Source organism: Natrix helvetica (assembly GCF_964273705.1).
Source record: "Natrix helvetica genome assembly, chromosome: 2".
Lineage (NCBI taxonomy): Eukaryota > Metazoa > Chordata > Lepidosauria > Squamata > Natricidae > Natrix > Natrix helvetica.
In genome coordinates this window covers 197,649,430-197,793,608 of record NC_138552.1, presented here as the reverse complement: position 1 = coordinate 197,793,608, position 144,179 = coordinate 197,649,430, and the positions used below count along the sequence as shown (strand labels likewise).

At 40.4% G+C, this 144,179-nt stretch overlaps 3 protein-coding genes across 4 annotated transcripts; 2 read left to right on the top strand and 1 right to left on the bottom strand.

Annotated features, from left to right (window-relative positions):
• Window positions 1-62,184: 62,184 nt before the first annotated feature.
• On the bottom strand, window positions 62,185-141,827 carry AKAP7 (A-kinase anchoring protein 7). Of its 2 annotated transcripts, none has more exons than XM_081942859.1 (8): window positions 141,485-141,827; window positions 133,603-133,740; window positions 126,292-126,437; window positions 122,148-122,284; window positions 114,698-114,858; window positions 97,163-97,272; window positions 85,425-85,572; window positions 62,185-63,731 (listed from the first exon to the last, which is right to left on the bottom strand). In XM_081942859.1, exons 1-8 carry the CDS (start codon window positions 141,747-141,749, stop codon window positions 63,577-63,579), a joined length of 1,260 nt encoding a protein of 419 aa, XP_081798985.1. In that variant the 5' UTR covers window positions 141,750-141,827; the 3' UTR covers window positions 62,185-63,576. The 2 variants fall into 2 exon arrangements, with proteins under 2 accessions (XP_081798985.1, XP_081798984.1); XM_081942858.1 differs by lacking the exon at window positions 62,185-63,731 and adding an exon at window positions 64,026-64,637.
• Window positions 91,496-93,937, top strand: MSH5 (mutS homolog 5; the record flags this gene model as incomplete). The annotated part of the gene is made up of 1 exon (XM_081940438.1): window positions 91,496-93,937. One exon carries the CDS (start codon window positions 91,496-91,498, stop codon window positions 93,935-93,937), a length of 2,442 nt encoding a protein of 813 aa, XP_081796564.1.
• On the top strand, window positions 108,479-109,741 carry LOC309385732 (uncharacterized protein; the record flags this gene model as incomplete). Its single annotated transcript, XM_081940437.1, has 2 exons — window positions 108,479-108,622; window positions 108,700-109,741. Exon 2 carries the CDS (start codon window positions 108,743-108,745, stop codon window positions 109,739-109,741), a length of 999 nt encoding a protein of 332 aa, XP_081796563.1. The 5' UTR covers window positions 108,479-108,622; window positions 108,700-108,742.
• Window positions 141,828-144,179: the final 2,352 nt, after the last annotated feature.

The window sequence follows — 144,179 nt, the reverse complement described above, 5'->3', positions numbered from 1 at the left end:
TTCGTCAAAAAAAGGGCATGCATAGCCTTTAAGAGGCTTAGAGAGTGCTCCTGGGGGCTGGGGGGCAAAAACGAGCAAAAAGTGGCTCATTTTTTGCTCATTTTTGCCCTCCCCAGCCCTCAGGAGCACTCTGGAAGCCTCCTAAAGGCTATGCACAGCCATTTTTGTGAAGGAGGTGGGGCTTCAGGAGGCAAAAAATGCTGCATTCAGTTTTCACCCTCGTTTTTGAGGGGAAAGGGTATGTCTTATACTCTGAAAAAATACGGTATGTGGCAGTCTGTATTTCTGAGTCATGGGGCAACTTATACTTCTTCATATGTGGCATACAAATACCAGATTTACATGTTACAGGTATACTATGTACAAAATTCAGAATAGCAATAGCACTTAGACTTATATACTGCTTCCCAGTACTTTACAGCCCTCTCTAAGCGGTTTACAGAGTCATCATATTGCTCCCAACCATCTGGGTCCTCATTTTACCGACCTCTGAAGGATGGAAGGCTGAGTCCACCTTGAACCCGTGAAAATCAAACTGGCAAACTGCAGGTAGTTGGCATTCAATATTGAAATCTAACCACTGTGCCACCACGGCCGTGCCATATTAAGGAAAAGAAATGTCCCTTTTAAACATGAAAAATATTCCTTTTCCATGTAGTATTGTGGACAATTTTTAAACTAAATTATGACATACATTTCTGCAATAAACAAGATAAGAGCCACAGGATACTATTACATCAGGGGCTGGATCCCAACCTACAGGCTGCTATTGAACAGCCACAGGTTTTCCTAAATAATCCAATGATGAGGCAGATTCATACATGAATGCCCATATGTTATGAGTTTTCAGAAGTTCCTAGCCAAATAGCAGGAAGCAATGATGTTGCCATCACAGACCTATCGGACATATAAGTGTACATGGTGCAAAAATGGATAGTAAAAGATCACAAGGTAAACTGTCCTTAGTAGAAAGAAGTATGTATTTAAAAAGAATATGTCACTCAGACTCTATAACCTCAGAGACTGGGCAGACTGGGTCTGAGTACATCACAATCTGACCAAACCAAACTCCAGGAATGTTTGAGGTTTTATCCATGTCAAATTTCAGCCAAGTCTGATGGGAAGAGCAAGCGAAGTCTAATATCCTCCTTTCACTGCCTCTTTAACCCCAGCTGACCAACCCATGATCCCCATGCCTTGCTTCTCTTTCACTGCCCATCCCTGGGCTTGAGTTGAAGTACAGAATAATCTGTTGACCTACTTGCCCCTTCCCTTGGTCATCTAAAGACTTCCTTTCCCTTTGCTGTTCCTGTTATGTTGGAATTCAAGCATGGACCAGATGGAATGAAGCGAGGAGACTCCCCCTCCCTCACCAAAAACCTGGTGAAGAAGACCCAGGTCTTCCTGGCTCTTTTAAATAACAGCAGATGGAGGGCAGCCAGCTCTTGGAAGAACCTAATTCTAGAGGGTAGTCATTGCTACAGAAAAAGAATGCTTGCATTTCTATTGGTCTATTGTTTAACTGAAAGACCCATAAGTGTGCCAACCTTACAAAATCAAATTGTCCTATCAGATACTATGAGAGACAGGCAACAAGTAACATAAAAGAAAGCCAGTAACATTTGGTATCAGCAGTTGAAAAGAGATATGAGAATAGTGAAGGAGAAGGATGAAGAGAGAGGAAGGAGAAGAGGAAGGGAGGATTATTCTAAATATAATCTTCAATAGATCATATAGCAATGATGGGTCAACAGATGTAAGGCCTAGACAGGGGTGGGCTTCTATGGGTTCACCCACGTTCAGGAGAACCCATAGCAAATGTTATGGCTGGTTCGGAGAGCCTCCAAATCCCATCCCTGGCTGACCCCTCCCACCCCGCATCTTTCCTCCCAGGAGTCTCCATGCGGCCCATTTTGTATGTGAGGTAAGTGCAGGGTTTTTGCAGAGGCTTGGGGAGGGGGCCTCCTGGAAGTTTCACAGGGCCTCCAGAGCCCAGAGTGGAGGTTTTCACCCTGCCAGAGGCTCGAGGAAAGCCTCCAGAGCCTTGGGAAGGCAAAAATGCCCCCCCCCCAATTGTGCAGAAGGCCTGCTAGGCCACGCCCACCATGGCCACACCCACCCAGCAACCAGGCCGAGAACCCATTGCTGAAATTTTTGAAGCCCACCCCTGGTCCTAGATGAAATAGAGACTAAAGTCTACTCCCTCTGCCTTTTGAACACCTTATTTGTTTCGCTTCTTTCAGCCACCATTTTTTCTCCATTTCACTATTTCTAACACCCTCTTCTGTCTTTCCCAGAAGAGAGAGAGAGAGAAAAGCTTTATTAATGATCTTGACTGAGCACTTGCAGATGGATTTTGACACGAGGACAAAGGCCTTATTAAATTAAGCAGACAGTCGGGTAAGGCACTTCAGCAGCAGGAGTCCCATTTTGGTCTAAAAGAGTGCATGACAAAAATAAAACTGTAATTTACAGCATATGCATGCGTGGAGACAACTGAGCCTTTCCATCCTACGCACTCATGCACGTAAAGTCTCAACAAAATCCCTCCTAATCAGAGAATGGGAATGATGCGCTTCAAGAAGCTGCAATCAACAAAACAATGGAGTGGAAGAAAGAGAGAGTCAGAGATCTGATGGTCGTTTTTCACATACTGTTCAGTGTAATATGACTGGGAACAAGATAATGAAGATGAAACCTGAAAATAATGGGGTTGGGAAAGATTAAAATAGGAAACATGATATGCAAAAGATTACAACAGAATTAGTTCAATTAACTGAAAATTGACTATGCTTCTGGTTGATTTCTAAGGTGGGGAATTTTATCCCACCTCAATGTATTTTTGATACAGACTCGGTCAATTCTGTCTGTGTGCCTCTGTCTCTCTCTCTGTCTCTCACTCTCGTTCTCTGTGTTTGTACTAGTAGGCATTTTTCACAGTTTGATATTCTCTGCAGTATCTTGCTTTGCTGACTTTACTGATAGTAAATATTAACCCCATTCTTAAATAAATCTGAGGCATTTAGGCATTCCACAGATGGATAGTAAAATGAAGGAGATCCCTTCCTTACATTTTCTCCCTACACATTACCCCTTCCAGCAGGTTGTATTTTCAGAGTCAGCGTGAAATCAGGAAAGCTTCTTTAAAACTTGAAAGCCTGCCAACCATGGCCATGTCATTTCTTTCTGTAATGAGATTTTACCGTAACTAATTAGCAGAAAGGGATCGGCGAGAATGTTTTGAACAGTCCATAGCTGAGTATTAAATACAAAGCAGAGGTCTTCTGATAAAAGCTTCAATGAAATACCCATGAAAATAAATGCTAGTTTGTTATTCCTCTACCCTCATATCCATCATTCTCATGACAATTTGTGTGTGCATCAGGGACGTGCGGTCAGGGGAGGCAGGGGAGGCAGAGCTGCACCGCTCTCATCATGAAAAATTTTTTAAAAAGGGAAAAGGGAAATGGCGCTGAGGAGCCTTCTGCACATGTGGTCGGGAATGGGAGCGCTCCGTGGTCCCCTTCATGTTGACTCAGGAGTCAGGAAGGGGGAATGGGACCACGTGTGCAGGAGGCTCCTCTAGCCTCAGCCTCCCTCCTGCGCACGTCCCATTCCCCGCCTTCCTAAGTCAATATGAAGGGGACCGCAGAGCGTGAGCCGCGGTCCCGTGGAGCGCGCTCCGTGGTCCCCTTCATGTTGACTTAGGAAGGCGGGGAATGGGACGTGCGCAGGAGGGAGGCTGACGTGGTCCCATTCCCCTCCTTCCTGAGTCAACATGAAGGGGACTGCGGCTCACGCTGATGACGTCACCAGCCTCACCAGCCGTAAAGCTCACCGCACGTCACTGGTGTGCATATATACAAAGTAGACTGCCAGTTGTATTGTCTCATGAAAACCAGGAATGTTTATTAAATTACATTCCAGAGGTCAATAGAGTTGACTCCTTTGTTTGGAAAATGCTATTTCCTTCAACATGATGCGAATACTGAATCATCATCATGCATTCAAGTTAGATGCAGCTGTGATTTAAATACATTTGGTGCAAAACTCCTTGATGTGGTCTCGTGGAGTACCCAAGATTCTTTATGATGTTCTAGTCATTTTCTTTCAAATAGAAGTTCTCTTTTTACACTAGTAGTAGCAAGTAAGTCACTGGGGAAATGAATAATGCATTTTGATCTGACCCAGAAAATGGTCTGCCTTTTTGCTCTCTAAAGTTGCTAGTTCTGTTGAAGTTGGACCCCTCAAATGAGGAGTCTCAAATGGAAATGTTGGCTTCCAAAACATAGATGAGGGATTTGACCTTGTTGATATCTCAGTGTCCATTCTGTTTTTCATATTCTCAGCCATACATTACTTTCAGCCCATTTCTGCATCTGTTTGCTAATTCAGCAGGTAAAAAAACAGCTGACAAAAACATTTTCTTAAGTGATACCATTTTCTATACACATTTCTAGATTTACCCGTTGCAGTAAGCTAATAAAATGCACTTATGTGTGCAGTTTTCTTTACTGATACAAGCATTTTTGTCTGCGATTTCATTTTGTGAAATGCATTTAGCACGCATTATCACTCAATTTCTATCACCCATCCACCCTGATCCTTCACCAATCTGCTTGAAGTTGACCTCAATCCTCCTCTGTTCTTTCTTTGGATGTCCAGGAAGATGAAGATATGCAAAAAAACAACAACACTAAGATATCATCATATGCATGCCATAACTTAACTACTTACATCAGAGACTGGGGCATGCAAATGTAATGGTTTCCCTCATATTATGCCATTACCACACATGCTGTATTACTTGGATGTCACTACAGTTGACACAAAAAGAGAATGTTAGATACCAGAATCAGTTACAATGGTTTACATCAAGGTCTTCTATTCCGGCGGGAACAGAGATTCAACCTGATTGGTCAAAGGGTCTGACAGCTCCCTATAAAAGGGCTGCCGTCAGACTAAACCTTCGCTGGATTGTACATAGTTGTTTCAGAGTTAATAAAGAGCTGTTGCTGCCTAGCCCGAGTGAGCCTTTCCTTTACCCGATCTAACAGAGAAGATGATGACCAGAAGCAAGATAGATGGATTTAGCTGTAGTAGTGATCAGTACACCACAAGAAGAACTGAGGGACCAGGCTGTCATAGAAAAAAATCTATGCGGTTGCTACAAATTGATAGCAACTTGATGGCGTGTAATCAACATCATGGTAAATCATCACAAAGGATGCCACTTGTTTTGCCCACTGTAAAATTCTGAAAATAGAAAACCTTATGAGCCAATCGGTTTTTTCTCTAGTTAATCAGTAGGAGAGTAAAATATATAGTTAGTCCTCGACTTACAACAGTTCGTATGAAGGGACTCTTCTAAGTTACAAAAGCAGTGAAAAATGTGACTTACGAAACTGCTGTGGTGGTGCAGTGGTTAGAGTGCAGTACTGCAGGCTACTTCTGCTGACTGCCGGCAGACAGAAATTTGGCAGTTCAAATCTTACCAGGCTCATTTTTGACTCAGCCTTCCATCCTTCCGAGCTGGGTAAAATAGGTAAAAGGTATTTAAAAACCCAGATTGTTTGGGGCAATATGATGACTCTGTAAATTGCTTAGAGAGGGCTGTGAAGCAGTATATAAGTCTATAAAGCAGTATATAAGTATATAAAGCACTGTGAAGCAGTATATAAGTCTAAGTGCTATTGCTATTGCAATTTTTCACCTTCATGACTTTTCCATCATCCTCATAATCATGTGATCAAAATTCGGATGTTTGGCAACTGGTTCATATTTATGACCGTTGCTGTGTCCAGGGGTCATGTGATCACCCTTTTGCGACCTTCTGACAAGCAAAGCCAGTGGGGAAGCCGGATTCACTTAACAAATGGGTTGCTAACTTAACTGCAGTGATTCACTTAACAACTGTGGCACAAAATGTCGTAAAATGGGGCAAAACTCACTTAACAAATGTCTCATTTAAACACAGAAATTTTGGGCTCAATTGTGGTCGTAAGTCAAGGACTACCCCTATAGGGCCGCAAAACAGGTTCCAGAAAACGCCATTGCAGTTCCTAGAGTAATAAACATTCTCATTCCCCCACTCCAATTGTAAATAAATTAACAGCATACAACACCCACCTCTAAGCTTTCGGAATACATGGGGTGCTTTTGCTAGGATTTACAAAAATAAAATCAAATTGAACGGTTGCTGAGAGAGAAGGCATTATCCTTCCTCTTTCTGTTCCAAAGCCTCTGCAATCTGGGCCAATGGAAAAATCAGAGGGAGGCATTTTTGCCTTTTGCCCTGACTCAGATATAGGTTACAGGTTGAACTTCCTGATGCCTGTTGGGGTAGGAGGAGGGAAATAATGGCTCACTATAACCCAGGGGCAGAATGGGGAGGTGTGGGTGGTGGGTGGAATGAAGTCAGGCTTTGGTTATGCTGTTTATAGAAACAGAGGAAATCAAGATGAACAGTTGTGATGCTGATTTTTATAAGGCTCATGAAAATGAACTCAAACCGATCAGAAGGATTAACAGGGATTTTGCTGATAAAGTCTGCTTATATCACTGAGACACATAAAATCATGAGGCATCGTGAAGCTGATTGGGAGGATTAAGAGGGAATCCCTAATCTGATGGCCCATATTCCTACCACAGCATTGTAGGTTGCAGTTGATGTTAATCAAGTCCTTGCTTGCATCCCAGAGAACATTGATTCAGCCCATGAAACCAGCCAATATATCATGTATAAGATCACAGACCAATAAGATAACGTATTGCTTATGATTCATAGTTCCATAAGTTCAGAGGTGGGTTGCCAATTTTCCTACTACCAGTTTGGGTGCGGTCCCGTGCACCGCTTTTGCGCATCTGCAGAAACGTCCAGGTGGGTGGGCGGAGCCTCCCAACGCCGCTACTACCGGTTTGCTTGATCCGGGTCAAACCGGGAGCAATCCACCTCTGCATAAGTTCCATAGACCCATCAGAACCAAAGATTTTTAAAAAGAGCCATTGTACATTTTCTCCATTTTCTTACTGCCCTGTGTTTTTCTGCCTCTTCTTTTTTCGATCCATAAAAATCAGTTAAAGATGCAAATATGAATTAGCTGTACCATGCTTTTGCTTGCTAGCACTATAATCTTTCTTTAGAGAGGCAACTATATCTACAAAAGTCGGAGTGGAGAATTAAGGTTTCAATGGAAAAAACTTTGGCATTTATTTATTTACTTGCTGTATAGTATCAGAATCAGAGCACTCAAAAAATCAATACAAGTACTGCATAAATTCAAACAACAATAGTAAAATGATATGATAGCTATTAATAAAATATTTTGTTGTATTTTTAATCAAGGGTGTTATACTTATTTTTAAGAATTGATCAAGCAGTTTTACAAAAAGCTTTTAAGCATTGGATAATCAAAGTCTTTGGCTACTTGCCCCTAATGTCCCAAACTTTCTTCCCAACTTATCTTCCTGATGTTACCCTCATCTTATCATCAGTTGACAAATAAACCAGACTTAAGTCTTCCTTAGACTTGAATGGTCTTTTAACTACTGTTCCCCCCTCCTTACCTTGACATCATTCAAAAGCAACTTTACAATGTACAAAGCTATTAGACCTTGCCAATCCACAAGCTTATAATACACAGTACGGCTGGCAAGGATTGGGAAAAGAAACAGGATGGGGACCGTCAATGAGGATAACAGTTTTCAGGCTAGCACAACTCAAAAACGGTGAGCAAAGCACTTAATTCAACAGAAAGAAAAAGGCCATTTAAGTGAGGACACCCTCTTCATTCTCACCGTAGGCTTTATTATTTTGATTTATTATTTATTAGTAGTATTTACTTATAGATTTCTTCAATCCATGTGGGCTCTATTTGTGTTAGCCCTGCAAGGTAGTTTGAACAAGAAGAACAATTAGGAATACCAGATTAGTCTTTATTGAAAGGTTACATGAATAGAATCTCGTGAGATTAAAAATATTTTCCTCTTCCCTTTGTTTTTACTGTGCAGAAAAGCAGAGGGGATCCTTCCGAAGTCTCTTCCATTCCATCTTCCCTTCTGGGGGCTGGGATGTCTTTTACATCTTGGTTGTCCAATCTGCAGCTCTTCTCCCTATCTCCCAAGGTCATTTCCATATAAACACTACATCACAGCAAACAAGGATTCGGATTAGAAACCAAAAACTTACAATGTCAACAGCATATAAAGAAAACCTGTATAAGATGTTTTACAGGTGGCATTATTCACCAGCAAGAGTAACAAACATGTATAAAAACAAACCTGTCAAATGTTGGAAATGCAATCAGACACCAGGCTCATATTACTATATGTGGTCGACATGCCCCAAAGCAAAAAACAAATGCTAGGAAAAAAATACCTACATGGCTGGAGAATATGACAAGACAACATATAGATTTGAAACCAGAGACATTTTTGTTGGGCATGCTCCCCGGAAACTACAATAAAGGTAACACATATTTGGTTTTACACATCCTAACAACAGCTAGGATCGCATATGCACAAGATTGGAAAAACCTAGAAACCCCTGCAAATGACATTCTAATAAAAAAAATTCTGGATTGTGCGGAGATGGATAGGCGGACTCTAAAAATTAAAGGAAAAGAAGACTCAGACTATTTTACAACATGGGAATTATTTTATAGATGGTCAAACAACAGATATTGAGGTCAGAGGAATAGAATCAGGTGAAATAGGGTTTACTCAAGGAAAAAAATAGATGCGTAAATATTTGGATGGTTAGGTAACTGAGATTATAATGGAAGATAGTACACATTGTAAAGATAATTGATATTAGTGTATATTTGCCTGTATATTATTGCATATTTGTTTATACCTAAATATAGGTATATGACTATGATGATGATGTTTGTTTATTAGCCCTCTGGACATCTAGAAAGCATACTGCTCAACATAAGAATGGAATGTATGATATAAATTCATTCATTCATTCATTCGTATGTATGTATGTATGCATGTATGTATGTATATGTATTTGTGTTACAACCCCTGGTATGCCCAAATATGGGAGGGAGCTCACTACTCCCCCTTTCTGTCCTTCGGCTCATTACAGAGGACCATCCGGGCAGAAAACCATATTTTTATTTTTAATGTGGCCTTTTTATATTTGTGTTGTATTTGTGCTGATAAATAAATAAAGGGAGATTAGTATAGATCTATTTTAAGCTATTTAGCTCTCATCAGCTAGTCATACCCTTACTGGGAATTGAACCAGGGCTGTATTGCATATTAGGCCAATGTAATTGCCACTAAGCCACAGGCTCTCTTCCTTATCAGCTAGGCCAGGGAAATAGGTATGTATTTGTGTTACAACCCCTGGTATGCCCAAATATGGGAAGGAGCTCACTACTCCCCCTTTCTGTCCTTCGGCTCATTACAGAGGATGGTACACAGAACTGTAACAAGAACGTACTACACAATATTAGATAAACTTTTGATACAGACAGAAAATAGACTGATCAAAGTGCTGTATAGATTCTTGTTGGAATATAAGCTAGAGGAGGAACATGTCAAAAAAACCATGGTCGCCTGGGCGAAAAATTTCGGTTACAATGTGGAATTGGCTAAGTGGGAAAAACTTTGGATATCAGAATCAGAAACTAACATTGGCTACGGCGTATAAAGAAAATATTTATAAGATGTTCTACAGATGGCATCTCCCACCAGCACGGCTTTCCAAAATGTTCAAAAATCAGGCCCCAAACTGTTGGAAGTGTAAAAAAACACCAGGCACTTTCTATCATATGTGGTGGACGTGCAATGAGGCAAAAAATATTGGAAAATGATTCAATCATGGTTAGAACAAATGGTGGGAGAACAAATTATGTTTAAACCAGAAACTTTTCTCCTAGGCATAATACCGGAGAGGTTTAAGAAAGATACACTTTATCTAATTATACATATACTAACTGCAGTGCGCATAACCTATGCACAGTGTTGTGGCCCAGCTGGTGCCGGTGCCGCTGCCACCAGACTCCGAGAATGATAGTCCCTACGAGTCAGCTCCAGAGGAGATGGGCGATCCTGGACAGGATTCGGAGGCTGAGCAGGGATCCGAGAGTCTGGTCGGCCACCAGGAGGCGCCAGAGGCATGGAGCAGCGGTGAGAGCCAGAGGAGGAGGACTCCTGATGCCATGCCTTGGAGCAGTGGGGAAGAGTCACGTGACAGTGACTCAGGACTCAGCAGGGAGTTTCTAGACGCCCGTTACCGGCGCGCCCACAGACGCAAGGAACGTGGGTGTAATTATAGGCGGTAAAGAGCTCTCAGGTGCTGTTTGGGCGGCGCCCTTTTTAGGTTATAAAAGGGTTGACTCTGGAGACGCCCTTCGCAGCAGTCAACAAAAGACTTATGCCAGAAGCTCTAGTCTGGGATCCTGGCAAGCTGGATAGCTGCTTTTGTGTTCTGTTCCTGTGAGTTTTGTCTTGGTGGCTTGCTGCCACGGATCCTCTTGTCTGTTCGTGTAATAAACCTTGTTCCCTTGTACTGTTCCGGAGTGTGTGTGCTGTGTGGGCAACGGAGGAAGGAGGGTCAGAACAGCACAGTATTGGAAAAAAGAAAATACACCTGCAGAGCTAGATATAATCAGAAAAGTGTTGGCCTGTGCAGAAGAAGATAGGCTCACTCTTGAACTTAAAAATAAAGGGGAATCAGAATATTTTGAAGTATGGAATAGATTTTATGATTGGTATAAGACAAGATGACAAGACTGGAACAAATGTATATATTGTGATTGGACAGAAGGATAGACAATGTATAAAGTAGTTTAATTGTTAATGGTTGAAACTAGCTGTATATAATGTGAATGTATGGTCACTCCGACTCCACGGTATTGCATTGTTTTTAAATGTAAAAATAATAAAAATGTATTTTTTAAAAAAAGAACGTACTATAGGAGCTTTTGATGTTGATTCTGTCTCTTACATGACAAGAATTACTGGAAAGAGGATAAATGGGAACTCTGTTTCTGCTAGATGATTATCCTTGTTTATTTGGGAGAAAAGTCCTTTTAAATGTTTGAAATTGTCTTCAGTTGAAGCTTACGGAAACGCTAGGTTAAATCCCTGGAAACCCCCCAAACTAAAATGCACCAGCAAAACAAAAGAAGATGCAAATTTATACAGTTTATGCACAGAGAGCAATGCAAATCCAGACGTCCTCAATTTATACCAGGGATAGGATGCTGAGGACTCTTTTGAGGTCCCAGCCTAATTTCAAATCCCCTGTGAAAAGGATAATTCAAATTCGAAAGAATTAAGGGCAGACTACTCTCTGCAGTTGTTCCCCACAGCCTCTTGCCTGGGAGGGAGGGGGGAAGAAAAGGGGATGAGAAAGAGAACAAAAGGGGTGGGGTGGGTAGACAACGGGCATAGTGAGGAATAAGCAGACAGCAGTGCAGTGCTCAGAAAGAATACTTAGGTGTGTTAACTAATGTAACTGGATCAAGCCTCAACTTAGTCATAGCTAAGTGAGGTGGAAATAAATGTACTGTGTGGTGTTGTGATTCCTGATTCCTGAACAGTTGAACTCTTTGAAAGAATAAATAAATAAATGCTTAAATAGTCCAGACGTGAAGAGTAGATGTTTTATTACATTTATATAATTATAGGTATAATTATACTAATACTGGAAGTACAAGTCACAGTTGCTCTTATCAAAGGTAGTAATGAACTAGTTTAAAAAATAATAAAGGGGGGGAGGGTCAGGGGAAAGGGCCTTGAAGCTTGTATCGCAGGGGTGTCCAAACTTGGGAACTTTAAGACTTGTGGACTTCAACTCCCAGAATTCCCCAGCCAGCCATGTCTTAAAGTTCCCAAGTTTGGACACCCCTGTTGTATGGTATTTGAATCATAGGTTGCTTTGGTATTTGAACATCTTTTCCATCTACTTTTCCATTATGTGAGAGAGGATACCAGCCCTTCAATCTTTGGGCCTCCTAATGAATGTACATTATTGTAGAAGATTTCTGATTATATAGAATTTTTCCCCTACTTTTTTTTTTTGTTGCCATCTCTCTCAAAATTTCCTTCAGAATTTTTCCTACCCAGATCTGGGTGTGCCAGAGACCTCAAAACCAAGTGAATTCATTCAGCAGGCTGATCTCATTCTATCAGTGGTGGGTTTCAAAATTTTTTGGAACCTACTCTGTGGGTGTGGCCTGCTTTGTGGGAGTGGCTTGCCTGCCATGTGAGCAGGTGGGAGTGGCTTGCCAGCCATGTGACCGGGTGGGAGTGGCTTGCTGGCCGTGTGACCGGGTGGGAGTGGGATGTTAGAAGATCCCAAATGAAGTTAGAAAGGCTGGGTCCCAAACCCAGCTGGCTTAACTGGGATAGGGTGAATAGGGGGTAGAGGTTCACAAATCACCAAGGACCCTCCTCTCCTTTCCCCCCAAAAGCAGAGGGCGTCAGTATTTAGAGGGAAGTCCCCCAACTTCCCCCCTTGGTGTGTCACTCTTTCTCTCTCTCTCTTCCCCCCCCCCCCCGTTTCTCTCCCCCCTTTCCTTCCTCCTCCTTTTCCTCTGTTCCCCCCAGTTTTTCAAGCTGAGCCATTGGGGGAGGTCAGAGGGAGAGAGAGACGGATTGAAGGGTGCAAAGAGATGGGCTTCCCATTTTGAGAAGCCTCCCTTAGCAAAAGATCGCTGACAGGAGGAAAGGGAGGATTCCCCACCCCACTTTTCCCTTCCCTTTCCACCTCTCAGCGATCTTTTGGGAAGGGAAAAGTGGGGTGGGGAATCCTCCCTTTCCTCCTCTCAGCGATCATTTGGGAAGGGAAAAGTGGGGTGGGGAATCCTCAGATCGCTGAGAGGAGGAAAGGGAGGATTCCCCACCCCACTTTTCCCTTCCCAAAAGATCGCTGAGAGGAGGAATGGGAGGATTCCCCACCCCACTTTTCCCTTCCCAAATGATCGCTGAGAGGAGGAAAGGGAGGATTCCCCACCCCACTTTTCCCTTCCCTTTCCACCTCTCAGCGATCTTTTGGGAAGGGAAAAGTGGGGTGGGGAATCCTCCCTTTCCTCCTCTCAGCGATCTGAGGATTCCCCACCCCACTTTTCCCTTCCCAAATGATCGCTGAGAGGAGGAATGGGAGGATTCCCCACCCCACTTTTCCCTTCCCTTTCCACCTCTCAGCGATCTTTTGGGAAGGGAAAAGTGGGGTGGGGAATCCTCCCATTCCTCCTCTCAGCGATCTTTTGGGAAGGGAAAAGTGGGGTGGGGAATCCTCCCATTCCTCCTCTCAGCCATCTTTTGGGAAGGGAAAAGTGGGGTGGGGAATCCTCAGATCGCTGAGAGGGGGAAAGGGAGGATTCCCCACCCCACTTTTCCCTTCCCAAAAGATCGCTGAGAGGAGGAATGGGAGGATTCCCCACCCCACTTTTCCCTTCCCTTTCCTCCTCTCAGCGATCTTTTGGGAAGGGAAAAGTGGGGTGGGGAATCCTCCCTTTCCTCCTCTCAGCGATCATTTGGGAAGGGAAAAGTGGGGTGGGGAATCCTCAGATCGCTGAGAGGAGGAAAGGGAGGATTCCCCACCCCACTTTTCCCTTCCCAAAAGATCACTGAGAGGAGGAAAGGGAGGATTCCCCACCCCACTTTTCCCTTCCCTTTCCTCCTCTCAGCGATCTTTTGGGAAGGGAAAAGTGGGGTGGGGAATCCTCCCTTTCCTCCTCTCAGCCATCTTTTGGGAAGGGAAAAGTGGGGTGGGGAATCCTCAGATCGCTGAGAGGAGGAAAGGGAGGATTCCCCACCCCACTTTTCCCTTCCCAAAAGATGGCTGAGAGGAGGAATGGGAGGATTCCCCACCCCACTTTTCCCTTCCCAAAAGATCGCTGAGAGGGGGAAAGGGAGGATTCCCCACCCCACTTTTCCCTTCCCAAATGATCGCTGAGAGGAGGAAAGGGAGGATTCCCCACCCCACTTTTCCCTTCCCATTCCTCCTCTCAGCCATCTTTTGGGAAGGGAAAAGTGGGGTGGGGAATCCTCCCTTTCCTCCTCTCAGCGATCTTTTGGGAAGGGAAAAGTGGGGTGGGGAATCCTCAGATCGCTGAGAGGAGGAACGGGAGAAAGGGGGGTGAGCGAGCAATGGAGTGGCTTCTGAACCGGCAGGGGTGAGCAAGTGAGTGATAGGGGCGGGGCAGGAACTTACTTCCGGGTTCATTGTCCAACAGGTTCGCCAGAACCGGTGCGAACCGGTAGAAACCCACCACTGCATTCTATTAGTTGATGGGTATATTTGAAATTCACCTTATGTTCTATCTGGTTTGGTTTTTAAATGATTTTTTTTTAAATGTTCCCCATAACTTATGAGAAACACATACTGTATGTGGAACAGAAAAACAAATCTGAGTCTGATATAAGAGCAACTTTTGTTTGTCATGCTCCTACGCACCTCAACGAATGTCTAATAAGCTTCAAACGCAGTAGGTTTTCACTAGAGATGCAATTCATGAGTTGCCACATTAATATATGATCTGATGCAGACTTATTATCAGTACAATTTGTAATGAAATCTACAGACTTGTTAGACTTATAGTAATCACACTGAACTAACAATGCATATGATTTCTTTAACTATATTCCCAATATTTATTATCTATTACTTTTTGCACAAAGAATGTGACCAAAATAGTTATTATATAATAACACTGGAGAGATAAAATAAACACTGACCAAAAATCTATTTTTTCCATGTTGGATTGCTGATGTATTATTTTTCAATGATTGATTGGTCTTAAGGCCATTCCTCTTATTTGAATTAGCATAATACTTGAATAGATCTAACTCATACCATTTGTCAAGTACAAGTAGTCCTTGACTTACGACCATAATTGAGCCCAAAATTTCTGTTGCTAAGCAAGACATTTGTTAAGCGATTTTACCCTAATTTATGTTTTTTCCCCACCGTTATTAAGCGAATCCCTGCCATTGTTCAGTTATTAACATGGTTGTTAAGTGAAGCTGGCTTCCCTATTGATTTTGCTTGTCAGAAGGTCGCAAAAGCTGATCACATGACCTCAGGGAACTGCAACTGTCATAAATATGAGTCAGTTGGCAAGCGTCAGAATTTTGACCACATGGCCATAGGGATGCTACAACAGTCATAAGTGTGAAAAACGGTCATAAGTCACTTTTTTTAATACCATTGCAACTTTGAATACTAAGTCACTAAGGGAACTGTTGTAAGTTGAGGACTACCTGTGGGTAACAGTTCTAAACATTATTATGTTGCAAATCAAGACATGAGAACTGGTTTGGTACAGTAAGGCTCCAGGAGAGTCCACGAGGTCTAGTCCTGCCTTAGACATGAAGCCAGCTGATTCACCTTCAGGTCAGTCATTCTCTCTCAGCTCTTGGAAAAAGACAAGGCAAGAGTAAACTACTTCTGAAGAAAGTTGCAGGGACTTATCTGGGCCAGGGGTGTCAAACTTAAGGGCCGGGGGCCAGATCTGGCCCACAGGGTGCATAGATTTGGCCTGTGGGGCTGCCCTGGAAACAGCAAAGGACCGGCCTGTGGTGCCTCTGCCAGCAACAATGGAGTGCCTCCATCAATAACCAAGAAAGAAAACTCCCAACTCCATTATTCGTGGAATTAAAGTACTTTTACTGGTTATGAAAGCAGCGAAAGTAAAGCAAGATCTGAGCCAGAAAGGCGCGAACAAGTACATATCAAATGATAACTCAGCCCCCTCCCTCCAATGACCCCACCCCAGTATCCAATCTGCAACTCCCTTAGGTGTCATGTGGGTTGCATCTTCAAAAGGCATTATCATGTTGGTATTCAGGATGGTTGGCCTTGACCAGGTCCAAACACCGCCCACCAGCATGTACAGAAGATGGTGAGAAGAAAACTCCCTTTTCCATATCACATTCTGTACCATTTATTCCCATCCCAAATACCATGCCCCCACCTTCCCCGTTTCTATGGCAGCTGATAGCAAGTAAGCGAAGCAGAGGCTGATATGGAGCTTGGGAGGGTCGTGGGTGGTCCTCTCGAGCTCCATTTTCCCTGGCAAAGGGTTGCAGGACACCCTTGCAGTCAAAAGCAGAGCTTGGAAGCTCGTTTTCACTGACAGAGCTCTTGGGCCACCACAGGCACCCCCGACATGAGTGATGTTGACAGGCCATGCCTTCCCTGGCCCCCAAGGTCAAACACAACCTTGATATGGCCCTCCATGAAATAGAGTTTGACACCCCTGATCTAGGCAGTCTCCAAGAATTGAACAGTATAAAAAAAATCAAGACATGTTTGCAGTTACTGTAAACCATTCCTACTACTTCTGCCGCGATACAGGAAGAAAACATTCACATATCCCACTGGAGGCTTATCCTGTTCTGACAGTGATCGCAAACAATGTTCAATAGCTTCAACTCAGCAGGTTACCTTCATCTGATGTACCTGGGTTTTCTTTTGTCAATACACAACAGCAGCAACAAGAAAAACAAGAACAAAAACACCTCCAGTGTTACTGAGGGGTAAAAGCATAATCACCAGTGTTACTTGTGTTGTTTTGTGTGATTACCTAAGAATAAAGCAATCAGACAGTAGCAGATTTTTCCAGATCCTGAACACGGAGTCTGATATTGCTGCTATTTTAAGGCCAGCAACAGTCATAGCAGAGTAGCTACCATTTCTTTCCGCCTCCCAAGTGAGTTTAGCTGGCTGAGATCCATTCCACAGCTGCCACCATGTTACATTCCTCAACAGGAAATACCAAACAGGGCAGAAACAGGGAAGGCAGCCCCTCCACAATAACTCTCTAGCAACAAACCCAGAGAGAGAGAGCTAGCCATGGAGCTTCTGAACTCTTGGGCCTTTGCAGAAAACCCAACCATGCCAATCTGAACCTGGCTCTTTCTCTGTAACCTGATTCCCATGGAAGCAGGATTGGTGGTGGTGGTGGTGGGAGGGGGGAATAAGGAAAAAAGAGGAAGTGAGTCCTTTCTCATTTGCAAAATACTGTGGAATATTGTTGAGAGGAAGATGGGGAAAAAACATGCTTAATTAATCAAGGGACTTCAGTGTCTTGAGGCCACTTAATTATGTTAATTTTGCAAAAGCGTGAAAGATTATGATAAATGGATCTTGTCCTCAAGTTAGGAAACATAGGAAACTTGGGAAAAGATAGAAAATTCATTGATAAAAGGGCAGAGCTCCAGGTAATTTTCTTCTATTTTAATCCAATATCTCACTTTCTAGGCTTCAAAAAAGAATGAGTAAAAAACCTGGAATGAAAGATAAGGGTGCTTCCTATGCCATGAAGACCGAGTTGATATAGTGGGCTATATAATGAAAACAAACAGTACAGCTGACATGACTTTATCATATTTTGGGATTTACATATAGAATAAATGGAGTGTTAATCTTTCCTAGCAAGCAAGCTAGTACATCTCCATGCAATGACAATAACTGTGCTAATCGTAATAATAATGAGTAAGATACACAGAGAAAAATACTGTAGAAGCATGAAAAGATAGTATACATTGCAATTGTGGCTTAGGAATCAATACACAAGAAATGAGAAATTTACCCAGTAAGGAGTAGTATTAATCACAGCCATCCAAATCTATATTAGAACCAAAGCCCTGGAATTGAAAGTCTGCTCAGTGCATTAGCAATTCCCATGTTGCTGTCTATTCAAGAGACAGCCAAGATTTTGGTTCTTCTTTTTCTGATTGAATTGGAAGATCATATTATCAATCATTAAGGAAAGGGATAAATTATTTACTGCTTTTTAAAATGAAATTGGAGTTTTGTAAATACAATTTCTGATGAAGTCTCTATATTATAATTTTGTACAGCCAGGGCAGATCTAAAACCCATTAAGTAAAGTGCTAGACTTTAATTTTCAGAGGGTGAGTTGTTAAATTTCTGGTTCAAAAAAAAGAAGACAGATTAGCACATTTATGAGCCTGTAAAAATCTTACAATAGATATGGTAGTCTTTAAGATTTTGCAGTAAGTGTTCAGATTTTAAACTAGGTGGTGTTTTAAAAATAGCATGTCTCTCTTACAGATTGGGCGATAAGTATTTAAAATCACCAGTTTCTTTGTACATAACAGGAATGAAATTATTTGAACATCCTAAACCAGAAATGGAAGTAAAACTAGCTTCAGCTGTTCTGAAACCAGATTGAAAGAATGAAAAGGGTGACTTTAAAAAATAGTTTTAAAGATGATATAGTTTACTTTAGATCAATCTTTTTTTTTCAAATTTAATACATTGGGTCATAGCTAACTGGGGCATTTGGCATAATTAATATGTATCATATTGATTTTGGATAGAAAATATCCCAAAACATAGTGATCAGGAGCATCTATTGCAGGAAGAGTGAAAGAAAGGGAATATTGCTGCTTTTATCATATTGCTATCATATTGATCATTCCTTTTTGAGAATAATATGCAAAGTAGATTCTTGAATGCGAGGGTTCATATGGTTTCAGCAAAGTGTTCTTACATCAACTTTCTGCAATGGCAGAAAGTTAAAATTGTATTTCTTGAAAAATTTCTCACAATGTTTCTTCATACCTAATGTGGCATCATGCCTCTAGTTTCTCATATCTAACTTCACAAAGCAAGGGCACATATGAGCTCTGCTGTCCCAGGTGCTGATCTAATCTATGGTCTTCTATGGTCCAGGTTCACAAATCCAGATTCATAGTTGTAGATAACACATTAGTAGCTAAAAATACATAGAAAACAAATGTCTCTTCTGTCCACATGGGCAGGTGTTTGTCAATTTGTTTTTCTTTAGATGGAGTTTGCAGCAGCAGCATATGGCTTACAAAGCTTTTTGCCTCTAGTAACACATATTCTTTAATTTTTTTCAAGCTACTCTAGTCTAGAATAGAGTAGCATAGAATATAATAGGAGAGGAGAGGAGAAGAGAAGAGAAGAGAAGAGAAGAGAAGAGCTTTATTGGCCAAGTGTGATTGGACAAATAAGGAATTTGTCTCTGGTATATAAGCTCTCAGTGCATATACAAACAACAAAGTAATATATTCATAAGATACCAATAGGAGAAAGTAGTAGAAAAGATGAGAAGGATAATAGCATCTTGATGATATCTACTGTGACCTGAGGAAGCAAAGACAAATCAAAGCTTGGTCAATGTCTTTAAAGAGCTTCACATTATTTATTGTTAGTTCATCTTTTTGCATTCAAGTATTCTAAATAAATATAGAGATTGCTCTATTTACTTTTTTTGCTTGTTTCTATTGTATCATTCCTCTATCAATGACCCTTGGCATAAAATGACCCCTTCACTTTCACTCTAGGTAGATGATGAAAATAGCATGTAGACTTTTATATTTTGCAATCAACTCCTTGGAGACATTTCTCTCACATCACCTGCCTTGTTGCGGAAGAGAAAATGGGGATATTTCCAAAAGCATTTGGTTTTGTTGTCTTATCAGGTGACAGCACTTGTTTTAATTTCCCTGGGTTTGGAAGTTAAGAAGAGTCAGTATCTAGATAGAAGACCACTAAGGCTCAAGTCTACAGAGTGGAAAGTTGGGAGAACTTTGTGGACAAAATCATTGTCAAAACACTTTTATATGGTTGACAGGAAAACTGAAATCATCTGTCTGTATAGCCATCAAGAATTATACTCAGTTCTGAGGGTGCCATTATCTCTTAATTTATATGAATGCAGAGTTTTAAAGAATATGATTGCACTCACAAGGAATTGGACATCTAGGTCATTTTCCAGGGTCCATTATGTATTTATGAAGACACAAAAATTAGTTATCTTGGCATAAAAAATTGTGCTAACCAGGAGGTGTTGGCTAGTACTGTAAGGTACCTGAGGTAAGGAATATCTACTTTTTAAAGTATGTTTTCATTCAGTATGTTAATAGCCTCTTTCTAGATATTAGACAGTTGGCACTTGATCATTAATGTCAATAAGGATACAGCTTTCCATCTTTTTTCAGCTATGCTCTGGATGCATCTCAGAGTCCTACTAACAAGCTGTTTCATCAGCTGTTACTATAAAAGTTAATGTTTAGATTTTGCACCTGTTCTAAACAGGCAATTCTCATGATGGAATACAAAGTGGGTTCCCACCAAGAACTATATTAATATTTTTTTTCAAAAATAATTTGGAGACATGAATAAGTAATGAGATGTTTAAAAGGGGATTGAAGTGCGATCATAAGGGATATTCCAAGGAATGTGAATAGGCAGTAAAATAGCTAAGGCAATTCAATGGCTAAATTTATGTATGCATATATTACACAAAGCCATGTTACTTTGCATGTTGTGTGCATATTTTCATTATGATTTATAAGCTATTAATGATGGTTCAGCATTCCATGTAAGTCCAGCTTTGTAGATTGTTCGAGAAATCTTTTAACCAAGTCAATGTAAACAAATGGGACAAAATAGGGCAAAAGTGTAATCCAAAAGATAAATGATGGGGTCTGAGCTGGTAATAACAAAGAAGTAGACCAAAAATGTGGTTGTGTTAGAAAATATTAAGATGGTTACTCTGCATTTGAAGGGACAACTTCCTTGTTTAGGTACCTTATAATAAGCTGGAAAATTGTAATGCGATTATACAAATCCAGAGTGAAACCACACACTTTGAATATAAGAATAGGCCTAGCTGTTGCACCTTAAATAATGGGAAATAAGTAGAAGGAAGCTAAGTGTTCAGAAATATGAAGTAACTTTCCCATGAGGCATGGTTTGACTTTCAAATCTTAAAATGTTAAAACAAAATAAATGTGGCTGCTGAATTTCTTCCACACCCTTTATCAGCAATGGCCATAAGAGGCTCCTGCATCTTCTTCTGTGGAATAAAGTGTTTGTGTGCAATGAGAAACACTGGGTTCTGCTCTTGGTCACATGACCAAGAGGGAGGAGGCTTGGAATAGAATGAATGAGATGGTAATATTCTGGATTCTTAAAGCTCTTACATAATTTGTTTTCAAAATTTCACTGGGTTGAAAAGATAGATAGATAGATAGATAGATAGATAGATAGATAGATAGATAGATAGATAGATAGATAGATAGATAGATAGATAGATGATATATGGATGGATGGATGGATGGATGGGGAGAAGGAAAGATAGATATAGATTATAGAGATAGAGAGTGATATTTTTATCTCTCCCATTATATAGTTGATGCGAAAAGAGGAAAAATCCAGAAGAAATTCAGGACAGACACTCCTGTGCTAATACAAGAATGCTTTGGCTAGTAGATGAGATAGTTTACAAAGCCATTAGAAAATAGCATGAAATGAAGATATTAATGGCAAAGTATCACCATAGTTACAACGTACCTCAGGATCTGATGTTTCCTATGTTTTAAAACTACTGAGAAGCAGCAACACGCAGGAAATGTCATGCTAGAGGGGCTTTCCTTCATAATCCATTTGCTTCTGTGAGAAACAGGACACTGAACAGTCACTGGTTGATCTAATCTTTTAGACTTTGTTGTAGCCACCCCACTCCAACCCATGACTAGCCAACATTAACTTATCTCAGAGAAGCAAGGTTAGACTTGAACTTGGAACTTTCATGAAAAACGGGCTGTTTTTGGGAGGTTTGCAGAGTGCAAAAACTTTTTTTTCCTTTTGGAAAGCTCTTTAACTGATTGATGAGAATTACATTGATCAAGTGCTGTGCCAGCAGAAACACCTACCTATCTACTGTATTTCTTTCTCTCTCCATTTCTCTCTCTCTATCCCTCTACCTACCTACCTACCTACCCATTCTCTTTCCCTACCTACCTACTGTAGTTCTCTCTCTGTCTCCCTCTCCCTCTCTCCCTCTCTATTTCTCTCCCTCTCTATCCCTTTATCTACCTACCTACCTACTCTCTCTACCTACCGATCTACTGTATTTCTCTCTCTTTCTCTCCCTCTCTATCCCTCTATCTACCTTACCTACTTTTTTAAAAAAATTGCCTCTTCAAAACCTTGGTGTGTCTTATACTCCGAAAAATATGGTAACTGCAATCTAAGCAAATGGGAATGGGGAATCTTGAAGGGATTTCGGAATAGAGAAGATTGGATAGGTTTGAGATCCTACGATTATGATTTCTACAGACAAGATCTCAAATACGCAGGGAGCAGATGGTACTATTCAAGATGGTTGCACTTCAATTTCCCAGAAAATAAAAGAATCTCCTAATGAAACGTTGCTAGAGCACGGAAAGTAAATTCACCTCTTTAAAAAAATTCATTTGAGCTCTTCTAGTTAGGATATCTAATTATATCTGTCATCAGGAATAAAATTGCTGTTTCAAGAGAAGCTTTGTTGTTTAATTCAGTGAAAGTTTTCCTTCTCCTAGATAATTTGGAAAAGAATGCTATTAATCTGATAAAGGAGAATATTTGTAGCACAGGGTTGAAAGGAGGAGATCCTCGGTTCTCTAAGAGCTTGGTTGTTTTCTTGCAGACATTTCATTACCCAAACTTGGTAACATCACCAGCGTTAATAAGCAATTTGGGTTTCAACGCACTGATGATGTTACTTAGTTTGGGTAGTGAATCATCTTTAAAAAAACAACCATCCAACAGGAGCTGCAAGGACCCCTCAACAATGTAAATATCTATGAACATATGATTCATGAAGGGTCAACACCTAAGGCACCAGTCATGCACAATGCAGTCAAACATTATTCTGTCAATAGTGATATTAATAAACACATAACAGGTTAAATACATGCAATGCCAAGTACAAAGATACTGTAAACATTTGGTAGAAGTAAGCTCAATAAATTAATAAACACATAACAGGTTAAATACATGCAATGCCAAGTACAAAGATACTGTAAACATTTGGTAGAAGTAAGCTCAGAGGTGGTTTGCTCCCTGTTCGGCCCAGTTCAGTCAAACTGGTAGTGGAATTCAGGATTGGGTCACAGAACTGGCAACAACCCAGGCCTGCCACGCCCCCGAACTGGTTCACTCACTGCTGCTGTGCCGCCGCCATTTTGATTTTTAGTTACTGCGCATGCACAGTTCGCTGTAAATTGTTCTCAGCATGCACAAAGAATAATTTACATTGAACAGCGCATGTCTGGCGCCCGCGCAGGTTGTGAATCAGTAGTAAAACTGGCAGCGATTCACCCTTGAGTAAGATCATATTGTTATGGATAGCTGTTTAAGTAATGATTAACCCATGGGACTACTAAAGCCTTGACATTCTTCATGTTAGGATTTTCTTCCTTAAGTAGAGCTGGAAATAATATCTCTTGAGATTTAATAAAGAGGAGTTGGGAACTGTTTCAATTGCAATAAAATGTTTCATTGAGAGCCGGTATGGAACAAGAAGTCAAATGAGATGTGAGAGATGATTCATCACTCTTGTCACCATTAACTGAGATGAAAAGTGTGAGACCCATATACAGTTGCGAATTATAATAGATATAATATTGATTAAATTCGCTAAGCTGTAAATCACGCTTTCCAACATCTGAGTTCATAATCCATGTTAATCCAATATCAAATATATCACTTTATATTATGCACAATATGTTAAGACAATGTATTGACAAGACTGAAGGCTTACGAGAGAAACTCTGTAGTCACCCATCCTAAAGTGGCTGTCAGGATTCCAAGCAATGCACCCATAACAAACAGAACTCCAAGGCAGGTAGATTTCTCAAAGAACAATTTTATTGGATCTATCATATTGGCATAGGCTGGTGAAAACCAACTCTAAAGGTTCCTGCTGTTTCCACCTAATTAAAAGTAACAGTTTCTCCCCTTTCCCAAACAGTCACATGGTCCAATCAGGCTGATGTCCAGTTGCTTGGTAACATCACTCCTCCTCCTCTCTTCAGCCACCTGCTGGAATGTCCTTGATTCCTAGGGGAAAGTATTTTGTTTTGGCTACAAACTCCCAGATATCTCTATTTCTCCCTCCCTAACCTTCATCTCCATTGTGGCAGCACTGAAGCCTCAAAGATGGCCTCAGTCGAGCCAACTTCAGAGTTGACTGAGTTCATTCCAATGGGTCTTCCAGGCAATGTTGAGAATCTGTTCATCTATTTCCAAGATTAATTCTTCTTATTTCTCAATCTATTTCAGGTTCTATTTTATTGGCTTTTTCCCACCTGACATCTATAGATTCCCCTTGCCTCGCTCTTCTCAAGTTCTGTGCTTGAAACTAGAGAAAGAATGATGAAGAGATTAATCCACAGAGTCTGAAAAGTGTTTGGAAAGAAAGGGACTCAAGAAGTAAGCTTTTCTTCAAGACAAATATATTATGCACTTGTAAAGCAGTTAGTAAAGTTACTGTGGCATACTGAATGTTCCAGGGATTGAGGATTTTCAGGAATTCCAGGCTCTGCGGATTAACCCCTTTATACATCTTTCTCTAGTTTCTCAACATTGCCTGGAAGACCTGTTGGAACTTCAGGTTGGACGACTACATAGTTTCTTTTGCAATGCCTTCAGTCATGTCAATACATTGGCTTAACACATTGTGCTTAACATAAAGTGGCACATTTGATGTACGCTTAAGAATTTTTATGAACTCATATTATGGCTTGTAAAACTGGTTTTATACTTTAAAAATGGTTTAAAACTTAGCATTATGCATAAGGTAAATAGGCCAGATTTGTTTAACTTCTAGTTCAAACTATTGCTTAGCAAAGGGTATGAATGTAGAAGCCAATAAAATGTGCAAGACAGCATCTCCTGCAGTCTTACTGGAAGGATTTAGCAGAGCAAACCAAATTACCTGCTATGAGAAAAAAAACATTATTATTATTTTAATGCAGCTGGCTTAATCACAATCAGTAGCATTGTCTAAGTGCTCCAGCATTTCAAACTGTGTCAAAGTGAGCTATTAGCAATTTCATATGAGATTATTGAATTTTTGAAAAAAAAACCTGAATATCTTATTATACCATTTGTTTTGTGTAATTCCTGGCACACACTTCAGTAATTGATGAGAAAGAGATTATCTGGGCTTAACATTTACTGTCTAGGTACTCTAAATGTATCTTGCTGAAGATGGATAAATGCAACAATATTCTCATAATCACATAGTGAATAATTATGAGTAGTGCGTATGGGGGGGGGGGGGAAACACAGCAACGGTAGATAGAATTTTTCTTCTGTAACAACAATATACAGTAGGAGAGTGATTTAGACTGTGTTCAGTATAAATCTTTTTGGTGCAACACAAAATCCGTTAAGAGAACACAGTGGCATACAATATGGGCAAGGCCATGGATCAAATGATTTAAGCAAGCAAACAAACTCTTAGGGAATCTACAATAGCACAGATTTGTTCATCAAACAACTGCAATCTATGCAGCCTCCGTTGTTGTGAAACCTCATTTGGGTTTCACAAACACATTCACTGAAGTGGTAAATTTGGATGGAGGTATCTGTGCTCTCTCTCCTTGCACTTCTAAATTCATTTAATATCAAGTCTCTGTTGTGTTATTTTTAAGAAAACCTTACTTTGGTAAATTGTAATGAAAATATGAAACAGATGTCAACATTCTTGGTCATCTGCACTGCATTTAATAAGTGCAACTGTTCCTAGAATGGAGAGAAATATACCATCCATTTTTGGATCTTAAGGAGATTATGACCACAATTTTAGCAGAATATATTAAAAGAGACAAACAACAGCTATGGTGGGATATTGATCTGATTTATAGGATTAATTCAGCATACGCTAGAACACACAACGTGCCAAGGGAAGTACAGGTTAAATTTCTTAGAAAGACCACAAGAGATGAGGTCTTAGGAGCTCAAAGGGTGGGACCACTAAAATATAAAGACAAAGAAATAACCATTCTTAAACAGATTCCAAAGAAAGTAAGAGATAAGAGGAAGAAATACTCCTCTTTAGCAAAGAAATTATATAACAATGGAATCTGGTTTAAATGGTTGTTGCCAGAAGGAATGCTGATTTTCTGGGAGGGTAGTAGAATTAGAATTAACACAGTTCCGGAGGCGGAGGCCTTCATTAAAAAAAATAGTGCCCTCCTAGATCAAACAGGGGATAGTACACAAGATGTGAAGGAGGGAGGGGCCGCGGCTCTGCCAGCAGACAGGGGGGAGGATGCAACACTTAGAAGACTCAGATCACAAAAATGAGTTGAAACATTATTGCAATTGTTGTTATAATGTAACTTTTGGAAGTGATACAAAAAATGATTGAATATATTGATGATTGAATGTAAAAACAAAAAGCTGCCAATGTTTATTCAAATTTTGATGTTTTTTCTCTTCTTTTTTGTTAAAGTTGTGAGATTCAGGGGGATTTCTACCTCCCGCATGATGTAGTTGTCAAAATTTTCTATACCTATTTACCTTTTTCCCTAAAACATTTGTAAAAAACCAATAAAAAAATTACAATAAAAAAAATATACCATCCATTTTTGTCTATATTAAAAATGAACAGAACTATCAAAAGAAGGAAGAATCCTTCCAATGCAGAAAATGCACATCATTAGATATAAGAATTTAAGCCCAAACACTGATTCAAATATTTTTAAGTTCAATTTTATATGCCCCTACACTATATTTTATAAATTTATATCTTAAGTCTTTCCACAATTCATGAAATTAGTTTTTCACATTCATCATTCTAATCAAAATATGACTTAAATGAAATTCTTGCCCATTCCGAATGTGGATTCATAAATAAATGTCAGCTTATAAATAAATGTCTTACATACTAGAGGCCATCCGCCTAGAAAAGTGACTATGGAGAGACTAAACTACACCTGACTCTAGAGTTACAAATAATGGATGCTCACTACAAACAGAGGAGACTTGATAAATTTTGAAGAAGACTGGGCTTTTAGCCCCATGTCAAGAGGAGCTCATAAGTTTGGGTATATGAAGTGAGTCATGTCACAGTGGGCCACGTTTATTAGATGCTAACAAGGTTAAGCAGTTTCAGACATGTTTAGCACTTAGATAGGAGGCCATTAGAAACACCTATGTACTATATGTAGGACTGGGAAGTTGAAAAATATATCCCAGAAGAAAGTAAAGACAAGCTACTTTTATATTTCTGCCAATGTCCATGTAGTCAGCAATCAAGCTTGATTTAAAGGATTTTTGTTAATTCTGCAGAGTATGCATCTTCTGTTAACCATAACTTTTATTGGATAACTTTGAACTAGTCATTGTCTATGCCTTGTCTACCAAACAAAAATATCACACATCTTCAAAAGGACTCAAATTTATACCATACTACCATGTTTCCCTTATTTTCTTATGACTACCCCCCCCCCCCGAAATAAGCACTTGGCCTTATTTTTGGGGAGGTCTTATTATTTTTGAGGTGCAGGAGGCAGCGAGCGTAGTCACCTCATGGCTGCTGCTGTGTTGCAATATTTTTGGGGAGGGCTTATTTTAGCACATGTGCTCAAAAGTCCAATTGGGCTTATTATCCAGGGAGGTCTTATTTTCAGGGAAACAGGATAGCTCATACCACTCCAGATGATTGAAACATTGCTATTGTGGTGAAGAAAATATCAGAAATTTGCCTTCCCCCCTCCAAGACCTCATGGTCTATTTGCCATCATAGAGAGAGAAGTCTTTGGTATCTGGTAGCTTCACATAACGTATTTGGAGAGCTGAAGCACAATGGATGGAAATATTATAATGGGAAGGACAGGTGTGTTATTGATAGAAGTGAGAACAGAATGTATTTTCCCTTACATTATAATTGACCATGTAACTGTCATGTATTTCCTGCAAATCTTCCACTCCCAACAATAGTGATTGTTGGGAGTTTCAGCAATTACAAAAGCAAGTTTGTGGGCCAAGAATAGAAGCAGACAGTGTGGTATTATAGAAAAGTCCTTGAAGATTCAGGGACGTAACACTGATGTTCATAAGTAGAAATCTTTATTTTATATGTTGTCCAAGAACCCACTCATCTATTTGTCAAGATCACAGCTGCATGATGAGCTTTCTAACAACTTTTTTGTGCAACACTGATAACCTTTGAAGTTATATTAATACCCAAGAGATGAACGAAGCTGAAAGCATTCAGTTCCTTTGGTTATGTCTATGTCACATGATTCAGTACGGAGAAAAAAGCAAGATGCTCTCATATCTTCAGAGACCGCCTGTCAGACAGAGAAATCACTAGCTACTCTCTTTGCACTCTCTAAATCATGTGCTGTCAGCAAGAATTATGAATGCCTTGATCATTTTAAAACTCAATACTGTAACAGCCTTCTAAAGGCTGTCAAAGTTTGGAAATTTACTGCACATTTGGATGACCATCAAACTCATCCAAGCACTTCCAGGCTTTGAAGAGTTCCCCTAGATTAGTGACTTTATTTTTCCTCTTCCTACTTCTTGAATATTTGTCCAATAGACTTAGAGTGGCAGGCTAATTACCTCCAAGAAGTAATAGGCTATTATACCAGGCTAAGGAACAATGGCTTAGATCAAGTAAAGCAGCTCATTGGCAAAAGACATAGGAGTGACTGTTCATTTTTAACCATGGAGCATGCATACTTTGAACACACATATGGATACATAGAATAGAATAGAATAGAATAGAATAACAGAGTTGTAAAGGACCTTAGAGGTCTTCTAGTCCATCCCTCTGCCCAGTCAGGGAACTTTGTACCATTTCAGACAAATGATTATCCAGTGTTGAATAATCACAATTTCTGGAGGCAAGTTGTTCCCTAATCAATTGTTCTAGCTGTCAGGAAATTTCCCCTTAATTCTAAGTTGCTTCTCTCCTTGATTAGTTTCCATCCATTGCTTCTTGTCCTGCCCTCAGGTGCTTTAGAGAATAGTTTGACTCCCTCTTCTTTGTAGCAACCTCTGAGATATTGGAACACTGCTATCATGTCTCCCCTGATCTTTCTTTTCATTAAACTAGATATACCCAATTCCAGCAACCGTTCTTTACATTATTAAGGATGAAACATTTCTTGGTTGTCTGTTTTACCTATTCAAATGACAGTCTGATAGTAATAATAATTATGTTCCATTAAATGTTTGGATAGAGAAATGTGGGACAATTTGTACTGTCCTTGTTCCCTATAACATATTGAATGAGTTCATATTGCATATGACTAGGCTTTTACTTCCAGAGTCACACAAGGATGTTGAAAAGTATTTTCTTGAGGAAGGTCCACATCTGCTCATCAACAGTAGGTTGCCTCATCCCAGCATACTGTCAACAGTTCTAGCCACATGCTAAATAAATACATGTCAACGGTCCAACAAAATTAAATCTGGGAGTTAGATTAGTGCAATGGACAAATTGTCTATTTATGGGCTAGGCTAGGGTATAGCTCTACAAAACTCACACATGTTCACCCTCCATTTAAAATGTCCCAAGTTCAGCATGGTACCTAAAGGGAATCTCACAATGCAATGTTTTTTTTTTAAAAAAATCTTTTTTTTAAAAAAAAAAAGCACCTATCACTTGGTTCAGTTGAGCAGCTATAGAAATTGAATAAATAAAAATTTTAAAACTTCCTTTTTTATCACCATCAGGAGATGCTTCTAAATGCAGTGAGGCTCCAAGTGCTTAAAGCTCCTTAAATAACAAGGGAAATAGGAATTCTGAACATATGCTTCTGCATACCAAAATACTAAATGATTCTAATGCAATGCATGTACCCATCGGAAAGAAAAAAAAATGGAATGAGAGAGCTGTAAACAGAATTGAAAACATCAGGACTGTACAAGGTCAGGAATAAACTGTCTTTTTAAAATAGCTAACAGGAGGGAAAATGCCTTCTGTAGTGAAGGTATAAGTATGCAGAAGCAATACATTTAAGACATAAGACCTATTCCTTTCCCACATTGTTATATGGAACTCCAAAAGGAAAAGGACCTGGTGTTTTAGCTCCCCTCTGTACGTTTTTCACATTTCCTTGCTTCAGATATGGGCGGGACTGAGAGAATGGGAACATTTCCCCTTCTCCACTTTGCCCTAATGTGATGCTTTTCCATGTTACACTACAAACATTTGGAGAGGAAAAACTGAATTCCTTTTATTAGGCAGCACACATTTTAAAAAACTATCCAGTCAATCTACATCATATTTCAATGAAGTTCATTCCTCTCTGCTATTCATTAAATTGGGTGTTTTTTAAAATTTATTTCAGACTCTTGGTACAGGTCTGAAAACAAGCCAGTTCGTTAAACTTGATGCAACTCTTAAAGTATTCATATATTTTTTAAAAAATAAATCTAGACTCATGAAGAAGTTGGAAAAATAATGGCTGCTGTAATGAATAGCAGGTAGGCCCAAAGCATTCCTCTAAATGTTATTTTCATGTATTCTTTTATTCTCTAGAATAAATATATAATACATATTCTCCGACCTTATGAGTCATGCATAAACTGATTGTAGTGGTCATCGGGTAAAAAGAAAGCATTAAAGCATTGGATGTGAAAAAGAGGTGACAAGTAGACCTGGGTGAAAAAACATAAAGTCCTCATTGCAGGATGGAAACACTTAAATGATACTCTGATGAAGCAGCGTGTACATTTTTCCTGTTCTTGGCAGCCACTGAAATCCAGAATCCTTGTTTTCTTGTTTTTGCATGTGATTAGCCTAGGCAAACTTCACATGCAAATGTTAAAAATAGTTGTTCTGAAAGATTCTCAGTGCTTTTTAATGATCAATTAGCATTTATAAGAGGAAATCATGAAGTAAAGTGTTGGTCAGGATAGGCTAAAACTCAAGAAGGCAGAATGCATTCATTCTTTAAAGCCACTTTGCATAGGAAAAAATAATTGCTGCAGACAAACCTTTCTACAGCTGGCTTTGAAAAAGGAACTTGTGAGGATTTAGAGACCAAATGCAAGATTTTTTCCCCCTCGGTGCAATGGCTGATTAAAAGCCTCTCTATATAGAACATGTTCAGCTTCTGATGAAACTGTGAAATATATTGGAATTTTGAGGATGGATACTGGAAAAGTATTATTTACTGTGTTTCCGTGAAAATAAGATTCCCAAAATAAGTGCTTGGCCTTATTTTCAGGGAGGTTTTATTATTTTTGGGTGCAGGAGGCGGTGAGCATGGTGCCGCTGCTGTGTTACAATATTTCTGGGAAAGGGCTTATTTTCAGGGGAGAGCTTATTTTAGCACATGCGCTCAAAAGCCCGATTGGGCTTATTAACCAGGGAGATCTTATTTTCAAGGAAACTGTATTTATGACTGCTGGGTTCTGAATACCTTAGAAGAACTGAAGATACGTTAAAATCAAAAGACAAAATCAATATTATAAAAAAGGCAGTATCCATTGGGAAGGCGCAAACTTACATCTCTACCCCAAGGCTTTATCAAATGGGCTGTTTTTATATTTCCCCCCTGCCCGCTCTCCCCCCCCCCCAAATGGAGAGGAAGCAGTCTGGGTGCGGGAGAAGCTATTCCAGAAGGATGAAGTGGGAATCATCTTTCAAACATCTCATTTTGGGGGGCCATATACAGATGAAAGTCCCCTAGTGACCCTCAACAATCCTTTTACTCCCCATTCTCACTGGAGGGACAGATTCATTCCAGAACACATGAAGTATAGTTTGTTTAATCTAGAGAATGCAATTCCTTAAACTAAGAAATTATATAACATCCAATAAAGTTAATTAATTCATTGGATGATGGTTGAACAAGAACTAAACATATCACCTAATTGCACTTTGTTTTCTATCTCAAATAAAATAATTATATACAGCCAACACATCTGGATAGCAAAAAAACCGGACAACTGCAAAGATACCACAAAGAAGGATTCTGTAACATAAATGACAAAACTCAAGAACACAATCATGATGGTGATTCAAAGAATCCTTGAACCTCTTTGCTAAGAAAATAAATATTTGAGGAAACCTATTTGAGGAAAGAACAGGAAAGGCCAAGGAGAAGATAGCAATGCCCCAACTCTTTTCCAGTGGTAGAATTCAATTTTTTTTACTACCAGTTTTGTGGGCGTGGCTTGGTGGGCGTGCCATGTTTTGGTGGGCATGGCTTGGCTTGGTGGGCATGGCAGGGGAAGGATACTGTAGAATCTCCATTCCTTCCCCACTCCAGGGGAAGGTTACTGGAAAATCCCCATTCCCTTCCGATCAGCTGGGACTCGGGAGGCAGAGAATAGATGGGGGCTGTTGTGTATTAAATTCTCCTGCCATAGACTTGCATTGCTAACTTCTCCTATCACAGACTTGCATTGGTCGTTCCTGATTGGCCAAGACGCACCAGCCTGCCGGCGGGAGAATCCAGCCACCTGATTGGTCTATCGTCTGACAGCTCGACTATAAAAGAGCTGTCAGCTGTCATTTGCTTGCTGTTTGCCTATCTGAGATTTGCTGTACTTCTGAGCTGTTTGTCACTGTTAATAAAGGTTGTGTTAGCTTCAACCTGCCTTGCCTCAGTCCCTGTCTGCCTCATTCTCCCTACAGAACAGGGGCGAAGCCAGTCAGAAGTGGTATTTACCGGTTCTCCAAACTACTCAAAATGTCTGCTACCGGTTCTTCAGAACTGGTCGGAACCTGGTCATTTCTCCTTCTTAAAAAAAAGAAGGGGAGCAGAAATATCCAAAATTAAGTTTGCTATATTAAGCAAGATTTTTCTTTTCGATCAAGAAACAGAAACACTGAATTAGAAGAATATACACTGTGTAGCTATATAAAGAAAGAAAGCGATGTTATGAAAACAAATGCAGTTCTATTAAGAAATCAAATTACATTAAGAAAACAATATGAAGAAAACACATGGAGTGGTTTTTCAGAAGAAATGGAGTGGGATGCAATCTGTGGCATATGCTGTAAAATGCAGCATTCTTGAGTTCCTGGAAGACAGACAGGGTATAAATCTAACAACAATAACAACAAAAGACACATTTGTCAAGGGAACAACTCACTTTAGATTTTCAAATAAAACCGCAAAAGAAGGACATTTTTCAATGTAGGTTTTATTGTGCCATTAACCTGCCTCCTTAAAATATTACAAGCAGTAGTGGGTTTCAAATTTTTTTAGAACCTCTTCTGTAGGTGTGGCCTGCTTTGTGGGAGTGGCTTGCCGGCCATGTGACTGGGTGGGAGTGGCTTGCCAGCCATGTGGCCGAATGGAAGGGGCTTGACAGTCATTTGACTGTGGGCATGGCCAACTTGTAAAATGTGGTGAAGCTCACTTAACAACGCTCTTGCTTAACAACCAAAATGTTGGCTCAGAAACTCTGGCATTTGAAGCACGCAAGTCTTAAAGCTGTCAAGTTACAAGACCCTTGAACCCCTAACCCTTTAGAAAAAAAAACCCCCAGGGATGTTCAAACTTGACAGCTTTAAGATTTTAAGGTTTAGATAGGACTCTTTGAGTGGTGCAATTGGTGAGCCAATCAGTGAGCGGGGGGCGGGGTAAGCGTGGTGCGGACGGGCAGGGGGAGGGAGCTGGAACCGGTTCTAAATGGCACGATAGATTTGTAGAACCTCTTCCATAGAAGAGGTTAGAACTGGCAGGAACCCACCTCTGATTACAAGGCAAGCTAATGTAACCATTCTTTTCTTATTGCTTCAAGAGGAAAAGATGGGGTAGCTGTGAGATATTTCTGGATTTATAGCGGTAAAAGCATGTTCTGTTCCCTTTGCACATGACCCAAGATTCATAGTAATTACACTTTGCAGAACTCCCAGTTAGTATGGCCAACTTTAAGAATTAAGGAAGCTGGAATCTCAACAGATATGAAAAATATCGGATGGAGATGGCTTCTAAAGAATGCAATGTATGAGAGCTTAACTTGGAAACAGAGGCTTCACACGATCACATGTCTTCAAAGCTTTTTTAAATGTAGAATCTGAAGGAAATAAACAATTGCCATATAAATATTAATATTAAGACTGATCTCCATGATAATATTAGATAATATTCTAGCTTTATCTGAACTAAATGGAAAACACAGCATTTCAGAAACGTGGCAAACTTAAGATGCTTGGATCAACTCCCAGAATTCAGCATTTTACAGTTGTCAAGTTTGAGAAATGCTACCCTAAAGGCAGCTTATTGTCTCACTGGAGTCCATCTCCAAATCACCTCACAAAGCATGAGCGGGAATATTCTAATATTCTCTGAGGATTCAGAATACAGGTAGTCCTTGATTCACAACATTCTATTTGGTGACCATTCAAAGTTACAAAGGCACTGAAAAAAAGTGACTTATGACCATTTTTCACACTTATGACCATTGCAGCATCCCCATGTTCATGTGATTTACATTTGGACGCTTGACAATTCATTCACATTTATGACGATTGCAGTGTCCCAGGGTCATGGGATCCCCATTTGCAGCCTTCTGACAAGCAAAGTCAATGGGGGAAACCAGATTCACTTAACAGCCATGTTACTAATTTAACCACTGCAGTGATTCACTTAACAAATGCAGTGAGAAAAGTGATAAAATGGGGCATAATTCACTTAACAGATTTCTCACTTAGCAATTATGGGCCCAATTGTGGTTGTAATTTGGGGACTAAAGCAGAGTTGGGTTTCACATAATTTTACAACCGGTTCGCTGCGGACCAAAAATGTGAATGTGCACAAGTGGTGGGTTTCGAAATTTTTTAGAACCTCTTCTGTAGGTGCAGCCTGTTTTGTGGGAGTGGCTTGCCAGCCATGTGACCGGGTGGGAGTGGCCAACTTGTAAAATGTGGTGAAACTCACTTAACAACGCTCTTGCTTAGCAACCAAAATGTTGGCTCAGAAACTCTGGCATTTGAAGCACATAAGTCTTAAAGCTGTCAAGTTACAAGACCCTTGCACCCCTAACCCTTTAGAAAAAAAACCCAGGGGTGTTCAAACTTGACAGCTTTAAGACTTTAAGGTTTAGATAGGACTCTTAGAGGTGGGCGTGGCGATTGGTGAGCCAGCCAATCAGTGAGCAGTGGGCGGGGCAAGAGTGGTGCAGACAGGAGGGGAAAGGGAGCTGGAACCGGTTCTAAACAGCACGGTACATTTGTGGAACCTCTTCTATAGAAGAGGTTAGAACTGGCAGGAACCCACCCCTGATGTGCACCTTCCGCACATATGCACGGCCTTCCGTGCATGAACTTTGCTCATGTGTGCGGCTTGCACACATGCGTGCAGCTTTAGAAAACGTGGCTAAATAGGACAGTATCGCATCAGGGCCACCCACAGGTTGCCACTACCAGTTCGTCCGAACCGATCCAAACTGGCTGAATACCATCACTGACTACCTGTACTTAAGAGTAAAATCTGGTTTTAGTTTTTCCATTCTCCTGACCTTCTCTTTCAGTAGACTGAATTTCAACATTCAGGATATCTTATAAACAAAAATGGGCCACATAAAGATTCTCTTGTTGTGAAGTTATCATGACCCTTCACAGAGGTAGAAATAAACAATTGTTTATCTATTTTATTTTATTTGGCCGGCTAGAAAGTTTCATCCTGTTCAAGTCTAGTGCAACTGCCTTTACAACTACATGTTAAACAAAGAAATCTAACCCTGAACTCCAAACCTCTGCATTGTATAGTTTCAGCACGTTTTTAAAAAGATACTGGAAATGTTGTTATACGATTAAAGCAATTTTTTTTCATTTCACTTTTACAAACTAAACAAATAAGTGAAATCTTGTGGCAGACCAAGATCCCTTAAAATGTACCATCATGTTCCTCTGACCGTTGATGAATGTGCCCTGCTAACAATTTTGAATGGAATATTTTAAGATCCTGTTTATAAATGGCTTTTACTTTTTCTCTTGCCACTAATTTTTTCATGGACATACGGTTGGACACTTTGTCCCCCGTGTGATTGATGGAGCATGTCAGGACCTGGGATAAGTTAGTTACAGACTGGTGCAGGCCTGCTTCCTCTGGCCACTCTTCTCCATCACCCTTCTGGAAACATAGCAAGCAGATCAATAATTAATGGCTAACTGTCCAATTAGCAGAGGATTAAACAAATTGTTCAAACAATTTGCCTAGATTTATCCAGCAGTGATCTCACCGCACATTAAGGAGAGTGATAGGTCTTTGTTTATCCCACTAGCATAGGGGTTGGCAGCTTAAACACTCAAAGGGCCATAAAGGTCCTAACCAGAAGCCTCCCCTTCAATTCTGGAGCCGACCAGAAGTCCGGTTTCCCCACCATAGTCTCTCCTAGTATGGCATCCTTTTGCCTCTACCTGTCCTAACTAAAAGCCTATGAATTGTGGAGCTGACCGGAAAACCCATCCCTTGCCATAGAGTCATATCCTGGTGCGCCCTGCTCCCCCCCTTCAACCGGAAGCTCCTCTCAAAATTGTGGTGCCGACTGGCAACAGGGCGCCACAGCAGAAGGATGAAAGAGACACATGCAGCTCCAGAGCCATGGATTGCTGACCTCTGCATTAGAACATGCCACTCTGACAGGAAAAACAAATCTCGGAGATTCCATCAATGTTTCCCCTTAATTTATCCTGTATTGAAGCAATAAGGACAGTTCCCAATCACTGTCTCATTACTGGGACAGAATTAGATTAGGGCATCAAAATTTATGTCAGCATTTTTTTGCCAACTCAATGTCTAGAGCAGTGATGGCGAACCTATGGCACGCATGCCACAGGTGGCACGCGGAGCCATTTGTCAGGGCACGCGAGGCACTGCCCTGTCAGCTGAGTTCACCCTTTTTTAAAGCCATTTTTCGTCCTCCCCAGGCTCCAGAGGCGTCAGGGAAGCCTCCGGACAGTCCCTGAAGCCTTCAGAATGCTTAAAATGACCCTCCGAGCAAACTGGAAGTGACTTCCGGTTTGCTCGGAGGGTCGTTTTGAGCGCTCCGAAGGCATCAGGGAAGCCTCCGGACGGTCACTGAAGCCTTCGGAGTGCTTAAAACAACCCTCCGAGCAAACCGGAAGTCACTTCCGGTTTGCTCAGAGGGTTCTTTTGAGCGCTCCGAAGGCATCAGGGTAACCTCCGGACGGTCCCTGAAGCTTTCGGAGAGCTTAAAATGACCCTCCGAGCAAACTGGAAGTCACGTCCGGTTTGCTTGGAGGGTTGTTTCGAGCTCTCCGAAGGCGTCAGGGAAGCCTCCGGACAGTCCCTGAAGCCTTCGGAATACTTAAAACGACCCTCCGAGCAAACCGGAAGTCACTTCCAGTTTGCTTGGAGGGTTGTTTTGAGTGCTCCTAAGGGTTCAGGGACTGCCTGGAGGCTTCCCTGAAGCCTCCAGAGGGCGTCCGGGGAGCGGGGGAGGCTGTTTTCACCCTCCCCAGGCTCCTATAAAGCCTCTGGAGCCTGGGGAAGGCGAAAAAAGCATGTAAAAATGGGGGGAGTGCCTGTAATAATCCATGGCCTCATGTGGCCCTGGGTAGCCCCACAAGATCATACACTTGTAAGCTTATTATGTGATATTTAGTGATATTAATATACATTAACTACATTATAAATTTTATATGCAACTCCACACAATTTATCTTCACTCAGTGTGGCCCAGGCAAGCCAAAAGGCTTGACACCTCTGATCTAGAGGACCAAAAGTTAGAATGGCTATAAGAAAGAGTCCCCGATTACTTTTTGTTTTCAAATGCTAGAAGGACTGGGTTCAACTACTTTGTGTGTGTGTAGAAAATGTGTCACAATAAAGGGAAAAATATAATAGCAGGTATTACTCATACAGCTCAATCCCCTGCACTTTTAACTTGGAAATGAACCCATTAAAACCATAATGGCACTCTAAACCAAGAAATCATGTTTTAGCGCTGTATATGAGCTAACATTTTTTCATAATACCTGTAGAAAAGCAATTTTTTTTACTATAATTAGAAAAAGAGCCCAATCTCCCCTCTTCCCCCCCCCCTTTTTTTGAATATTCTTGGGCTCATTCTACATGTGAATTTATAATAGTGAAAATGGAACACAGAGAGAAAGAGAATAGGATTGAACCAAAACTATTTTTGAATAGCATTTTTACCGGTTCTGTCTCTTTAACAACAGTTTTAAATGAAAACGTGAAGCTTTTTCTGCTGGGAGAAGCTAATCAAAGTATTACTGTATTAGTTATCCTTTAAAGGACAGAGGGGGAAATATGAAGACTCAGCATGGCAAACAGAGATTGGACATTCTTATCAAGCAAGTTTCAAGTTATAGTGATGAGGAAGAATAAAAATAAACTGAATTGCAGGAAGACAACCACAGCAGGGATAGCAAGGGTGACAAGTATAGGAGTGGTGGGTACAGGGTTAGCCATGTGGAATCAGGGCCATTTGGCAATGTCTTGCCATGACCAGCAGGAGTCTACTATCAACTATAGACCATCTGGAACTTTAGCTCAGTTTACTTCAAAGTGGGTGTGAAATTGCTAAGAATAGTTATTGTAAGTTTTATATAGCACAAGTAATTGATTGATTATGTGCCACTACATTTATGCTGGCTATGGGTGACCACATAGCTTTTTTTTCTAGGATTAACTGTTCCAGTCTTGATCTTCAGATCCTCCAATGTTATCCCAATCGCCACTGCAATTGAGTCCCTCTATCTTGCTGCTGGTCATCCTCTTCTCTGGTGATTGATACAGATTACAAATGAGATCTCTGATGTTCTGCTCTCCAAAGGTAATGGGAACATATTTGAAAGTGTGTTATGGGTGCAATCACAAAATTGCTGCCATGAGAATTTGCCTATTGACAGTATGGGTACCCTGACTTGGCTCATTATAGAAATGGTCTCCCTCTTAAATTGTTTCATTTTAACTATCAGTAGGCAGTGAAGGCAAAAGAGGTTGGCTTGGACTCTTCCTCATATAGTAGTAACTCTGAGAAAAACATGATTCATTAGGATTTAATATTCACCTTTCATGTAACAAGCGGGGGGGGGGGGGGAGAAAAGCATCATTTGTATTGGCCTAAAGCAAGTTAGAAGGCAATAATAAATTATCTAGAAAGAAGACAGATTAGCATGGCAGATTATTTGCTACTTGCTGTAAGTGTTTGAACACTTCAGTTAACACACTGATAGTTGGGATTGTGAGTGGTTGGTCTTTGATTTGGCAATGTCATTAAGCTCCATCATTTATGTACACTGTGCTATAAGGGTAACTCATCCAAAGCATGAATGTTTATCTCAATCCCTGATTGAGTAATGAGAGAGGGAGTGCTATGAACACCCTGCAACATGTTATCTTCTGAATTACTAGATCTATTTCCATTCCAAATAGAAAAATAGTTCCTTTCAGGACTACAGGATGGAGTAGGATGGGATGGATGTCACTGGTTACAAAATATGCACCTTCTGTAGTCCCAACTCCTATTTGTCTCTTTTCATTTTCATTTGTCCCCATTTGCAATGCACACAAGCAAAAAACTTCAGAAAATTAGCTTTGGAAATAATAACTTCCTGCAATTGTGATTGAATCTCATGTCCTAATCATGCCGTTATGGCTGTTGTTCCAACACATTATATGAATCATTAAGAGCTACTACTATTATTCTATAATTAGAAAGTTCTGTGTGAGTTTGTAATGAAAACATCCAAATATTTTGAATCCAGGTATATGGGATGGAGTACATCCAAGGAAAAGTCTTTTGAGTGATCTACCACAGATTATATTTTCCTCATGGCTTCTTTATTTTATTCCTGGTTACTTCAGGATGAGTAGATTCTGAACACATAAAAGGAAAACATAAAGGGGCATATATAATCTTTCCTGAACTGAACAAGTTGTGTTTTTTCCTTTATTCACAGATTTCAGAAAAAAGAATACAAAAAGTTGATTTATATCAAGTTAAAGATTCAATGTGTTTTAAGTAAGCATTATTTTGTCTGGATGAGAACAGCAACCTAATCTTCAGGAAAGGGACATTCTCTGCTCTACTTAGGAATTAAAAGTATTGAAACTGGGGTCACTTATATACAGACAGGCTATGGACATTTTCTTCACAACTAGAAAACAGTCTGTTAGATATTAGCATATATCGAGATAAGTCTCCCCTCTGGTCCGCTACTACAGCGGGAAACAGGTATCCCTCTGATTGGTCGAGGGGCGTACCCGATCCCTATAAAAGGGGAACCCTCCGACCTCAGAGCAAGCTGGATCACTACTACTACTAATAAAGAGCTGTTAAGTCACTTCGTGTCCGCAGTCTGTCTCTCGTTGCCCAGATCCAACATTGGCGACGAAGGTGGGATTGAGAGACAGATAGGACGAAGAACGCTACCTCCAGAATCTCCGGATTTGATCCAGCCCAGGAATTCGGCAGTAATTCCGACAGCCATCTCAGATCACCGCAGCGCAGCAAATTCGAACTGAGAAGATGGTGATGCATGCTCCCCCCGCTCCTTTCGACCCAGCAAACGACGAATGGGAAGCTTTCATGATTCGTTTCGAGTGTTTCCTCGAAGCGAACGAATACACGGGGATCACCGATGCGAGGAAGAAAAACATCTTCCTCGGCTACTGCGGAAAGGAAGTCTTCAATACGGCCAGAGACCTCACCGCGCCTACTCCAATACAGGCAGTATCGTGGACGACGTTGCAACAGACTCTGCAAACTCATTACGCGCCAAAACCTTCCCGCCATGTCTGCCGCAAGGAATTCAACATGAGGACCCAGAAGGCGGGAGAATCCATCAATCAATATGTTGCAGCCCTACGAAAAGCAGCAACTCACTGCGAATACAGAGATCTGGAAGAGCACATCTTAGAGCAGCTCATCTGTGGGTTAAGAGACATTTCTTTGCAAAAGAAGCTGTTGGCAAACCCGAATTTAACCCTACAGACAGCGTTAAACGAAGCAAGAGCGTCAGAGTCAGCGGAGAAATCATCAGTGACCATACAACGAGGGGCCAACGTAAACCAGCCAGCACCAAGACAAACCAGAGTTCACTACGAGGACACAAGCCCCGACTTCGAGAATCCCGAGTTCGAGGACAGTCACCTGATGCAGAGCAGTCACGTGAGGCCTGGGGGGAGACCCGGATCCCGTTTGCCGCCCTGCGCAAGCTGCGGAGGGAATCACCCCAGGTCTACTTGTAGGTTCAGGAACGTTGTTTGTTCGCACTGCAACAAACTTGGGCACATCGCACGAGTGTGCCGGAGCGGAGTCCCTGCCTCACGGCAGCCACCCATGTACCGCCAACAGAAGCCTAACCCAGGGGCTTGGCGAAATCAAAAAGGGCGCCCAGAGAGAAATCCACAAGTGTTTACCCAGAGAGAATATTTCCAAAGAGCTGAACGAGCGTATCCCCAGAGAGAATACACACAAAGAGCTGAAAGAGCGTTCTATCAAGACGCTCAATGAGAGTATTTTCAGGATGTTGACGATGAGATAGAGTTGACCCAGAGAGAAGAGTTGCGAACGTATCTCACCACAATACATCAGGTCCGCCCTAAGCGGCCAAAAAGGCTGAGAGTCACAGTCCTCTTGGAGGGCTCACCCTGCGAGCTAGAAGTTGACACAGGATCGACCCTGACGATCATTTCATGGGCATCCATGAAACAGGCTATCCCTAGCCTCAGAAAGAGCCAACTACGCGCTCCAGACGTCCTGCTACGAGACTACCAGGGGAACCAAGTCCCCATCGTGGGCCAAGGCACATTCCACATCCGTTTCAAGGACATCGAAGCCCAGCTGCCCGTGACCATCGCCAGCGCGCCATTGCAGAACCTTCTGGGGCTTGATTGGTTTGAAGCCCTGGGGTTAGAAGTCACCGGAATCAACGCCGTGAGAAACAGCAGCGCTGAACAGATTTTTAAGGAGTTCGAGGATGTGTTCAGCCCCGGTCTTGGTAAGTATGTGGGTAAACCAATATCATTCAATTTAGACCCCAAAGTGGCGCCAATCCGACTTAAACCGAGACGAGTGCCTTTTGCACTCCGCCCAAAAATAGATAAGGAAATAGATAAGTTAGTGGAGCAAGGAATCCTTGAGCCGGTAGATCACGCGCGCTGGGAAACGCCCATCGTGACCCCAGTCAAACCAGACGGATCAGTCCGCATCTGTGCGGACTATAAATGCACAATTAATGTCGCGCTACAACAGAGCGCATATCCTGTGCCTGTAGTACAGCACTTATTGCACTCGTTGGGGCCAGGAAAGGTATTTGCAAAATTAGACATGGCACAAGCTTACCAGCAACTGCCAGTTGATAGCGCCACAGCGGAGGCCCAAACTATAGTGACGCATAGAGGAGCATTCAAATGCAACCGGCTACAATTCGGCGTAAGCATTGCCCCAGGATTGTTCCAGAGTGTCATGGAACGACTTTTGCAAGGGATACCAGGAGTCGTCCCCTATTTTGACGACATCTTGGTGTCCGCTGCAAATGAGGAGCAATTAAACAAAAGAGTCAGATCTGTTTTGGCCAGAATCAGAGAAAAGGGTCTCCGCCTTAAAAAAGAAAAATGCCAAATTAACGTGCCTAGCGTAGAATTCCTGGGTTATAGAATCGATGGACAGGGAATACACCCCACTTCAAAGAAAATTAAGGCGATCCAGGACGCCCCCACACCACGAAATCAGACCGAGTTGCAGGCCTTCCTCGGATTACTTAACTTCTACAGCGTCTTTCTGAGGCAGAAAGCGACCGTTGCTGAGCCACTACACCGTCTACTCCAGAGGAACGCACCATGGAAATGGGGACGATCCGAAGCTGCAGCTTTCGCCGGGGTAAAGCGCCTGCTCACCACTGACTCACTGCTTGTTCAATACAGCCAGACCCTACCGCTGGTATTGACCTGCGACGCATCACCTTTCGGAGTTGGAGCAGTCCTCAGCCACAGGATGCCCGATGGAAAAGAAGCACCCATCGCTTTCTACTCCAGAACTCTTTCATCGGCCGAGAGGAATTACAGCCAAATGGACAGGGAAGCGCTGGCTGCCGTAGCGGGAGTAAAGCGTTTCCACGAATACCTCTACGGCCGCGATTTTGAACTGATCACAGATCACAAACCGCTGTTGGGACTTCTGGCGGGAAACCGCCCCACTCCGGTCTCCCTTTCTCCTCGCATGACCAGGTGGACTGTTTTCCTGGCTGCGTATTCATACAAATTGATTCATCGACCGGGCTCCACTCTTGGACACGCAGACGCACTCAGCCGTTGCCCATTACCTGACATTCTGCCAGACCCCACTCCAGAAGTACCGGTATTGCTCATTGACTGTTTGGATTCGGGACCGGTTTCTTCCTACGATGTTGCAAGGTTCTCCTCTAAAGACAATTTAATAAAACAAGTTCAAACTTGAGTTTGGAGGGGGTGGCCGAAGGGAAATGTGGGCCCGGAATTCAAAATGTTTTGGTCAAAACGGGACGAGCTCTCAGTGCTACAGGGATGTTTGTTGTGGGGGGATCGAGTTGTTATTCCGTATGCGTTACGTAAAAATGTATTAGATGCTTTACATATGGGTCATCCGGGGATTGTTAGAATGAAAGCGTTAGCAAGAAGTTACGTATGGTGGCCAAACATGGACAAAGAAATAGAGGAGTGGGTGGCCACTTGCGACCCATGCCAGGAATCGAGACCAGCACCCCCGGAAGCGCCCGCCACAGAATGGGAGAAACCCAAAGCACCCTGGTCACGAATACACATCGACTTCGCAGGGCCATTCCAAGGTCAGACTTTCCTTATAGTTGTGGATGCATACTCAAAATGGCTAGATGTAGTCCTAATGACTTCAACCACGGCAGAGGCAGTCATAAAGGTTCTACGGCGACTTTTCGCCACCCATGGCCTGCCAGATCTCCTAGTATCCGATAACGGGCCCCAATTCACGGCCATGCAGTTTGAAACATTTTTAGCAGGTTTGGGAATTCGGCATGCCCTCGTCGCGCCATTCCATCCAGCATCAAACGGATAGGCGGAGAGAATGGTGCGATTCGCAAAAGAGGCCCTCGCTAGGATGGGTCCAGGTGATTGGCAAACACGCATTGACCATTACCTCCTAATTCAGCACATTACCCCAAGCGCAACAACGGGTAGGAGCCCCGCTGAACTACTCATGGGTCGCCGCCTACGATCTCACCTGGACCGGCTTCACCCGAATTACTCTGCCACGGCTCCCCCAGACTCTACAAGCAAAATCCGGTCTTTCAGAGTAGGGGATTCAGTATACGCCCACAACTACGCAGGGGGAACATTATGGATGCCGGGAAAAGTCATTGGCATCACGGGTCCACGATCGTATCTGCTGGAACTAGAAGATGGGCGGAACTGGAAAAGGCACATCGATCAACTTCGGGGTCGCTTAGCACACTCCGACCTTCGAAACGAAGACGAGAGTTTCCTGTCTACAGAAAGTCAGCCACGCGAAAGCCCCATCATAGGAAACGACGACGCCGGCGAGCCAAGCGTGGGACAAGACAACACGCACGAAGCAGAGCAACCCCCAGACAACGCAACCGAACAGACTCCTGAACGCCCGAGCAACGAAGGCACAAGACCTCCAGAACGGGAAACAGGAAAAGCACCCGATCCTGCAACTACTTCGAACCAACCCGCACCCGGTCCTGCAACCACTTCAAACCAACCCGAACTACGACGTTCCTCCCGAGCAAGACAAACACCCACATACCTAAAAGACTATGTTACCTACCGCAACGTTCCATCTAGGAGGGGAGGGGTGTTAGATATTAGCATATATCGAGATAAGTCTCCCCTCTGGTCCGCTACTACAGCGGGAAACAGGTATCCCTCTGATTGGTCGAGGGGCGTACCCGATCCCTATAAAAGGGGAACCCTCCGACCTCAGAGCAAGCTGGATCACTACTACTACTAATAAAGAGCTGTTAAGTCACTTCGTGTCCGCAGTCTGTCTCTCGTTGCCCAGATCCAACACAGTCCAACCTAGTGACTTCTAGGTGGTTGAAATACAACCATTAGTAACCTAACCATGACTATGGGCAGTGGGCAATGAAGAGAAATTTAGCCTCACATGACTGGAAGAGCTTTGTCATTTTCTGTGAATCTGCCAGAGGATGGGGAAAAGGACAAGGTCTTTCCAAATATGCATACATAGTCCATCTCTTTTTTATTTTCTGTTCTTTTGTATGTTTACAGAAAGAAGGCAGGTCTCCCTTAACCAGGGGTTTTAATCAACCATTAAACATCTCCTTCTCAATATCTACATGAGCCTGACATTTGGCTCACAATAGAAAAACCTTTAATTCTGAGATGATTGCATCATTCCAAGTCCATCTGGACAACTTAGCCTACCAAAGTTGCAGACTGAGAAGGCGATGTTTGAACTTCACTCTGTTGTGTGTTGATCTAACATCATTTTGACTTGAGCTACGCAACAAGTGTATGCTAAATCGGCATGCTATTAATCAAGCACTGAAGACCTTGCTTCCCCTGTGTGGATTTTTGGCACAGACAAAGCTCTTTTCTGCAGCAAACAGGAACTTCAGTATTAATACCTATTCTTGTTTTTGTAAACAGAGCACATAATTTCACTGCCATTGTGAGAAACACTAAGGATACCATGTAGATATAAAAGGAACTGTGTGAATTGTTCATAGAGGGTGTGGCCCATAGCAAAATAATTACTCTTTAAAGTGGCCTTCTCCAACCTAGTATATTGGACTGTTAGAAGAGAATCCTGGGTTCGAAAACAGGTTGCATCATCCAAAGAACACACAGGGCAAGCCACTTGGAGCAAAGGCAAGATTTATTTGAGAGTGTAATGTGAAGTACGGCAATCAAAGTTTGCAACAACTACCATAACAACTTGCTTCCTGCTTAATTAACATTGAGGCTGGGTGTGGCAGTCACTCAATGGTAGGGATCTTTTTATTAATAGTCATGATATCTGGTATGTACCTGAGTGGGCTGCAACCTTTGGCTAATCTCAAGCACTTTGTGTGTGTGTGTGTATAAAGGAGGGGATTTATAATGATCATTCATTTATAATGATTGAGTTACTAATGTCTGCCAACTTCCTATCAGTTTCATTCCTGGCTGAAAGCTCAGGAGGTTCTTTGTTTTATGATCTGGGTCTTCCTGAAGTCAGATTACACTGTGTGGTCTGGTTGGAAGGTGTCACGGGCACTTTTACTTTCCAATAGTACAATTCTATACATTCTGACATGACTATGATTTGGGTCTATTTCTGTTAGGGAAGAAGAGCGTTTACCCCATACAGCTTGAAGGAATCACTGGAAAAAGATCTGGAGAGACTTGTTAAAGAGATTCTCATCAGTACAGGACTTGCTCTATTTTCTCTGTATATCAAATTGATAAAAGGGGGGGGAAAGCTAAATTAGGAAATTTTCAGAACAATCTGCTTTATATAAATTTTAATTAAATATATACATAAAACTTGGATGGAATACACCTGGATATCCTGGGTAAGAATATTAAGACTCAAAACAACAACAACAACAAAGATTTTGTATGCAAGATTTTAAATAAAAGCCATTTCAGAGTCATAAATCCAAAACACAGATTTAAATTGTTGTTTATGGTTCAACGGGTGTCCATTTCAACAAAGACAAGCTGATAAGACCAGAAGGCAACAAAGATTTACCTAAATACCTAAAGGGAAATAAAGACAGGAGCCAAATCTCTAAAATCAATCTATATGTTTTTATTTTACTCTCTCCTTAAAAATGCCTATTAATGTCTGCAACATTTCACTACTTTATTTTATCCAAATATTTAGATTCTTTGTTTCCAAGGTAGATGTCTTCACAATAAAGTTGGCATATGATTAAACTGGCATATAAGCTAATTAAAGAATACAGCACCCAATAATTTTATGAGAAACACAACAAAAGTAACTCAGAGTCTGGGTAAACAGAGAGGAGTTAATCTCCAGTGAGCTTTTAAACTGGAGAGTTTTAATATAATAAATAGAGGGACAAAAAGACCCCAGGGAATACTGTCTTCAAAATTAAGATTGTAGCTTATAATACAGAGTTCCCCAGCCTTTGTGCTTTGTGGCCCAGTGGGGGAGAGGGAGAGAGGGAGAGAGGGATGGTTCCCCATGAGCAGTGGCCTACTGCTTGCGCAAGTGGGGATGAGCGCATGTGTGCACTCCCCATTTTTGTGGCCGGGTTCCAATTGGCTCAAGGCCATAGACCGGGGGTTGGGGAGTCCTGTTATAATATAATACAGGTAGTCTTCGAATTATGGCCACAATTGAGCCCCAATTTTCTGTTGCTAAGTAAGATAGTTGTTGAGTGAGTTTGCCCCATTTTACAACCTTTCTTGCCACAGTTGTTAAGTGAATGACTACAGTTCTTAGGTTAGGTTAGTAACACGTGTTAAGAATGTTGGTGGCAACATTTTCAAAACCGTGTCTAGTATAAGTGTGTGTGTGTGTGTGTGTGTGTAAGCTAAGCATGGTTTGGAAGAGATCCATGAGCTTTGAAGTGCTTCTTTTCATTCATTTTCAAAACATACACAGCCCCCATATAGTATTTCTTCCTTTACCAGCCATATCACAGCCTACTTTGTATTCCAGTGATGTCTTATTTAGACAGTTCTAAACACCTTCATTAATGCTACACAGTATGGTAAAAACATTAAGCCTGCCCTCCTATTGCTAACCCTTTAATAAAAATTCCCAGGAGTCCTCTTTAGTCAGTGACAAAATGACTTACCTGCTGATTTCTGCAGAGCACCTCTTTGTTAGTGGAACAAAATCAGTCTAAGCTTTTCTTTCTTTTTTGCCCAATTGCACCAGGTGATTTCCAAACTCATTTTGCATTTCACATATGATTCATTCCTGATTGCAATATGTTGAACAGTAGCCAGGTTCAGTATTTAATGACAGGTATAATATATCAGGAAATTATTCAAGGCCTACAGTTAGCGGATATTGCTCCCTGATAGACTTGATGATATTTATATAGTGTGAATGGCAACAGAAGGTGCTGTGAACCAGTGAGCCATGCAATGCTGTAAAATACTTGAGTGCCAGGGGGAAAAAATGATGTGTGTTTCCAGGCTGAAAGCCCCTGGCCTAGAATGACATTGAACAGAATGCAAGCCAGCAAAAGCAGGCATATTTTTGAGTTCATGAAGCACGATTTTGACAAATGATTGATTTAATACATCTTGCAATGTATTCGCCCAACTCAGAGAGCGCAGCATAAAGACCTCTATCAACATCCAAAGAAACTTGTGTATTCATATTTAATTAAATTGTTTGAGAAATGCCACAAAGAGTACCTAAATAGTTAATTCAATTCAGGGCGTATATGGAAATGATCATTGAAGTATTAATAGATTAATAGCAGCCCATATGCCTCTGGTCCATCACTTCTTTTGCTCTCCTATTAAAGGTTGTGATATTTTCTTTTTTATATAAATGTCTCCTTTCTCTGTTCTTCTTTTGATATTTTTATTGAAATTAAGGAATCTATAAATACTTTTTCTTCCTTTACCCATTGTGTTTAGCAATCCCTCGGCCTCATGATCAATGCCTTCATATTTTTGCAGTGATGTTTCACATCCCAACCTATCCTTCCTTCCCTGTCTGTCTCCATTGATCAGTTTTAGTCTTACAGGAGTCTTAACAAAACTTGGCAAGCTGCATTTTGTTTTATCTACTTATCTACTTTTATTCAACATCTTTTTATTCAGTCCTTTCGTACTAACCTGAATGAGGAAAGTATTACCCATAAAGTATCATTCAATATCTCTTTCTTTCATTCAGTCCTCTCTCTTCTCCTTGTACTAACTTGAATAAAGCATTATCTGTGCTCCTTTATAGCCGTTCATTAGAAAGAAAAATCATTTTGCTTTGTGTGTGTTCTGTGCTAATCATGACAATTGTTAGTTTTAAATTGATCAAAAACATTGCCACAACTTGAGCATAAGTGACAAAAAGGACATGTTATGGACATGAACACTTTGAAATGTTTGTGTTCAGGTTTGGTTGAGTATATCACCATTCAGCAAATACATATTGCATTTTGCGCTAATCCCAGAGTTTCTAGCCAAGATGACAACTGTGATGCAAAGTAGGAAAACCTGTTTATTACATGTGTAACTATTTGAAATGCCAGAAAAAGTTTCTGCTGTTTCTGCACAACTTAGGCAAGAAGCCCACTCAGCTACTGAAACCATCATTCAAGGCAGTTGCTCCACAAATGATGAACTAAATGAATCTTTTTTTAACTTGAGTGTCTTCCAGATGTGTGGGCTTCAATGTCCAGAATTTGTAGTCAATATGGCTATTGTTGAGAAAGCAAAGAATTGAATAACAGAATTGGAGGAAACCTTGGAGGTCTTCTAGTCCAACTCCCTGCTCAAGCAGGAGACCCTATACTATTTTGGATGAATGGTTTCTTAAAAACCTCCAGGGATGGAGGACCTACAACTTTTGAAGACAAGCCACTGGTCCAATTCTACTGGTTAATTGTTCTCATTGTCAGGGAATTTCTCAGTTCTAGGTTGGTTCTCTCCTTAATTAGTTTCCACCCAATATTCCTTTTCCTGCCCTTCAGGTGCTTTGGAGAATAGCTTGACCGCCTCTTCTTTGTGGCAACCCCTCAAATATTAAAACACAGCTATCATGTTTCCCCTAGTCCTTCTTTTCACTAGACTAAACACCCAAGTCCTGCTTTTGTTCTTCACATATGTTATCCTTCAGCCCTTTAAATCATCTTTGTTGCTTTTTTTTTTTGCATTCTTTCCAAAATCTCAACATCTTTTTTATACTGTGGTAACCAAAACTGGATGTAGTACTCCACATATGATCTTACCAATTCCAAGTGTCATCAAGTGAGGTGCACATATCGGGGGGGGGGGGGGAACGTGTTCATGGATAGTCTTTCTGAACTTGGAAACTTTCGCATAGTTTGGATCAGAACTGCAGGCTGGCTGGCAGTTGGAGAAGTGGTAGTCAGATGCATCCCAAGGGCACCTGGTTGGAGGAAATGTAGATATACAGATGGTCTCCAAGACAATTTCCCATGTTTCCAAGTTTCACTATCCAGAACACCTTGGTTTGAATAACATACAAGGAGTTTTGTTAAGCCCCAACTGAGCAATCTACCACCAGCAAAATATCGTAACTGGACAACTGGCTCTATATAATATACTTTGCTTGTGTATTCAATTAACTGAAGGCAAAATATATGCCGTAAATCTTTCTGTACAGCAATAATCTGAATTTTGAAATATGTGGTACCATGACAACCACAGTGTGTTTCCTTTCATGTCATCGTGCATTGCTGCATGTTGTTAATATTTCAGAATAGTAATTCCAAAATTGTGTTTCAAGAAGCCATGCACACAATTTTAAATGAGGTAGTTAGAGGCAGAAATAAATGACTGAAAACATCTGTGATTCCAAAATACTCATCTAGAGGAAAGACACTTGACTGCAACATAATGTTGTAGGATTCCAATTTTGCTTTGGCTTCCTTCTTCTGGGCTGAGTCACTCTGCTGTCTGAATCCATACTGATAATTTGATTGGGTCTATCATTATCTGTGCAGAGATGTCACAGCAGTGTCCACTTTTCAGATGAGGCCAACTTCTGCTTTAGGGTGGGGTGCCTCCTTTCAGCTTGAAGATTGTTCTTAATAAGTGACTATCTATTTGGAGGGAGGATAAACCTTCTGCAGCTCTGTGGTAAGTCATTGCTTCCTGCAGAAGGTTCATGATTCAGCCAAGTTCAGAGAAATTTGAAATGGGACGTTGAGAGATCTGCAGTCACTGTAGATAATATTGAGCTACTTAAACCTGATTCAGTATATAGCACTACGTTCCTGTCTTCATACAAACTGAGCAGTGATGGGATTCAATTTTTTTTACTACTGGTTCTGTGGGCGTGGCTTGGTGGCCGTAGCAGGGGAAGGATACTGTAAAATCCCCATTCCCTCCCGATCAGCTGGGACTCGGGAGGCAGAGAATAGATGTGGGCCAGGCCCGTCAGAGGTGGTAGTTACCAGTTCTCCAAACTACTCAAAATTTCTACTACTGGTTCTCCAGAACTGGTCAGAACCTGCTGAATACCACCTGTGAAACCGAGGCTTGGTTTACATGAATATCTAACTATGCTCCATCACATAATAAGTGTAAACCTGCACAATATAGTAAGTTTTACTTTAATATGTCCTATTGAATAAATTATGAGCAGATCCTCACTTTTTGAGGGTTGTGTGGCTTACGAGGAAGGAAAAGGCCCTGATTACCTTCACAAGACACACCTGGGGATGGGGTTTAAAGGGGAGGCAGTTGGGAGGGACGTTTGTTGGGAATAAATGCTGAGTATGGGTCATTTTCTAGTATGGGTCATTTTCCCTTTTGTCTTCCTGCCCTTTCTGGCCCATTGCAGATGCATCCCATATCTGAAATTGGCTTAAGAAACAACTGGAAGCAGCCTTAGAGACAAACGGTTTACTACATTTGCCTGAGTTCACCCAATGTAACAAGCCAATAAATATAGTTAATAACCACAAAGATTTCATTCACATAGGAAATGAAAACAAAAATAAAAACAAACCACAATAGCCATATTGTGTGAAGCAGGTCTGAAAGTACCACGCGATTTGATCTTGCATATTAAAACCAAACACAAATTTGGCACTCTGCCAATCTGAGTTGCAAAAAGGTATACACTAATGTTCCCTAAAGAAAGAAAGAAAGACTCTTGAAATTGCCCTGCTCACATTCCTTTTCATCATGGGGGGAAAAAGCTACACATACTGGTTCTTTTATCTGGAGCTGGAAATCAGCATCAGGAATGGGATGCAAATGCAGGCTTTTTACCAAGGGGGAGTGGAGGAAGGAATACATAGATATCCATGCCAAATTAGGTTTGCTCTAAAAGTAAATATTTTCTATTCTTATCATGTGCTTTCAGTTTCAATGCTGAAAAAAAGAATACCATTAATATTAGTTTTCTGTTCTGATGAAATGCTGTCATGCAACTAGAGGAGATTCTCCAAAGACAGATGCAATAAAATGTCTTACAAGTGATAAAATCCCTGGTCCCAATTTTTACATTCCTTCCCTTGGATGAATCTGCTGATGCATAAAATAGCTAATTTTTAATTCAACAACCTCTGCTAGACAGCTTCAGGTCTCTTGAGGTATGGCATTTATGCCTCTCCTCTTATTCCTCATACAGTTCAGCTGTGATGCAGCCAAAATCATAACATTTTTGTCATTTGTAACATTAGAGCTCCATAACCCTTGAAGATGGCTATTTTCTTACTTTCCTGTAGGAAATTCTTGCATCAGTTACCCCACTCCTACAGTTTAAGCTCTGCTACCTAGATTCCCCTCCCCCAAGCAATCCTATCAATAAACTTGATCTGAATCCTTTGAGTCAGTATCACACAAAAGAAATCTGTTTGCTTTCCTTGCTTAAGTGAACTATTGCCTCTGGATAAGGTGGGCAGCACACAAATCAATCAAATAGATAAATAAATAGTCTACACTAAATTCATGCCTCACTTTGGCTACTTCATGGCCATGGAAACTTGTGGTCCTCTCATTCTTCAATCAGGAGGAAAGCCCATTAATGTAGAAAGCTTTATCCTTTACCATTCTTCAGGGACAAACTGGGTAGTATTGCTACCCAGAATACACATTAGAACAAATATTTAGGTGATTCAATCATTTAGGGCAGCAATTGGTGCATTCCTGTCTCTCCTTCTTCTCCTCCCCATCGTCTCCTACTGTTGGAAAAAACAACCACCACTACTTGTTGTTCTGAACACGTGGGTGTCTGTGGAGAGGGACATAGTTTGACATTCAAGCTGTCGTTTTTATTTTCTAGGTATTTTGACTTTCTTTTTCTGGAGAAAGCTCTGGAAAGATGGAAAGAGAGAGAATGAGTGTGATGACTGCGTCATGCCCCTGTTGGAGTCTGAGATAGAAGACGAACAGCTGATAGAGAGCAGGAGGGTGGCTCTGTTGGCTGTGGAGGAAACTGGGGAAGGGCAAAGTCAGGTTGGACAGAGTAGGGGAGAGGTAGAACAAGGGAGAGGGGGTTCAGATGAAGACCAAGGCCCACCCCCTCCTCATCCTAGGGAGCGCAGGGAAGAATGCAGATGAGAGCAACATGGGTTGTATGGCTTACCAGGAAGGAAAGAGCCCCAATTACCTTCACAAGGCACACCTGGGGATGGAGTTTAAAGGAGAGGCAGTTGGGAGGGTTGTTTGTTGGGAACAAATGCTCAGTTCAGCTAGTGTAGCATTGTGGCCTGCATTCCTGGCATTCCCTCCCGACTGCTTGAAGTCTTTACGACCTTCTGTGTGTTTATCTCATCCTGCTGGAATTATCCTTCGCTCTTTGCTTATCTTGCCCTGCTGGAATATTTGCAGGTTTTGGGAAGAGCTTTCCTCCAGGCCGGAGAGTGAAAGAGATGTTGGGGGCACAGTTGGTGTTAATAAAGGGACTCCTATCGTTTCTCTGGCTGTGTTACCTTTGTGCCACGCCCCGGGTCATCAAAGACTGCCTTGATGCACGTCCGGGATGACCAAGATAGGGATAGATCAGCATGGAGAAAAACTACTTACGGTATGTGGCCACTAAGAGTCATCAACAACTTATTACAAAGCCCATAATATTCTTCTTACAAGAAAATTCTGTGTGAGAAATTACATAAGAATCTCTGCATGGGCTTTAAAGCACTTCTTGAAAGGTTTTCTCTAATCCTAAAGTTCACTGTGTTGTGGAACTTTGTCAATTAAAAATCCAGTTCCTTTAGATATGCATGTATCTAAATCATTTAAAAAATTATCAATGAGAACATTTTGATTACCCTTGATTTCCATAGAAGTGGTGAACTGTAAATAAAAGTGTATTTTATTTTTAAAACTGCACCTCGGACTTTCTACGCTCGTGGAATGGGCTCCCCAGATAAATACAAATGCTATGTGTGACCTTTCTGCTCTTGCAAGAATAACAATAAATGATATTTGAGCATGCTCTAAGAATAGCAATACGGCCAGGGATCTATTTATTAATGAGTGACCACTGAACACCTTTGCTATGGGTGTGGATAAAACTGTACCGAGAAAGCAGCTCAAAAAATAAAGGAATGTTTGGTGAAGACTTAGTACCTAAGTGACATATGGCACCACTGGAAAATATGGCATGCAACTGGCTGTTAATAAAAGGGGAATAGTTCAATTTTCTATCCCATGGAAATGAATTCAAATACCAATAGCACCTAGACTTATATACAGCTTCATAGTGTTTTATAGCCCTCTCTAAGCATTTTTCAGAATCAGTATATTTCCCTAACAATTTGGTCCTCATTTTACCCATCTCAGAAGGATGGAAGGCCGAGTCAACCTTGAGCTGGTCAGGATCAAATTCCTGGCAGTGGGCAGAATCAGCCTGCAATACTGCATTCTAGCCACTGTGCCACCACAGCTCTTAATTAAATTACATTAAACCTAAATAAGGTGAAGTATGAGCTAAGAACTGGGGTGGGGGGTGGGGTGGCAGTCTAATAGCAGAATTAACAGCAAAGAATGTGCTGGTTTGCCACTTTCAATATTTTTTTTACAGTGGAGTGTTTCCCTCCTAAAAAAGAAAACAGCAGCCTAAAACTTGTTTCTGATAAAATAAAGCCCCAATAAAGCTCTCATAACCACACTCCTCCAACTCGAAGTACTTCCCCACAGAGAAAACAAACTATTAGCAAGGGCATGCCAATTTCTTTTCTGCTAATACTTTTATTCACTATATGTATAAAATACTGTACAAAGATTACATGATGGTAAAAAGTCCATATTCTATAAGTTGGACATCATAATTAATGTTTGCTTCATCTAATAACCCTTTTTGGGGGGGTCACAATCACAATTCTTTCAGATACTCAAGCATCTGTTTTTTTCTAACTCTGCAAGAAAGAGTGAAGGGTCATAAAGGTTTTATTCCTGTTGTTGTTCACAAAACACACTTTCATTTCTCCATGGTAACTACCAAGTAACCAGACGAGGCACCATCCTACACAAATGTTTACCTAGAAATATTAAGGCTTTTGAGAAAATAACCTGTGGTTGCTGAGTTCCAGTTAGAAGCCAGCAGTGAAGACTCTTAAGATTTCTACTGTTGCTGAAGTTAGACAATACTCTTCTGTTCTTGGAGTAGTTTAGCAAAAATGGATTGTTTATAAGGTCAACAAAGATAGTATATTCACCAACACAAAGTTCAACCTAAACCAAGAATCTCTTTAACTACAGGTCCCTAGTAGCTTAGTAAAGAAAGAAGTCCACAGCTTGCTGGTATAGCAGAAAGTTCATCCATGAGTACTCCCTTTTGATTTATTCGAGAAGTGTAATGGGGTTGATGGAAAGGCCTCAATGGTATGAAATATTGAAAAAAAGCAGCTGATGTTGGTACTATCAACAGTTACAATACAGTAATGGTTGGTATATAAGATTGCACCTTTTTAAAACATTGCCTGAAGATGGAATATGCTGTTATAATTCTCTTATACAAAGGAAAGAGGAACAAATGACCAGATTCGAGTTATCCTACTTAGGTCACATTATGAAAAGACTTAGCTCTCTGGAGAAATCTCTGGTATTGAGAAAGGTGAAGGGAAAGAGGATGACCAGCATTAGGTGGAGTAACTCAGTTACAGTGATGTTGGATGTATTGTTTGAAGAACTAAAATACCAGGCTAAGGGCAAATTGTCACAGAGAAAATCTGTGTGTTCACTAAGAGTTGACCCCAACTTACTTAACGGCACATCAGCAAATAAATATAAAGGGAAAGCTAATAATAATAAATGAAAACCGTACAGGTGGATCCATTTGTAAAGTACATCTATCCAATAGATAGGATATGGAATAACAATTAGTAGAGTTTGGGAAATGAAACATTTTTATAGTGGAAAGAGATGTGCAATTGCATTAATGTACAAATGCACTAATGTGAGAAATTTGTATTTTAGAGAAAGTGGCAAAATATTTTGAGTAACTCAAAATTGGTTGTACTGTTAGTGAATAATTCAATATTAGCAGATATTTCATATATTTTTGCTATGAAATATATTTAAGAATAAATGCATAAAATACTTATGATGTTCAAGGTGTTAGAGGCATAAATGTGTAGACATGTAGTTGAATAAGTATATATTCAATCGTATGGTGCAATAAAGAGCACTTATCTAAAAAAATTAATGTCTGAAAGGTCAAGGTTTGAAAAGGAAAATTGAGAGAATGCTTATAACCTACAAATCAATGGTGAAAAATTAGATAAATGTGTCTCTTTGTAAAATGTTTATTAAAGATGGAATAGATGAATAGGTGTAAATGCTGATAGAAAAATAATGGTAGAATGTAGTACTAATATTTGTCAAAATAAGTTATAATTGCTATAGTTTACTTACATGGAAATAAAAGTTGGGGGTGGCAGGAAAATAACATAAAGGTTGACACGCAGTGGGAACATGTAACATAAGAAATGTGATGATAAAACAAGAAGAGATAGAGTCAAGAATGAGTGGACTGATTGGGTGTGGACTGAATCCAAAAGTGATTGGCCAAGTTGAAAGAAACTTACTAAGATTGGATCATATACAGAGTATGAATAAAGACTGAATCTCAAATAAATACAGTATATGAGGGGTCCTTGGTGCTTTCTGAGCTTGCTTGTTTTCTTGCAGACATTTCATTACCCAAAATAGGTAACATCATCAGTGCTAGTAAAGAGTGCTGCTTGCTGTCAGTTTATATTCTAGTGGCTTGCGTATCAGTGGGAGCAGGGATGGTCTTAGATTCTTTGGTTGTGCTGTTTGCTGTTGGCTCCTTTGGCAGTTTCTTGAGTGGGGTATTATTTATTTAATTGTTGGTCTGATGTTAACCTTGGAGTTAATCTATGCTGATTTGGGTGCTTGGGTCATTTTGTTCCTTTTTGGGCTAGCTTGTAGTCTCTTTTGCATAGTCATATGCATACAGAGTTCCGTGTGCCTTCAGTGTTTTGTCATGCCGGCCACATGACCATAGAGACATCTTCGGACAGAGCTGGCTCTTTGGCTTTGAAACGGAGATGAGCTCTGCCGCCTAGAGTTGGGAACGACTACCGTGTTTCTGCTAGGTTGGTGAGCGGCGCTCTGCCTGGCCGGAGGTGGGGGGTTGTCCAGGGGGCTTATATGCCGGGGGGGGGGTGTTATATTTTTGCTCACCAGAAAAATGTGGCATGGCTGTATTATGAGGACATGTCGTATTTTGGGGAAAACATGGTTGCATATGTGTGCGAACCTTTACCTTTATACATACAGTATATAATTGTAGAGTCAATGAGTCAAGAGGAAAGCATAAAATGAAAGTTGTGACTAGATGGAGTTGATGACCTCAAAAAGTGAGAAATGTATATGAATTAGCATTAGATACTGTACTTGTGAAACAAGTTTGGTTTGCTAGAATGTATAGAGAAGTTCTTGGTGTAAACCTAGATTGTTACATTTCTTTTTCTCATCTCTTGCATTTAATATCGTTGCTCATTTTTTGTATTTTCCACAATTTCAGTTACACTACTTGGAAAGGAATAGCATGTTGGGTACCTACAGCTCGAATATTAACAAGCAATTTTAACAATATTTCAAGAGACCAGAAACTGCAGGAAGAAATACATTTAATTATGCCTTTCAAGCATTCATGTGAATTGAATTGGAAAATAAAAATAGCAACCTTTGATATATAACTTTAGACTGCAAACAAACAAATTACATTAGAACACTCTTTTCACTAATGATTTATGTGTGGGGATGGGTGGGTAGGTAGATATATTCAGAGGTTTTTTAAAGTCTTCTATATGCAGTTTCACATGGGAAAAAAGCAATGGATCAACTATTTGAGCAAGTTGATATAATCACATATATACCACATGGAATAAAATGATAGTTGAATGAGCTGAAATTAAAAGCTTTAAGTGTAATATTAGATTCATCTTTCCAAGGATTTTAATTGTAGATTAATTTTTACAGAGAGGAACAATGTGTGATTATGATTTTTAAGTATTAACATTACATACATAATATGTATCAATGTGCTCTCCAAACATTCAGAATGTTGGCAAAGACGTGTAGCTTTATTTAATCAAAGCACTAATGGAAGATATGAAACAAAATGTATAAGAGGAACATTTTGAGTTTATTATTCCTGTAATAGTCTCCTTTCTTCATTACAGATACTTTTTAGTAATGTTTTATTTCTTCAAAATCCTCAACAGGCTACTAATTATTGTTTGGATGTGAAAGTACATTTTAGCCTCTGCAGAATCAGCTTCCCTGTAATACAAATGTTCTCATTAGGAAGACATTTAACATGGGAAGAATATAAATGAGATTTGTTTTTTTATATACTTTGATCAAAAGAATAATGGAGACAAACCTCTAGGCTATTAGGTCTTTCACAGAAATTAGATGACCAAATGGCTTTCTTAACGAGCCCTGTTATAAACACTGACATTTCATGAAACATTCATGTTTGAATGACAGAGTGCCTTTTAGAAATCAAAGGACAATTTGAGGGAAAGATTCATCTCTGTATGACACTAAGTTATTACATTTTCCCCTTGTTTTGTAATGTTTCAAATCCAACTGTAACTCAACTTGAAGCTCTTTCTTAATCCAATATCTGATGGATCTACTGAAGCATACCCGAACACCAGTACTGGGATTCAATTTTTTTTACCACCGGTTCTGTGGGTATGGCTTGGTGGGTGTGACATAGTTTGTTGGGCGTGGCAGGGGAAGGATATTGTAAAATCTCCATTTCCTCCCCACTCCAGGGGAAGATTATGGCAAAATCTCCATTTCCTCCTGATCAGCTGGGACTCAGGAGCAGAGAATAGATGGGTGCTGGGCCAGTAAAAGGTGGTATTTACCAGTTCTCCAAACTACTCAAAATTTCTGCTACCGGTTCTCCAGAATTGGTCAGAACTTGCTGAATATCACTTCTGCCGAACACTGGTAAAACCCAAATATTTTAGAGTTTAGTTTTAGGTTCTCTGATCAGTTCGGCCTTTTATACTTGTTATGATAGTAATGTAATCAACATAGGCTATTATAGTTAAATTGGCCCAGAATCAGATATATCAAACAGGACTTACTGTATATAAGAATAACACTTATCATGCAAGGGGAAACCCAATGTGCCAACAAAAGCAGAATACAGAATAAAGTATGTTTGCTCTAATATTGCAGGCACGCTCAACGTCGGATTGAACAATTTGAGGAAATGACGTAGGTCTAGCAATTAAGAATTCTTCCAGACTAGGCCTTTTATTTCTTTTAATAAAGCCTATTTGTCTCCTTCACAAAATGTTATGGCAAGTGGAATCCAGTACTGCCAATATGAAAGCAGACAATATTCTTGATTAAGAAAAGAAGCAAAGCTAGGATCACTGAACAATATATTCTGATTGACAGCATAGGACCCTCCCCCTCCCCATCTGATAGCACCCCGATCCGCAATTGAGGCTTCCAAGAAGTTAGGTGCTTCCCTAATTAAATGCATGGTGCTTAGTTAGTACACTTTTACTTCAGCGTAGAGGTTGCCCTTTTTCTTCGGAGAGGATTACAGGTAGTCCTCAACTTACAACAGTTTGCTTAGTGACCATTCAGTTACATCACTGAAAAAACGACTTATGACCGTTTTCCACACTTACGACTGTTTGCAGCAGCAGCCCCGAGGTCACGTGATCAAAATTCAGATGCTTGGCTATGGACTCATATTTATGAGGGTTGCAATGTCCAGGGGTCATGTGGGGACCTTCTGACAAGCAAAGTCAATGGGGAAGCCAGGTGTCACATTTAATAACAACAGCAGTGATTCACTTAATAGATGTGGCAAGGTAGATCATAAAACAGGGCAAAATTCATCAAACAAATGTCTCACTCGGCTGCATGAATTTTGGGCCCTATTGTGGTCGCAAGTCAAGGACTGCCTGTATTCAACTGGGTGTTCTGACCGAGGCTTCCCAAAAGCATGAAGCAAACTCCTTGTCCCCAAAAAAACCTCTTTTATTAATTTACTGTGAATTCTGCTCATTCACATCCAGCAAAATCTTTCAAGGGAGGATTTACAGTCACAGGCCTTATCTGGCTTGGAGAGCCGACAGGCCGATATCTGCAAAACTTGGTAAGGAGTCTCGGAAAGTCACAAACCCATTAAGCGAACTGTCGCCTGCAAATTCCACTTCCCTTTCGTTCCTCTTTTATTTCCTCTGGGAGGGGCCGTTCATTGTCCACCTGTGGCCTTACTCCCAAGTCGACCTGTTCCTTAGCTGCTCATTTCGTCTGGCAACTCTACGCATGCATACACTGGGAATAGGCTCCAGCTGTTCGTCTGCCTCACTGATGTCTGACTCTGAAGGTAACTGATAACTGGCATACGGCTCTGGCCCTCTCTCTGCCTCTGATACAGAGCCCTCATCAAAGCCTTCCCCAGACTCCAGGACTGGCCCATGTCCCCCCACAACCTCCTCACTGTCTGAATGTACTGCCAGCTCCACTGGTGGGCCACAACACTGCATCCCACCGTCACATACAGAATGTTGCCAACAAACATCCCAAGAAGGAAGTGTCATTTGTTGTATGCCCTGCTTTTTACTGGCATACAAATCAAGTCAAATCTTTATTACTGTCAAAGACCAGGAAAATTACTGGCATGCAACAAAAGTAGCATGCCAAGAATGTATTCATCGATCTTCCTGCCTGGCAGGCTGTCCAGAGTCCAGTTCAAATGGAGAAGATGGCTTTTCCTCCTTTCTCTCAGGGCAACGGAGTGATAGCAGAATAAGGATTTCGAAATGGGGGGTGGAAGTATGTGCACGATACACAGAAAATCCTCTCAGTGGCACTCAGACGATGGACCGATGGAGCCTTGATCCGTATATATTCTCATGGATTCTGCTAGGTTGCGATTAAGTGGAATAACTCAAATTGTCTGAGAAATAAGCGGACAGGGCTGACAGTGGAATGACATAGTTGGCATTTATTTTGGTGAGCTCTGTGTTCTCAAGCCTGTGAAATGAAAGGACTTATTGTATGTGTATTTACATTTTGGCTTCGTTGTCACTTATGGCATCAAGGTAAAACACACAACGCTTTTATTCTAGCAATCAAGCTTATTTGTCCAGGCATTTTACCCTTGGGTTCATGTCAACAGAGCATAGCAAAAATCCTGGTTCTCTTTAATGCCATGTCAAGCACGTGTTTTTTTTTTAAAACCTATGTAAAATCTTGGCTTTGGAAACAAGGGAAAGACATCACTTATAAAATATATTTGACATTGTATGAGTAATTAGATGAAAAAGTCAGTTTTCAAAATGTATATGTTTATCCTTTCTTACAAACATTGCTTCTTATTGGTTCCTGTGAATCTTGACAAGACTGGACAATATTGCAGCTGAAAGAAATTCAGGGAAACACATCTTCATAAACATGCTAATTATCTATCATTAATTTTAATTCCCCCCCCCCATTAAGTACGTACTCAGATAAAGCTTACCTTCCTAAACATCCCTGGTACAGGTAGTCCTCGACTTACAACAGTTCATTCAAAGTTAAAACAGTGCTGAAAAAAGGGACCTGTGACCATTATTCACTCTGACAACATTGCAGCATCCCTGCAGTCACATGATCAAAATTCAGATGCTTGGCAACCGGTTCTTATTTATGACAGCTGCGGTGTCCTGGGGTGATGTGACCACCTTTTGCAACCTTTGTCAAGCAAAGTCGATTTGGGAAACCAGATTCACGTAACAACCATGTACTAAATGAACAACTGCAGTGAGTCACTTAACAATTGTGGCAAGGCAGGTCATCAAATGGAGCAAAACTCACTTCACCAATATTTTACTTAGCAACCGAAATTTTGGGCTCTATTGTGGTTGTAAGTTGAGGACTACTTGTAATGCTGAAATCCTATCTGCCATCAGGACGTGTTCGCACAACACTTATTTCCCCTTTTTCTCTTTCTGTGGTCAATCTGCATGGCGGATTACATCTCTCTCTCTGGTCTTACTTGCCCAGGTTTATGTGAAGCCATAAAGGTAGCGTTCTCTTCAGAACGTTCAGGCTATGGTGTAGCTGTATTCAGTTTCTGATTCATGATATCCTGGAGATGCAGATGTTGGCCCCACATCTACTACTGGAAAGACAGATTCCATATGAACTTCAGCAGCAGTATTATCCCTAAGTTCAATTAATTTAAGTGTGAAATGTTCCTCTCTGAATGGACTTGGAAGAAGCAACAATGACTATCCAGAAAACTGAATTTAAGGATAGAATAAGAGCAAGAGAATTGAAAGAACTATTAAGGCATTTGAAGAGATCAACTTCCTTTTTTCATCATTTGCCTGCAGAGGTAGAAGACAGAGACTAGCATACCACACACAGTTTATCTACTGGAAGCACAAGCCTGCATTCAGAAAAGCACTTTGTATAAACATTAATGTGATGTGTCTTACCCTCCCACCCGCATACACTTTTAGCCCTTTTCAAATTTCAGAAATTATATTCACAAAAGCTATTGAATTTTTTTTCCTGTTTTTTAAAATTAGTATACTCGTAACAAATAAATGACCTGCTGCAATTTTACAATAAATATTAAAACATTTTAAACCGTCTTGTTTTGCAGGTAAACAATAGCAAAAATTGTATGTCAGAATCTGTACATAAGATTTAAAATTCTGGTGTGTTAAAAAAGTAAGCAGTTCAAAACCAAAGTATCACCATAAATAGTTAAAAGACAGGAGGATAATACAAAATGTTCTCTTAAGTGGTACAGTTTAAAGCCACCTAACAGAACCTCATTATAAATTTTACAGCCATTGAAATAATCCACTGTATTATCTATTACAAATTAAACATGGGCTAAGAGAGGACATGGTCTGGTCAATATGGTAAATGGTAAGAAAAAGAAAAAAAAAGGTAATGAGATGATGTAATTCATATGTAAGACAGTGCATGCAATTTCACTCCAAACAGTACCTGTCTTTAACTCAGTTTTTGGTTTGTACTAACTAAATCATACACTCTAAGCAGTGAAAGTTTGCATCTAAGTTTTATACACCAACTTTCCCCATGTCAGTAATAAAATGCATAGGGTGAGATTAGTCATATCATAAATCATGACTTCTCTCAATCAATGCTACAGCATTATACTGTATTTCCATGTACTGATAAATATTGGTAGCTTTAGAGTCCTTGATGTACTACTTACAGTACAATAGACTTGCCTTCTTCTGACTCAGTCAGATTTCCTCACTCTTCACCAAATACGATGGACCTTAGAAAAAAATCCTTATGTATTATATAAACTACCAGTGTTTCTCCGAAAATAAGACCTGGTCTTATATTAATTTTTGCTTCAAAAGACCCATTGGGGCTTATTTTCAGAAACATACGGTACTAAAAGCATACGTTGGGCTGACAATCTTAACTGGGGCTTATTTTGGGGTAGGGCTTATATTATGAGCATCCTGAAAAATCATGCTAGGGCTTATTTTCCGATTGAGTTTTATTTATGGAGAAATACGGTATTTTTCCCTATTACTTTCAACTATTCGGATACAGGTACGTCTCTTCCTCTAAAAAAAGAAGCAATACAAACCGGGCATGTAAGTAATCTTCGTTAAAAATTAATCTGTATAATTTGCAGTTAAAAATTAAGACACTAAAGAAGTTGGATCAGTGTCATTTTCCGAGATGCTGTCAACTAAGCTGTCCTTGTTCAAGCAGTTCCTTGTATATTTTCATCCGAATTGATGGTCTGGATAAAAGTTCTCTTATCTGATTCACTTTGGCCAACAGGGGCAACAATTCTCTATGCAAAGCTTCCTTTACTAGAGCTGTTTCAGGGCTCTTCCCTAAAGGGAAAAAGAATAACATCACATATTTGTATAGAATTAATAGTGATTAAAATGTTATGGAACAAATTGCCAAAAATACACCATTGTGCGGAAAGTACATAATTTTGCTTGAATGCATTTTTTTTTTACTGTGAAGGGTAATCAGAGACAAATACAATTTATGTGTGAAAATTGTACTTAAAAATGAAGCATGATATGAGATTCAATATCCAGTTACATTCTATTGGGTAACAGTAATTGTGGTTCATATTAAGATTTCAGTACTGACTGCTCTTCAACACAATAATTGCCTTCTTCTCCAACAAAACACTTTATTTAGTTCTGCTGAGCAAAATTCAAGATACTGTTTCTTTGGCCATTCGGTTTGCTTCCAGGCGGCACAGAAAGAAAGCAATGGAGAAATAACTCTGTAGTCAAGAATACAAGAAAGATGGCACTTTGGGGGATCACGTCTCTCTGTCCTTCTTGTCCTTTCCTCTCTCAGTCTTATCTTCTTTCCCAGAGTTCAGTAGTTTTTTTTAATAATCATTTTCAGTAGCATTGGCATCTGTCTCTTGTAAAGCTCTGTGTTCTCAGTTCAGAAATGATATCTGATAGCAAACCATAATCATGCCAGCGAGAACAACTCTGAAGAGTAGAGAGCAGAGACATGGATATTGGTGCTACAGCCCTGCCTTTTTGTCCTCCAAAACAGTCATTTTCTACTAATGTCATTCTCGCTTTCTTGGCTATTTCCAATAGCCACCTCCTCAGTTTTCACTGGGATCCCACAATCATTTTGAATGTTTTTGTTTTGAGTTTCTTCTAGATACTGCTGTACCGCCTTGAGGACCGCAGTCTCCACCAGTTTTTTGCTGAGGCTCAGCAATTCTGCATCATCTGGCTCTGCCCCCTTTTTGTCACCTGTACACCACAACAGACAAAAATCAGTAAATCTAAGCAGGGAAAACTGCATGCAAATACACACTTCTGTGGAAAAGCTCCTCAGTACATGGGATATACATTCATCAGGGTGTTCTTGTTTTCTTTGGTTTTAAACCCCTGAAAACCCTTCAGGATGAAACAAAAAAGGAGCCCCTGGTGTTCTCTGAGCTTGGTTTTTTTCTTGCAGACGTTTTATTAGCCAAACTAGGTAACTAGGTCTCTCAGTTCAACTCAATTCAACCCTGAGTATACTGTATTTTTGGGGGGATAAGACACACTTTTTTCCCTCAAAAAAGAGGGTGAAAATCTGGGTGTGACTTATATACTGAAAACAGCAGTTTTTGCCTCCTGAAACCCTGCCGCCTTCACCAAAATGGCCATGCATAGCCTTTAGGAGGTACTCCCCACACCCAATGAGCATTCTACAAGCCTCCTAAAGGCTATTCATGCCCTTTAAAAAACAGGGCTGTTTTTGCAAAAAATGGGCCATTTTGGGAGGTCTACAGCAGTGGTTCTCAACCTTCCCAATGCCGCGACCCTTTAATACAGTTCCTCATGTTGTGGTGACCCCCAACCATAAAATTGGTGTCTCGGTTCCTAAAACCATCGAAAATATATGTTTTCCGATGGTCTTAGGTGACCCCTGTGAAAGGGTCGTTCAACCCCCAAAGGGGTCCCGACCCACAGGTTGAGAACCACTGGTCTACAGAGTGCAAAAATCTTTTTTTTTATTTGCCTCTTCAAAATCTTGGTACATCTTATACGTTGCGTCTTATACTCCGAAAAATACGAGAAATATTATCTTATGTTGAAAAAAAGAGAGCCTGTAGTATGGGCAGTAAGGAAGATGACCTTGCCAGAGATACTGTGGGCCAGATCTGTTCCTTAAACAACAAGAGCAAAAACACAGCTTAAGTCTAAAACAAGAAGATGTGCCTAAGACAGATACCCGCCTAATTTACATGAATATGGTGGGAGTAAAGAATGGTCAGATTTGTAAGATTCTGCTACTACAGCCAATAATAATAATAAATGTTGTAGTTTGAGCCTTCTTGTAGGGTTGTTTTTTTTGGTTTGGTGTTCATAGTGAGGCTGAACTTAATTCTTCCTCAGTTCTTAAACCAATTTCATTGTATTTAAATACAATGACAATAAAGATTATACTTATACTTAAAGCAGCCTGCCTCATTTCCCTGTCTCCTTCCATGGATTCTGGCTGTTCCATTTACCTCTTTTGCCCAAAGAAAATTCCTAATCCAACAATTACCCAAAGTCTCAGCTTATACTTTGAAAATCATCTTATTACAGGAATTTGAAATATAAATCTTGGTGCAATTCGGAAACTAATTTGTGTTATAATCTTGTTGACGTTATGAAACTGGAGCTGAGATGAGAAAGCCTGACAAGGAACTACTGGAAGACTAATTAAGAAGTAATAACAAAACCTATAATAAATATCTTTAAACAGAAAAGAAAGTCACATAGAGCTTATCCTCCAGAAGAATCACTTTTTTTTTTTAGTTATTAAATGTTTTTCCAAATTGATACACTATTGAAATGGCAATGTTATCCAAAGATTCCTTGATTGAAATCCTGTTTATTTCATATTTACGTCAAGTCATACTTGCCACACTCTTGGATTAATTCCATAACTCAGTGATCATATAAGGCAGAAATTGGACCAAGGCAAGTATTTTCCTTGAAATCTGCAACTATTATGAGATGTTGGGTTTTCCTGGGAGTGAGAAATCTTGCTTCACCACCTATAGCTCTTGGGTTCAAGCTACCCATTATTCTCTACCCGTAAGGTCCTGAAGCTAAACTCTTCCTTTTCTTCTCCCTTTTCTCTTTGTGCAGCCAACTTGCAATCATGGTCTGAGTTTTGGGAATAACACCTGAAAAAGTAATGACTTGCTATTCTGTCACCTTCATAATACACAGAGCTTTTAAATGTAAATAACATGCTAGATATCATCAACATGCTAGAAAGCCATAGAAAGATTGTCGTGCCTTGTTTGAATATAGCTTCCCATCACTGCTATTAGTCAAATTCTTTTGCAAAGTGCAAATGAATCTATTTAAAGGGATGTATGAAAAACATGGTGCTGGCAACTGATTTTGTGGAGTAGAGGTGAGGGTATTTGTTAAATGGTGGTAGCTCTCAGGGCAGAACATGGACTGGGTGACATATTCTTATTGGTTAGCTGAAACAGAAGTGCTAAGTCCTGGTGAACTCATAGTATTCTTGGCTTTTCAAAGTTAGTATAATTATATAGTAGGTCAATCTGAAACTGCTTTGTCTGGAACTAGGAAATGGAAATGCTGTCAGTGTGGAAGTGCTTTCTTTTTTTTAATGAAAATGTGCCCTGTTTCTCTATTTTTAAACATTTGAAAGCTGAATATTTCAGAGTTAATTAATTTTCATGAAGGATTTAAAAGACTCTAGATTTGAATAACCTAAAGTACAAATATGAAAACTGTGGCTCAAGAATAACCTAAAGGACGGATATGAAAACTATGATTCAAGCCAAAAACTATGGCTAAAGTAGAGATATGAAAACCATGGCTCACTGTGTTTGGCCTACCAGTATTCTTTAGTTATTCCTAAAGCTTGCCAGAATAATGGAGCATAACTATGGTTCCTTATTCCTTATTTTCCTCCTTGAATGTGCATATGGGTTTTTAAGGGGACACAGTAGTTTAAGGGATCCATTCACTTCTTAAAATTCCTGAACTAAATTAATGCTATGTGAGCAGAGAAGGAGGACATGTAAACTATCCAGAGTCATTATTGAGATGGGCAACTATAGAAATCAAACAAGTAAATAAAAGAAGAACCAGTGTTCCGGTCCCTGCTCAATACTTTTCAGAGTTGGTTTTAGATGCAAGTGACATTTTCAGTCCATTACTGAGTTGCTTAGGAGCAAAAAAGCTGTTTTACTTTAAAAATGAAAGCTTAACAATAGTACTAGTTTCATAGCAAAATATATACTGCATTCAATAGAGTTGTATATTTATAAATTGCACTTTGATAGGAAAGCTTATGATTAAGCAGCTAGAGCATGTTACATTCTATTCCTCTTGCACTGCATTAAAAAGACCTTTTAATCTAATGAGATGAGAAACAGTGGAAAGCCTTGGGACTTGTAATAATAGCTAGGAAACTTTCACAGAGTAATTTTTATGACATTGCTTGTATGCATAGCCTTGAATGCTGTATAAATCATAAACAGACAAAATAATTCAAAGACTTCAGTTGAAACAAGTTATTTTTCCCTTTGAAGGAACTGTGTACCTCTTCTGTTTTATCCAGTCTATTTAGTACTTCCAATGAAGCTGCAATCTTTTATCTATTGTCATCCTCTGGGATACTATGTCACCTTTAACTGTTAAAAAAAAACCCTTTCCAGCCTTAATGGACAATGCTGTACAAAGCACATGCCAAGTGGCTTTCTCCCCTACTGGAGTCTCTGTAACAAATGTTCCAGCTAATTGGGCAGTTTGTTTTCTAAGGTGACCAAACAGATGCCTATGGGAATCCCATAATTATAGCCTAATAAAAGAAGCTTCATAACATTTTTCTTTTCCTCTCTCTAGATTCTGAAATTAAACCTAAGTTATTGTTATTCTGTCAGCTCTTAAAGATATATTACCTGTGATTTGTTTGTTTGTTTCTGTAAAGCAACAAGGAACCATTGCAACATATTTTGTCAAAACATAACAGTATATTCACCACTGTTGCATTCCGTATATAATAACACAATATATTTTATTACTACACTCACCACCCAGTGGGATTTAAATTATTCATGGTAACTTAAATTGCACTAACTTCATTGGTTCTACTCTGATTAAGTTTTGATAATTGTTCTTTGTTCTGCCTCTTGTCCTTTGGGATAAAATCATGATCTTTTATGAGGCATCCATTCAGATACATAAAGAGTATTAACATTCCCCCTAAACATTGCCAATGTTTTTTTTAGTCTGTCATAGGACCTAGATCCTATTTGTTCTTTTCTGAATCTATACCAATATGTCTAATCTTCTCAAAGTCTGTTGGTCTGACAGGTTATGGGACTGCTAGCCTTTCTTTTCTCTTTTCCAATATTTATAAGCAGAGAATTAAAGTAACTTCCATATGATAATACTTCATTCTGCAACTGGGGAAAGGAAAGAATATAATATAATAACAGAGTTGGAAGGGATCTTGGAGGTCTTTCAAACTCAGTTTTGGATACATGTGATGGCCATGGATCTACAGGCGTTCCTTTGTCTCTTTATACTTTATTTCTATTCATATTTCATCATCCTATTAGCCTAACACTGGGGATATTTGTTCTTGCAAAGTGGTCTTAAACTAGACACAATGGAAATATATTTGGTTGCCTAACCTCTTGGCTTCTGGAACGATTTGACATCGAACCAATATATATGTATACATTATATCATTATCAATTATTTATCTAACTAACTATATCCATGATAAATCCAATTTCGATATTATAGGCTTTCATACATAACAAAATTTCCAAATTTCCTTTCATGGTCACCATTTAAAAAATTATACCAAATTTTCTCTTGTCAAACCAATACATATGTATACATTATATCATTATCAATTATCTATCTAGCTATATCCATTATCACTTCATTTTTAACATAATGCTCTAATTTTAACTATTTAGCTAATATTTTGTTAATAGTTTTCATATCTCAACTTGTGTCTTTCCAGTAGTAGTACAATCTTATTTCTTTTGCCTTATGTGGGATTAATCTTCTGATTATTTCCTTAATCAACTTTGTGTGGACTTCTCTTCGCACCTTGTTGCTTGTTGCATGTCTTATAAATTCTGAAAACCCTTCATCAGTTTCTTTAATCAGTTTATATTTGGTTATGAGTAGTGCTTTTGTCAAAGTTCCTCTCCTTAAATCCATCAATTCTTCTCTTTTTTCTCCTTCTATACCTTAAAATCTGGGGTAGGGCTCCTTTCCATCTCTCTTCCCTTTCCATGTTCCATTCTTTCCATTTCCAACCACGCTCAGATCACTGTCAATATCCACAGTTATCTTGCCTCTTTGTTCATTTTTCCTTTGGGTTTTTGAGACTCTAACCTCCACTTTTTCCATTAGCTGGCTATCTTCAATTTTATCCAATTTTGCTATATTACCATCTATATTTTCCAATTTCTTCTCAATTCTCTCTGATGTTTCTAATAATTTTTAAATTTCAAACATAATCTGTTGTAATGTTATGGTTTCTTCTTGGTATTGTGTCATTGTCCAATTTATAAACACTGTCACTCTAGTTGGAAAACAAAGCTTTGTTTTTCACTTCTCTCTCGCTGCCAAAGAGACATCCAAAGGAAAGTGCACCTGCATAAACAACCCATCTTATCTCTTTGCAAGCTAAAATCTTTGAAGTGCAAAGTCAAAATGATCAGAGAAAAGAGAGAGAAAAATATTTCCAGAACTCAGCCTCCAACCTCCAAGTGGCAGTGTAATTTCTTTTCCTTCTGATGTTACAGCTCTCTTTATATTCTTTTATATCCTCTTTATATTCCAAGCTTAAAAGAAACAAGGCTCTTAAATGGAACAAAAAGAAAAAAGGAAGTATTGTGAAAGTAAAAAAAAAGATTTAATCCATAGGTAAAAAAAAGTAGAAGAAGAAAAGCCAATACTTTCACTTTAAAAAGTAGGAAGTGTTTGCAAAACTTCCATCCATAGAAGACAATTTAAAAAAAGGATAACACACTGTCCCAAATAGCTTAAATTCGCCGCTTATTTTCTTTTCTTTTCTTCACAAGTTTAATTTGTTTTAATCTTTTTTGGGCAGTCGCTTTTGTAAAAATAAAATTTCCTCACCAGATGGAGACACTTTCTCTTTTCCGCTTTCCTCTGGTTGCGGAGCTGTTCCGACTTCAGCAGCTTGGGGCTGCGCTTCTATTGCCAGCTAGAAGAGATTCTCCTGGATCAATCAGGGACTTTGCGATGTCCCTGAGATCAGCAAGACATACTCTTCCCTGCACCGTCTCTTCGGGACGGTTTAGGTCCAGATGGACCACCCAGCAGTAAAAGTATCGGCTGCAATCTCGGAGCTCCGAGAACGCACGTCCGTATCGTCGCAATGTCAGCTCCTTCTCCCCAATTTTCTTGGCAAAATTACAGAAGTTATTTGCTGTTATTTTCTTCTAGGATGTCCTTTAATTTTTCAAACTAGCCTTTATCCCTGGAATTCCCATACAAGTACAAGCCAGAGCCAGTCCTATTTAATCATCCAGGATATATGTGATGGCCATGGATCTACATGTGATGGCCATGGATCTCCTTTGTCTCTTTATACTTTATTTTTATTCATATTTCATCATTCTATTATCCTGTTAACACTGGGGATATTTGTTCTTGTAAAGTGATCTTAAACTAGACACAATGAAAATATATTTGGTTGCCTAACCTCTTGACATCTGGAGCGATTTGACATTTTGAGCCATAGATGGCTCATTTATGCCATCAATAGTTTCACCTACACACTCTTTATTTTGCTTCTTCCATTGTTTTACTCCTTCTAAAAGGCCTATTTTATCAAGTTATCAAGTTTTCAGTCTTGTGTTTTTGACTGAGATATGTACACACTGATTGCCCCAATACTGTATTGATCTAGTCTACAAACCAATGTTATTGGAATGTGTTATTTCAAACTCTGGATTAAAGCTTTTGCAACTAATAATCTTTCATTTTTAATTACTTTCTTATATGTAAGATGTATTCTTTTGCATGGGGGTGGGGGTGGGGAACCATGTTGACCTGCAACCTTAACCAAAGCATAGATACAGACTAAATATAGAGGATGAAAGTTATTGTATCATTTTTTACTTCATAATTCAACTTTTCATTTGCATGCACAAAGTTAATGGCACCAATTAAGAAAAATCTTACTAACATTTCAATCCATTAAAAGTTTAAGTATGTGAAGTTTAATTTTGTAATTAATATATTCATTATTGTTTATTCTGCATAAAAAAGAATGGCTACTAAGGAAGAAGTGCTTGAAAAGAATCTCAATGTTCTTGATTGCAGGTAAAAATACAAAAATGATGTACATTAGAAAGAGATCTGCAAGCGTATTTTGAAGAATAAATGATATATTATAATCATGTCATGCAATCTACATGACAGCTTCCCTTTTGTATGTGGCAGATTAAACTTTATAACAAACTTCATCCGTATTACATTATGATGTCACAAACTTGTACTCATACAAATTCAGTTAAGCTCAGAATTCATGGAAACCACTAATATTTTTCTTAAAATGTTTCTGGGCTTTAAAAAAACCCACCCAGATATTTGGAGAAAGAATATACTAAAAAAAGTTTTGCAGTCAAAGGGATTAACGAAGTGCAGGTACTTGGAAGCTTGGCAATAATTATCGATTAAAAAAGAACAATTTCCATAAAATAAAGAAGAAAGATTAATATTTGAAAATGTACCATAGAGAAGTGGACTAGATATCTGCATTTACCTAATTATCATCTACATTTTTATATATCTTTCTCTGGCCTTCACTTAATCTAAATTCTGATTTATTAGCTTTTAATTTAATTTGTTCCATGACTTTCTTTCATAACAACAGTATTTTTTTTTTGCACTCTTTGTTTCATCCTACCTCTTACTTGATTCCAAGGTTCTGCCAGTTATTTCAGCAACAATTCTGCTCACTTCCTCTTACTTTAAACCTGGCTCTTATCCTGCACTTCTCATTAAATTTCTTGGAACTACACTGGATCTCCATCCAAGATTCTTAGAATCTATTTTTTTATTCTATTGCATTTTACTTCATTTATAATAATTGGAAGGAAGTGTTGAGTTAATTAAAGGTTACTTAGAATCAGGAATTAAGCAGTACGGTGACTAAATCATGGGTCTGCCACAGCTAAAGTACCTTAGTAATATTACTGGTCAGCTAATATAATATTCTTATAACTGTTTATTTGGAAATTCCACTGAGTGGACAAGGGTATGTGTATACAACTGCAGAGTTTATCATTAAAGCTAACCACAGCAAAAACAGAAGTGGAATGTAAAATAAAACAAAAATGCAACATTAAAAACAGTAGTCCTAAATATTCCCTATTAAAATTAAATTAAATTTAGGATATGGCAGGTATCTCAATTAATTTTCTGATAGGAAGTCTGACAGCACACAATGTTTGAATACTGCCATACAAACTACTCTAAAAAACACAATTAAAAATGAACATTCCAATGAAATGATTATTGTAAATTAAGTTAATAAAATTTATTTATTGCAATGCCTTTTCTGTAATCTGAATAAAATAAAAACATGCCTGGCAGCTGTTCAGAGAAGAAGACACTCTTTGAAGGAGTGAAATGCATTGCAACAAAAATATTAGAGAATCCTTTCCCTATTTTTAAGTACAACAGCAACAAATCATCTGCCTTTTGGATCCTCCATGTCCTTTACGTTTTGCTAGTAAGAATTGCCTTCAATTGAAATTAGATTTAGCGTGGCAACACTGCCCTATCGGATAGGGTACATCTGATAAGTTAAACAAATGCACATCCCAATGTTAGATCATATTTCATTATATGCACTGAAAGAATAACCAGCCATAATTCAGAGTTACAGACATAAAATTTCTTTCCTAGCCTAAGAAATTTAATACAGTATGTATATAAACATATTGATACATATTCAATTTCTACTTACCTGCATTCTTTTAAACCGTAATATATAATTTAAAGTGTAGGAGAGAATGACCCATGCTCCAAATGCATATAGCTGGATTTTTTTCCTTAGCAGTAAACTACATTCTGAAATAGCTGCACCCAGTACTGGCATTGCACAAAACAATCAGACTTACTGATTTTTTTCTCCTCTCTCCCAAAAGGATAACAGCACAGCTGGCCCATGATATCTACTGTTTGGTTTTCTTCCTCGTCCTTTCAGTATATGCACCACCCCAAACTGTAAACTGGATGTTGCTCTCGACTCTGAAGGCAAACTGTTCATTCTACTCAGAGGAACAGAGAAAGGCGCACACACGCACGCACGCACACACACACACACACACACACTGAGGGGAGGGAAAGAGAAAGCAGCCAGCTCTCTGCTGTAAAGAATGAAAAAGGCTCCACCTCTTTGTCCTCGGCACTGATAGGTGTAGAGAAGGAAAAGTATTCCTACCATCTGGAGGGATTGACAGTGACACTATTTTACCCATACACACATGGGTGTTTCATACATTTCACAATTTCTTTGCACAGGAATTTAGAATGTCAAAATACAGTATCTTGTCATCATCAAGAACTGGTTATATTAATAGCCAGTTTTAAATCTTACAGTTGGGAGAAGGTTAGAGGCAGAGTTTTCCTTCTCAATTTTTCTCTCTCTTGTCCTTCTATGCCTCAAAAGCTGTAATACTTGCAGAAATATAAGAGATACAATATTTTCCATTATCTCATCTCAATTTTAAAACAACCCATGTAATTTTATAATCCTACCTCACTTAAAACCTATGAAGATGCAGGGATGCAATCAGAGACAGGCAAAATCTTTACTTAAAGTATGTATGTATGTATGTGTGTGTGTGTGTGTGTGTATGTGTGTGTGTGTGTGTGTGTGTGTGTGTATATGTATTTGTGTTACAACCCCTGGTATGCCCAAATGTATTTATTTATCAGCACAAAAGCAACATATATATACATAACACGAAATACGTAATACAAAAACAAACAAACAAACAAACAAACAAACAAACATACATACATACATACATACATACATACATACATACATATTCCCAATTGTTAAGGGCGCAGACAATACATTGGTATCTCAGTACTCGTTCTTAATTGTTTCCAGGAGGTGGGATGAATATTAAAAAGGATGAGTACCAAACAAACCATATGATTTATCACATCTCTTTGTTTCGGCCAGGAAGGACCTCCTATCTTTTCCTATGTCAATGACCTTCCTAGCATGGTCAACTTCCTGTCTACCCCTGAGACTGTCCCTCACTTCCTTTTGCAGCCATCTTCCCAGCATGGCCATCTTTCTGTCCGCCCCTGAGACTGTCCCCTCCCCCTTCCTTTTTCAGTGCATTGAGTACTAAACAAACAATGAGTACTGGAACAACATTATCACGTCCAAATCCATTAAGTACCAAATTCAACAAGTTTTGAAGCAGTGGGGTACCAAGGTACCACTTTATTAAAACTTTTTCTACACTTCAACTAATACTACATTCTTGATAATGCTTGTTTCTGCTTATGTGATTATCATAGAGAGAAAAAACATTAAAAGTGAGAAAATGCCCAATAGGAGATGAGATATGCCCTGAAGTAGTACTCTAAAGACAGAAGCAGCCATCAACACTGAAGTAACAAGGGCAAAAGTTGAAAAGCCACCATTGTTTGACCTTGTCCTGGCAGAACAACATCTTATACATCAGTCATTCTGAAAATTCTTTTGATAATTTTATGTAAGGAAGTGGCTGCCTGGCCTCAACATATGGGATTCTACAGTCTGTATCACAACCATAGCTTAATTTAGCTTTCACACATGCAGTGCTCATTGAGTCTAATTTAACTTTGCAGCCCCAAATTCCAGCAAAAGCAATAATTTCCCACCACTATCAGAAAAGTAATTAATACTTCACTGCAACGTCTAGTATTCCCCTTATGGATTACCTTAAACAATTGTAAGGTAATTGCTAAAGTCACATTATCTCTAAACAGGGATAATGTGATGATGCAACTGAGACTCGGTTCTCTTAATCTTTAATAGTGAGAGAAATTGAAAGAAAAAAAAAACGATTACAGGAAAACAAGTTATATACTAAGCCTCTATCATACTCTTTCTATGTCTTTACCAATTACGATCCACTTGCTAGAAGAATTTCTTCTTTGCGGTATCATCCACAAACAAAAACAGAGGAGTATTATTTTTAAATATTGAATCACAACTGTTCTTTAAAACAATGTGAACAGAACACCCTGTCCTGAGAACACTGAGAATTGTTCCAAGATCATTTGGTAGCTTATCAGGGACAGAAATCAGAAGGTTCTTTCATGGAAATACTAGTGTGATATTTTTCAGGCAAATATTATATGGTACTTATAAATTATTCTGAAATGGCAGGGTGGACTATAAAACTCTATCATGCATATGAACAGCTTCATCGACATTCTGTAATAAAGCCTGCTTAAGCAAAAACTGTCAGCCTGTCAAATCACATGTTAAAAAAAGCACATGACCCATATTCTAAAGAACAAATGAATTAAACATGAGTACTTAACACACATCTACAGGGCATAAGTAAAAGCCTGTCATTAAAGCAAAAGAAAATATGTCTGGTGGGAACTTCTTTCATTTTACTCTTTTCAGGAGACTAATGCCTTATTTATTTAAAAAGGAAACTAACTGAGAAAACCGCTAGAAGTGTACTTTTTGTTTCATTTTACAACTGTGAAGTGACAACAGATATTTGATTTCTAAGAGTATTTAATGAAATATGTCCAAATAATTTCAGCATGAAGAAAAATGTGGCTATAAAGTTCTCATACTAAATTTAATAAAACTTCACTATGAAGGGGGTGTGTGTGTGTGTGTGTATCTATATATCAGGTTTTGATAAATAAATCTATTCATTTATAATTTCACTGTTTTTATACAACATTTCATTCTACAGTTACCCTTCATTCTATATCTATGTTTATTTACAATTTTTAAACATCTGCATAAAAATTCATAAGCGCTTTTTCCTCAAATGCATACTTCCTGAATAAAATGATACTTTGTCCATTATCTTTTAATATATACCATTTTGTGTACTTTATACGCAGCTTTATTCATGTAGTCCTCAACTTATAACAGTTCACTTGGTGAGTGTTCAAAGCTACAATGGCATTGAAAAAAAGTGACTTTTGACCATTTTTCAGTTACGACCTATGAAACTTCCCCATGATCATGTGATCAAGATTCAGATGCTTGGCAACTGGTTCACACTTATGTCCCAAGGTCATGTGATCACCTTTTGCAGTGATGGCGAACCTATGGCACGCGTGCCACAAGTGGCACGCGGAGCCATTTGTCAGGGCATGCGAGCTGCTGCCCTGTCAGCTGGCCAGCACACATGCGCGCGCTGGCCAGCTGAGTTCACCTTTTTAAAAGCCATTTTTTGCCCTCCCCAGGCTCCAGAGGCTTTATAGGAGCCTGGGGAGGGCGAAAAGAGCCTCCCCCGTCCCCCCCTGAAGGCCCTCCGGAGGCTTCAGGGACCGTCCGGAGGCTTCCCTGACACCTTCGGAGCGCTTAAAACCACCCTCTGAGCAAACCGGAAGTGACTTCCGGGTTGCTTGGAGGGTCGTTTTAAGCGTTCCGAAGGCTTCAGGGACCGTCCGGACGACCCTCCGACCAAACCGGAAGTCACTTCCGGTTTGCTCGGAGGGTGGTTTTAAGGGTTCTGAAGGCTTCAGGGAAGCCTCCAGACGGTCCCTGAAGCCTCCAGAGGGCCTCCGGGGGGGGGGGCGGGGGAGGCTCTTTTTGCCCTCCCCAGGCTCCTATAAAGCCTCTGGAGCCTTGGGAGGGCGAAAAAAGCATGTAAAAATGGGGGGGGGAGTTGTGCGCGCATGCGCACGGGGGGCGCGTGTTGCATTATGGGTGCAGCACGCCCGCACACGAGCCCCCTGCGCTCCCCCCACTTGTGGCACGCGAGCCAAAAAAGGTTCGCCATCGCTGACCTTTTGCAACTTTCTGACAAGTAAAGTCAAAAGGGAAGCCAGATACACTTAACAACCAGGTTACTAGCTTATCACCTGCAGTGTGATTCACTTAACAACTTTGGCAATAAAGGTCATAAACTGGGACAAAACTTACTTAACAAATGTCTCAGTTAACAACGTAAATTTTGGGCTCAATTGTGATCACAAGTCGAGGATTACCTGCACTCTGATGATTGAAAAACAGCATCACAGAACTCATAAAGATACAAAAATAGACAACTGCATTTCTGCATGCAAATCTATTCAAGAAATACTGCTTAGAAATGTATGCTTTAAAAGTTGAGCTGAGCAAATTTATCTCCCAGCCCTATTAACAGATCACGTTAGATTGCAAACAGACTGGCTGCTATCAGTAGATGGGGAAGGGTGCATAGGGATGTGTGAGGAGCAGGGAGGACAGTGGTGCTTGGTATGGCCGCTGCAGTGTGCAAGAGGTGCACAAGATGGGGGATGGCATAAGTGTCACAGGACTTGAGGTTGCTCCTCCTGCACTCAGTGTGCTCCTCCTGCACTCGTCTCATTTGCACCCTGCAATAGCAACCTTATTGCAGGGTGCAAATGAGACGAGTGCAGGAGGAGCACACTGGGGCTTGGGTGGCTGCTGCTAGATGTGGGTATCTTACCAGAACAATTTTTGACTTTCCTTACTGGCTTTCCCATTGACTTTGCTTGCGGGAAGCTGGCAGGGAAGGTTGCAAATAGCAGTCATGTGACTGTGGAACACTGCAAGCATTGTTAAGTGCAAGTGGTTGCCAAGCAGCCAGATTATGACTAGCCAGTTGTTGGCAAAACTGGAACTTCAAAGACCAGTCATAGTTACTACTCATTCAGCACCATTGTAACTTTGAATGGTTGCTGAACAAGTGGTAATCAATTGAGGACTAGCTATATACGTAAACATGGTAGGCGTATCTATAACACAAAGATTTTAAAAGCTCCATTGGAGAGATTACATTATATTTATTTCAGATTCAGGACTGGAGTTCTCTGACTTCCTTAAGAGTAAGATTTAGTCTTGGGAATTCTTCCGACAACAGAAGTCCATCGTGAAGATTTCCTTGTAAAAAGTTCACTTTTCATGAAATCACTTGGTATTCCTGAAAGACTCCTTTGCCTCCTTTGCTTCCTGTGCACAATGCACAAACAGTTATATGATAGTAAAAGTCACAATGCCTGAACTGTTACAAACGCCAAATCATCAATATAGGGCTGTACCCAGGAGTGTCTACAGCAGTGTTTCTCAACCATGGCGACTTTAAGTCTTGTGGACTTCAACTCCCAGAAATCCCCAGCCAGCTGTGCTGGCTGGGGGATTCTGGAAGTTGAAGTCCACAGGACTTAAAGTCGCCATGGTTGAGAAATACTGGTCTACAGGGTTAACAACATCAAAATAGAAGGCAAAACTGACAACTAAAGCTTTGCCTCTACTAACATGGGGTGGGGAGAGCAATTAGATTACTCCAATAGCATCTACCATTTTGAACCAGCTAACATGATCAATGGATATCCCAAATAGTACTATGTTCTATAGCAAAGAATTCAATTTCTTAAAAGCAGATTTATTTATTTGTATCCCACCTTTATTATTATGTTTAGAATTAACTCAAAACAGTGAACTTATCCAACATACCATCCTTCTATTTTCCCAACAATTACTCTGTGAGGTGGGCTAAGAGTGACTTGCCCAAGGTCATGGCTAAAGCAAGACTAGAACTCGCAAAGTCTTGCTTTCTAGCCTGGTTGCTCTAACTACTAGACAAACCCAGATCTCAGATCTTAAAACAATACTTTAAATGTCCATTTAAAAATCAGGCAGAGCTAGATGAATCAAAAAGTTGGAATTAGGATTGCCAGGAGAAATATCAACAACCTCAGATGCAGATGATACCACTCTAATGGCAGAAATTGAAGAGGAATTAAAAAGCCTCTTGATGCGGGTGAAGCAGAGTGCAAAAGTTGGCTTGAAACTCATGATTATGGCATCTGGCCCTCTCAATTCCTGGCAAATAGATGGGGAAGAAATGGAGGTACTGACAGATTTTATTTTCCTGGGCTTCAAGATCACCGCAGATGGGGCTGCAGCCAAGAAATTAAAAGACTCTTGCTCCTGGGGAGGAAAGCTATGGCAAATCTAGACAGCATACTAAAAAGCAGAGACATCACCCTGCCAACAAAAGTGCGTACAGTCAAGGCTATGGTTTTCCCAGTTGCAATGCATGGCTGTGAGAGTTGTGGACCATAAGAAAGGCTGAGCGCCAAAGAATTGAGGCCTTTGAACTATGGTGCTGGAGAAGACTCCTGTGATTCCCTTGGACTGCAAGGCGATCAAACCGGTCAATCCTAGAGAGATCAACCCTGACTGCTCTTTAGAAGGCCAGATCCTGAAGAGGAAACTTAAATACTTTGGCCACTGAATGAGAAGGAAGGACTCACTGGAGAAGGAGCCTAATGAAGTCACTGAAGCAATCGGTCTGAGTTTAAATGGACTCCAGAGGCTGGTAGAGGACAGGAAGGCTTGGAGGAACGTTGTCTATGAGTCGCGACATGACTTCACAACTAACAACAAAAAAAATCAGGCCAAAGAAACCCGTCTTAATTGAAAAGTCTTTCTGCCCTTTCTCCAGAGTCTACTGACAGAAGAGAGTTAAACTCTTCATTGTGGTTTCTCAACAATGTAAAAACTGTCTTTCTCAAAGAGTTTTAACTGCATCTAATAATATATTTTGGAGATGAATCTTCTAAATCAAAAGCAGAAAGGGCTCTCAAATCTTTTCATTTTTCACTGTAGGATGGCACTTTCTAATATCAACCTTTATACCAAATCAAAGCAATTTAGCCCAGAAAAATATGACCAATATATCTATTTATAACTCTTTATGCGTTCCGCAACAACACAGCGATTCTAAAATATTTTCAGAATTGGGCCAGAGTGCTTGATCAAAGCAAAAGAGATATTTTTAGAATATTAGCTGATAGCCTGAATGAGAGACCAATGCTGCTAAAAGAAAATATTTTATGGAGACATTAGCTAAAGCAGGCAAACTTCAAAGAAAGCTTTATCTTAATGCTTTGAGATAAGATCATTCCATGGTGACACATCATCATTAATCTTATGTAAGTTTTAACCAAATACCCTAACATATTTTAATTGATTAGCCTTGTTGCCATGTATTTATTCTGAAAATTAAGCTTTTAATTCCTCCATCAGTTCTTCACATTTTCAAATTACAGTATTGAATACACAAACCCTTGATTTATTAGACATTATACTTTTAAATAAAAGGTATGATATTTGAATGAAAAAAATGTTCACTCTAAATGGAGTTTTAAACTATTTACTTTATATTAAAAATCAAAGTGGAAACAGTCTCAGTCAAAAGAAAATTAAATCAAATTATTTGCTGACCCTGAAGTATACTGCTAAAATCATGTTTTTTTCACGCATCAATACATCAATGTAAAATTGATACATAATACTGAATAATAAATTATTTTACTATTTAATGGCATCTTAGAGTTTGAATTATTATAGAGCTAATAAATTTGCAAGATGTAGTTAATATTACCAATTATCTCAAAGCACAGCTAAAACTAATTCATTAGTTATTGCCTACGGTCCTTTCTATCAATAAATTCATGAGGTATTTTTAAAGATTATGGTATCATATTATTTGTTAAATATGCTTGCTGTCCAAATAGATAAAAGTGGAGTTTCTAACATCTAATTTCTTAACATATTTTTATTTTTAATTCCAAATAATTATGAGACCATTGCATAAAACATTTGGTTTTGTGTTTTTCGGCATTTTTTTTTCAAACTCTTCTGGTTTACAAATCAATCTAAAACACTTTTGATCTAAAATTTATTAGCAGTTGCTAGTTATAAAATTACAGTATACATCTAAACCTAAAGAGATGCCAAGATTCAATATTGCAATTTAAACATTTTAGTAAAAAGAAGACCCTTATACTTCAGAACAAATTCAGCTTTTGGTTATTCTCAACCTTAGTTTTTTTCAGCCATATTAAAGTGTTGATTACTTGAGGGACCACCTGTCCCTCATAACATCTGCCCAGTCAATTCAATTCTGCATTCTTTCAGATGTTTTAGTTTGCACAGATGGCTTATCATAGGTGGCACATTTCTCCTGATAGTTTGGCTAAAAATCTGAGGTTGACTTATATGTGGATGGGCTTATATGTGAGTGTACTGTATACACATAGTTACTTTAGAGAAGTGTACTGCCATATGTTTTCATAGATAAGCCCATCCATGAATAAACTGAACCCAATTTGGGGGGTGTATTTTGGCACCTAAAACTCTCAGCTTTTCTGCAAGTTTACATAGTAGACAGTACTTGTTTGCCCGTCAAACTGGAGGCTAGAGATTTCCTCTGCAAAAACATTTTAAACTTTGTACCTAACTAGTTTCTCTTTTCATTCTCCCTGCTCCTCTTTTGACATTCCCATTTGCTGCCTACAAGGCTGAAGTTATAAAGGACCAGCTCTATTTCTGTTCAAATCTTAGCTCTGAAGCTTAAAGGAAGAAGGTCAAATGAAAGGCCAATTCAATGCCGCTTCTCTCTGTGATATAAGAACATCTGCACTTGCAAGCTGGGTAAACCACCTTTTGACAGTGAAAGAGTCATGCTCCTCTATGAGAAGGCAAAAGAAAAATATTTTTTAGAAGAAATAAAAGATTTAATGCTCTGGAATAAATGCTGGCCTATTTTTTAAATTTAGGTGTTTCTTTTTTTAAAAAAGCCATAGTCTCATGCACATAGAAACTGGAAAAGAAAGACAAGTTCTGCTATACGTACTGTATATTACTAGCTAAATATGACTGGGTGTACAGATAATCCTCAAGTTACGAATGTAATACAGCCTGCCAAATACGTTCATAACCCAAGGATTCGTTTCCCTGCTCTCCCCAATGCATTCGCTAATCAACATGGAATCCAATGAGACAAAGGAAACAAGCTCCATGTTGACCGGCTGCCAGGTCCCAATCCTTGAAGCTGCTCATTCCAACTAGCCAGTCAGCAGCAAGCAAGAGGCTACTCGCCAGCAGTCAGACTGGGCCCAAGCAAAGCCTGCAGCCCTCATGGTAAAGAAGCCAGGCTTTTATTCAGATGGGGCAAAGCTGTTTTCCTCACGTTCTTATGGCTTCACTGGCTTCTGAATTAAAAACTTCGGCTTCTCTACTACGTGGGTCATCCTCTTTTGGAGCTCTTTGAAAAGTAAGTACAGTAAAGCCATAGGAAATGGGGTGGGGAGGAGTAAGTGGAATACGGGACACTAGCAAAGCAGGCACAGTGCCTGTGGAGACCCGTTGGAGCAGGATACGGAGGGAAATAAGCAGGGGGCATGTTGAAGTATGTCAGCGGTCGGTTGTAAGGGCAAATGACCACTGTGGTGCTGCAACACGCAGAATATTGGGACCGAGTTGAAAATACGTTTTTGGGGAGGGGGGTGTCGTAATTTTGAACTGTCACTAATTGAATTGTGGGTAACTTGAGGAATACCTGTATTACAGATTTTCTGCTGCTTCTGCCAAAAAGGTTTTGCATGGATTTGCTTTTTACTATTTTATTTCTGTTGTGTTTCTCAGGACTCTTGCAAGAATGCTACAGTTATTGCCTTGTCCGAACAATGCTCTTGGCCATTCAACTGTAGTTTTCATAGCTGTTTGTGTAATGCACCATGGTTACTTCTTATTATCCTCAATGCAGAGTAGAAAGGGACCATTTAGCCCATTCTGTTCCAGCTTTGGAGGTGTCTCATGTCAAGGATGATGACAGTTCTTACAGGCAGACCACTCACGATTGCATGATTCCAGAAATTTCATGTAGTACGTTTGCTTTCCATAGCTCTTCCCTGGATTCTTCCAGTCATGAAATCAACTGGATCTCTTGGTCAATCATTGCTTGTACAGCCACTTCCATGCAGTGCTTTTTGGAGACAGTCTTTGTTTAAAATAAATAATTTCCATCTATTTTACTTGACATCCCTTTTAGGAGCCTGTCATGTTTGTTAATTGACCAATTTGACAGGTAGCTAAACCTTTTATTGTAAGCCTTCACACAAACTTTACCCACTCTTTACCAGGGAGAATGTTTTCCTACCAGCAAGAGTCACTTTCTGGAAGGGATAAACAAAGCAAAGGGAATCTATCAATTTACTGGCCTGCAGTAAATAAATAACTGCACCATTTGCTGACCTTGTTACTGTAGCAGAATAGGATTCTACAGAATAGAAGAGGCAATTCTTTTGCCGGCTCAAGGACAGCTGCATAACACTTCAAATCAACTGTGAGAAACAGTCCTATATCTATTCCGTTTCCATCAACTTGGTTACAGCAGAAAAAAGATAAGCAGATTCCAAATATATCTTTTAGCCTTTCCTCCCTAAAGCATGACACAGAAAGCCATTTTAATGTGCAATTATAGATCTAATTTATCCGTTTGTGAAGTAGGCAGTTTTTCAAAATAAAAATACTACCTTGATAACTGGGTATTGGAACTGTCAGTCAAAGAATGTTTAACATTTCTTGTGCCACACATTTCCATTTAAATTCTAGAAGAAAGTGAGGTGAAGAAACAGATTTGATGGACATGTGGGTAGGATAGGTATGAGAAATCTGAGCCTCAACCCAAGGAAAGTCTCCTGCTATCACTGTGAACAGATAAAAGTTAAATCCCTGACATATTCTTAAGAAGAGCCATATTCTAGAGCAGTGGTTCTCAACCTTTTCAATGCTGCGACCCTTTAATACAGTTCCTCGTGTTGTGGTGACCCCCAACCATAAAATTGGTGTCTCGGTTCCTAAGACCATTGGAAATATGTGTTTTCCAATGGTCTTAGTCGATCCCTGTGAAAGGGTCGTTCGACCCCCCAAAGAGGTCCCGACCCACAGGTTGAGAACCACTGTTCTAGAGCAAGATTCGAATTGTTGGATTCTATAGCTAAATATTGGTGCTTCTATCAACTGCCATATCACGTGAAGTGCCTCAATTGTTGAACATATTGTTCATGTTTTTTTGACTGTCAACAGTATGCACTTCTTAGATTTACATATTTAACATCCTTCCTTGAAAAGATGGCCCACTGGGATCTGAATCACAGATTGTTCTATTTCCTCCTGGGCTTTAAACTACATATTGTGAGCAGAATTGCTAAATTTGTAGTTAAGGCGCCAATTGCATTGAACAGATCAGGGTATCCTATAAAGGTAATATATTTATCTGAATGCTGATCCTTTGTATTTACCACATATGTATTTTATTACTGTATTTTCTTAGGTATATTTTATCCTCTTATTAAATCTTGTATTTTATTTTATGATATGGACATAAGACTAATCAATATACTACCACTACGTACAAATATTTATTGATATATAGATATTTTGCAGAACAATTAGGAGTCATCTTGCTGTGAAAGAAAGGTCAAAGTAAATTATAAATTTAAAGGGAATGCTTTTACAGTTCTTTTTACAGAAGAATTGTTTTACTCTGTTTTATTCCAAAGCATGTTACCCTTTATTACACACATACACATATACAAATGCACATATGGATATATAAGAATGTACACATTATAAGCATTAAAAAAATTCCAAGTCAGGAAAGTATTTGGTGATAATAGAAAAACCAATAGATGCTATAATAATCTCCCGATTGCTGAAATTATGTTGCAGTGCTGAAACACACACACACACACACACACAAACGAGGGCATCTATTGTAATCAGGGTGTGCCACACAGCCACTTTTCTAAGAGCATTGCTTGAAGACAGGGCAACACTATGTAAAAAAAGCTTCAAAGCCTTATGACAGGCCTAGTACTTATTCTTAATATTATATTCACTTGCAAATTTCTATAAAGAAATCAGCAAAGGTTTTACACATACGGTATATTCTGCATTATTAAATAGCATAGAAAAAGTTAATAAATATATTTTCTTACCTACTACAATCGAGGATTCACAATGATAGTAGCCATTGGGTTGCTTTTTTTTCAACATTGAGCAAAGATCTAGACGGTTCATAAGTTCATCTCCAAAATGATAATTTTTGAAATTTGCAAATATGCTTGAATCAATTCTCTTTACTCCCTTGTAGCATCAAAGAAAAAGCACAGAGAGAAGAAGAGAAAGTGAACATCATACAATGAGTACATATATAATATTTCAAAGAATAACCTAAAGATGTGAATTTCCGGGCAACACTAGTTTAGATCTTATTACGTTTTCAAATAAAGTTGATTATTTCCTAGGTAAAGACCTAATTTAGAATGCTACTAGAGCAGTGAGAATATATTAAGCATTAAATTTCACTACTATAGCTTAACCAATAAGATTAGTATCTTCTTAAAGTAGCCTTCAAGAAAAAGATCAGCCCTGTAGACTGAAACCCTTTATCAGTTGTAAATGCAATCTCTGATGGATCATGTGTACATTATTGTACATTAGATCATGTGTACATAATTGTACATTAGTACAATTCTTTTAATTGGTAAATAATATAATTAGCAACTGAGGTTAACACTAGACCCATAGCTAATCTCTGGAAGCTCCAGGCTTTTCTGTTATATTCCCAGCTGTTCCTGGCAGTTCAGCTCTTATCAGGCAAACAATGGCAAGAGTGATAAGTATGGCTTCATATTGTTTGAACTCTTCCTCTGGGCAGTTGTGCAAATCAAGCTATGCAGGCAGTACAACCTTAGCTCTCTCCCTATACTCTACTGCTCTCTTGTGATGAGAAGCTCATGAGGTTGAAGAATCAGTGCCAATAGATTTTCACATCAGGATTTCAATAGTCTCTACATTCTCCACTAAAATAAACAAGAATTGGTACCCATGTTTTGATTACTTTTTCCTAATTCTTTACCTTTGTGTCTTTTTTTATGGGTTTCTGAGTTGAATAATGGAAATCAGCTCAATATTTTGTTATTTCTTCTGTAATCTGACTGTTACTAAAAATATGGATAACAAAATAAGATTTTTTGTTCTTTTCTTTTATTCTATCTCTATTTTCCCCTTTTCGCAATTGTTTCCCTGTGTTTATTTCTGAATAGTAGTTCTTTGAGATTTTCCTGTATGGCATTTTGGATAGGATTGCAAAAATGTGTTAAGGATTGCAGGGAATTGTAAACTCAGCTTTTGGCCCCAACTATTTAGAATAATTATGTCTTTCCAGGATCAAGCAGATGCCTTTCGTAACAGCTACACAATTTTGAGAAAAGGTGTGACTACTCTAATAAGTTGCAGGCAGGTGCTGTACTCATGTTTCCATGTACATAACCGTATTTTACATAACTGTACTTTGTATAACCGAATCTGAACACAACTGTCACAATCTAGTGCAATTTTTTTTAAAAAGTTAATTATGACAATTACTGCCATTTGTGATAGGAAGGGACTTCTGCTACCCTATGTTAAAAGTATTATATAAGTGAACAGAACAACCAATTGCATAATAGTAAATGTTACGATATCAATCTGGCATCTGGTACCTAAAGAAAGTATTTATTCAATAATTTGAAATGATTTCCTACTAAGTGATATAACATGTACTTCAAAATACAGACATATCATAAATGTAATTTTTTTAAATACAATATTTAAAATAAAATAGTCAGAAAAAGATTTATAATCAGCTTTAAATTTAATTCACTCAAGGCACATATGACCAGACTCAAAGTGTCATATTTGGGGACATTATCTAGTTCTTTAGTAAAGTCTATTAATTTGCTAAATGTGGTAGGATTTAGGCGCATGAATTCATTTATAAGAGCAATGGGTGCAATTTTTTGAAGAACCAAACGATCAGGTTAGTGGCATCTATCTATATGGCTTCTAAGAATCAGCATTAACTGAATAGTACATAATAATAAATTATCATATTATTTTTTTTGCTTAAAGTTATCTATACATAAGTGTTATCATTTTTCTTCCTTCTAGCAATGATTTATTTTTAGCAAAATTTCTTGCACAAGAACCAAGCAACACTCTCAGGAAAATAAGGAGACATGTGAGGTTTTAGGTTTATTTGGATTTATATGCCGCCCTTCTCCAAAAGGACCAATATGAGATTTAGTACTTACTACTATATGATAGCTAGCTCTGTTTTGGTTATTGCCTGAAATGTGGCTGACACCTAGTGGTGCATCATGTGTGCTGCATATGAGCTGATATCTTCTTGATATCTCATCCCTAGCTCCTTTTAGTTCCACAGCAAGTGTTTCTAAATCACTAACTATGGACAGAGGCTACTTAACCACCTGCACTGCCACTAAAATACACTAATAGCATAATACAATATTTGCATTCCATCAACTACTAAGGGATTTAGACAAATGAGAAACAGGAGACAAACTAAAGCCTTTTAATGAGGAGGTATTGGTGGTCTCTGAGCTGGGTTGTTTTCTTGCAGACATTTCATTACTCAAACTAGGTAACATCATCAGTGCACTGAAACATCTTCAAGTGAACAACAAAGTGGGAAAATACAGTCTCATCTTCCTCTATAGATGGAATATTCCTCATCTTAGGTCTAAGACAGGGGTGTCCAAACTTGGGAACTTTAAGACTTGTGGACTTCAACTCCCAGAATTCCCCAGCCAGCATGGCTGGCTGGGGAATTCTGGGAGTTGAAGTCCACAAGTCTTAAAGTTCCCAAGTTTGGACACCCCTGGTCTAAGACATCTATATGAAGGGACTGGTTTCCTGCCCAACCTTTGTTATCCCTTTGTTTAACTCAGAGATGTTTCTGTGAAAAAGGAAGACCTTGTGTAAAATGCCTTACTCCAAATAAGTCCCCAAGTTAGTTCAGAAACTAATTTCCATTCGTTCGGGGGAGCAGAAACCTGTAAGTTAGTCCTCTCCCCTCAAGATGCTGGCAATGAAGCTGTCTGAAAAGAATTTTATTTTGAGGTCATGGCATGCTAAATGGCTCCCTTGACTTATGTTAGTCCCTTCCCCCACCTCAAAGCATTTGTTCCGCTAGGTGACAACCCTTCCCCCCCAACTTTGTTTTGACAATGACAGAAGAGAGTCTGGAGAACAAACACTGAGGGGGGAGGGGACCCTCTCTGGGATGCTGAAAGGGAGAGAAAACAGCAGCTGTGAGAGAATTTATTTAGGGAAGAAAAATTATTTAGGGATGCGCGCACAATCGTGCTATTCCCCATTGCTCGTGTGCCTTGGGGAATGGTGAGTTGGCCTTTTTCGATTGGCAACAGTGGGGCTAGGGCTGAGTCAAGGCCTAGGCCTCCATTTCAGGCCTAGTCTCGGTGTTGCTATCAAGTGTCGCTGTTCAGGGTGGCCAATATGGGGGAGAGGTGAGGGGAAGGTAAAGAATTTCTCTTTTCGTCAGGATGGTTGTAGTGTGATATGCCAACTGAGTCAGGTTAGGCAATTATAAATTTTTCACATGCCAAGCCCCAAAACTGCCATCACTGCCCTAGAGGCTCTGTCAAAGGCAAGAAGTTCACTTTCTTTAAAACTAATACAGCCATCCTGAAATATTTATAAGCAAAGGAACACAAGACTTCAATGGATGACTAAAGGTGATGGAGAAATGCTTTACTTCTATGAGAAAAGAATGCAAAAGCAACAAATTCAGAAAATAAATGTTATATAAAACGGGCTTGGATCGGAAAATATTAGCAAGGTGTTTTTGCAACTGTATTGCAACAGCATGCATAGGAAACATGCCAGTGTATGTACTTGTGCAGATACCTGTCTATAACATAAGGCTAGGTATCAATCAGAAATTCAAAAGAGATACAGTACAAGGAACATATAAGAATGCAAGCATGGCATCTCAGCAAAGGAGTTTTCATCTTTTCCAAATAATTTTCAAAGCATGTACAAGACTAAAATATAGTACATGCATATAAATGTAAGAAGAAAAAATGGTATGAATTTAGGAAATATTGATCAAACTAGTTTACACCATTGGGATAATTAGAAAATACTGTAAATGGAAGTTCACTTTAGAAAGGAGACAGTCAGCAACACTAGTACAAAAAAGTGAGGTGTTCTGCATGGAAAATATCTACTTTCAATACTAAAAAGTGGCTTGTAGATAGATGAGGAATAGATTAACACTGGCATGGCATCTCTATTATGAGGAAACCTGTTCATTCAGAATCTGGGTATTTTAGGCTTGGGACTAGGAATGCATTGGGGATTTTGTTAGTGTACTACTAATCCTGATGGAAATTCCTATCGAGTTTATTTTAGATGTCATTTTCAGGTTTTAGGAGCATCTGGGCTTAGTATGCTGGGTGACTTCAATATCCACTGTGGAGCTGGCTTGTCTGGAGTACTTTAGGACTGTACAGCACCCAACAGAGTAGTGGGACAATATAATGCAGCTTCCATGATTAATTTGATTTTTTTGTTCTAATCAGGAGGCTGTTCTGACAGTGGAGAGGTCTGAGGTCTTCCCTGGAGTTATGGATAGACTGCTATCTGGTTAATGTTGGATTAATGGCTATACATCATCTTTTTGGGGACCCTGAATCTATTAGGATGATTTACCCCAAAAAAGCTATTGGACAGGTGACTTAAGATGTTGTTTTTTTACCATATGTTCTTTCTGATCGTTGTTTATTACTTCTACCTAGGAAGTTATTAGAGAAGATTTATTCAGTTCCGTAAATTTCTGAATAAATAAATATACTATGAATAAACATACTATGTTCTTTAAAGGAATCAATTATTAGATATCTTAAGCACAATGGATCCCTTAAGAGATATCTCTCAGGGAGATATTACCATATTTTTCACATTATAAGGCGCACCTGACCATAAGACGCACCTAACTTTAGAGGAGAAAAACAAGAACAAAATATGAATATGGAGCACCATCTCACTGTGCATATGGAGCACCGAATATGGAGCAGCAGTGTAGTGAGGGGGGGAGGTAGAGCCTGAGAGGACCACAGAGGCGGGCAATGACAAAGACAGAAGAGGGTGGGTTCAGCACTGTAAAAGGACTCCGCTGCCGTAGCCCAGCTGCTATTCACAAAAAGACCAGCTCCATTCTATCCATAAGACGCACAGACATTTCTACCTACATTTTTTGGGAGGGGGGGGAGTGTGTCTTATGGAGTGAAAAATACTGTAATTGCTTCAGCCTATCTACAAACTTTTTCAATATTTATATGAAATATCTGGTGGGGTATCATCAGGAGATACAGAATTCTGAGTCTGACACCCAAATCTATTCCTGTATGACAACTTAAAGTTCCCTTATAGGACTGGCTGCCTGCAGTCAATAATAAAATGAAACCAAATGCAGACAAAATGAAAATGTTTACTGTGACTGGCATAATGAACTGGCATCTATTATGTGAATTTTTTCACGTATTTAAATTATGTATACAAAACCCATAATATAATATCAATCATGCAGAAGAATAACTGTTGTTAGCTAAAATTTAATCTGGTTCATATATTGCTGTCCAGAATTTATATTTCTATAAAAGGGAAATATCTGTATATTTACATACACATTTGGTTCTGCATATTTATTGTGCACAATATTTCTATTTAGAGTTTCTATTTCAAAGATTACAAATATCAGTAGTCTCACTTTAAGAATACTTCTGGAAAGCATATGTACTTTCAGTCTTGATTCCAAAATGCAAAACAAAAGTATTTTTATTCACTACTTATCTAACAATATTACAATAATTTTGAAGTCTTTCTTTTAAAAAGAAAGATTATTGACCTGCTGTATGAATGTTGCATTTTAATTTAAAACTGGACGCAAGGAATAAATTAATGTTAAGGGTGGATGGGGCCCTCAGAGTGTTCATATGTAAATTATCTTGTATTAATTAGATTTTGTCCTGATCCATTCACTATTTTATCCTGGGCATTTTTACTCTTTGATATATGGCTTCTAGATTAAAATGATTATATAACCCTCGTTTTGCACACATGTTCCATAAAGGATGAACCACTAATACAATATTGTGTATCCAACTACACAGATGCTTGAACTTTTTTGAAGTTAAGGAAAATGAGTACTGCTGCTACTTTTTCCAACCAGTGCCAATTCCAACCTCAGCATGTCACTGAAGAAGATGAAGGGCCATCTGAAATCTACCTGTGTGTTTTGTGGTATGGAGGTGAGCTGGGAATTGTTTACTATGACACTGGAGACTGCTCGGTATATTTCATGTCTGACACACCTGACAACGAAGACCTTAAACTGCTTCAGAGAGTGGTAGATGAGGTCTCTCCCAAATGTATATTGAGTAGTGCCAAACAAGATGCTAACATTGCCAAATTTCTGACCAATATAGGTACCACTGAAGGAGAAAAGCCAGAAGGAGGAAAACTAGAGGTTGTCCTCTATCCAAATATGGATTTTGGTTTGGAAGTGAGCAAGCAAAGGATTCTATCTAGGCAATTCCCTTTTGTCCCTTCTCACATGACAGCAACAGAAAAAATTCTCTATTTGTCCTCTATTTTACCTTTTGAGAGCCCTCTTGTGCTAAGAGCATTAGGAGGTCTGCTAAAATTCCTTGACAGGAGAAGGCCTGGAGTTGAATTAGAAGATAGTCATGTTGTTGTCCCCATCTTGGCCTTTAAAAAGTTTGTATTGACAGACACCGTAAATGTGGATCAAGACACTTACTGTGTACTGCAAATTTTTAAAAGTGAAATACATCCTTCTGTGTATAAGCAGGCCACTGGGAAGAAAGAAGGCCTGAGCTTATATGGAATTCTGAACCACTGTAGATGCAAGTGGGGAGAAAAACTGATGAGACTGTGGCTCATGAGGCCCACCAGCAACTTTACAGAGCTTAATAAGCGACTGGATGTTATCCAATTCTTTTTGTTAGCTCAGAACCATGAAACAATTCTGACCTTACAGGAATGTCTCAAAAATATAAAAAATGTACCTCTGATTCTTAAGAGGATGGCTCTCTCTAACACAAAGGTAAGCGACTGGCAGGCACTTTACAAAACTGTTTACAGTGCTGTGTGCCTAAGAGATAAATGTCGCTCTCTCCCAAGCACCATTGAGCTTTTCCAGACAATTTCTCATGTTTTCACTGATGATCTACACTATATAGCCAGCCTAATTAGCAAAGTGGTAGATTTTGAAAGCAGCATCTCGGAAAACCACTTCATTGTCAGACCAAATGTGGACCCCATAATTGATGAGAAGAAACGAAAACTAGTGGGGCTTTCAGACTTCCTCACAGAGGTAGCTCGCAAAGAACTAGAGGACCTGGATAATAGGATCCCATCTTGCAGTGTTATTTATATTCCTTTGATAGGGTTCTTACTCTCTATTCCACGGCTGTCCACAATGGCGAGCAAGACTGACTTTGAGATTGAAGGTCTAGATTTTATGTTCTTATCAGAAGAAAAGCTGCATTATCGCAGTGCCAGGACCAAAGAGTTGGATAGTTTGCTTGGTGACCTTCATTGTGAAATACGAGATCAGGAAACATTAATCATGTACCAGCTACAGTCTAAGATCCTGGAAAAATCTGCAGTACTTAGTGATGTGATTGAATATACAGCACATTTAGATGTGCTATTATCCATGGCAGTCATGGCTCGAGAGAATGGATATACCAGACCCAGCTTCTCTCATTCTCATATTATTCACATAAAAGATGGAAAGCACCCTCTGATAGAGTTATGCGCAAAAACGTTTGTGCCTAATTCAGTGGACAGCAGTGAAACATATGGACGGATTAAGCTCCTTACTGGGCCTAATTCATCTGGTAAAAGTGTGTACCTAAAACAAGTAGGTCTTATTACATTTATGGCTCTAATTGGCAGTTATGTCCCTGCTACTGAAGCTGAAATAGGACCTATAGATGGAATTTATACAAGGATCCACAGCAGAGAATCAGTATCTCTTGGACTGTCCACTTTCATGATTGATCTTAACCAGATAGCCAAAGCAGTGAATAATGCCACTGAAAACTCTTTGGTGTTAATTGACGAGTTTGGCAAAGGCACAAATACTATAGATGGCCTCTCTCTTTTGGCTGCTGTTCTAAGGCATTGGATTGCACAAGTGAGCCAGTGCCCACACATTTTTGTTGCCACTAATTTCCATAGCCTGATGCAACTAAAGCTCTTGCCCCACACTCCTCTTGTGCAATATCTGACTATGGATACCCACCAAGATGGAGATGAGCTTGTATTTTTTTATCAGATTAAAGAAGGCATGTCCACTGTCAGCCATGCAGCCAATATTGCAGCTTTGGCTGGCATGCCTTCCAAAATTATTGACAGAGGAGTTGAAGTATCAGAACTGTTTCGAAATGGAAAACCTATCCAACGTACTGACAACCCCTCAAAAGAGAAACAGATGCAAAATTGCAAATCTCTGGTGGATAAATTCCTCTCCCTAGATCTTGATAATTCCCAAGTGGATATAAAGGAGTTTATGATTCAAGAGGTACTACCTTCTTCAGCTTCCATACTGTAACCTATTAACCTAGAGTGATTTGAATAGAGCGCATATACCGTATTTTTTGGAGTATAAGACGCACCTTTTTCCCTCAAAAAAGAGGCTGAAAATCTGGGTGCATCTTATACACTAAATATAGCATTTTCTGCCTCCCAAAACCCCTCCCCGTCACCAAAATGGCTGTGCATTGCCTTTAGCAGGCTTCGATAGTGCTCCTGGGGGCTGGGGAGAGCAGAAATGAGTGAAAAGAGGGCTGTTTTTTGCTCAATTTTACCCCCCCCCCCAGCCCCCAGGAGCACTCTATAAGCCTCTTAAAGGCTAGGCATGCCTCTTTTTTGGGACAAAAAACAGGCCTGTTTTTGAACAAAATGTGCCGGGTTTTGCTCATTTTTGCCCCCCCTCTCCCTGGAGCACTCTACAAGCATCCTAAAGGCTATTCATGCCCTTTTGGAGGGGGGGGGCATTTTTGCGAAAAATAGACCATTTTTGGGAGGTCTGCAGAGTGCAAAAACTTTTTTAAAAAATGTGCCTCTTCAAAATCTTGGTGCGTTTTATACTCCGGTGCATCTTATACTCTGAAAAATACGCTAAGTAATTGTAATACAAATAAAATAAGTCTGAACTATATAGTTTAGTGTACACTGAATTGTTACAAAGTAGGAAGTACATCAGAAAAAAATGCCACTTATTTCTTCAGACAAAAAGCCTGAAAAATTCATAATGCACCAAACTGAGTTTCATCCATCAGGCCTTTATTATGTTTTACCCGACACTTGTCACATCCAACCAGCATATCCCATTCTGTCATATATGGGAGATGACAAAACTATGATCCTGATCCTGCAAACCACCTATTAACCACCTAATAGCTGCAAACCAGCTATTGTTACATTTGATGAACTGTTAATGGGTATTCGTGAATAAATTATAGATGAAATTAAATTTAGAAGATTATTTATATATTTCCCTGAATTTTATAAACATATTTGTCAATATTTTGACACACAAGTGGATTATGTTTAGGTTTTTTCCACTGATAAATAATTTCTAAATTTGTGTTACGTGCATTAAATATGTCCATAACACAAAAATAGTCCAGAAAATATACAATGCAAAAACATTTAAAAGCAAAGAAATTGGTATTAATATTCCTTTTTAATAGTAATTTTGTCTTTGCTTTGTTGTGTATGTTAAATGTTTTTGTATGCTGGTATTCTAAAAATAAAATCTACAATGCTTCATGTTGATATTGTTTTCAAATATCCCAGTTTTTTTAGCTTTACAATAAAAATCTTTAATTCAGAACATTCAGATATTTTGCATACCGAAACAATACCTTTATTACTGTTTACTAAAATACAATTATAATACATGACAAATTGAATTCGTTCAGGCACAACCATAGATGGCAGTATATGATCAAGACTAGATTATATTTTTCTCTTTCTCTCTCTTTTTAGTTTGTTTTTGCATACACAGTGGGAACCTATGGCTTCCATATACATTTAAAGCATTCATTATGGTTGACATTAGATCAAGAGTGAGATACTAGTCCTGTTTAGATGAAAACACAAATAAAATCATACATGAACTTTTTGTAATTTCTAAATTAGTTTTATATTTTTTATTTTGAACACTTGCTAGTAATGAGACAACTATTATCCTATAAAATGGAGCTGTATCTCTTTACATTTAAATTTCTTAATACATAGTGAAAAAAGAAAATTTGATAATACAGTAAAACTAGAAGTATTCAGAAGAAAGAGGAAGCTCTAAAATCATATATATCATAACAAACAGATTTGCTAATAATGTTCTTACTGTATTTTTTTAGTTCAAATTACTCTAAAATTTTCAACTATGTTATTCATAATCTTAGAAAAATAAATACATTTCTAAAATATATAATTAATTCTTAATTCTACTTTCATACTTTTTTAAAAATATATTTTTTCTGAATCTTATCAGCAAACATAAATAAATATAGTACTTCATTATGGACCTTCGCCTTGATGTCATTATTCACTGCACATATTTTATAATGGAGCATCTGGGAAATAATATGTAAATTGCCCTGATGTATAAGATGTTAGAATGATATACCGTGTTTTTCGGACTATAAGACGCACCAATATTTTGAAGAGGTAAATTTTTTTAAAAAGTGTTTGCACTCTGCTGGGTTCCCAAACCCTTTGCACGCCTCATTTTTTTGTGAAAACAGAGCATGCAGAGGGTTTGGGAGGCCTGCAAAGTGCTCCTGGAGGCTGGGGGGGGGGCAAAAATGAGCAAAAAACCAGCCCGTTTGTCGCTTGTTTTTGCCCTCCCCAGCCCCAGGTGCACTTTGCAGGCCTCCCAAACCCTCTGCATGCTCCGTTTTCACAAAAAAAATGAGATGTGCAAAGGGTTTGGGAATCCAGCAGAGTGTAAACACTTTTTTAAAAAATTTACCTCTTCAAAATATTGGTGCATCTTATAGTCCGAAAACTACGGTATATCATTCTAACATCTTATACATCAGGGCAATTTACATATTATTTCCCAGATGCTCCATTATAAAATTATAAAAACTTGGAACTGAGGGGAAACTTCCTGACAGTTAGAACAATTAATCAATGGAACAGCTTCCCTCCAGAAGTTGTGAATGCCCCAACACTGGAAGTCTTTAAGAAGATGTTGGATAGCCATTTGTCTGAAACCGTATAGGGTTTCCTGCCTAGGCAGGGGTTGGATTAGAAGACCTCCAAGATCCCTTCCAACTCTGCTATTGTATAAATATGTGCAATGAATAATGACATCAAGGCAAAGGTCAATAAAGAAGTATTATATTTATTACAGCCCAGATAAGTACTTGGCCCCAGTATTTCCTTATAGTCATAAAAAAACAGCCCTATGAGTTGGGAATTACTAATAATTTAAAGCATGAAAATTTCAGAGGAAAACAGAATTTTTAAAAATGCCCTCTTCCTTAATCTTTATTTTCTTTATTTAAGACAGCTATACAAGCTAAAGTTAATAGTTTTTGTACACATTTTTTAATAATATTAAAAAATCTGATTATTATGCTGTCTGTTGGATTAGATTTCAACTGTGAAATAATGTACACAGGATTTCCTGATAACAGACTTAAAACTGATTTACTGACACTCGGCTACATTTAAATGTAAAATCATATAAAAATTATTTATAGACAATCTAAATCTTTATAATGCAAACTGCCCCCAAGCCCTAGTGTGATTACTTTACCTGCTTTTGTAGTTTTGGGGATTTTGACAACTTCATGAAGGTCAAGTGAGGCTTTAAAAGTTTGTCATCTATGACGATACCTTTTTCTTGAAACATCTTCTTCACAATTTCTAGGTTCAAAAAAATAGAAGTACTTATAGGTACATCAGAGAATGAGAAATATCTGTTTCATAAAAAAAGAAGAATCCACTGAAGAGAGAGAACACTTTACTTTTAAAATTGTTACAACTAAGCCATATAATTTTACACATGTAATATTAATTGCATATAATTATGGTGCTGATTATTTCTTGGAGAAAGCAGATATGCTACCTCCAACATGGCTATATATTGATACACAAGTATTGCCTTATTCTGAGACCGCTCTTACACTTCATTTTGCAATTACTGGTATGTGTGAAAGCAAACTTGTCAGCTCACATTTGCTTCAGGCATGTTAATGCTAAATCACATTGTGTATGAAACTTAAATGTATTTGGAGTGTCAGTAGTAAAGCAAACACTATTGTGACTTTTACAAATGTATGATCAGGCAGAACTATTTTTAGTCTACTGCAATGCATTTTTTAAAAATCGTAGACAGATGTCAAGAGTTTAAACTTTTTTATCATAATAACATATTTAAAATAAGAGGGAATTGTAGAACCACAGAGCTGCTGGAAAATCCACTGAGTTCACATCCTGCTCAGTGCAGGAATCTAAATCAAAGCATTCTTAACATATGGCCGTATCGCCTTAACTTGAAGACATTAAAGGGGATCAAGGTGCTCTGGGTGTTTTGTTTTTTCCTATTGAATTGGATTCTGCCTTCCTGTTACTTACTGAATCTTGCACTCTAAAAAGAACAGGGAATGCTTGTTCATATACCCCTTCAAATATTTGAAGAACTCTATCAGTCAACTTTTGTCAAGGCCTTGCTTCTCCAATGTCTTTGCACAGGAGTTCGTTTCTAGCTCCATGATCGTTATTTTCTGAATATTTTCAGTTTTCTTCAATCTGTCTTGAAATATGTGCCCAGAACTGAACACAACACTCAAGATGGGATTTGACCAAGTAGAATGGTTACTACTTGTCATATAGAAATTATACTTTTATTGATGTGATATAAAAAGTGTGTTTGTCATCTTTCAATACATCAGTTGGTTTATATTCAGTTTTCAATCACTTACTGCTGTAATATCTTTTTCAAAAGCACTATTACCAAATCAAGTATTCCAAAGCTGTACCTTTGATTTTTATTACCGAAGAACTTTGCAGTTGTCACTTTCAATTTTCACTCTGTATGTTTGATTTGAATTTCATTTCTGTCTTCTGGTATATTAGCTATCACATCCCATTTTCTATCATCTGCAAACTGTTAAGCATTCCTCCACCACTGTGCCCAAATCATTAATTAAAACTCTGAAAAATAGAAGACTGAACCAAGCAGCATTCTCTCTCCAATTTGATGAGGAACCACTGACAAGAACCTGATGAGTATGATTTTCAAGCCAATTATAAATCCACCTAATGATCATGCCATCCAGCCCATACCTAATGGCTTTTTAATCAATATAGTATGGAGTCCTTTGTCAAATGCTTTTCTGCAGTTAAGGTAAAGTTTGTCTTCAGTAATCCCATAATATATGAAGGATGTTAGTGCAGCAGAACTATTTTTATGACATAATGACATAAAATTAGTCTGGCCAAATTTGTTCTGGACTAATGCACGTTGATATCCAGCAATTGTAAATTGTTTTCAAGGTATTTACAGATCAATATTTGTAAAGCCGCTACAGAATTTCCATAGGTATTGTTATGATGCTGACTGTTAGTTTCTTGGATTCCTCCACACCCACCCCAATTTTGGAAGATAGAAATATTTGCCCTCCTTCATTCATGAGGCACTTCAGATCTCTAGAGTGCCTCAAAATCTAATACACAAGGTTTCATCAAGCGAATTCCTTCAATATTCTTAAAATGCAATTAATCTGGTTCTGGAGACTGAAATAGGTGTTCCTTAACTTGGTTCTTTCAATACATTCATCCTGTCCTTCACATTTTGCTGTGGAACACATTGATTTTTGTTGGACCAAAATAGGAACTACATAAGTCCATTTTTTTACTTACCTTCTTCACTGAACAGTTGAGATACCAGTTTTTAATTCTCCTTTGTTAATATAATATGATCATGGATCAGAAAACTGTTCTCTTTGAATTTTTAAAATAGGCTACGCTACAGTTATCTGATGAAAGGCTTATATTAAACTTTAAATGTTAATATCAATGGTTTATTGGAATTTCTCAGTATCTCCTTCTGACATTCATTTCCCATTTTAATTTCCTTTGCTTTATTTTTATGCAAAGAAACCTGTGATATTTATAGTTGTTAACATAGCTAGATTCAGACTTCATGCCTCAGTAACATTTCACAGACATGTCCTCTGATTTTTCTCTTTGAACTAGAAATTTCCGTATGCCTGTTCAGAGATACTACGTAAGTTGGGAATGCCCAGAACTGAGTTCTATCTATCTATCTCTGTCTTCACGCGTCCATTTCTTCATTCAGCTAAATAGTTACTTATAGACCTATTTAATAGACCTATTCAGTAATAGCACTTATACCGCTTCATAGCCCTCTCTAAGCGGTTTACAGAATTAGCATATTGCCCCCAACTATTTGTGTCCTCATTTTACCGATCTCGGAAGGATGGAAGACTGAGTTAACTTTGAGTTGGTCAGGATCAAACTGCTGGCAGTTGGCAGAATTAGCCTGCAATAATGCGTTTGAACCACTGCACCACCACGGATAAGAGAGAAAACTATTTTTGTCCCTATTGTTCCAAATTTTAAACATTTCTAGAATCAGAAATATAAATCTACAACAGAACTTCAAATAATCTATAGGTAGTCCTGGTTTAGTTCCACAGCTGAGACCAGCAACTTGATTCTTAAGTAAATGATCACTAGGTGAAACCACAATTCTATTTATAATCTTACTTTGGATTTCCTTTGTTTCCTTTCTTGTTTGAGCCATGGTGCACAGTGGTTAGAGTGCAGTACTGCAGGCTACTTCTGCTGACTGCCGACTGCTTGCAATTTGGCAGTTCAAATCTCACCAGGCTCAAGGTTGATTCATCCTTCCATCCTTCCAAGGGTGGGTAAAATGAGGACCCAGATTGTTGGGGGCAATATGCTGACCCTGTAAACTGCTTAGAGAGGGCTGTAAAAGCACTGTAAGTCTTAGTGCTATTCTATTTACAGACCTATGAATGATGTAAATTAGTTGCGAAGTCACATTTTCATCTTTGTTGTAATTGCAACCGGTTGCTAGATGAGGCAGTTGCAAAATGAAGATTACCTGTATTTTCTGTCAAACAAACTTAAGATTTATGTTGAAAGGCAAAATGACCCCAGAACTATAGTTACACAACTATAGTTATACATTTATGTTGAAAGGCAAAATGACCCCAGTAACTATAGTCCAACAAATATGGCAGAAATGAAGTTGTAGCACTAAATAAAATTTGTGCAAAATTGAAAAAGGAAAACTGCTTAGCAACTGAACTGAAATACTTTACTTACAGTGAAAATTATAAACTTTTAATAAATCTAGAAAGTTTATAGAAGTGACCAGAAAAATAACTATCTATAAGTGACAGCGCAGTAATAAAAGATCCCTCTGCAATCAGTATCACCAAAGCATATCCATGTTGAAAAAAGAATTGCTCATTTTTGGTTTTTGCATGTCAAAAAACCTTTGAGGGCCACATGAAAGTCAGTATCGTGTTTCCCCGAAATTATGACCTGTCCCAAAACTAAAGCCTTGCCACATTTTTTGAGTGGGCAAAAATATAAGCTCACCCCCGAAAATAACCCCCCTGGACAACCCCCCCCTCCGGCCAGGCAGAGCATCGCTCACTGACCTAGTGTTATCCCGAAAGTGCCAAGTTGCAGGAGCGGGGGGGGGGGAGCGCTCAAGTTGCTTGCCGCCTTCGGGATACCACTAGGTTGGGGAGTGGCGTTCTGCCTGGCCGGAGAGTTGCCGGGTGGCTGCTCCCTTGTGAACTGGCTCCCGAAGAGTCGGGCACAGCCTCAGGGGTGAAGCAGCCATGAGGTAACCATGCTCACGAGCAGCCGCCCGGCAAATCCCCTCTCCAGCCAGGCAGAGCGCCATTCACTGACCTAGGGGGGTATCCCTAAGGCGGTCGGCGGCAGTGGGCAGTAGCGGGCAGCAGCGGTGCCCTGGAAGAGCTGCGCAAGGGCTTGGTGAGGCTGCGGGCGGGACAGGCGCTTGTGCAACTCCCCTTTCCAGCCGGGCAGAGCTCCATGCACTGACCTAGGGGGTATCCCGAATGTGCCAATAGGCAAACAGCTGAGAAATAATGAATTTATTTTGCAGAAATTTGGGATTTAATTTGGGATTCAAAAGGATCTTGGACTACTGAATTTATTCTGACATTGCTATTAACCACATCTACTAACCAAGTGGAAGTTTTAAGCTACTTGGATTTTGAACGGCACAAATATTTTGAAACGACAAACGTGTCTAATAGCTATATTTAAATAAAGATTTATTGTACTTCCTAATGCGTTCCCCTCCTCCTTTCCTGATTGTTGGGTACCGCTTGTAGTAAATGTAGGCTTTTATGAAATAGGAGTCCCATTTCATGCTACAAAGAGCCAGAGTAAGTGCTGCTAACATTGTCAATAAAGACCCAGTTTCAAGACATAAGTTTTTCAATTGTTAGTTTGTGTGCCGTCAGCACAAAATAGGAAAGGAAAGAAAAGTCATTGTTTGTGATAAATGCTTTCTCACAGCCTAACAATATGAAAATGTATTTCCAATTACTCTCCCTTTACCTTCCCTTTTTTGTAAGATGCACGTGAGATTTTTTTAAAAGCTTCACTTACAGGTGTTGAGGTGCTGATGCACCAAATGTTACAACTGTGTAACAGCAGATGGCAGCACTTCACTGACCATGGCTGATCTTGAGAAAGTTTATTAAAATGTGTGTTATGTGTGAGAGCCTAATTAATAGCAGAAAATGCAGCACTATTAACGTGTGTGTGTGTGTGTGTGTGTGTGTGTGAGTGCGCACACGCTTTTTAAGTTTGGAAAGAAATTCCTATGAGGAACAGATAAAGGATAGAGGACTATTTAACCTACTTCTCGCTCCTGGCTTTCTTTCTAGACTCATCAAGCTGCCCTCTAAACTTAGTCCCTTTTGACACTGCTGAAATTTGACAAACTCACTGTTTAAGGAACCACAGTATCTGTGCAATTATTTATTCTAATTAATAGCAATCTAGGATAAAATTACTTAATCTATTACTTTTTCTATTACTTTTTCATTTCCTAGGTGATTTCTATCATCATATTTTACCATTTGTGTAAGTTTTAAAGTGTACATTTCTGCACTGTGATCAGAAAGCCATTTCTTTGTGAAGCAGCATTTAGAACCCCAAGGGATTCATTCCATTCCATTTTGTTACATTTTTTTTCTAAGCACTTAGGTTGCTCATTTATTTACTGATTATTTTTTTCAGTAAAACCACTGGTTCAATTAACAGCTACTGAGAGATTTGTTCTTAGACAATCAGCATCTAACCCACAAAAAATATGGTAGGTATAGCAGGAAAAAGAAAGCCTATTAAATAAACTTATTTAGAAACACATTAAGAACAAGTAAAAATATTATTAGACTTATTTTGTGTATAGTTCGATACTCAAACTGATGCACAATAGTTACAGTGTATATAATATGTATACATGCTGAAGGCCTGCTTTGTGTGTGAACTTTTACTTCAAAATGATTTGATTAGACTCACTGCCAAAATTTACACAGGTTTCTCGGGAAAAGCTAGAAGTTATTAGCAACCAGAACAACGCCAGCACAAGATTAGTATCTAATTAAATTCAAATAATCTGCTTGTTGGCTGACCTTAACTGCTCTCATTTCCTGTCATTTCTTTATATTGTTCTTCCTCTAAACCGCTTTCGTGCAGTAATAAATAGACAACCTAATAACTCTTTTTTACAAAAATGAAACAATAATCCTAACAGTTAAAGTAATATAATTGCCATAACAGTACATTGGAATTAGACAAACACAATACAGAGTGTTGTACTAAGAGAAGCAGTAAAATCTGGGGGGTTTTGTCTGTGGAAATATCTAGTAAAGGAAACACATGACATGATGTCACCATGTTGGCAATGTTTCTTTTGATTACAAAAAATAACAAATAAGACAAAAACAGATTACGTATAATAATATATATTTGTTTTTATGAGATGTATCCAGGGGTGGGTTCCAGCTTCTTTTACTGCCAGTTCACTCAGGGCTGCGGGTGCTTGATTCACGCTATGCACGCATGCACAGAAGTAAAAAAAAATGCTTCTGCGCATGCGCAGAGCAAAAGACAATAGAACCAGTTCGGGCACGTGTCCGACCAAGTTACTACCTACTCGGCCAAACAGGGCCACCCACCTCTGGATGTATCCAAAAGCCATATGTAGAGTAGATGCATCTGTTTGAAGTGACTTGTGTTCCTTAAGTGTTTGGCTACCCAAACACAAAGCCTATTGAAGCAGGTTTGGTTGCTTTAACAGAAATAAATTTTAGTTATAGGGGGGGGGAAATCAGGTAGGCAGAAAAGCAGCATCTAGCCAACTACATCCGACCACAGGCAAAGTTAGGAACAGAATGTTCATGTGCAAAAAAACAGGAAGGAGGAATTTGAGATTAACAATTTCATCAACAAAAAACAGAAATAGTTAGCGATAAAACCACAGAGAGAATTCCTAACAGATTTTCTGTGTCTTGTGGTCAGTAAGTTGTAAAAACTGAAGTTACATATTCAATAACATCATCTTCTTTTTCCCACTCTTGCAATTTTTAGGAAAGTATTCAAGAACGTAAGAGAATAAGCCTGGCTTTTAAATTAATTAAATAGGGGGTGGGGGAGGAATGAAACAGAAGAAAGAGCAAGTGAAAAAAATACATTCAAATTTGAAAAGAAGGAGGTGAAGGTGGAAACACAGCTGTCTTCGGGGCCTCAGCTGAATGAGGGGCAGGCACAGATGAGGCCCAGACCAGAGGCACGTGTGCGCAGAGAGGAAAGGAGAGGAGAGCAAAGGAAAACAATAAGCCAGTTCTCAAGGAAAAGCAGACGTGGATACTAGCCAGCCCTCCCTGGCTGGGAAATAAATAGTAAGGGTTTGGGAGCGGTTGTCACAGACCACCATTTGCTTTTAGGATATAGCAAGCAATTCAGATTTCTTGGCCAGGGCTGTTGGGACTAATTACCTTTATTTTTGTTTATCCATGTGAATAAAAGACTGTTCTTACCCTGTTTGAAAAGGGGTTTGTTTTACTTTTACAGAACAGCTATTTTCTTAGAATGTTTGCCATTTTTTAATAGGTTTCTCTATAAAAATGTAGTTCCCCCAAGTTGGTGAAGACAGCGGTCATGCATGGGTTAACTCAGTCAGTAACCAATAGAACTGAGTCTACCAAAGTGATGTCATTGTCTCTGTGGAGCATGCTCCCGCTTTTTTAGACTCAGTTCGATTAGAACTGGCTGTGCTAATCGCTTCTCCTCAACTAAATTTGATGTTGACTAAGTTTTTTCATGTTAATTGGATTTAATTGCACTTCTCTAAAACAACAACGAATTACTTCTTCTGATTTGGTTTTCTGAACTGGGCTTTCGGCTGGAGTTCACAAAAAAAGAGCTCTCAATAGCATCTGAAGGCTAGAGAGTATTGCCTCATACCTTCGAGGCTTGCCTTGAATTGCCTTCGGACTTCCAAGGCTTTTCGGAGCAGCTGCATTGTCAGCAATAGATGGGGGAGGCCTTGCTCGCCTTTTTCTCCTCAGCGAAGGAATCCAGGTCCCTGCCTTGCCGCCTGCTCTGCTAACTGCCGCCGCCAGAAGCCTCCGAAAACCGCAGGGAGCCCTCAGAAGCTGCACGGAGCTGCCGCATCACTGGAAAACGCCGCCGCTGCCGACGCACCTTACCAGCCATCCCAGCCTTGCCGCACGGCCTTCAGTGCCCACACTTGTATCGCAGCCTTGGCTACCTCGTGGCACTGGTCCATAGGCTCTTTAGCCTCAGCGGCCATTTTGTTTGGGTGCAAAAATTGTCCGGAGGCCATTTTGAAGAGCAAGAAACTGTGAGTACTGGCTATGGCCTCCTCTCCTATCCCTGGGCCTCAACTGCCTCCAGTCTCCGTGAATCCAGCCCCCACCACCACTGCTCCAGAGGAGACCATTGAGCCCCCTCCCAAGGATCCCAGACCTAACTAGGGGGACATGGAGTATCCTCCCCCTCGTGAGGAGGACAGGGCCATGCAGGCCCCGGCTAAGAAGGCCAGGTCCAAGATTAAGCACACTAAGCCTCACATCTTTCGGGCCCATTCAAGCCCTCCTCCTGACTTATTATCTGATTCGGAGGATGACATCTCCCCTGCTGCCTGAATCCTGCAGCCCGAGGATGCTAAGGGCACAGAGGATTTGGCCAACGGTGGGGATGATTCTGATGGTGGCAGGAGCATTACCTCTGATGCGGATCCCCTCTACCAGGAAGATATTTCTCCCTCCCCCCACCGTTGCCGCTCTTACTCGCCAGGCATGGCTGATATGATCTCTGAGGCCATTGAACATGGTATTGCTGCTGGCCTTAAACACAGGTTTTCTAATCGTTCTGCTTCTCATAGGTTTGCTTCTTCCTCCAGCTCCAGGCGCAGGAATGGTGATCTTTCGGCTTCTTCGTCGAACGACCTACCCGGCACCTCCAACCAACAGTCGGTCTTCGGGGGAGAGGATCGCCCGACCAGAGAATCAAATCTATCGGAGGATGAGGGTCTTCCCCCCGATCCATCTCCCTTTGTCGGTTTGTTTAAACCTGCTGTTTTTCGCTCTCTCCTTTTCAAGGCCAGAAAGATCGCAGGCATTCCTTCTCCTAATACAACTGACTGCGGAAGCAGACAAAGCTGACACCACCGATCCGCTCTTCACCCAGCCTACGGTGGAGAAGGAAGTGATCCCATCACCATGGTTCTTCATAGACATTGTCCAGAATCAATGGGCATCTCCAGGTACTGCCCCCCTCCCCAATGCCTCGGATAAACGCCTGTACAACGTCTCTCCTGACCTCGCCAAGGCTTTGGAGGTACCTTCTATTGACTTACCTATCGTTGCTCTTTCCTCTCCCAACGCGGCCTCAGCAGCTCTTGAGGAAACGCTGCGACCTGAGGACAAGAGAATAGAACAAACTCTGGTTAAAGGCCACCAGGCCTCAGCTTGGTCTGTCAGAGCGGGCACCTCCTCTTCCTTCTTTAGTCGCTCCGCTCCTCCAGACAACTCCAAGCTCGCCTTTCAGCTAGGGATTCTAGGGCTCGCAGGGATATTAACAAAATTAAGGCGGCCCTAGAATACACAGCAGATGTCTCCTTTGACGCGGCCTGATTTGCATCCAAAGCCATTGCATCTTCCATCTCTACCCGCCGGCTTCTCTGGCTAAAACAGCGGCAGGCAGAAGCGCGAGCCAAGTGGAGGCTTGCTTCCTCTCCTTACTCTTCATCACTCTTTGGTCTTCCATTAGAGCCCCTTCTGGTAGAGTCCAAGGATAAAAGGAAGGTCCTTCAACCAGCCACTAAAAAGCAGGAAGGTCGGAGCCAATCCTTTTACCGCAGGCAGCCCTTTTGTGGCCAGGATGGGGGTGCTTCCACCTCCCGTCTGCAACAACAGGCCCCTCCCAGACAAACCTCCTCCTTCTCCAATAGATCAGGCAGGAACAAGAGATTCCAGCCCAGAAAGCCTTTTAGGGACAATTCCAACCGTTCCTTTAAGAGGCAGAAGTGACTGCCTGGAGAATCTCCCAATAGGGGGACGTCTGGCTGCCTTTGCGGATCGTTGGGACGACATCACCAACGACGCATGGGTCAGGTCCACAATCAGATTCAGCCTTCTCCTGGATTTGCGCTCCAGCACTCCGAACCAATTTGTCACATGCCAATCTCCAGGGACCCTCAAAAAAGGCTCCTGGTAGAGCAGGCCGTTCACCATCTGCTCCACATTCAGGCCATTCAACCTGTGCCATCAGGCCAAGAGGGGCGGGGTTTTTACTCTCGTCTCTTTATCGTGCCGAAGTCTTCGGGGGGTTGGAGGGCCATCCTCAATTTAAAATTTCTAAATCAATTCATCAGGTACAGGAGATTCAAAATGCACTCTCTCCTCTCAATTCTGGAGAGTGTTCGCAGACACGATCTCCTAACATCAGTGGATCTCACGGAGGCCTACCTCCACGTGCCCATACACAGGCGTCACAGATGGTTTCTCTACTTCGTTCATGCGGGCCACCACTTCCAATATCGGGCCCTTCCCTTCGGACTGTCCTCAGCCCTGAGGGTCTTCACAAAGGTTCTTTCAGTCGTAGCCGCCCATCTGTGGGCTATGCCCATCCGGATATTGTGCTACCTGGACGACATTCTTTTATTGTCCAGATCTCGCCCCCAGGGATCTCCAGGACACCCTTCAGGTGTTTCAGGACATGGGTTCTCCATTAATCGTGAGGAAAGTCACTTCATCCCCACGTCTCGCCTGGTGCACCTCGGAGCCCTCATAGACTCCTCTCAGGGGAAAGTCTTCCTCTCTCACGACCGCCAGAGCAGTCTCAGGGAGTTAGCCAGGGAGGTACGAAGGAGGCAACGGGTCCCTCTTCTTCAGCTTTCTCAACTGCTGGGGAAGATGGTCTCCTGCTTCTCCATCGTCCCTTGGGCACGGCTTCACAGCCGCTGCCTCCAGTGGTTTCTTCTACCATTCCAGAAGACCAACAGCAGCTGTTCCCTAGTGAAAGTTAGCCTGACTCCAGAGGTTCTGCGCTTCCTGGACTGGTGGATCTCCCCGGCCATAGCTCAGGGATTTCTTTCCAGGGAACCTCCACGTCTCGTGGTAATGACAGACATGAGTCTAAGGGGTTGGGGAGCTCACCTGGAGAGTCAAGTAGCCCAGGGTCTTCGGACCAATTCCAACTTATCCCACAGTATGAATTGGCTGGAGTTAAAGGCCATCCACCTGGCCCTCCTCCATTTCCAGAACTCCCTTCACAACACCCACGTGCTGATTCATACAGACAACACTATGGCCAAGGCACATGTCAATCGCCAGGGGGGGACAAGAGCGGGGTCTCTCATAGAGTGTGCCTTTCATCTAGGAACTTGGGTGGAAGCCAACCTTCTTTCTCTACACGCCGAGGACATCTCAGGGTCAGACAATGCCACAGCAGACTGGCTGAGCCGCACAACGATCGACACATCGGAGTGGATCCTGAATCGCCGCATATTCCTTCAGCTGTCATCCAGGTACGGGACTCCAATCCTGGATCTCTTCGCAACTGCATCCAACCACTAGCTGTCCAGGTACCTGTCTCGATACACGACACCAGGCGCAGAAGGGACGGACGCCCTAAGGTGCAGGTGGCCTCATGGTCTCCTGTACGCATTCCCTCCCTTCCCCCTGATTCAGAATGTAATTTGGAAGGTGATAGAGGAAGAGGCCGAGTGCATCCTAATTGCACCCAATTGGCCACGCCGACCATGGTACGCAGACCTGATCAAACTGTCTGTGGAACCTCAGTGGCTTCTACCAATGATTCCTTCCCTCCTTCATCAGGGCTCCCTCCACTATCCCGACCTGTGCTGGCTACACCTAACTGCTTGGAGGCTGAGCGGGCGATCCTGAGGGCGGATAATCTTTCCGAGACTGTAATCAATACCATTCAGGCCTCCCGCCACCCAGCTACAAATAGGATCTACGAATCTACATGGCAGACCTTCGTAGCTTGGTGCCGGGCCCGAGGGGTAGACCCTCTGAAGGCTTCAGTGTCCCAACTTCTGGACTTTCTGCAACAAGGTCTTGATAAGGGACTATCACCGAACACCTTACGGCGGCAGGTGTCGGCTCTCTCTTCGGTTCTATCTCTTCACCGTGAGGAGCCCCTCTCACTGCACCTTCACGTCCGCAGATTCATTAAGGGGGCATCCAATCTCTGCCCTCCTGTCATTCACCGTTTTCCCTCCTGGGATCTGACCAAAGTCCTGGACTTCCTTACTGACCCGCCCTTTGAACCTCTCAGGTCGGCAACCGTACATCACCTCACACTTAAGACGGCCTTTCTGGTGGCCATAACATCGGCACGGAGGGTTTCAGAGCTGGCGGCCCTTTCTATCCGATCGGACCTGTGTGTGTTTCATCCAGACCGAGTGGTACTTCACATCGATCCAACCTTTGTCCTGAAAGTGAACTCAGCATTCCATCACTCGCTAGACCTCACTCTTCGAAACTTTTGTCCTGCTCTGTCTCACAGGCTGAAGCACAAATGGCACAAACTAGCCATCAGGCGGACGTTAAAGATTTACATCGCCAAGATGGCGGTCTTCAGATGCAGCGAAGCCCTCTTCGTGTCCTTCCACCCTACCAACAAGGGGCTGAAAGCTTCTCCATCCATGATTGGACGATGGATAAGGTTGACCATTGCTCAAGCTTACAGCACGCACCATCTCACTCCTCCACCTAACATTACAATTCACTCGTGAAGCGCAGCTATGACAGCGGCATGGGCGCGGTGGAGGAAATCTGCAAGGCAGCTACCTAGTCTACTCCTAATTCGTTTATATGACATTACAAGGTGGACAGATATGCAACAGCAGATGCAGCCTTCGGAAGGTGGATCCTCCAACAGGTTCTTCCTTCTTCCAGCTCCTAGGCCAGTCTCATGCCCTCCCGGGGACACGCCAGCTTTGGTACATCCCATGCATGACCGCTGTCTCCACCAACTTGGGAGAATGGGGCGTTGGTTCTTACCTGATACGCCCCTTCTCCGGGCAGGTGGAGACAACGGTCATCCCCACCCTTAGGGTCCTGGCCTACCTCGCAGGGAGGATCTGGGAGCATGTTGTATAGTCACCAAAAGGAAAGTGATTGTTCACAGCAGAAACAGAGTAAAGAGAAGTATTTTTTCTTCCTTCCTTCCCTGTACCTTAAAGTAGCAACCCATGGAATGTTTTAAGTTCATTTACAAGAAAAGTTTCATCCTTGCATTTATTGTGTGTTTAAATGATTTTACCTATTCATCTCTTTCCTGAAGCATGTGAATCCAGACCCCATTTCTCATCTGTGATATCCCAATAATGTTACCAGCAATACTGGTGAGTTTTTTTTTCAAACTCTGCCTGCAAGCTATCTACCCCCCCCCCCCAACTCTAATCCTCCAACAATGCCTTTTCTGTAGGGGTGGGGACCTTGTTCTCATGTCTTTCAACCCTGCACAGATGAGCAGAGCACATGGATCCAGATGCCTCCAGAGGAGACCTTCCGTAAGTCTCTGTTTAAGTCTCATGTTTGGCTCATTGTGACTTATATATGTTCTCAAACTTCTATGGGTCTCAATGTATTATCAAACCTTCCATTCTCCAATGTGAATGGAACTTGGAGGCCCCGTTTTCCCTCAAGGTAGCCACATCTGGCTTCCCATAGAGCTGAACCTCTGAGGTTCAGCAGGCCTTCAACATGATGGACTGGAGAAACTGGTGTGGACCACAGACAATGTCAAGGAGCACTCCCGTTGAGTTTGGACCGGTGACATGGGCTTGGCCGGATGCCAGCAGATCCTGAATCCATCTGGTCCTGAATGCCAAAGAAGCTTGAATTAGGTAGTGGGGAAGATTTTACTCTGCGAAGTGAGTAGAGAATTTTTTTTTCCTTTTGGGGGGAGGAGGGGAGTGTTGCCTTGTGTCCGCATGTATGAGATGAAGGAAATTCCTACTAGAGGATTGCCTTCGACCCGAGTAAAAACCCTCTGCACATCTATCTGGCCAACCTACTCTATTGGCACTAAGGTAGAAACCTGGCCTCCAGAAGGCAGTTTTGATTTAGATTTTGTCAACAAATTTGCTGATTTTCTGGCCACCATCAGATGAACTGAAGAGGAGCTCTACCTGAATTTCTTCTCCAATCTCCTTTGTTGCCCAGACATTCAGAAAGCATGTGGGCTAACTCCCTCAACCCTTCTCCACCAACATTGAAGCATGTGATCACCTTTTCTGTTCAGGACACAAGCCATGTGGTCCTGTCCACCATTAAACCATCTTTCCAAGACTCTCCATGTCTCCAGTGTCTTTTTCCCCATTTGGAGCCGAACCCAGAAGGACATTTCTTTCAACAACTCAAGTAAGCATTTATTATCAGTGTCTACCAGTTTTTGATATTGATTGGAAAGACTTCTTTCCCACTTCTTCATGCAGTATATTTTCAGCTGTGTGATGTTTAATTGGTTCCTTGCATGCATCCCCATGTTTGAAATCACCTGACAATGTCATATAAATTAATCCATTTTCATTTGGCTAAGCCATTTCACAAAAATTAATAATAACTGAGATCTTGACCCTATTTTTTAACTGTGAATTTCTAGAAACACAGTTGTCAGGAAAAATATTGCACAGCATGAGATATTTCATGATGTCATATATATAACTGGGTAGAACAAAAGACCATTAGAGTGTTTGGTATTTATTTTTGTGTTTTTCTCATAACGGGTTATTAGTTATTGCTCCTAGAAACGTTTTGTTTAGAGATTTAAAATTAAAATACAAGGTTGCTCTTGTTTGTGCTTTCAAGTCATTGACACCTGACAACTGCCTGGAACATTTTCTTGGCAAAATTTCAGAAGTAGTTTACCAATGTCTTCTTCCTAGGGTTGAGGGAGAGTGTCTGGCCCAAAGTTACCCAACCAGCTTTTATATCTAAGGTGGGAGTAGAACGCATGATCCCCAATACCTCATATTTTATCCATTATATCAAAGACATATAATGCTACAAAATTTAATGATGCTTAAGTATTGCAGTATACAATACTAGAATCTTTTGAGTTAAAACTGGAAATACTTTTTTTTTGGCTTTCAAGGTCCAACTTGGAAAAATGCTCCCTTTCTAATAAGTCCTGATTTATTTCGAAGGATGTGTATTTTATTTTCCATGAGTGGAACAACATGTTTATCTCATTCTCCCTGAGAATGTTTTCAATGCTCCTAAAACTGCCCCCATCTCCATCCTCCAGTTTCATACTAATCATTTGGAAATTAGAGGAATACCTAGAACGCCTGTGAATCTTATATTGACCTATGTAAAACATAATCAAGATGGCTGTGGCCTTTGCAACTTTGAAAAATTCTCCTAATGTGAGTCACGTAATATTCAAGCATGGTACGACTTCACATTCCTTCGAGCACAAAAGAACATTCATTGCATCTAATAATGTCTTAAAGGAAAACTTTTCAAGAAATGATTGGAATTTGGGGAACAGTCTAAAAGGACAATGTCAAACACCAGGCTTTTTCCCCAGACTGAGATCTTTTTGTTACTTTATTTTTCCAACACTGCTTTCTCAGATGGTTTCTGTTTTTTAATACCACATTTTGTATTGCTCCCATTTAAAGTTCCATTCAATTGGATCTAATGCCTACAATCTCTCATTTCTCATATAAGCAGCAAAAATCATGGGGCAATTCCAAAGCATATAGGCTTTACTTTTTCCCTGCTTTTCTTAGCAAGTGATACATGACAACAGGTTACATCTCATTCTGAAAATTGTTTGTAGCCATCCTGACCACTTGCCAGAGATAATTTCTTCCTCCATAAATCTGTGTTATTTAGTTAAAGTACTGTATTTAGCACCCAACCAAAATTGTAATTGCAATCAAACTTTCCAAGAGTATTGCCATCACCAAAGGATGAAAGTCAAACAAAATTATATCATTGACATTACTTTCTCCATTGAACCTTCCTTTCCCATTCCTACCTTCATGAATTTCACACCCTCTGACAAATATCTATATGTATGTACAACATGAAATAAATCCTACATAAATTTTACACAAGACACCAACTACAAACCTCCACTGATGTTTAAGCTAAAAACTCTACTTCCTTGATACACTTGAAGTAATAACTGTTTTCTTTACACTTAAGCAACCGACAGAGTCCATTTTTTTTGCCATGCTTTTTTCACTAAAGATACTCCTGTGGTTGCCTCTCACCTCCCAGTTCACATTTCACACAGTCGAACAGGAAAAAAGCTCTGAAAAGTATTTGCCGGCTTGCAGATCTGTAGCCATGCAATGCTCTCAGGAGTTGCTCTTACAGAATACATATTTCTTCTTGAAGGATCTTGTAGAGCTGTAGAGCTATGGAGTACGATTTTTAAGGCTTCTCTGTACATTTTTAATACTTTTAAAATGAATTAGATCTTAAGGAAGAATGTTTTACAATCCAACAGATAAACGTGCACATACATACTATATAAGTGCAGTACATGCATGTGTGTGTACGAACACGTTTATGCAAAGATGCCCAAGAACTTAATTACTCCTCTTTTGATGAAGAAAAGGGAAAGGCTTTTAAAAAAAATCTCAGCAGCACTGAAAGCTCTGAGAACACTTAGCAATTTGCAGATTTGAAGCATAAAGGGTGAGTCCTCTTTGGCTGTTCCTTCTGTGGCCTCGGACATAGTCCAGCTCAGCATCAGAAGTTGCTCTTTTTAATTTCTAAACCCACAAGCATACAGACATTTAACTAAAAGTGGTTTAGATCTGGAAATGGCAAGGACAAAGTGTAGCAATCACAGGGTGGTTTTAAAATGGATTGAGAATCACTTACAATGGGAAAGCTAGTGATTATGGCACAGTTCTGTGTTTGAAGCATTATCTACATAGTATGCCTTATTGCTCAGTGCAGTCCAACCAATCTCATGTAGAACCCTTGGCTTTGTAACCTTCAAACATGATCTCACGGATGAGACAGCAATAGCAGACCTTCTTCTTCTGTGGTTTTTTCCTTAATATGAAGATTGGTTTCCAGATGCTTAGATTATCAATGAATTTGAGTCTCTGCCTATGAAAACCTCTAGCTCTGTGATTCTAAATAACTACTGTTGCTCTCTTCACAACAGGACGATGGATACAGTTGTGCATTGCGTGCAAGTGGTCTATCACTTCATTATATTAATGATAATCTTTCATTTATTGTTATTTCTGTTTCTGATGTAATAAAAATAATCATTTCCAGTTATAAAAAGAATTTTAGTAAATCACGTTAATGTCTGCAACTTGTTCCATACCTTGGTTGTACTTAGGCTTTAACATGAAGTTCATTTTTGTAGGCATGAAATAAAAATAGTAAGAAAGGATTGCAGGTGCCCAAAGTGTATCTCAGCTTGATCTCATATCCTGCAATCTCAGGCTTCAGATTATATCTGAATCAAGATTGGGTATCTAATCCTTGTGGAATTGGTGAATGATCACGTAGTTGCCAATCATTCTATAGAAGTGGTAGTGTAGTGATATTATCTCTATTTCTAGAGCTATTATTTTGTGTTCTTTTAAATTCCAGATTCACAAATGGACCAAGCTTGCTCAAGGACTAATGTAGCAGCTATATCTAAAGAACATTTTTTTAAAAAAATTAAAATTTTTTAATAATATTAAAAAAAGATTTACCTGCTATCTTTAAAAGCGTGGTTGTGTTATCACCCTCTGTCAACTTTACAAATCCAATTTGATTTCTGAAGTGATCAGTACCTTGAAAAGACAAATTCAAAGGTTTTCCTTGCAGTAATTCTTCAATTAAGCCTCCACTCTCCAAGAAAGCACCAACACCACTATCAGAAAGAAAATAATATATATATATATATATATTAATCTATCAATCTAGCATCTATCTATCTGACATAATACATACAATCACTACATTAGCTTGCTACAAGTAGTTCTGGCTTAATGAACATTGGTTCTGTGACCAAAGTCATAGCAGCACTCAACGAACAATACTTGTAGCTGGTTCCCAGAGTTATTGCCAATTGCAATGCCCCCATGGTCACATGATCAGAATTTGAGTGCTTTGCCGCTCACAAAAAATTAGGATTGCAGGATGCTTCAATTCCTTCTCTGCCTACCCCACCCCCATTTCTTTTCATCCCCATTTGACACTCATTGGTGGTGGCAGAAATGCCGAGGCTGAAATAGAGGCTTGGGCCTTTGGCAATCTCACCGGCTGCCTCACTCTCAAGCCTGCTGTGCCTAGTTGACCTGTGCTGTCTTCCTCCCTCTGCTGACAAGGAATGTAAAGCCCAGCCCCACCCAAGGCAGCTGCTGGCCAAACCAGGCCTTCCTTCTCCACAAGGCCACTTGCATCGTTTAAAAAAAAAAGAGGATTGTCATTGTCCAAATAGCTTTCAACATTCTCGTGATGCTTTGGAAGATCTCAGAAACTTTTGGAAGGCTTTCTGAAGCATTGCAAGAACCAGCATGCGTTATTTGGAGAATGATGGGTGCAGCCTTCTCACGAGGTTTCAGAAGGCCTCAGAAGCCTCTCAAAGCAACACAAGAATGGTGCGTGCTATTTGGAAAATTGTGTGAGTGGCCTTGGGAAGGCCTGGGGTAACCAACAGCTGCCTCGCGTAGGGCTAGGCCAGGCATGCCTTCTCAGCAGGAGAAGACAGCAAAGATAAGCTGGGATCAGCAGGGCCTTCAGAGCAGAAGGGGCTTTGTGTTGTGATGGCAGGCAGTGGAGTGAGGCTTGAGGTGGCCCTCCTTGGCAGCAGCAGTGCCAGGTCTGAAGTAGAGGTCCAGGGGAACTGACAGCAGACTAGAATGCTGAAGACCCCAGGGCCTTTACCTCAGCTCCTGTACTGCCACCAAGGAGTGTCGCTGTGTAGGACAGTCAAAAGGGAAGAGATGGGATAGGTGGGTTGGAAGATTAGAAGGAGGCAGGGGAGGCACTCCCTTATGTTAGAAGGCTTGAGGCTGGGAGGGACCAGGCTGGGAACTGAACACAAGATGGGTTCTCACCTAACAACTGGTAGGACACAGATAATGACAGCAACGGGAGCTGCCACGGTTGCAACTGCTAAATGATGAGGTTATGCCACATCATGCTTTACAACTGCAGTTTTTAGCAACAGAAACTCCAGTCCCAATTACGACTGCAACTTGAGCATTACCTGTATTAATTATTTTCTACATTGGCTCCCTAATTATTATATTTCACAGATTTCCTTTTTAGACAATACTAAAAGTAATGTAAATTATCAATGTACGACATGCAGTTGTATAAAATGTTAGCTTTACCTGAGCTACTAGAGAACTCCTGACACCCACCACCACCACCACCAAAAATGTCATGAGTTCAGAGATATTTCCTTACCAGAGTCCTCAATGCCTTCAACAATGGCAGAGCTTTAATATGCCTGAAAAGTTCTTCAAGATTTTAAAAAGATACAACTGTCAAATATCAGGAGCTGATCACAGGAAACATTTTATGACATTTTATATTGTGACATGAAATGCTTTCCGATCATTTTTATGTCATAAAGTGTTCTGTGAAATCTGTCAAATTTCAATGCCACAGGAGTTGTGGATCCTGAATTTTAAACTCATTCCGTAAGTTAGCCCGTTTGAGAAACCTTGGCTGAAAAACGTTTGCCCTATGACACACAGTTTTGCCCAGTTTACAGACACGAGAGTTTTAGCAGTATATAGATAAATCCAGAGAAAGCCACAATGCTTTCTTGTAGGCTTGCAGTTTGACTGAAGGCAAGAAAGACATCAGGAATATTTCAGCCTTGCCTTGTTGCCCATTTTGGCAACCTTTGCACAGTGCTTTCTGAAACAGACACAATAGAGCAGGGGTCTCCAACATTGGCAACTTTAAGCCTGGCAGACTTCAACTCCCAGAATTCCCCAGCCAGCTGGCTGTGGAATTCTGAGAGTTGAAGTCTTTCAGACTTAAAGTTGCCAATGTTGGAAACCTCTGCAATAGAGAAAATGTCTTTTTCCCTAGCACGGTTTAGATCAAGTTGCTTAATGCAATATTTCTATGACATATTTTGCCATAGGAGGAAAAAATTAACTGATCAGTCTTGCACATTTTTTTAAAAAAAAATCTTGTTCTTTCAGTGTTATGGATGAAATAAAATATCAGACTAGGACTTGGGGGAGTTGGATACAGAGCAAATTACAAAATGGTATGGTCAACTTTGGGCCAGAACCCTGGTTTTTGCAATCTTATAATTCAGTATTATTCTGGTGAGAAAAGGATAAGATTAAAACACAAAAAATAATTAATGGGATTTCCTGCCAGTAAGCATCATTAAGATTTCAGCCTTATTAAGCCTATTAAGGTCTTTAAAACCTTTGTTGTTGTTATTGTTAACATTGTGTTTACATAACTATCACTAGGTGGCAGTAACTACCTTTTAAGCAAGAATCTTTCCTTTCATACTTTGTACTGTAAAAATGCATTGAGTCAAAGTATGCCTTAAGCAAATAATAATAATAATGGTAAGATATGCAATTAGTTCTTTAATAATTACCAATATAGCCTACTAAAGCCATAACCGTGGCTCGGGATAGTAACACGGAACACAGTCAACACAAATAAGGCATGTATATGTTCTGACAATCATTTCCTTTAAATCAATCATTTTCTAGTTTTCTCTTCCCACTCCTTTTTGTCTACTCTGAACTCTGAAGGGCTTTGCTACAATACTGATGTGAATTGTAGAGGCTCCCATGACATGTGCTGGAGATCACATATGTCACATTTTTCAAGCCATATTACTTCAACTTATCACCGTGCCTATAAATAAATTGAATAATCTCCCATAGCAACACAGTACAGTACATGGAAGAATCAATAGCTAGGAACTGGTTTTCAAGGAAACATGCTCACTATAATTCATTGAGAAGGGCAGCAAAATAATAACTGTTTCCTAGAACAGGGGTCACCAACCTTTTGGACCTCAGGGACCACTACATTCATAATTTTAAATCCTGCAGACCACTAATACGAATTTTAAAAGAAGATAAATAGTATTTAGTGCAATATAAAAAATGCAAATAATTTTTCTGCGGACCACCAGTGGTCCATGGACCACCAGTTGGTGATCACTGTCCTAGAACACGGCTTTAAAATTACTGTTGTAAAATCATGGATTTCATAGGAAAAAGAACAAGAAAACAAAACAGGAAGCAGGAAGCCTGGATAACAGATAAGCTCTTGGATTCGAACTACAATTTTAATCTCTGCTTGACCAGGGGTCTCATAACCAACTTTAAAAGGTTGCTATTATGGGAGATAGAAACGGAAGTGGGGTGATTTTATAAATTCCTATAAATTTTTTTAAAAATCAGAGTTTTTAGAAAAAGTTGGAATATAAATGCAGTAAAAAAAGTTTGAATATAAATGTTTCAAGACTTACAGCAACTCTTTCTCCACATGATTGTTTCTAATATTAAATTCTACGAAGAAACTCAACGCCTTTCACTGCCTACATGCTAAGGAATTAGTTTCTGTAATAAAGGCAGCCCTTTATTTCAATCCATTACAAATATAGGAACCAGCCACATCAGAGTGGTTTTTCTTCCCATTCTCTGGTAAGGAGGGTCTGTTTAAGAGTAACTAGCTGGATTACACGTGTGAAAAAGTAAGTATTACATGGTGAAGAAACCAACAAAGAATGGCTTATATACAGCTCTCCCACCCAAGAATGTTGGAAGCTCCAAAACTCATTCACGCCAGATTTATAATTTCTAAATAAGTAAATATTAATAATTATCAAATCGCATGAATACTAATAACTGCCTGATCTTGATATCTCCAAAAAAGAGGTATATATTAGAAGAGGAACATACTATTCTTTATACTTTCTTAAACATTATCTACGCTTTCAGCCACACAACTTTCTTCCAATCACTTTCTACCCGATATATGCAAATAGTTCTTAGCTATCCTACAAATGTAACTGCCTCAGAGAACTTCTATTGCCAGTCTCTAAACTAAGCAATAGCCGATTCATTTGCTGATGGCAAGCACAAAAGCGAAGCATGAATGATTCTCACTTCTTGTGCTTCTAGTTCTGCTCTATGGGGGAAAAAACCAACCCTCTTTCTTACCAAGCGTTTTTGTGACACTTGGAGTTACCTAGATCTCACATTACAACAGAAACTTATTATGCTGGTGACCCAAGACTGGGCTAGCATCTATTATCTTTTGTCCACGCTATGTGATCTTGGAATGTACTTTGAAGATTCTGAAAGTTAACAAGTTTTTTTGAAAGCTACCCCTTAGATTTATTTAATTATTTACCTTTTTTTTTGTTTTGCTATTGAAATTTCTTGTAAAGCAGTTATAAACATAAACTATTTTTTTAAAAAAATCTTATGAACCCTTTTCAGGTTTTCCCTTTTCTAATGTTTGTCTTTTATGTTTTCTAAGAAAATATAATCACCATATCTATACCACTTGGTAAAAAGACAAAAGTCAAATCGAGGTAAATGCACTCAAGTCAATATTTCAAGTGACATTATGTTAGGTTTAACAAACAAGCAAGCTGTCATCTTGACTTCCTATTATAATTGAAGAACCAGTATATATAATGTACTTATTGGAGAAGCTACGGTTAAGATAACACAAGGTCAAGGCCACAAGAAATAACCATTTGCAGGAGATAGGTTCCTCTCAGATAAGGATAACAAAAGACAGAAAATGAGCTGGTTGGACATCTGAACTTTTCCTGGAATGAATCAATTACGGAAAACATATCTAGCCAGATGATACTGTAACATTCCCACTGGATGAAAAGATAGCAAGATGTTTGGATAACCTTTGAGTGACTGCTGCGAAAAATATGGTAATTATATTAGTAAAAGCTAGACAAACATCTGAGATTGTCAGTGTCAAAGAAGACTCGGGCCATCATCCAAACTTTTATAAAATGGTGATCATTTTATAAAATTGAATGATTATCAAAATAAAAAATATGGAGCATAGAGAAGAGGTGCTATCAGATTCAGAAATGGAAGAACTTTTTATTTGATGACAGAGGGAAAAAAGGCTAGAAGTACTGTATATTCGACCAATATAAATATGTTGGAAAATATACCACTTTTAGGTGGTATATTTAGCACAGCATGGGCAAAGGAATTCTGCTGCCAATTTTACACAGTAAGGGGAGGGAGGGAGGGAGGGTAAGAGGGAGGGAGGAGAGAGAGAGAGAGAGAGAGAGAGAGAGAGAGAGAGAGAGAGAGAGAGAGAGAGAGAGAGAGAATTTATTTAACAATAAACTCATAAACGTAGGTTTCATTTCCATTGGAGATAGACCAAAGACTAAACCTCACTATCTCCAGAAGCAATGGCGCATTTCAGATAATTCACTGGCTTTCAGTAATTGATGGTATGTTGAGACACAGACTGAAGGAGAAGACCTGTTTCCATATGACCCCCTTTTTAATTAGTGAAGGATGAAACTCCAGTCAATATTTTAAGTGGTCATTTGCATATTTAACTATTCCTGCTACAGTATACAGAACTTCAAGTTGGCACTGAAAGAACATTCAGAAATAATGAATGCACAAACATAAATTGAATTATGAGGAGACAAAAAAATTGCAGGAAAAGGGAGAAAGGGAAAAGAAAAGAAAAGGCAGTGGATGCAGCAAAACAAGTCTTTATAAGCAGTCCTTGTTTTTTTAAATAAATCATTAAATAAAATATAATGTTTAAGAGACTGCTAATGTCAGAAATGAAACTTCACTTTTTCATTGTTAACTTAAAGCTGTGTTAAAAGTAAATTTTGCTGCAGATCAATGGTGCATTCAACATCTGCTAACTGTAGGATTTAAGTTCACAGCTAAAATTACTGGAAGCAAGTAAATGGAAATGTTTTGGCTTTTAGCACAGTTATGTTGAGAGGTTCAGCCACAGACTCATTATATGCTCCAATTTACCACATGACTTGTTTTTGCTAAACTTAAGCCATTAGCTGCTTTGTGAAAAGTCAGAGATGAACACAAAGTTCCCAAAAACAATTTAACTATTTTTTTCTGGTCAAAATTCATAGGCCTTCAGCCAAGTGCAACCGTGTATGAAAAGTATGTGAGTGGACTTTGGTGGTGCCATCAATGTTAAGTACAATATATACTCACCAGAAAGTTAAAATCTAGCTTGAATAGACAAAGATAATCAACATATGGCATTTCTGTCCTATAATCAAGCCTAAATTCTGACTGCAAAGAATCTGGATAATCTGTTTCATTTAGTCCAAAGCTAATATGTCACCACCTTCTCAACCAAGATTAGAAAGTGGGTGAACATTATTTAAAAGGGCTGGCTCTCTTCAGACAACAGAACATTATTCAATTCATAAAAGCAAGGAGCATTACATCCTTTCCCAGAGAGGTGCTTCTAACTTGCTCACATCTCACTTAACCATCCAAATGCCCTGGAAGGACATGGACTGATCCACAACTGGCATAATTCAGGCTACTGAGACCAGTAACCTCTTTTTCTTGCTCAAAACTCGAAAGAAATCCAGATTAAAAATTTTAAAATATGATTTGTTCACCAGAGTAGGTTCTATTCAACTAGCACCCAACCCAAAGTAGACATCTACTAAGATACCCACAAATTCCAGTGTGCCTGTCCCTCTCATCTTTTCTCAAAAGAATACAGATTACTCTAAATGGAATAGCTCAGCAGCAATTTATGAATGTAATAAATGTAGAGAAAGGTGACATTTTGGTGCTCTTACTGCCACCATGCAATCTCAAAAGACAAGCTTATCTCAATATTTAATTGTGTCCATTTCTAGGTTTTCACCAGGTAAGTTTAAATGCCACTATTTATGTGTAAGTACTAACATACCAATGAGGAGCCTATCACTTCAGTTACTAAGTATGTATAAGTTCTAGTTATCTAGAAGTAACTAAACATTTCCCTCCTAGACTACAGAAATTCACATTAATGATGGTTACTAGGTAAGTAATTGATGTCATAATTAATATTAAAACAATTAATAATTGTTTCTACTATTCAATTGTCATTCCTTTCCCAGTTTTATCCTAAACAAAACAGGTTTTAAAACATTTGATTTCACAATGAAACACATACTTGCTAATTGCTTCTTCACTGGACAGATTCATCACTAAGAGGGTGACATGGAAAGAGCCATAATGAATCATTGCTTTGGAGAGCCTATTATCTTTTTGTATGATTGTATTCTGAAGAGTCTGAATGCCATCTATAATCTAAGATAAAAACAGAAGCATATAGAAAACCAAAATTACTGTAAAGATTACTACAATTAACAACAAAAGAAAAAAGGGTGGGAAAAAAAAGATTGAGCATTTTAGATTTAGGTAAGCAAATATGATAGTCAGGAGGGTCATGGAAGAACACAACCAACAAAGGCAAGGTATACATTATGTCTTAGTGGGATTTATGATGAAAGCCAATCCGGTGTATGGCATTTCTCTCCCAAAATTGTTCCAGTGGACAAGTATATAATCAGCTCTCTGATTGGAGTTTTAAATCTGCTTCAGTAAATTTGAAGCTGGTGGGGAATAAATAATTAGTGGATAAAATGGCTCCCTGCTGTCACATCTTGTTATGGTTTCAGCTTGCAAAAGCATGTCACTGTACATCATTTGTGCCCGATTATATGCTTTCACAAACATTTCTTTCAGATTAATCTTAAGTAAAGAACATGACGGCAAGTAAGATTTCCTATTAAAACATGTAAATCCAATCATAACATTGATTAATGAATACAATCATTGAAAAAAGGACAGACTGTATCAGCTTTTTCTCTGAAGAGAATTGGGATGGCATGTCCAGTCTATTTGACTGGAAATGCCAAAACAAAGCAGTAAAAGAAGCTATTATCACAACATATCTGTGTTACATCAACATCATTTTAACAGCAGGTATTGCTAGTTTGGAAATTATAGGAGTGAGAACATGTAGCACATTCTCAAATATTAATACCGTATATATAGGAATTAGAGTCCATTTTATACCACATCAACATAAAAAGTTTGATTGTTCTTGAGTCATCACTAATTGGAACATTAAATTTGTACAGAGTCTGGCAAACAATTACAGGATTATAAAGTAACTCCACTAAGTTAAATCAACTGTAGCAATAGGATAAGGAATATTAGTATTGGTTAGAGATTCACAAAACATATGAATAAGGTGCTTCCCTGTTCAGTGAGCAGGATCGTACATTTTGTTGTTGTTGTTGGCCTGGGACAAATTTAACATAATGGGAAAGAATGAGGGCTATAATATGTAGGGAGAGAATGCTGTGATATTCATTGAGGATTTTTAAAACCTATTTAGGATTTACATAATATTATTTTTATAATGTAACCCCTGAATCCTTCAGACAGAAGTAAACTGTACCCTCAATATTTGACAAGTTGATAGCACTGTCAAAAAACATTGCAAATATGCTTTAATTTGGATCTTTATACTGCATAGAGGGGTTGGACTTGATGACCTAAATAGTCTCTTTCACCTCTATTTCTAAGACTCATACAAAATGGATGTGAGGCCATAATTTTTACGTCTCTAATAAAAGAAGCCTAAATAATATTTAGAGAGAGTCAAATGATTATTCATTATATTACTCATAGGTTAAATTGGAAGAACTTTTTAATATAAAGACCAAGCTTACTTAGGATAAGGATATCATTACTTGATGCACGTATAATTCATAATTAATGTTCATCATTTCCCCCAAAATTATATTCTCAGCAATTTCTAAGCATTATGTTCAACTTTATCTATTTGAACTATTCATTTTCATATGCTGCATGTAAGCTTCTGAGTAAAACTTAAGAAACACTTTACAAGATGTTTACATTTTGACCTCAAAGCAGAAGGAAAGTATATTCAGTCAAGTATGTTTGGTTTGAAGTAAGCCAAGGTCAAAGAAATAAGTTAAGATTAATCACAATTTAGTGTCTGAACATAACTGCCTTTAATAAAAAAGAGCTTCAAAATATCATCTCTAGAACTGCAACAAGACTCACTGCAGTTTCAATTTAATGTATCTCCTAAATTCTCAGTGTAAGATTCTCTTTTCTGCAAGTCTAGAACAGTTTGGATCAGTTGTAGAGTTAAGCCTAACTACAGGTTGCCTTTGACTTATGATCACAATTGAGCCCCAAATTGCCACTGCTAAGTGAGGCAGTTGTTAAGTGACTTGCTCCTCATTGTATTACCTTACTTGCCACAGTTAAGGCAATTGCTGAAGTTGTTAAATGAATCATATGGTCCCTAAGTGAATGTGGCTTCCCCCACTGACTTTGCTTCTCAGAAGCCAACTGGAAAAGTTACAAATGGTGCTCACATGAGCCCAGGACAGTGCAATGCTAGTTGCCAAACGGCCAAATTTTGATCATATGAACATGCAGATGCTCCAATGGTCGCAATTGTGAATAACAATCATAAGTCACTTTTTTCAATGCTGTTGCAATTTCAAATAGTCACTAAACAAATGGTTGTTAAGTTGAGGACTGCCTGTATACCAAGAACTATTAGTGCAGGGCTACTGCTTCCAAATGACAACAAATGAGTGCAAATTTAAGGGGAACAGAAATTCAAAGAATAAAATGCAGTATGCTAAAGATACTGGCTCAAATAAAAGTATTCATTTTACTGTAAAGTCAATTCCTTTGAACTGAGCTTGACTCTTGCAAATTTCATTGCCATGGTTTCCTGACCACAATATAGATGGGATCTGCCAGTACGTTCTTCTGAAAGTCTTTTCTTAACTTTACAACCTACGTAACTTGTGACCTGAATGTATCCAGGGAGCTCCTGTCCAGGATCTGATCCCGATTAGCTTTTCAAGATTAGCAGGGTAAAACAAGCCCTGTCATTTTGGTGAACGCTTAAGACAAGCAGTAATCGAATGATTTCAAGTTGGGATTAAGCTAGGGGAACCTTAAAAAAAAAGGGTTTTTTTCAGATCATGCCTTCCTGGTAAGAGTAATAAGAAATGTTTTATAATAACATTACAGACAGAGTATATATCCGGGATGGCGAACCTATGGCATGCAGCCAGCTAGTTTCTGGGCCTCTGTCGCGCATGTGCAGGGCACGCTCAGGGGTCACGTGGGGGTTGGGGTACATGCTGGGGTGGCATGTGCAGGGGTTGCATGTGCATGCGTGGGGGGCAGGGGGCAGGGCATGCAGGGAGTTCAGGGTGCATGCGCGAGGGGTCGTTTGCGCATGCGTGGGGGTCGCACGTGCATGTGTAGGGGGAAATGGGGGGTCACGCACACATGCACATGCAGGGGGTTGCTTACACATTATGGGTGTGTGTGCATGTGCGTGTGCGCTTTCGCCACAGTGCCAAAAGGATTAGCCATCACTGGTATATATAAAGTAACATGACCAACTACCTTAGCTATTAGAATACTGTACACAACCATGAGAGTGGAAAGAAAAGGTCCAGCTAAGAGAGGAAATATCCCAGATAACAATAGCATAGACTTATATGCCACTTCATAGTGCTTTACAGCCCTCTTTAAGCGGTTTACAGAATCAGCCTATTGCCCCAACAATCCAGGTCCTTATTTTACTGGCCTTGGAAGAATGGAAGGTTGAGCCGGTAAGGATTGAACTCCTGGCAGTGAACTGAATTAGCCTGCAATACTGCATTCAAACCACTGCACCACCACAACTCCATAGATAAGTACATTGTCTGACTGGAGCCTTCCTTCACCAGGATCTTATTTTTTACAAGATGAAATAACTCAATAGATCCTTTCTACTAGCTGCAGTCTTAGCTGTAAGTGTACTCTACTAGTTGTGTTCTGTAACAATTGTGAGAATCATCCTAATTACCTAGGCTTATGAATCACAACAAACTATAAAATAAAACATTGAGAACAAACTCACCAGCCATATTTTAACTTATCATGTTATGCAAACCCAGATAATATGCTTGAGAGAAAGAAAAAATGCTAGTTAGGCAGACAATTAGTTCTCAAAAATCTTCCTGTTTTCAAACTATCCTCTTACTTTGCTCTCTCCTTCCACCCTCTTATTAAATTTATCTTTGATGTCATTGTTGCAATCAGAATAGGTGAGCCTTTTCTGGATAACATGATTTTAAATCAGTGGAGTTCCTGTGCCAACAATATGAAACATATTGTTGTCATTAGGGCTAAACTGTGATTTATTAACTCTATGCCATTTTGGCTACTAAAAGAGTAGACTTTAAGAAAAAAAAGATCACCTTTGGATTTGTGATTGGAACAGAAATGAAATAATTGGGTCTGTCTTGGTTTTTCTTTTTCTTCGTTATTGTATTGTCTTCTTCACTCCCCTTTCCTGCTATTCTCTTTCTCTTCTTTTTAACAGATGGTTCAGATTTGCTTGAGGCTGGATAGAAAGCAAAACAGTTATTATACTGTAAGCACATGTAAGTAGAATAATGCATAACATCTGATAAATACAACATCAAAAGGCCATTCAGACATTATTTTATCCTAATTTTCAAATCAGAATGCTAAAATTTCATCCTTTCTTAGTCAGAAAAAACTACACTTCCATTCTGTTCAAGATGTTCCTCTGTCCCAAAAGTGCTTTTTTCAAAATGCAACTGGACTTTCTTTGTTTTGCTCTAAGGTGTTTCACTGCTCATCCAAGAAGCTTCCTTAGTTCTGAACTGAAACGCAGAATTGAAGAAGGTTCTTGGACGAGAAGCAAAATGTCTTCAATCAAAACAATGAAAATCCAGTTGCCTTTTGAAAAGCACCTTTGGGACACCCATGACCTGGATGGTCATGAATCTCCATAGACACCCACTAGGGGTGGTATTCACCTACCTTCCCTACCGGTTCGCAAATGTGAGTGCGCGCATGCGCTTTGGCTAAAAAAAGTGCCTAAATGGGACGGCATAGAGCCAGGGCAGGTCAGCGGACCCACCCACAACTTCCACTACTGGTTCGGGTGAACCGGTCCAAACCGGCAGAATACCATCTCTGACACCCACCCTTGGAAGTAATGCTAAGGAGTGAAAAGGAAGGAAGAACTAAAACCTAACAACACACTGCGAAGTACAAGTCTGGTCCCAGTCCAGGATTAAAAACCTGGAGCTTCCACATATTTTGGACTGATATTCCTTGACACTGGCTGTACTGGCAGTAGCTAATGATCAACTAAAGCCAAGAATCCAATAGAAGGGAATGTGTGTAGTTTAGAGTTGAGTTGTGGCGTCCTTGGTGCTCTCGAAGCTTGCTGTTTGCTTGCAGATATTTCATTACCCGACAAGATAACCATCACCAGTGCTAGGGAACATGGAGTTTGCTGCCTGTTGTATGCCACAGTTTGGCCTGCCAGCGTATGTGGGGATACGATTTTCTCTTTACTACTTCCTTGATTAGACTATGGCCTTCTGCTAGATTGCTCATCTGGTCTTAAAACTGGGTGTTGATTGCTGCAGAGGATGTGTTTTAAGTACACATTGGTGTTCAAGACAAGCAATCTAGCAAAAACCAATACCCTCAATGAAGAAACTGTCAAGGAGAAAACCACAACTCCATCAACGGTGGTAGGCAAACTATGGTGGGGAGCAAACTCCATATCCCTAGCACTGATGGTATGATCTAGTCAGGTAATGAAATGTTTGCAAGCAAGCGACCAAAATAAGAGAGCACTAAGAACTCCAAAGCCCAGAATATCTGGTATCAGTTTGCTTAATCCTACTAATGTCCCCCCCCCCCCCCATTCAACCTCTAATACATTAATGGGAAAAATCTCCTGCCCCAAACAAACATTTGCTGTGGCTAAAAAAAGCAGTGAAAAGTCAAAAGTTTCTACCTGTTATAAATGTAAAACATAATGGGGTCAAGACGATTAGGATATACTGTTGTTTGCAGAAGAGGCATTTGTTTGTTCGTTTTTTTCTTTTATGAGACACTCATACAATGTCACTTCAAAATTATTGTATTCCAGTATCTTCTGGGGCACCGTGAATCCATGTCATTTTTTTTCAGAGTGCTCATGTGAGTGTACCCTTTCCGTATATTTTGAAACTTAAAACTCAAATTACATTATTTTCCAGGGCGCTGCTCTGGAGAGTCCAAAGAAGGGTTAAACACAGCCAATCTGCCCAGAACTGAATTGAAAACTTTAAGCCACTCCTCTGGTGCCGACTCTCCTCAGATTTTTTCAATTCAGCTAGCCCAGTAGACGCGCTTTAAGATTTCTCCAGTTCTAAGATTGATTCCTTGGACTCTCCAGAGGAAGAATAATTTTTTAAAACAGCATATTTAAGGATTTTTAGAGCAGGCTGGTGAGTTTAAATTTAAGTTTGTTTTTTTCCCTTTTTAATTGGGTTTTTCTCACCCTTTCGGCTCTCCTGGAGTCCGGGGCTTTGCTCTGGCTCCTAGAAGCCACAGGCAGCTGTTGGGGGAAGCGCGTGGGTCGGAGTGCCGACGCCAGCGCTGTTGGGGCACCCCTACTGGGGGCCGATTCCCACTGGAAGCCCTCCGTTGCAATTTGTGCTTCTAGCAAGTCAAATTGCTGCGTGGGCTTCCAGGGCAGCCATTTTGGCTTCTTCCCTCTTTAAATTTGGCGCGCAAAAGCTCCGGTGAGTTCCAGCCGCCATTTTGGATGGCGCAATCTTCCGGCTTTACTTTTAAAAGTTTTTTGCCGCAGCTGCCTGGTGCCTGGCTCTTTGCAGGAGCCGTGTGGAGTCAGACTTGCCCGGTGTGACCGGCGACCTGGGCCCCAATCCAAGCAAATGATAGCGGCGTGGGATCGTGGCCTGCTGGGTCGCCTCCTTTACTCTCCTGCAGGCGCTGAGAGCGAATTCTGCTCGCGCCTAAGAAATTCCAAGCTACTTCAGGCCTTGCAGTTTCTCTGTCTCCTCAGGAGCATCGTGCTGCGGTGGGCTTTCTGGAGGTGGTGAGTGGTGGTTTTCCTATCCCCCTACTGCCCCAACCAGTGATTGTTACCATGGCAGATCAGGCCCCTGAGACTTCTGAGGGTGTCTCTTCCAGAGCCCCTGTAAGACAGGCCGGGAAAGCTGCCAGGGAGGCCATTAGAGGGAGTAAGCCTTACTCCAGGCATGGCCCCAAGCAGGGCTCAGGCTTAGACAAAGATGCATTAAGGCGACAGAAGGCCTTAGAAAAACAGGTTTCCAAAGCCCAACAGCAGGCCCAATCTTCCCTTTCGGTGTCTCCTGGGGAGCCCTCCAGGGAAATTCCTCCAGCCCAGGGAGGCCCCATTTCTGATAGTGAAGAGGAAGGGGATTCCTTGGCCATGGCAACTTCTCCAGGCCATTCCATGGCTGATCAGGCTGATCTCTTTGCCTGTCCCTCTGATATGGATGAGGGACCAGCTCCAATGGGGCCCTTAGCCCCTCAACAGCCGATCCCCGGGCCCACTCAAAGGGTTCGCCCCATTGAGGACCAAGGGCCTAACCTATCCACTGAAATGCAGGAAATAATTAACAGGGCCATTTCCCAGGGCATTGAGGCAGGCATGCGAAAAGGTGGCAAGCGCACTCGCAAGACCCACCATTTGCAACCCCAGGAGGATTCCAGAGAGATGACTCCTAGCCTTCCACCTCCGTCCCTGCATTCTTCAGTGGCCTCCGATGAGTCAGACTGGGAGGAAGAAGAGGAATTTCTTCCTAGGCAGGAAGCTGAATTCTCTGGGGATGAGGCAAGCCCCGCCAAAAAGCCGGCCTTTTCAGGCTTATTTAATTTGGATAATTTCAAAACCATTTTAGATAAGGCTAAGATCTCAACTCACATGGGGTCCACCACCCCAGCTCAGGTGGTTGTAGACCCTGATGATCTATTTGGGGATCTCTTTGAGGAACCCATTTCGGTCCAGGAAATAGTTCCTGTACCCAAGATGTTCCTCAATTTAGTTCAAAGACAGTGGGCGCAGCCAGCTACCATGGCTACCCCCAGCAGCCATGACAAGAAGCTATATACGGTGGATGCCAGCCTGGAGGAGCTGCTCAAGCTCCCTCCTATCGATCCCCCTGTAGCGGCTCTTACCTCCTCTTCTGTGCTCCCTCCTGACCTGTTGGAGGGGCTCAAGGCTGAGGACAAGAGAACCGAAACTGCTTGTCACAAGACCCATCAGGCAGCTGCATGGGCCATTAAGTCCTCCGCTTCAACCTCCTTTTTCTCCAGGGCGGCTTTCCTGTGGCTGAGGCAGTTGTTGAGGAAGATACCTGCCAAGGACGTTAAAGTCAGGCAGGATATCAATAAAATCATGGCAGCCACAGAGTACACTGCTGATGCCACTCTGAATGCTGCTAAGTTTGCCTCGCGTGCCCTAGCGTCTAATGTTACTTCCAGACGCCTCCTGTGGCTTAGGCACTGGAATGTGGATATGCGCTCCAAATGGAAGCTTGTTACTGCCCCCTTTAAAGGGGACAAGCTGTTTGGTGAGGTCCTTGATCCAGTCCTTGTGGAAAACAAGGACAAAAAGAAAGTGATGCCATCAGTCACCAAAAAGCCTGATCGTAAAGGTCCTGGCTCTTACAGGAGGCAGGCCTTTCGGAACAATGAGCCCTCCACCAGCTCCGCCCCCTATCATCGGGCGTATCCCCAGCAGGGTGAGCGGTCTCAGGACCGTCAGTCCTTTCGAGACAGAGGTCGCCAGCAGCCCTTCTCCAAGCGGCCATTTCGGGGGGGCTCCGGCTCCCGACCCTTTAGGAGGTATAAATGACCATCACAGGTCAGCTCCCATAGGAGGGCGGTTGCAGTTGTTCCACGCCAAATGGGAGCAGACCACGTCGGACCAGTGGGTTCTTCAAACGGTCCGCATGGGTCTCACTTTAGAATTCTGGTCCCCCCCTCCCCGCCACTTCATCCGGTGTCCAGTTCCCTCAGGGTTAGTCAAAAGATCCCTCATGGAACAGGAGATAAGGCACCTCAAGGAGATCAGGGCCATAGAACCTGTCCCAGCAGGCCAGGAAGGAAGAGGGTTTTACTCCATCCTGTTTCTGGTCCCCAAAAACTCAGGAGGGTGGAGGGGGATATTAGATCTAAAGAGGTTCAATCACCACGTGACATATCGCAGGTTCAAGATGCAGTCCCTCCAGTCCATCTTGGGGTGCATCAGGCCAGGCGATATACTAACGTCCATAGAGCTCAAAGAGGCCTACCTCCACATCCCTATCCGCAAAGCCCACCGCAAGTTCCTGAGGTTCTCTTACGCGGGCCTCCATTACCAGTACCGGGCAATGCCATTCGGCCTGTCATCGGCGCCCAGGACATTCACAAAGGTTCTCGCAGCCGTGGCGGCTTTTCTACGGTCACGTCCGGTCAGACTCCACTGTTACCTAGACGATGTTCTCATTCTGTCATCATCGCATCAACAAGCTGTCAGCGACCTAGAACACACCATGCAGGCGCTCCGGGACCATGGGTTCACCATCAACCTGGAAAAAAGTCATCTCGTTCCCACGACCAGACTGAAGCATCTAGGGGCCATCATCGACACCACCTCGTGCACGGTATCCCTGTCCCCGGAAAGGGTGGCCAGCCTTCGGGAGATGGTCGTTCAGGTGCAGCAGTCACGTCTAGTCGAGGTGGTTCAGCTCTCACAGCTCCTCGGCAAGATGATCTCATGCCTGTCAATTGTGCCTTGGGCGAGACTTCACTCCCGTCCCCTACAGTGGCTCCTGCTTCCATATCAAAGAACAAACGAAAGCAGCTCAACAAGACTGATTCCAGTTCCAGCAGAGGTACGTCGCTCTCTAAAGTGGTGGTTGTCTCCGGCCCTGTTAAAGGGGTCGCCATTCAAGGAGCCAGTCAGGCTCACCATCACAACGGATGCCAGCCTGTTCGGTTGGGGGGCCCACTGCCACAACCACCTCGCACAGGGCAGGTGGTCCCCTTCCGAAGCCGCTCACAGCATCAACTGGCTGGAGCTGAGGGCAGTCAGGCTTGCGCTGAAGCGCTTCCAGAGCACCGTTCAGGGCCACCACGTGCGCATCATGACAGACAATGTCGCCACCAAGGTGCACATCAATCGACAGGGGGGAACGCGCTCCAGATCCCTGATGAAGGAGGCGGAGCTCTTGGGTCGATGGGCGGAGAGGTATCTCCTTTCTCTTCAGGCGGAGCACATCTCGGGCACGAGCAACACCCAGGCGGACTGGCTGAGCAGATCCACAGTCGACCACTCGGAGTGGCGTCTACATCCGCTGCTGTTCCAGCAACTGTCCCAGAGGTTCGGCCTCCCGCTGGTGGACCTGTTCGCCACCGCGGCCAACGCGCATCTTCCGCAGTTCTTCACAAGGTTCCACGACCCGAGGGCGGAAGGAGTCAACGCGCTGCACGGCCCGTGGCCGAAAGGTCTGCTTTACGCTTTTCCCCCGCTACCTCTTCTTCCCAGAGTCATCAGGAAGATCCTAGCAGAGGAGGCGGACGTGCTGCTGGTAGCACCGTACTGGCCCAGGAGAACCTGGTTTGCAGACTTGGTGAGTCTTTCGATCACACCACCGTGGCGGATTCCTCCACAGGACATCTCTCTCAGCCAGGGGGCCCTTCAACATCCAGAACCCCAGTGGCTGCAGCTGGCCGTCTGGCACTTGAGAGGGATCTCCTAAGCAGAGGCAAGTTGTCAGACAAGGTGATTGGCACCATCCAAGCGTCACGACGGCAGTCCACGACGCGCATCTACGACGCCACTTGGAAATCCTTCGCCAGCTGGTGCACGGCTCACGGTATGTCTGCGCCCCTTGCTTCGGTTCCTGTCATCCTGGACTTCCTGCAGGAAGGTTTGGACAAGGGCCTGGCACCTAACACCCTGAGGCGCCAGGCGGCAGCCCTGTCAACCATCCTCTCAGTTGAGGGCTACGCATCTCTTGGACTATTTTTGACTTGTTCCATATTAGACTTCCAGTTGAAGTTTCAGCGCGCAACTGTTCCACGTCTTCATTGAATAAATCTGAGGAGAGTCGGCACCAGAGGCGTGGCTTAAAGTTTTCAATTCAGTTCTGGGCAGATTGGCTGTGTTTAACCCTTCTTTGGACTCTCCGTTGCAGCGCCCTGAAAAGGACCCTTCAGGTAAGACAATGGTCATTCTATTCCAGGTGGCCTTTGCAGGGCACTCATTAAGACTTCCTTCTGCTCCAGTCCTACAGCTTTAATTAGTTCTGTGTTCATACACCCTGGTCACACTTAATCTTTTAGTTAGTTGCCTCTGGTATAATCAAGCAATCCCATCTTTCTTTATTAAATGTTTTAACTGCATTTTTCATTATTGAAATTGCCCTTTTGTGGCATTTTCCTATAAGGTTAGTACCAGCAAGCATTAGAAAGGAAGCTTTTGCTTCATAGAAATCATTCTTATACTGAATAACTTGGAATTCAAATATATTTCAGAAAAAGGAAACTTGTAGCAATTTTGAAAGGGAGAACTACCCTAACAAGACCTGGAATTTGAAATGGCAAAGGTTAGGGGATTTTTTTTTTCTTTAAGACATCTGGCTTTATGGTACTTATTTGCTTAACTACAATGTGAATATCCACTCTAACGAAGTTTCATAGCTCTATTCTATTAAACTTACTGCTAAGTTCCACTTCAATATCTGCTTCAGCAAATGGCAATTCCGCCATCAAGTTATCAATCGAATTGTTAGAGCCATATGATTTCTTCCTTTGCTTTTTCCTTCCTTTTTTCTGGCACTCCACAGTTGGTTTTCCATCTGGAATACATTTAAAACAATGAATTTGGTTTTAGATTTCATGGCTGATTAAACCATCACCAATAAAAGTCTGTCCTAGACTTACAAGCTCATTTACAAGGCAGTTTTTCAAGCACAGTATCACAGGTTCTCCAGAATTTGCTTACTTCTCCAGTTTGCAAGTTCAACTGACTACTTATAGCAGGGGTGTCCAAACTTGGGAACTTTAAGACTTGTGGACTTCAACTCCCAGAATTCCCCAGCCAGGCTGGCTGGGGAATTCTGGGAGTTGAAGTCCACAAGTCTTAAAGTTCCCAAGTTTGGACACCCTTGTCTTATAGCATTAAATACATTACAATAAGAGATACGTTTTGATCCCCATTTGAAAAACAGGGATGCAGTTGACTCAAGTCTGTCACAACAACCCGCACTGTAGAGTTAATTCTCTTGCTCTGATTTTTTAAAGCTTTGAAACTAGAATCAATATTTCTGGGTGGCTAAGTAAGCTATTAACAGTGTTTTATTAATGTGAAAAAAGGTTGGCAACTCAGATCGGCACTGAAACAAAAATGATTCAGCCAAGATACATTCAAAGGCTTCTCATAGCTGGAACTGTTGAATGGAAACAATACTATTACTTGTTTGGCTTCAGATTGTATTGGTTACCACTCATTTCTTATTTTGGGAAACTTACCATAAAAGGTTAGACGCATACTTTTAAATAAAGTAAACTCAAGACTTTTTTTTTTCCTATTCCAAATACTCAGGTATCTACTCAAGTATCTGGAACTCCACTATTGTGTTATCCTTATCTATGCATTCAGGGACATAACCAAAAGCCATGATTCAATTATACTCTTATCTATTACTTAATGACTAGGAATGGTGCTTATCAACCAACCAACCACATAAGAGATGAATTGAGAGAACTGTGTCTCATTTTGATCTAGGTTGCAGATCTAAGCATCAGATTTAAGAGATTTGTTAGGGAATCTCCAAAACTTTGCTGACTTCCCCAAGGCTGACTTTAGGGAAAATGAGCACAGGATTCCATCCTGAAAAGCAATGAGCAAACATGTTTTAACTTTTGCTCGGTTTCACTACATTAAGTTTATTAGCCATATTTTTATATATCCTTCAAGTGTTTTCCAGAACTCCGTGCCACTTTGATTATACCATGTGCTGTACAAATATTATGTTTGTGCCTTTAAAAAGAGAGCTTAAAATTCTTTGGTGTGTTTGGCTTTTTCTTTTCTTGAGGCTTGTTACACTAGAGCAGTAATGGCAAACTACAGGTGATATGCCATGCCATTTCTCATGACACACCAGGCCTCTAGACCAGTGATGGTTAACCTTTTGGGGGCTGAGTGCCCAAAGCGGGGGCCCGAAACGCCAAAATGCAATGAGAGCACCTCCTCGCGCATGCCTCCCCTCGCCTATTTTTGGCTTTCAGGTTGGTGCAGGCGGCCTTCCAGGCCCAAAACAGTGTGCATGGGGAGGAAGCTCGTGTGACTGGTTTTGGCTTCCAGGTTGGTGCAGGCTTTCCAGGGCCAAAATGCAATGTGAGCAGCCCCTGTGCATGCATCCCTCACATGCACCCCACGCATGCACGGCAGACTCGAAGAACAATTGGCCGGTGGAAGGCGCACCCACATGCATGTTGGAGCTGGGCTGGGATAATGGCTGGCATGCCCACAAAGAGGGCTCTTGGTGCCACCTGTGCCACACGTCCAAAAGTTCTCCATAATGGCTCTAGGTTCTCTAGACTCAAGCTGACCTCAGAGGGCCCTGCACTCACACGGCCTCTGGGGCCTCATGCAAGAATTTCAGAGTGAAGTAAAAAATCTCCCATCACTGCAGAAAGACACATTGGGTATTTCACCGCTAACCCAGAGGGAATTTGGCAGCAGAGAAGCACACTCTATTCTTAAGACATAAAAAGAAACCAGTGGCTTGATAGATGGAGTGTGAAAAAACTCAAACATTTCATCCAGATTATTAGTGTCCTGTATAGTGTTTCCTGGATACCTCATCCCTAGCGCTAGGGGAGATAAGCCACCTGATTACAAGCTAATTGGCTTCAGTGTTCAAAAAACAAAGAAAGGATAACTGCTCCTGGAAGCTGTACATAAATCATAATAGCTGTTAGATGGCGACCGATTTTCGAGGGAAAAGATTTCTCTTGTATGAAATGCTAAGATGAACATCCTAGCTGAGCAATCCTGCCTTCAACAGGTTAATGGTTTTAAAACCACAATGTGCCTTTTTATCTGGGGATGGGAGGGGAAGAGAAAAATTGCCTGCCCCAAAATCAGAGGTATGAATTTCAGTTGCTCTGTTTTAGACAGGCAGCTAAAAGCTAACAAACTATAGACCTATCAGCCTGACCTCAATACCAGGCAAGATTCTGGAAAAGATAATCAAGCAACGAATTAGCGAACACCTAGAAGAAAACAAATAGCCAAAAACCATCACGGGTTTGTCAAAAATAGATCATGCCAGACTAATTTTATTGCATTCTTTGACAAAATTAGTGGACCAGAGGATTGCCCTCGATATAGTTTACTTGGACTTCAGTAAGGCATTTGATAAGGTAGACCATAACCTACTACTAGATAAAGTAGAAGAATGTGGGTTGGACAGCATCACCACCAGATAGATTCGTAACTGGCTGACCAACCACACTCAACGTGTAGTCCTCAATGGAACTGCATCTACATGGAGGGAAGTATGCAGTGGAGTACCACAAGGCTCTGTTTTAGGCCCAGTACTCTTCAACATCTTCATCAATGATTTGGATGAGGGAATAAATGGAGAACTCATCAAATTTGCTGATGACACCAAGCTGGCAGGAATAGCCAACACTCCAGAAGATAGGCTAAAGATACAGAAGGATCTTGACAAATTTGAACATTGGGCACTATCTAATAAAATGAAATTCAATGGTGAAAAGAGTAAGGTTCTACATTTAGGCAACAAAAACGGAATGCACAGGTACAGTATAGGTGATACCTTGCTCAGTAGTAGTAACTGTGAAAGGGATCTTGGAGTCCTAGTGGACAACCATTTAAATATGAGCCAGCAGTGTGCAGCAGCTGCCAAAAAAGCCAACACAGTTCTAGGCTACATAAACAGAGGGATAGAATCAAGATCACGTGAAGTGTTAATACCACTTTATAATGCCTTAGTAAGGCCACACTTGAAATACTGCATTCAGTTTTGGTCACCACGATGTAGAAAAGATGTGGAGACTCTAGAAAGAGTTCAGAGAAGAGCAACAAAGATGATTAGGGGACTGGAGACTAAAACATATGAAGAACGGTTGCAGGAACTGGGTATGTCTAGTTTAATGAAAAGAAGGACTAGGGGAGACATGATAGCAGCGTTCCAATATCTCAGGGGTTGCCACAAAGAAGAGGGAGTCAAACTATTTTCCAAGGCACCTGAGGGTAGAACAAGAAGCAATGGGTGGAAACTAATCAAGGAGAAAAGCAACTTAGAACTGAGGATAAATTTCCTGACAGTTAGAACAATTAATCAGTGGAACAGCTTGCCTCCAGAAGTTGTGAATGCTCCAACACTGGAAGTCTTTAAGATGACGTTGGATAGCCATTTGTCTGGAACAGTATAGGATTTCCTGCCTAGTCAGGGGGTTGGTCTAAAAAACCTCCAAGGTCCCTTCCAACTCTGCTATTGTATTGTAGGCACCATGTGGGCAATTTATTGGGACATAGATCACAAGCTCCTTTTCAGGTGCATTATCACTTACCAAATCTAGTTTGCCATCTTAAATTTCCAAAATTATTACAAGTAAAAGGGCTATTGTGGCAACTGTCTTTTATTAGTCTGATACTTTTGGTCCTGTATGAAGACAGTATTTAATGGAACAAACAAAAAGGTAAGATGAATGTCCCTGATGGCTTTGAGCTAGAGCTTAATCGCCCCAGTTGCAACACATAAAAATGTGCGGTTTGGCGATTATATAAATATAAATGCCATGAACCATCAATACGCAAGGAAGCAGAAACTGCTGAACAAAATGATTTGCAGTATTAACAAGTGAGGCAGGTATTCTTTCTCTCAGGGGAAATCATCAAAAAAGGATGAGACAAACAAGTGAGTCATAGTCATGAGTGGATAGTCTGCTGGTTAACAACAATAGATAGACAGATCACAAGTTACTCCAACACATGACAGTTAGTTACGGTTATTTATTGGCCTATAACTTTCATTAAATATAGTTTTTGTAAAAGTCTCATTCACAAAAAAGACCAATTATACTTTGCAACCCAATCTATATACCTCTAATATCGAAAGCTTTTGCTCTCACTTTGTGATAGGGGCAGAAAAGCTTTAAATTTCCTGCTGTAAATTGCAGGTTGAACTGAATAGCCTCAATGATTCCTTTCAACTTGATGACCGCATTGTTGTAAAACAATGATAATCTCTAATTGAGTACTTTAAGCCTAGGATTAGGTACTTTCACAGAATATACTGTTCTTTCCTTGTTTTCAAACTGAAGATGCATTTTTAATTATGGAGAAGCAGGGGTGTGGCTACTATTCGAATGGAAGGCATCTAGGGAATACAAGAGATGTAGACTAGATTGAAAAATCAAAACAACGCATTAGAAAATGTCTATGGCAAACCACATCTGGGACTGTTACCAATAAAATCATAAGAATTTATTCATTATATCATCAGGAATGGAGCCTGACCTGGAGAATCTATTGCAAAGATTATTGCATAGGCTGCTCTGTTCCTTATTACTGAGAAACAGTGATTTGAACCAGATTCTATCGTAAATGTTCAATTTCTAAAATACGAACAAACTCTCAGGAAGAGACAACATGCGGTTTTATAACAAGGTTGTTCTTACTGCTGTCATACAGAAGCATGTAATCCTTAATTATTGGAAATTTTGCAACTCTGGGATGCCTCAGATAGGTTTTGCTGAACCTATACTACCCGGATCTACAGTATTTGGATCTGTAGATTCAAATACTATTCACAACTATTAGAAACATAATAATATATATCTGGTTTCAACCCTTGCATCTCCCAAGATAGGTATTTCCTCATTATTTGTGCTACCATATCTACCCTTGAGAGTACCGGTTGTTAACTAGGAAGTAGGGTTTATTTCAGCATATACTGCATTGTAAAATAGTGTAGGAAGTTATCACCCAGCCTTCTCCCAGAAAAATGAAATATCCTAGGAAATATTGAAAAGGCAGAATATTATATTTTCCTGGATGTGAAAAAGGGAGAAACACATTTTAAACACAAAGTAAATTCCTGCAGCTTCCGGCCCATCCCCACTTTGTCAATGGGCCATTAGGAAGGCCAAGCTAGTCCACTTTACATAATAAAGAGTTCTCCTCTTCAGCTCCAGGGTGATGGGATTAAGGCAGGATAATATTGCCTTTTACTCAATTGACCACATGGCATCTGAGAACTCAACCAAACCTGGATTCAAAACTCAGCCTAGAGGGTTGCCCTTGCCCGGGCCCATGGGAGTCTGGCAACCAATCAGAATACATTTCTTACACAGGAACAGGAAACAGATAGGTGGGGCAGAACAGATTATAAAAACCCTGCAAGCCCTTCTTCAGTCTCTTCTCTGCTCTTCTCTTCCCTTCTCTTCTTCTCCACCAACATTGAAGCATGTGATCACCTTTTCTGTTCAGGACTCAAGCCATGTGGTCCTGTCCACCATTAAAACCATCTTTCCAAGCAGCCTCCATGTCTCCAGTGGCTTTTTCCCCACTTGGAGCCGAACCCAGAAGGACATTTCTTCCAACAATAGTTTTTGGGAAGTTTTCCTTATCACTCAGTGAAAGAAAAGTACTCTGTTTTGGTTGTCTGTAACTAAAAAACAGGCAACATTTTAATACAGGTGGCCCTTGACTCAAGACCACAATTTCTGTTGCTAATTTCTGTTAATAAGAAGTGGTTGTTAATTGACCCATGTCTGTTTGACCTTTTTTGGGGATGGGTGTTAAGTCAATCACTGTGGTTATTAAGTGACTTATATGGTTGTTAAGTGAATCTGGCTTTCTCCATTGGTTGTCAGAAGCCATCTGGGAAGGTTACAAATGGCGATCACATGACCACAGAATGCTACAACCATTGTAAATACTTGCTGGTTGCTACGCACCCAGATTTGTATCATGTGACTATGAGGATGCTGTGAGAGTTGTAAGTGCCAGTCAGTTTTTTTTTAAATACTGTTGTAACTTCAAACCAGTGCTAAGCCAGTTGTAAGTTGAGGACTACCTGTACTTGAATAACTGCTATCTTAGGTAGTAAATATGAATGCACCTCATTGACTATTAAGTCTATTACAAAGCCTGAGTTGTTGGCAGGTGTTAAAGCAGACCAGATTTTTTTTCTAAGTGGATTTAAAAGATAGGAACTTTTAATTTCTCTCAGTAATTCAGTTTCTATGAGAAAATGGAAGGGCAGGGGCATAAAAATCACATGTAATTTTAATGAAAACTAAAACAGTTTGAGATAATGGAATAAAATGGATAGAAAATTCAACTTCATATTGTACCATAATCACATCCACCAAGTTTTAGTCAAATTTCTCTAATAGGATAAACTTATGGTGAAAGAAAATCAGTTCATGTATTATGCCCACTAAAAAAAGAACAAAATACCCACATGAAGTAATACATATAAAACCAAAAGGTGACTTAACAAACAAAATGCAATGACTTCTAAGGCAGTTGCTTACTTTCTGTGCCAATCTGGGGCACAGAAAAAATGTTCAAATTGAGGTTTTTATTACCCTTACCAACTGTTTGCTTAAAAGCATGGGTTAATAGTGGCATGTTTATGCATTTAATGCTCACTTACTACACTACAATAAGCCTATCATAACTCCCATTCCTAGTAGTAACCTCCAGCTGCCAATTACATGATAAACCAGCAGCAGGATTAGACTTGATCAGCAAATTGGAAAGGAGGCCATCAGAAAACATCCGAACAGCAAGCTAGACTGAAAATATTTTTTTTAAAAAGGTGACTGTGGCAAGTCACTTTGTACTCTTGCCAAGAAAGCAAAAGGGGACATGTCTGTTTAATATTCAAAAGTTGAATTGGACTCAAACAAGATCCTCCTTTGGTTGCAAGGTTTTTCTACTCAAGTCTTTGCAGGCCAAGTTGTTGATTTCTTTTAGCAGGATTATCACCCCTTTTGTGGAATAAATTATTCACAATACATGGGGAACGCTCATAATTATTCTTTCACCCATCGGGTGTTCTCTCTAGGGCAGTGGTTCCCAACGTCAGGCCAACGCCCCACAGTGGAGCAATTTGTTTTTTAATGGGGGCAATTTGAACCTTGTTTAAACCAAATTAATGGCCTTTTAGGCTTCCTCTGCGTCAGTAGAGTTCACTGTTTGAGTAAAGTAAGAATTATATGGAGGGGGGGGGGCATCAAGATTTTAGAGATGCTTAGGTGGGGCATGGCCAAAAATAAAGGTTGGGAACCACTGCTCTACAGATTCTGATGCCCTTATGATGACCAAGCTCCCTTTTTGGGTTAACTAAGCGCCGGAACAAAGCATTGCACAAGTTTTAGACGAGGAAGGGAGGTTTCATTATCTGCGACTGCCAAAAAAGTGAGAGGCAAAATGGAAGTGCCCCCCCTCCCCTCCCACGTTAAGGAAGGAAAAGTTGAATAGAAGGGTGGGTCTGCTGGACGCTCCTCTCTTGGCTTTGGGGCCGCTGCTAGCATTCACTATCTCCTCCTCACCGATCTGTTGTGACAACTGCTTGCTCGCAGTTGGAGGGTGAACTTTTCCTCCTATTCCTCCTCGCCCAGCTTCCTCCTCCTCCGCTTCAAGCCTTTGGGAATCCGCCCGGAGAGGGGAGGATCCCTGTGCAGCCATAACGGCGCCGGAGAAGAGAGCTCTCCGTCCCACCTCTGGGGGCGCCCAGGGGATCTGGGGACCAGAGGACCCAGCTGCCCCCGCGGCGAAGCGAACGGAGCGGAGAGTCCGGAAAAGAAGTCGCGCCATATAGCCCGGGCTCTCGCCTTCTCCGAGCACCTACGGAAAAACGGAGGAGTCAAAGGGAAGCTCCACCGGTCACTGCCGTTCAATCGGCGGAGCAGACACGATTCTGCTGCCTCCCCTCCCACCACGTCTAATTTAGGGGAAACTACAACTCCCGGCATGCAACGCAGGTTGGGCTCGAACCGAGGGGGAAGAGCGAGCCGTGCATTGTGACGCCGCTTCGAATGTTTATTGGGAGTGAACGGCGTTAGGCCTTTCTGTTCGGCTTGCATCGCGTGTTACTCGTGTGAAAATAATCTCCAGCTATTATTCTTTCTTCCTCTCTGTTTTATTCTCGGAAGAATCAAAGTTCTTGGTGTGGAATATGGGCTGCATCTGCATAATATTCTTGAGCCAGATAACCCGTAATTCCCACCATAGCAGCTCTTTATTGGAGGTGGCACCCCCCCCCATCCCCCTGTAAACTAGATCAAGACTTAACCGTTTGGGAAAATACAGTGTTTCTCAATATTTTGTCCTCTCTGGTACCCCACGAGCCTTTGTGCCAGGAGAGCACCGGCAACTTCACTATAGCAATACGACTGGTTCAAACAAGAAATGATGGCTATGGCAGCCAAGCAATTTTGGAAGGTGTATGGCATGCTGTTGTTGTACGGCCCTTAGGAGCCAACTTCCTAATGAGTGCCTTGCATTTTCAGCTGCTCTACACCTGTCCACATACCTGGCTTTGAAATATAAACAGAAATTGAGGTTTGTAGAACACGGCTTCACTGGGAGATGTCTTAATTGATGATTTACTTAGAATGTGGTGATTTTGGAATGGTTCTCATTTGGGTTTACATTCAGTTTGTGCCTTTGCACAATGCATTGCACTTAAAAATTACCAGTTAAATATATTTTTGCAAATTTACTCAATGTAGGCAAATAAATGCAAAGACATAACATCACACAACATTTTAAGCTTGGATGTGTTAATTGACTTGTAGCTCAATGTACTGTGGAAGTTTTGATAAAAGTTAATTTATGCTCCATTAAATCATGTAAATCCATGTTAACTCAGGAAACTAAGGTGGTCAATCATGAGCTAGTAAGTTGTGTGAACCCAGCCCAGAGCAAAGGTATTCACCAAAAGAGATATTGGAATAGTCACAATGCAAGCCCTACCATTTTTACACATGTCTGTATGTGACATCAATGCATATACAAAAAAGAGTGAAGTTTGTTTAGCTTACATTGTTTCCACATTCTTGCTTTTTGAATCTTCCTCCAACAGATCTTTGAAATATTCTTACTACTTGACTGCTCCATCTTTTTGATCAAGCTCCCATCATTTGTAACCCATTAAATTCTTTTTTTGTGTGTGGTCTTGGGAAAACATTTGACTACCGTATATACCAGTGGTAGGTTGCAGGCGGTACGCCCCGGTACGGGCATACCAGACCCTGCCCGGAGCACCGGGTACCGTTTCGGTACAGTGCTCCAGAGGACCCTCCTGCCCACCCGAACTCCTTACCTGTCCTTTAAGCCTTTGGCACTTCCCCGCATGTACATGGCGCATATGGTGCCTGTGCAATGCTCCACCGAGCAGCTGGAGCTTCGCGGAGGCTTGTGAAGGTGTTGCAGGCAGGTACGATGCTTGCGCGTGTAGCGCACGCGTCTATGTGGACGATGCCAGGCCCGTTCCAACCATACTGGTTGGAACGGGATCCGGAACCCACCACTACATACATACATACAAATCTGAAACAGCTGTTTTTGCCTCTCTTAGGGAAGCACCTGTAATTTCTTGAGAAGAGCCCCAAAATATTTATTCTCCATGCTCTGCCCTCCCCATTAGTAAACATGGTGTTTGTCATAAGGATAAGAGGTTGGGCTATGAATGGAGGAAATCAAGTTCCAGTTCTCCCTCAGCCATAGAAGCTCACTGGGCCAGTTCTCTTTTAGCACAATATCACTGGAGTGTTGTGTGTGCGTGGGGGGGGGGGTAATAAAGAAAGAGCTATGCATACATTGCTGAACTGCTAAATAAAAGCAAGATACAAATCTAATAAAATAATCCTTAACTTTGTCAAAATATCCTGGTTCTGGTATTCTGGAACATTTTTCCATCAATACGCTGTAATCTTTTTAACAGTTTTGAGTTTTCATATAGAATTTAGTCTGCCTGGTCAAAGCCAAATCTATTCTTCTGAGATTTGGTCCTTTCATATCTGTTGGGACTACAGTACCCAAAATTCCCAAGATGGGAAAGACTTCAATTAATCTGTGGATGATTTAAGAAAATAAAACAAAGCTAGGTTATCTCCCTTGCAAATTCACCCGCAGAGCATGAATAGAACTGAAGCCGCAGCAGCTGTCTAAGGAGGAAGGAAGGAGTTAATAAGGCACTGGAAAGAAAAGGGGAAAGTGTTCATATGGAACCAATTACAGTAG

What these genes read in the sequence shown, in the direction of transcription:
- AKAP7 (XM_081942858.1), bottom strand. Translation starts at nt 141,749, where the DNA reads ATGGCGCGACTTCTTTTCCGGACTCTCCGCTCCGTTCGCTTCGCCGCG. An exon ending in TTCCAATCACAAATCCAAAG is followed by an intron (nt 122,285 to 126,291) that starts GTGATCTTTTTT and finishes TTTTTATCTTAG; the next exon opens with ATTATAGATGGCATTCAGAC. An exon ending in CACGCTTTTAAAGATAGCAG is followed by an intron (nt 97,273 to 114,697) that starts GTAAATCTTTTT and finishes TTTTGAACCTAG; the next exon opens with AAATTGTGAAGAAGATGTTT.